This window comes from Schistocerca americana, chromosome 8 (genome assembly GCF_021461395.2).
Source record: "Schistocerca americana isolate TAMUIC-IGC-003095 chromosome 8, iqSchAmer2.1, whole genome shotgun sequence".
NCBI classification, from domain to species: domain Eukaryota; kingdom Metazoa; phylum Arthropoda; class Insecta; order Orthoptera; family Acrididae; genus Schistocerca; species Schistocerca americana.
The window spans coordinates 375742869-375887047 of NC_060126.1; the positions used below are offsets into that span (position 1 = coordinate 375742869).

Genomic DNA, 144179 nt, shown 5'->3' on the forward strand with positions numbered 1-144179 from the left:
GATCCCTGAGTCAACAGATGGGGACGTTTGCAAGACAACAACCATCTGCGTGATTCGACGACGTTTGCAGCAGCATGGACTATCAGCTCGGAGACCATGGCTGCTGTTACCCTTGACGCTGCATCACAGACAGGAGCGCCTGCAATGATGTACTCAACGACGAACCTGGGTGCACGATTGGCAAAACGTCATTTTTTCGGATGAATCCAGGTTCTGTTTACAGCATCATGATGGTCGCATCCGTGTTTGGCGACAACATCGCGGTGAACGCACATTGAAAGCGTGTATTCGTCATCGCCATACTGGCGTATAACCCGGCATGATGGTATGGGATGCCATTGGTTACACATCTCAGTCACTTCTTGTTCGCATTGACGGCGCTTTGAACAGTGGACGTTACATTTCAGATGTGTTACGACCCGTGGCTCTATCCTTCATTCGATCCCTGCGAAACCCTACATTTCAGCAGGATAATGCACCACCGCATGTTGCAGGTCCTGTACGGGTCTTTCTGGATACAGAAAATGTTCGACTGGTGCCCTGGCCAGAACATTCTCCAGATCTCCCACCAATTGAAAACGTCTGGTCAACGGAGGCCGAGCAACTGGCTCGTCACAATACGCCAGTCACTACTCTTGATGAACTGTGGTATCGTGTTGAAGCTGCATGGGCATCGGTACCTGTACATGCCATCCAAGCTCTGTTTGACTCAATGCCCCAGGCGTATCAAGGCCGTTGTTACGGCCAGAGATGGTTGTTCTGGGTACTGATTTCTCAGGATCCATGCACCCAAATTGCGTGAAAATGTAATCACATGTCAGTTCTAGTATAATACATTTGTCGAATGAATACCCGTTTATCATCTTCATTTCTCCTTGGTGTGGCAATTTCAATGGCCAGTAGTGTAGTTTCTCGAGCGCGGGTGCTCGCAGATGCCCCTAGGCCTGCCGGGGCTTCCCCCCCCCCCTCCCGCCCCTAAAAAGTCAGCCAGCAGTACCTCCACCATCTACTCGCTTAGTCACGCTCGTCTCTGCACCGCGCGGCGAGGCCAACGAGAAAGACTGGCCGCGCTGCGCACGTCACACAGAGGATGTTACGTGACCGGCAGCGTCCTCGCATCTTGTCACTTCAGAACAGATGACGCCTCTGTCTAAAATGCGTCCGTGAAAGTTTTGTATTAATTAAAGGTGTGCAGGGTACATACATACTGGATTTCAGAATACTGGTAAACTTCGATCCAAGATATACTTCAGAAACCTAGCAATCAAGAACACAGTTGTAGGCATAAGTATCTAATAAGCTGAAAAACATCAGGTCTGGAATGACATAAAACATATGTATCGCAATTAAAAGAGATTATTCAATTTGTTAGCTTACTAACCAAGCACAGTTTTCATCTAGAGGTATGCGGTTTTAGACGGTTTAAAGGATAGCCAGTTTCACGATAAGCTCCAGGACAGACTGTTTCGCATTCCGTTGGGTGCCATCACATTCTATCAGTAGTCATCACCCCGTTACACCAGTATGATTCTATATACGAGGGTTAGAACTTAAGTAGTGGCAATTATTTATTCACAACCGATACAAAAGAGTTACATGTTTGCCACTGTTACTGTCCTTCAAAGTAGTCACCAGCATTGTGTAGAACCCGTTGCCCGCAATGTGGAAGGCGTAGTATATCGTTAGCAGAGTCTGATCTGTTGATAGGTTATGGATTCAAGGGCTGCCCAGATTGAGACAGAAACACGTTTTATTGTGCGCCTGGAGGTGAAGTGTAGGCATGAGAAAACTGAGAAAGATGCTATAAGTATTTAAAATCTGGCGTTATATCACCTTATTAAAACCTACACACACCGTAATTTGGAATACAGAATATACACTGAAGAGCCAGAGAAACTGGTACACCTGCCTAATATCGTGTAGGGCCCCCACGAACACGCATAAATGCCACAACACGACGTGGCATGGACTCGACTAATGTCTGATTTAGTACTGGGGGGAACTGACACCATGAATCCTGCAGGGCTGTCCATCAGTCCTCAAGAGTACAAGACGGTGGAGATATCTTCTGAACAGCACGTTGCAATGCATCCCAGATACGCTCAATGGTGTTCATGTCTCGGGAGTCTGGTGGCCAGCAGAGCGGTTTAAACCCAGAAGAGTGTTCCTGGAGCCCACTCTGTAGGAATTCTGGACGTTGGGGTGTCGCATTGCCCTGCTGGAATTGCCCAAGCCCGTCGAAATGCACAATGAACATGAAAGGATGCAGGTGCTCAGACAGGATGCATACGCACGTGTCACCTGTCAGAGTCGTATCCAGACACATCAGGTATTTCATATCCCTCCAACTGCACACGCCCCACACCATTACATAGCCTGCACCAGCTTGAACAGTCCACTGCTGACATACAGGGTCCATGGATTCATGAGGTTGTCTTCATACCCGTACACGTGCATCCACTCGATACAATCTGAAACGAGACTTGTCCGACCAGACAACATGTTTCTAGTCTTCGACAGTCCAGTGTCGATGTTAATGGGTACAGGCTAGGCGTAAAGCTTTGCATCGTGCAGCCATCAAGGGCACGCAAGTGAGCCTCCGCCTGCGAAAGCCCATATCGATGATGTTTCGTTGAATGGCTCACATGCTGACAGTTGTTGACGGTCCAGCATTGAAACCTGCAGCAATTACCGGAAGGTGTACATTTCTGCCATGTTGAACGATTCCCCTCAGTCGTCGTTGGTCCCGTTCCTGTAGGATCTTTTGCCGGCCGCCGCAATGTCGGAGATCTGATGTTTTACCAGGAAGTGGTCGTAGGGGGAAAATTCCCACTTCACCGCTACGTAGGAGATGCTGTGTCCCATCGCTCGTGAGCCGATTCCAAGACCACGTTCAAAGTCACTTACATCTCGATAACTTGCCACTGTAGCATCAATAACCGATCTAACAACTGCGTCAGACAATTGTCTTCTATAGGCGTTGCCAACCGTGGCACTGTATTCTGCCTGTTTACCTATCTTTGTATTGGAATGCGCTTGCCTATACCGGTTTCTTTGGCGCTTCAGTCTAGATGCAAATGGTAAAATACGCCTCACACTGTGATATCAGTTGTTGCTGGAACCTATTCATGTCTGTGCCTCCTACCCACAACGCATGAACGATTACTCACTTCTGCGAGGAGAATCTGGTGGATTTACTTGATTGAGCTGCACAAAACTTCGGCCTAAATCGAAAATAACTTTTCTGCGATGAAACACGATGACGATTATGTACTAGATAAATTTCCATCGAATTCCGGCAAACATTAGTCACCGCTACCAGGGAAGAGTGGAGGCAAATTGCGCCGTCAGTGAACCTGGATTCCTTACTGCCGAAAATATGTAAGACCAAGAAAGAGCAGTTACTTTCCATTACGTGGGTCGTCTAAAGTAATAGGAAAAGGACTCTATACTTTAGGTGACGTTGTTTAAATCAAAAAATCGTTTGCAATATCGAATTCGCCTCCCACGCATGTGGATGGTCGGGAAGGAGTAGTTAGCTATTCGCTCTCCGCTGTTCTCCCTGAGGCAGTCTACCTGAGAGGCGTGCTGCTTCTCTTTGTAGTTGTGCGTTGTAGAAGATCGTTTTCTATTTTGCATATGTTGTGGACTGGCAAGACAGCCAATCCACTAGGAGGAAGCCGAAAGGCACGCGTTTAAGCTCACGCAGGCTGGCGTGACGTCTGGAACAGTTAAAGGAGTTGAGTCTAGTAAAAAAAGTACGTAGCTGCTGGAATACTTAACTTTAATCCATAATTGGTGAACATCGCTCGTGACGGTACATGTTTTACAGCATCAATAGTGACTGGTAATGGCGCCTTGCTAGGTCGTAGCAAATGATGTAGCTGAAGGCTATGCTAACTGTCGTCTCGGCGAATGAGAGCGTAATTTGTCAGTGAACCATCGCTAGCAAAGTCGGCTGTACAACTGGGGCGAGTGCTAGGAAGTCTCTGTAGACCTGCCGTGTGGCGGCGCTCGGTCTGCAATCACTGATAGTGGCGACACGCGGGTCCGACGTATACTAACGGACCGCGACCGATTTAAAGGCTACCACCTAGCAAGTGTGGTGTCTGGCGGTGACACCACAGCATATACTCTGTTAACACACTCATTGGCAGGGAAGATTTCTCCATAAATCAAGCGCCAACAAAACGTATAACACTCACGTGCGAAATAACCTTTGAACTGTAACATCCACCTCGTGACTAGATCGATAAAGCACGCAATGATAACGGACGCGGCTCGCCGATATAAACTTATGGAGGTGTTATCTCTGTACAGTAATACGCCAAGTGCGTCCTCTGGCGTGTGCGATATCTCGCGTCTGCAAAGTGAGATACAACTGCATATGTGAATCTGTAACTCTCTGTGTAACGATAAATTATTCCGTTAAGCGTTAGAGGTAACACCTATTTATTACTTTGATACCTTGTTTTTTAACGTACCAATATCTTGAAGAATCATCTTACTGAGGTTTGTAGCTCCTATTGACATTTTTCGGTGTTTGTGATTTAAAATTTCGGTAGTTTGGAAAAACCACCTTATACTGACACTATGTAGGTCTTTGTAATCACCCAGACATTTTTCAGCGTCTATGTGTCATCTTCTGTGGGTCAAATTTTATTTCTGAAAATTACATAGATAGTGAAAGAGAGTTATTGTAGATTGGTTTTCACACATTTTTCTTCGTTTTTGACTGTATGTCATATTTTCCATCCTGTTGTGTGTCTGTGATGGATATTTCTTGCTACTGCTATTAAGTTCAGTATTTCAGCGCTATTGTTTGTAAAATTTCGTTCACAACGTTACGTCACACATATTTTCCAGAAAACGTGACAAAACACGATTTGAGCAGACACTTCTAGCTCCATACTCACGAGTATCTCTTTCTACTGCTACCGAATTCAACGGCATACACACGAGTATGGGGACAGACGTATCTGCTCAAGTAATGTTTTATCACGTTTTGTGGAAAACACGTGAAAGTTGTGATCGAATTTTTTGTAAATAACAGTGTGGAATCAGTGTACTCAATAGCAGTAGAAAGAGATATCCACCAGAGACACGCAACGGAACAGAAAATATAACATGCTGTCAAAAACGACAAAAAGGGTACAAAAACGCATCTACAGTAATGCAGTTTCACTAGCAACGTAATTTTCATGAATAAATATTGATCTACAAAAGATGACGCTTAGGTGTCGAAACATGTCCAAGTGAATAAAAAGAAATATGCAGGGTGGTCCATTGATCGTGACCGGGCCAAATATCTCACGAAATAAGCGTCAAACAAAAAAACTACAAAGAACGAAACTTGTCTAGCTCCAAGGCGGAAACCAGATGGCGCTATGGTTGGCCCGCTAGATGGCGCTGCCATAGGTCAAACGGATATCAACTGCGTTTTTTTTAATTAGACACCCCCCATTTTTATACATATTCGTGTAGTACGTAAAGAAATATGAATGTTTTAGTTCCACTTTTTTCGCTTTGTAATAGATGGCGCTGTAATAGTCACAAACGTATAAGTACGCAGTATCACGTAACATTCGGCCCGTGCGGACGGTATTTGCCTCGTGATACATTACCCGTGTTAAAATGGACCGTTTACCAGTTGCGTAAAAGGTCGATATCGTGTTGATGTATGGCTACTGTGATCAAAATGCCCAACGGGCGTGTGCTATGTATGCTGCTCGGTATCCTGGACGACAACATCCTAGTGTTCGGACCGTTCGCCGGATAGTTACGCTATTTAAGGAAACAGGAAGTGTTCATCCCCATGTGAAACGTCAGCCACGACATGCAACAAATGAAGATGCCCAGGTAGGTGTTTTAGCTGCTGTCGCGGCTAATCCGCACATCAGTAGCAGACAAATTGCGCGAGAATCGGGAATCTCACAACCGTCGGTGTCGAGAATGCTACATCAACATCGATTGCACCCATACCATATTTCTGTGCACCAGCAATTGCATGGCGACAACTTTGAACGTCGTGTACAGTTCTGCCACTGGGCACAAGAGAAATTACGGGACGATGACAGATTTTTTGCAAGCGTTCTATTTAGCGACGAAGCCTCATTCACCAACAGCGGTAAAGCAAACCGGCATAATATGCACTATTGGGCAACAGAAAATCCACGATGGCTGCGACAAGTGGAACATCAACGACATTGGCGGGTTAATGTATGGTGCGGCCGTTATGGGTGGAAGGATAATTGGCCCCCATTTTATCGATGGCAGTCTAAATGGTGCAACGTATGCTGATTTCCTACGTAATGTTCTACCGATGTTACTACAAGATGTTTCACTGCATGACATAATAGCGATATACTTCCAACATGATGGATGTCCGGCACATAGCTCGCGTGCGGTTGAAGCGGTATTGAATAGCATATTTCATGACAGGTGGATTGGTCGTCGAAGCACCATACCATGTCCCGCACGTTCTCCGAATCTGACGTCGCCGGATTTCTTTCTGTGGGGAGGAAGGTTGAGGAATATTTGCTATCATGATCCACCGACAACGCCTGACAACATGCGTCAGAGCATTGTCAGTGCATGTGCGAACATTACGGAAGGCGAACTCCTCGCTGTTGAGAGGACTGTCGTTACACGTATTGCCAAATGCATTGAGGTTGACGGACATTATTTTGAGCATTTATTGCATTAATGTGGTATTTAGAGGTAATCACGTTGTGACGGCAAGCGTTCTCAGAAATGATATGTTCACAAAGGTACATTTATCACATTGGAACAACCGAAATAAAATGTTCAAACGCACCTACGGTCGGTATTTTAATTTAAAAAACCTACATCTTACCAACTAACTGTTCGTCTAAAATTGTGAGCCATATGTTTGTGACTATTACAGCGCCATCTATCACAAAGAAAAAAAAGTGGTCCAACTAAAACATTCATGTTTCCTTACGTATTACACGAATATGTAATAAAAATGGAGTTCCTACTTAAAAAACGCAGTTGATATCCGTTTGACCGATGGCAGCGCCATCTAGCGGGTCAACCACAGCGCCATCTGGTTTCCCCCTTCAAGCTAGACAAGTTTCGTTCTTTTTTAGTTTTTTCGTTAGACGCTTATTTCGGGAGATATTTGGCCCAGTCATGATCAATGGACCACTCTGTATAGTGTTTCCATAAGGTAGCTTTCCAAAACGACCCACATTTTGAAAAAATATGTAAGTAGTCCATTTTCAGCACGTAAACGTTCACTAGAGCGCCATCGATGTCATCCTGGTCCTTGAATCTGTATTAGTACATAAGTGATCTTCGTACATTCATGTAGGAGATTCGGTAGTTTGAAGCATCAGCAGAGATTATTTCTGTTCCTCGGGTACCTTATTTGTGGTTTAGTCGCCCACAGTACGTGCTACATAATTTTATTGCTGGTGACCAGCTCTGATTTTACAAGGATTTATTAGTTTTGAATCTGAGGAGACCAGTGTCACGAAATGAAATACTGCGAGTTCTATCCTCACGAAATCTGATGCCTCGTTTCTGTGTTGTAATAGAAATAGTATTGTACAATTGCTTCATGCAGTGCATTACAATCTGCTCGCTTATTCGAGATGACCAGCGCCAGCTAACATTCGACGCACAGCTTATTTGGATTCCAGGAGACTTAATAATCTGAAATCATCAACAGTTGGCCGGCACGAAGAGCAGAGATTCTGTGCACTCTCGCTTGCGTTATGTTCCACACCTGAGAAGAAACAGCGAAAATCTGCTACGCCATTCAGCCGCACCATTCTTCGCTTTTGATTTGTCGTTAGTTTGAAGTTAGCCACCTGCGTTCACGACAAGCGTCGAAGAAATGGAAGAGGAAGAAAAAATATATTGCAGTCTTATGTCGTACACTACGTGAAACTTGTCCGGTTACACGTCAGGTGTGAGTCAGTGCCGTCCCCCCCCCCCCCCCCACCCCACCCCCCACCCCCCGCCCGCCCTTCCCACCCTGAGGTAGTGGCGCTCTCCAGGCCCCAGACAGTGTGTGGCGAGCGCTGGAGGTTGACGGACGGATGAGGGAATATGTGGTGAGTTAAGGTACGATATACGCCGAAAGTTCGTCTATACCCGTGTGGCTGAAACATGTCAGTGGCTATACTGGGATGCGATGTTGCAATTGCTGGTTGGTTCAAATGGCTTTGAGCACTATGGGACATAACTTCTGAGGTCATCAGTCCCCTAGAACTTAAAACTACTTAAACCTAGCTAACCTAAGGACATAATACACATCCATGCGCGAGGCAGGATTCGAACCTGCGACCGTAGCGGTCGCGCGGTTCCAGACTGCAGCGCCTAGAATCGCTCGGCCACTTTGGCCGGCCGGCTGTTGCAATAGCCGCCGCCACACACGCCCACTGTTGACAGTCCCGAAGTTTGTTTTCTAAACGTCGGCTACTATGAACGTGTCGCATGATAATGCATACGTAAGTACAGCAAAGAACTTCTTTCTAACAATGGAGAGAACAATTACGGACAAAAAGCGTTTGATTGTATATGAAACCTGGAAGTAAACGACACACGAAGTTAATAATAATGTTGCTGAAAAGTCGTTTCCAATTGTTGCCGTAATAGCAGCATAGAAAACGTCGTGTAATAATGTAAACATAAGCGTACCAAAGAACATGCTATCCATAGTCGTAGCATGAAATAAAAAAAAAGGTTGCATAGCTTACTCGTTTACGAACAGAACGAATTAGTTCTGCATACATTTATACTCAACATTTTACGTGTCAGTCGCGTAATTGCATCCAGTTCTCTTCCAATACCGTTGCAATCGGCGCCAAAACCGTCGTTGCCGTCGTCATTATCACCAGAAAATCATGAACTGTTTATTCGCATGTATAATTCCGTCTACAGTCTGTGCTTGTCTATTAAGCTTAACAACATGCTCTACTTTCTTCCGTCATCTGGTGGCGTCTACAGTAGCAAGACCTTCATGTTACAGCCCTTCCACTTCTGTTATTGTAAAATACTTGTTACCATTTCGAATGTAAGCCTTAAGATCACTCCAAACCAATTCTCTTGGGTTAAAATGGCAATTAAAGGCGTTAGCCTAAATACAATACGATCCTCTTCCTTTGGAATTTCATCTAAAACATATGCAGGCGTCACAGGCTTATTTTGTTTCGCAAGTGAATGTAACAGCAGTTTTGTCATGATCATACCTCTGGCCTGCAACCACTGCACCATAGTTTCTTTGCGGTCGCTAGCTGCTGGAGTGTTGTCTGATACCACTGAACGGTAAGGTTATTATCGATTACAAACACTGTCGGAGGGCTAAACTGTGGCAACAGATTTTTAAACCACTGCAGAAATCGTGGGTGGTCCACATCCTCATGGTAGTCACAGGTTTTTCTCGATCGAAAAAACCAAAGTATTTCACGCACAAAACCGTTTGAATAACTTGTATAGGCCACAATTAATCTGCCTCATCTTTCCGTTAGCTGTTGACTGCTTCTGTTCGCAGTACCATTTGTCCAGTATTTATCAAATTATTCTCCAGCGTTGATCCAGGTTTCATATAACCATATAATTGAAAGTATATCTTTTCATATAATTTTATGTAAAAAAATACCACGAGTCGCAACGACATGAGCTATTTGGAGCAATAGTTTTCGTCCGTCTAAGTTTTTGAAGTTGAGACCCATACTTTTTAACCTCATTTTAAGTAATGTTTGTTCCCTGAGAAACACATTCTTTTAAAGAAATTGTCAGCTTCACTATTGTGCGGAATTCTTTCCCGCTATAATATCTGTAAATGTGAAAACGAACTGCATCGGTTTGGAAAGAATCAAGATCTGTAACAGGGCGAGGTGTTAGTCTACACGGTTTACTTCAGTATCTTGCATGTCTTGAAGCACAGTATCTTGCCAGCCTTGAAGTAGCACCCCTTTTCTTCTTAACTGTTATCTGACTTGAGTCCTAGAGTTTTCGAGCTACGCTCTAAAACTTTACCAGCAGGCATCGACGTATCCCACTGAGCGGAAACAAAAGATTATTTTTCTTGCTCATAAAATTCACGCGTCCTTTGTTGCTATTCCAAAACCTGACACTCCACGATGCAAAGGAATGGACGCCGGAACCGGCTTTTGTTGCTGTGCTGTAATTAGTTCAGTAGCGCAGCGCCTCGCGTTCCTCGTTTGTTTGTCATACTGTCAAATTAAGCCGCTTGTGGGAGTGACCTTGAAGTCATATGTTTCAGCGGCCCGGTTATATGCACTGTGCGAGAAATGTAGTGTAGAATGAAACGGAGTGCTCCTTTAATACCGTATCTGTAATTTTGGAATATATACATTGCCGAAAACAAATGCAACACCTTCAAGGACTGTGTTCAGCAGGACCAGGGTCTGACATGTGCTCACTGAGGGGTTCAGATGGTGCTCAGTAGGCTTGTCTGTACGCTCTCTGTTTTTACTCTTCAGGCAGTAACTGTGTTGAGTTCAGAGGTGATCAGTGTTACCAATATTCATCCCAGGACACAACCAGAGCACCAACGGGTGAGTATTCCTGTAGAACAGTTTCAGCTATCTGAATAGATTCGCATTATGGGCCTGCAAGAAGTTGGATGGATATATCGACAGATTGCTGCCCATGGAGGCAAAATATATGGATTTCTTCTTTTTGGTTTCAACAATGGCCAGTAGAACGTTCTCACACCTATAGAGCAGTCTCTCGGAAACCGCGTAATGTCGACGCACGTAAGTATCGACGCACTGTGCGAGCAACGGTGACCGACCGAAAATCAACCAGGGACGAAATCCTGGCACAAAGGGAATAATTGGGAAACGTCTGCTTGCAGCAGGATTAATATCACGTGCGCTTCTTACCAGGCAACAGCCGACACCACGACACCGCCGAACATGGCTACTCTGGTGTGCCAAAACAATTTACTGGAGAGTGGGTGGTCTTCAGCGATGACTGTTGGTTCTGTCTGCATGCAACTGATGAATGTATACCTATGTGACGTAGACCTGGTGAGCTGTCTTTTCCAGAGTGCATTCCCTCACGACACATAGGTCCAACCGAGGTTTCATGGTGTAAATGGCCAATATTTAGAACTCGCTCTCACATGTGGTGTTTTTGCCGGGCCAAGTAAACAGTGCCTGCAACATCGTGCAGACTGTTATCCCCGTGTTACTGCCGTTTCTTCGAGGGAAGGTGACGTGCTTTTTCAGCAGAACAATGCACGTCCATATGCGTCTGCTGCAAACCAACGTGCTTTTCATTGTGTGCAACAAATGCTTCGGTCAAAAATTGTTCAAATGGCTCTGAGCACTATGGGACTTAACTTCTGAGGTCATCAGTCCCCTAGAACTTAGAACTACGTAAACCTAACTAACCTAAGGACATCACACACATCCATGCCCGAGGCAGGATTTGAACCTGCGAACGTAGCAGTCGCGCGGTCCCGGACTGCAGCGCATAGAACCGCTCGACCACCGCGGCTGCCTTGGTCAGCAACAGTATCAAATCTCTCACCAATTTAACGTGTATTGGACATGATGAAACGGGAATTTACTCCTTCGCCATTCGCCATATGGACAGTCTATCGCAGGATTCAATTTGGCACCCTTAAGATCGTTTACATGCGAGAGTACGCGCCTGCGTTGCCACCAGTGGTGGTAAACTGGGTTATGGCCGCGACTGACTGGGCACCCTTTACGGTGACCTGTGAGTTTTATGTGGTCTATATTTGTTATGGTATAGTCCTTCAATCACGAACTATTATGGCCGCGACTGTCTGGGCACCCTTTACGGTGACCTGGGTGTTTTACGTGGTCTGTATTTGTTATGGTATAGTCCTTCAATCACGAACTATCTGCCACCTTAATTGACAATGGAATGACCTTGTCCCTGAGGGTGTTGCATACCCACCCCCTTCTCCTGGCAGGATACAAATCTTTTGAACTCCAGACAGTGTCGATCTTCTATCCTTTCTTATACGGGGACGACCGAAATTCTTAAAGTGAGAGGTCAATGACAGGTTAGTTAAAGTTGTGTTTTTATGGACAGCACTGTGCGGCTGATCCCGGTGAAGGTTCGAGTCCTCCCTCGGGTATGGGTGTGTGTGTTTGTCCGTAGGATAATTTAGGTTAAGTAGTGTGTAAGCTTAGGGACTGATGACCTTAGCAGTTAAGTCCCATAAGATTTCACACACATTTGAACATTTTTTAAATGGACAGCGAAAGAAAAATTGCAGTTGAGCAAACTGATTTTTGGTCGAGGGTGACTATCGTATTCAAAAACGGTACTGACATTGCTGTTTAGCCAAACCTGGCGGCCACACATTTCACCGAAGATTCGCACTACGTCACAAACTTTACTCCCCACCCTAGAATGGAGCGACTGTAAGGCAGGGAATGGGCCAGAGGTATAAAAATAAGGCGATATCTCACTGTCTCCTAAAGAAAGATTAGCGTCAAAGAAATACAAGAATTTCGAATGCGAACCCATTCGTCGTCTCTTCATACCTATTCAAATTCTACAGTAAATTCATCAAACACTTAATCGGTAATCGTGAAAGACAAACAAGAAATTGTTCTGGAGCGATCTCAAAAGTAATAGCCTGTTTTGATTGAATCGATTGCCTGTGATTTATGGAGAAATGGAGAAACATCAGTTAGTTCAGAAGGTTTGCTTTACTAAACGCTGTCTCACGTGTTCGGCGGTTTGAAGTTAAGAACGCGACAGAAGAAAGTTTCTGTGACCTCCTGTCGTGACTGAGGGGCAGTGGTTTTTGGCGATGCATTATCGACGAGTTTGTATTCAAAGGCCGTTTCCAGTGCTAGAGAAACAGTTACACATTTCGATTAAAAAAAGTTGTTTTTATAATTCAGTAGCTATAAAGGAAAAATTTGCTTTCAACGTCAGAAAATTCTTCGCATTGTCCGCTGTAGCCTTGCGAATAACGCGCTTCGGTATACCGTATTTACTCGTTTTGCGTAAACAATCTTAGCTGCCTCATCTTGTAGAACAACAAAAAATGGTAATTTTGCCTTCTCCGGTATTTCTTATGGAAAAAATTTATATGTGATCGATTTCGAAGCTAATACGGTTCATCATCACGCACCTTTGTTTGACTAAATCCTTCCACGCACTGAAACAAATCCAGATGTACAAGCGCACGCACTCTAATCCTATTTGCGTTCCCAGCCGACTAACTTTATCACGTCATATTAACTGAAATGTCAGTCAAGGTCAACCAGTCAGTTAATGTGTCGCGATGCGATTCGCCAGTTGGTGGCGCAAATAGGATTAAAATGCGTGCCCCTGTACGTCTGCATTGATATGACTGCGTGTTTCGCATTAATCAGGCAAAACTGCCAAATGATAAAGCGTGTTATTTTTAATATCGATCGCGTGTAATACTTTTAAATAAACGAATGTAGCTTAAGTAAAAGCTATTATTGTCGCATTTCACAAGCAACTGATATTACTACGTTGTTCATAAACACCTTAAAATGAAACTAATTATTGGTAACAGATGTATTTACAAGAGATATAAGAGCTTTAAAATAACTGCTGGAAAGTGCCTTGCTCCTAAAATAGCGAAAAACCTCTCCAATTTACACTACTGGCCATTAAAATTGCTACACCACGAAGATGACGTTCTACTGACGCGAAATATAACCGACAGGAAGAAGATGCTGTAATATGCAAATGATTAGCTTTTCAGAGCATTCACAAAAGGTTGGCGCCGGTGGCGACAACTACAACGTGCTGACATGAGGAAAGTTTCCAACCGATTTCTCATACACAAACAGCAGTTGACCGGCGTTGCCTGGTGAAACGTTGTTGTGATGCCTCATGTAACGAGGAGAAATGCGTACCATCACGTTTCCGACTTTGATAAAGGTCGGATTGTAGCCTATTGCGATTGAGGTTCACCGTATCGCGACATTGCTGCTCGCGTTGGTCGAGATCCAATGATAGTTAGCAGAACATGGAATCGGTGGTTTCAGGAGGGTAATACGGAACGCCATGCTGGATCCCAACGGCCTCGTATCACTAGCAGTCGAGATGACAGGCTTCTTATCTGCATGGCTGTAACGGATCGTGCAACCACGTCTCGATCCCTGAGTCAACAGATGGGGACAACAACCATCTGCATGAACAGTTCGACGACGTTTGCAGCAGCATGGACTATCAGCTCGGAGACCATGTCTGCGGTTACCCTTGACGCTTCATCACCGACAGGAGCGCCTGTGACGGTGTACACAACGACGAACCTGGGTGCATGAATCGCAAAACGTCATTTTTTCGGATGGATCCACGTTTTGTTTACAACATCATGTTGGTCGCATCCGTGTTTGGCGACATCGCGGTGAAAGCACATTGCACGCGTGTATTCGTCAGCGCCATACTGCAGTATCACCCGGCGTGTTGGTATGGGGTGCCATTGGTTACACGTCTCGGTCACCTCTTATTCGTATTGACGGCACTTTGAACAGTGGACGTTACATTTCAGATTTGTTACCACCCGTGGCTCTACCCTTCATTCGATCCCTGCGAAATCCTACATTTCAGCAGGATAATGCACGACCGCATGTTTTCTGGATACAGAAAATGCTCGACTGCTGCCCTGGCCAGCACATTCTCCAGGTCTCTCACCATTTTAAAACGTCTGGTCAATGGTGGCCGAGCAACTGGCTCGTCACAATACGCCAGTCACTACTCTTGATGAACTGTGGTATGGTGTTGAAGCTGCATGGGCAGCTGTACCTGTACACGCCATCCAAGCTCCGTATCAAGGTCGTTATTACGGCCAGAGGTGGTTGTTCTGGGTACTGATTTCTCAGGATCTATGCACCCAGATTGCGTGAAAATGTAATCACATGTCAGTTCTAGTATGATATGTTTGTCCAATGATACCCGTTTATCATCTGCATTTCCTCTTGGTGTAGCAATTTTAATGGCCAGTAGTGTATTTTATGAGCATTACATGAGAAAGGACGCATAAGTTGCATAATATACTACTAAAGAATCATCCATAAAATACTTGAAAATGGCCTGTTGCCGAAATTATACAGTCGTACATGAAATAAAGAGCTGAGGACATCGTGAAATCATTCAAAAAATTGATCTTAGCAGCAGACCCCATCGCACTGAAAATTATTTATAAGGGTTTTGACTGGCGAAATATTTTCCCTGGCAACTTTCAAACATTCACAGACTAAGCGTAGTGATGAGGCAGCCTCTTCATTGCTTCTATAGCTCGTCGCTACAGTGGTTGTGACACTGGTATTCTCATTTAGAGGTAAAGCCAGTCAGATTCCCGTCTAGTCATACAGGTTCAGTTTTCTCATCGTTTCCATCAATCACTCAAGGCTAGATGGTTCCTGTGAGCAAGTTACGCCCCATGGGCTTTCCAGCTTTTGTCCATCTGGTTATTGTGGCCGCCAGTCCAAATAGTGACATCCGACTGCCCCATAAACCTGTATATTGCACGGCTCGACCAGCTGGCCAAGTGGAGACCCACAATGAGGCCTCTTTCGAACTCTGTCAGGTGCTGATAACGCTCTCCCACACGAGTACTCGGCATCTCTGTATCCTTCACAGTGATCGCTCAACATCGGACGCTGTTCATGACACAGATTCCCTACCAGGCCTGGCAACAACACAAAACGAGAACAATCATAATGTATTCCGCTGGTCGTTTTGTCACGAAAAATTGCAACTCTAATCATATACATAATCGCCGATGTGTGCATATTTATGAAACTTCACTGCCATCCGGCCATATCTTCTGGATGTTTCACCTTTGTTATCAGGCAGTGTATAATATTCATATGAGGTACACCCGAAATGACTTCAAATCCGACGATTTTGCTTCGTTACGAACGATGTTCTGTTCGTTATCATCTAGGAAGCTGAATCCACTCACAAAGGTGGTCTGATGTTCCACAGGCTCGTATTTAGTCCACTAGGCAATAGTATGGAATTCTATATAATGACTCCCTGGGGGTCAATGGACGCACAGTGCCATAACATTTCCACAATTTCGCTGTTTGCGGTATCCATGTTGATTCCAACAAAAGCTGTTTACATTCTATAAAGTACTAAAAATATGCCAGAATAAAACGTTTTAATAGCAGTGACAACCAAATTTTCGTTAATATTGAGACTGAGCCTTGTTTCGCAAGTTCAAAGTTTTTAACAGCTGATGAAGGCAGGTGGCGAAACGTAATAAATGAAGGCAGCGATCTAGACGGTTTTATTGAAGACGCCAGTCAGTTACAACAGTTCCTAACATGTGTATTCGTACCAGAATGTGTATCAGTGAGGCAGATGATTGGCTCGACGTATACAGTATACAGTACAGAGTGAACCGCTGCAGAGGTGCCCAGATGCCTGGTGGACTTACAACACCGCTTGGTGATCAGCAAGTCTGCTCGGGGAGACTCTCTACTGGCTGCTCCAGGTAGCGTGGTCGTGGCTTTCGCAGTCATGCCGTCATCGTAACCATACAGACTTGGTCCATTTCTATATCTGGCGGGTAGATTAAATTTCTGTCTTTGACAACGAACCATCAGTTCTGATCGTCATTTTGTGACACTCCAGTAGCATTTGCTACCTCTCGCGCTGACCACCCAATTTGTATATCATCAAGCGAATATTTTAAAATTTTTAGTCTAAAATATGTATTCGCGACTGTTAAAAGGAGATATCTATATCGAAGGTGAGCATCTGACTAAATCCAAGCACGGTTCAACAGACATCAATACATGTATAGCGCAACGGTACAATCTATCAGTATTTTTTACATGTTCTGGTGTAGCTCAACTAAAAAACAACCTCTGTATGTTATTAACGGCCAGTTACTACCCTTATTTATCAGACTAAAAAATTATATACAGATGCCATTACTCGCACATGAACTGGCAAGAAAAGAATAAGCTAAGAACTCGGCAGACTCAGCTTTGTCGTTCAGCAGCGTGAGTTATCTTATTTGTTTATAAAATTGACGCTAACATGCAATTGTGATTCATCAAAGACACCGTGCTGTGGCAGCAAATGTTAATGGTTCACACATCAATCACAAAATATTTACTCAAGATTACTTTAGAAGAAGCATGAGACGGGCGCAAGGTATAAAAATGGAAAATTCAAATTAACTTCTAATTTATTGGAATAATTACTAGAACAAAATTTCGCACAAATTAATACAACACATATCATCTGCTATACTTAATACAGTTACATTTCTCTGTTCCTGAATCGGTAACATTAAGAAAAATACGGAAATATTTGTTGATTCAAAACAGTGATATACTCATCATCATCATCATCATCATCTTGGACAGTTTCCAGCCACTGGCTGGGTCTGTCGGGAACACAAGCCTCTCCATCGTGTTCTGTCTTTCCACCATTCCCCCTCTTCCACCTTCGTCCAGTTCTCTCCTCTTCTCATCACACATTCCTTCACTCCCTTCACCCATCTATCTCTTGGTCTTCCTCTGGGCCTCTTCCCCTCCAGTTGCAGATCAAACATCCTCTTTGGAATTCTTCCCTCATCCATTCTTTTCATGTGTCCATACCACTGCAGTCTTGATTTTTCTATCCTGTCCTGTACTGGTTCCTCCTTTAGTCTTTCCCTCACATACACATTTCGCAATCTGTCTCGTCTTGTTACACTCAACCTGCTCCTCTGGAACTTCATTTCACTAGCCTGTATTCTACTTTTGTCGCTTTTGTGCATTACCCACGTCTCACTTCCGTATGCCAATATGGGGACGAAGTAGGTTCGGTATATAGTTCCCTTGGATTTCTGTGGCACCTCCTTGCTCCAAATAAGCCCCCTAATGCATTTGTAGAACTGCCCTGCTTTTCTGCACCTTTCATTTATTTCCATTGCGTTTCCCCCCTTACTTTCAATCATGCTTCCCAGGTACTTGAAGTTCTCTACCACTTGTAGTTTTTCCCCTCCACAAGTTATACCCACATTTGGCCTATTCTTCTTCCTTGTTGTGACAATTATTTCACTTTTCTTTGCAGAGAAATGCATTCCATATTGTGCTGCCGTTGCCTCCCATACATCTAACTGCTCTTACACCTCCTTCTCGCAATTTCCCCATAACATCAGGTCATCGGCAAAAAGCACTGCTTTCATTTTATGATCTCCAATTGCATCTGATACTTGCTGTAGGATTTCATCCATAACAATAATAAACAATAAAGGCGAAAGTGCACTTCCCTGTCGCAGCCCATTTTCCAGCTTGAACCATGCAGTACGTTCCCTCCCCACTTTCACACAACTCTCACTTCCCTCATACATTTTTCTGACTTTTCGTGTTATCTCTTCATCTATCCCTTTTGCGTTCAGCACATCCCAGAGCTTGTCCCTATAGATACTGTCATACGCCTTCTCAATATCTAAAAAGGCCATGATTAAGTCCTTCCCGTACTCATAGTGCCTTTCCTGCAGTTGCCTTACCGCAAATATGAGGTCCGTTGTTGATCTTCCCGGTCTGAAACCATACTGCTCCTCTTGCAGTCTACTTTCAATACTGCTTCTTATTCTCTTCTCCAGGATCTTTTCATAGATTTTTCCACAGTGGCATAGCAGGGTGATTCCTCTGTAGTTCTCACATCTCCTTTTATCCCCTTTCTTGAAGATCGGGACTATAATTCCTTTCTTCCAATCCTCAGGAATTCTGTTCTCCTTCCACACCACCCTCAGCACTCTGTATAGCCACTGGGTTCCTACTTCTCCTGCTGCTCGTATCATATCCACTGTTCCTTCGTCCCAACCTGGTGTCTTGCCCCCTTTCATCCTCTTTATGGTTTCTTCCACTTCATTCCAAGTTAGATCATCAATTTCCCCACTATTATAATATTCTGCTGCCTTAGGCTCTCCATCGCTGTTAGTTACCCGCCTGGCGGCGTTCAACAGATCTTCAAAGTACTCCTTCCAAATCTTTTTGAGCTCATGCATTTCCTCCACAACTCTTCCATTATTATCCATGATCCTCAGGCACTCGCTTCTGTCGTTCCTCTTATTTCTTACCATGGTGTAAAGTACTTTTTTGTTCCCTTCACTGTCCTCTTCTAACATTCTTGTCCATTTTTCCATCCACTTCTTCTTCTCCGCCCTTACTATGGTCTGTGCCGCTTTCTTGCTTTCCTTATATTTTACCCTAGCTTCCTCTGTTCGGGTCTGGAACCATTCTCTGAAGGCTTTGTTCTTTCGAAGTACTGCTTCTTTACGTATGTTGTTCCACCATGGGGTTTCCTTACTTCTTCTCTTTGCGCTAGTTCTTCCGCACACAGTCTCAGCTGCCTCAACTAGAGCCCTCTTAAAATCTCCCCATTCTTCTTCCACCGTTCTCTGATCTTCCTTTGGCAGCTTCTTCCTGATCAGTGTCTGGTACTGGGTCCTCCGTTCATCCTCTTTCAGCATCCATGTCTTCAACCTTTTCTCCTGTACATCTGTTGCCCTCCTATCTTTTTTCTCTCTTAGGGTGGCTACCAACAGCCGATGGCCACTGTCTAAGGCCTCAGATGGAATGACCTTAACATCTGTGAGGCTGCTCATCATCTGCCTATCCACTAGTACATAGTCTACTACTGAAGTTTGGGACCAGTCTCCACTGTACCAAGTTATTTTGTGGCTACTTCTCTTCTTGTACCAGGAATTTGCGATCGCCAGCCCATTCCTCTTGCAGAATTCCAGCAACAATTTTCCTTCTCTATTTCGGTTCCCCCAGCCCTCTGGTCCCATTATTTCCTCGAATCCTTTCCTGTCTGTGCCAACATGTGCATTGAGGTCCCCTATTATAATCTGATTACCTCCATTTAGCTGCTTTTGCATGTCATCTTCAAATTCCTCCTTCTCCTTTTTTGTACACCCCACCTGTGGGGCATACGCTTGGATGATTTCAATGCTTTTTCCTTTCACTCGTACTCTGGCTTTTATCATTCGATCACTGATACCTTCCACCTCCTCCTGCAGACCCTCTCTGACCACTATTGCCACTCCATTTCTTCCCCTCTCATTCCCTATCCAGTACAGTTTACATCCTTTACTTGGTGGTTTTTCACCAACTCCTCTCCACCTAGTCTCAGCAAGTCCCAAGATGTCCAATTTCCTCCTTTCCATCATTTCTACAATTTCTTCTAACTTCCCAGTTAGAGTCCTTACGTTTAAGGTGCCCAGTCGTAAACCATCTCGTAATCCTTTTCCATTGCTTGGTCGGTTTCCTTTAAATCCGTTCCATGATCCGAGTCATGTTCCCTTTTTGAAAGCAGTTGATTTATCCACTACTGGCTTGCTAGGCCTATCGCAGCTTCACCAGAGCCCCGTTAGCCGTCACGTTTCAGGGTTCCCATAGGGCCTTCCCAGCTACCGTAGCGATCCTGGGGCACACGAAGTCCCCGCTGTACATCGCCCCTATAGGCAGTCCCCTACTTTGTGCCGTTGCCAATCTCCCACGACTTGGACGAGGGGTTGGACTTATGGGAGACAACAGTGATATACTATCTCTCCATAACTGGTTCAATATTGGACGCGAACATAATCAGTGCTCAATGTTGAGCTCACAGTTATCGTCTCACTGCCTCATGGTTCGTCAGAAAACCTAATAATTCACACTGTCACTAGATACACGCCAAGCTGTAATAAAAGATAGTAACACCCTATCTCGGATCGCTGAGCAAAATGAGTAGAGAGAAGCAACATGTTCTTGTCAAAACCAATTCGAAAAACGTAACTTGCTCTCTCAGAACTCATATTGCAGACACTCTCAGCATCAATACCAATACTTTCTCTTCGACTGACTAGCAACAGAATATTATCAGACCACAGCTTGTCTCATACAAACAGTTTCCAACCGGCCTCTCCCAACTCAGCACTGCCTGTTCGCATCAACTCATAATAATATGCAGTTCATAAGAAAAACCGCTCAGTGCCAACAAACTCGTTATAACATGTACTGCAATATATTCCTACCCCACTTAGGACTGCGCACATCTGACTACAGGCTGACTGTCTCAGTACAACTGCTTCCATACAATTGCCTCCCTTCCTTCCTGCGCATACAACGCCCTCACGTGGCATCACCACGGCCTAGGCTTTCATTGACTGAGATACTCACCCCCAAAGATCGCCAGTGAGACCTAAATACTCCAAACGTACCAGAGTAATACAGAAATCGACCAGTGAGTGGTCGGAATATATGCCAACACCTCTCCCACAACTGGTATGCAAAAATATGTACTTAAACCAATTGTAGCGGCACCACCGTTTAGGATAGGGAAAGTTAGTTTTGTGCGATATTCTAAGCACAAGTTACAGCCAGGTGCGAGCTGGACTGCAGTGAGGCATGCATACCAGCAGTTGCGAAGGCAAATAGAGGCCACAGGGGCGTCGAACTGCCAGAGAGGGCTCACACAGTAGTTTTCATACCGCAAGTCACAGGTAGAAGAGGACCACTGGCCAACCTAAGTGTTATGCATACGTGACATGAAGCGGCGCGATTGGCAAAACAGAGGCGCACAGCCGAGTATAAATAGGTGCCGTTTTCTAACGAGATTCATTCAAGGTTGGCAGCTCTCCTGGATGGCAGGGCGTGTCACACCACTGGCTACACACAGCAGCAGATGGGGCGTGAGCATCCCAGTCCACGGTGGGTCGTTGGTTCGACCCCCTGAGACCCTCGTGGGGTCCGTAGCCAGCCAGCCAGTGGCGGGCCACTTCACGGCCCATTACTGCGGGCAGTCGTCCTGGCTTCCAACACACACCGGGGCATCCTGAGGCTAGGGCCGCAGATTCAGATGCTGGATCGCAGGAGCTCATTGTCACTGCATTCTTAGCCATGCTAGCGAGAGGGATGCAGCTGGCCACCTGCAGCTCACACCAAGCGGCGCTGAGTCAGCAGGGATGCAGACCACTGAGCCAACTCCCGGCATCTTGATGATGATGCAACTCCACTGACATACAATGCCAGCTCGACACAGCATTGCATTTTACGGGCCGCTGGGGTGCTTCCTCAGCATTACGGGGCCCTGTGACGCAGACCAAGAAGAATGGGAGCACAGTAGCTGGAAACAATAAATCACTTGGAAAGCTCGGGCGAGCCTTAATATGGTGCCTTCTACCTCTTCCCGCTACATTTGCTCATCCTGATACATTCGGTGGCAGAAGTTGCCACTACACAATAGACAGCTGTTAAATACAAGTAAAGACTTTTTTGAGGTATCACTTTCAGTATCTTGTGAAGAATCTAAGTGGTTCGGTTTCTAATGACACTGAATATGAAACACAGAAGTTTTTTACTTTATATTCTCTAGCCTTTTCTTCCATCGGTCTTCTGGCAGTTTGATGTGGCCCACCACAACTTGCTCTTCATCTGCAAGTCGCACACCCAATGTCCTCGACTACTGGTGGATCTACATCAGTCTCTGCCTGCAGTTTCTACACTCTACGGCTCCCTTTAGCACCACGATAGTTAATGCCTGCTATCTCAATAGTTGTCCTTTTATCTACCGCCGTCTCCTCATATGTATTTTCTACATTTATCTTTCTTCGTCTTCTTTACGGATTACCTCCACATTTCTTATCAAGCCATTTTATTTGCAGCTTGCTTTAGTAACAACATAGCTCACACACTTCATTTCTCTCCTTTTCCAGCTTTTCCACAGTCAATGGTTCACCCTCATACAATGCTGCGCTTAAGAAGTACATTGTCAGACATTTAGTTCTCAAATTATAGCCTTTGTTTGAAACTTGTTAACTTCTTTTAGCGACAAATGGGCCCTGTCAGTTATTCTCAGTCCATATACTGTACCCATTGGGCTTTTTATTGCATTCAACAGTTCCTGTAATTCTTTCCCACTTTTACTTAGCTCAGCAATTACATCAGCAAATCTCTTCATTGAGTTTTCATCCCACTCTTGAAACTTGTCATTGTTGCTTCAACATATAGGTTGAACAGTAGGGGAGAAACACTTGATTCTTGTATTACACCCTTTTAATTCATTACGAAGTTATTCTCTGCATTTACAAAGGTACAGACGGTGTTTAGAAAGGATAGATTGCATGCAACCGGTGGTGGAGTGTTCGTCGCTGTTTGTAGTAGTTTATCCTGTAGTGAAATAGAAGTGGATAGTTCCTGTGAATTATTATGGGTGGACGTTACACTCAACAACCGAACTAGGTTAATAATTGGCTCCTTTTACCGACCTCCCGACTCAGCAGCATTAGTGGTAGAACAACTGAGAGAAAATTTGGAATACATTTCACATAAATTTTCTCAGCATGTTATAGTCTTAGGTGGAGATTTCAATTTACCAGATATAGACTGGGACACTCAGATGTTTAGGATGGGTGGTAGGGACAGAGCATCGAGTGACATTATACTGAGTGCACTATCCGAAAATTACCTCGAGCAATTAAACAGAGAACCGACTCGTGGAGATAACATCTTGGACCTACTGATAACAAACAGACCCGAACTTTTCGACTCTGTATGTACAGAACAGGGAATCAGTGATCATAAGGCCATTGCAGCATCCCTGAATGTGGAAGTTAGTAGGAAAATAAAAAAAGGGAGGAAGGTTTATCTGTTTAGCAAGAGTAATAGAAGGCAGATTTCAGACTACCTAACAGATCAAAACGAAAATTTCTGTTCCGACACTGACAATGTTGAGTGTTTATGGAAAAAGTTCAAGGCAATCGTAAAATGCGTTTTAGACAGGTACGTGCCGAGTAAAACTGTGAGGGACGGGAAAAACCCACCGTGGTACAACAACAAAGTTAGGAAACTACTGCGAAAGCAAAGAGAGCTTCACTCTAAGTTTAAACGCAGCCAAAACCTCTCAGACAAACAGAAGCTAAACGATGTCAAAGTTAGCGTAAGGAGGTCTATGCGTGAAGCGTTCAGTGAATTCGAAAGTAAAATTCTATGTACCCACTTGACAGAAAATCCTAGGAAGTTCTGGTCTTACGTTAAATCAGTAAGTGGCTCGAAACAGCATATCCAGACACTCCGGGATGATGATGGTATTGAAACAGAGGATGACACGCGTAAAGCTGAAATACTAAACACCTTTTTCCAAAGCTGTTTCACAGAGGAAGACCGCACTGCAGTTCCTTCTCTAAATCCTCGCACAAACGAAAAAATGGCTGACATCAAAATAAGTGTCCAAGGAATAGAAAAGCAACTGGAATCACTCAACAGAGGAAAGTCCACTGGACCTGACGGGATACGAATTCGATTCTACACAGAGTACGCGAAAGAACTTGCCCCCCTTCTAACAGCCGTGTACCGCAAGTCTCTAGAGGAACGGAAGGTTCCAAATGATTGGAAAAGAGCACAGGTAGTCCCAGTCTTCAAGAAGGGTCGTCGAGCAGATGCGCAAAACTATAGACCTATATCTCTGACGTCGATCTGTTGTAGAATTTTAGAACATGTTTTTTGCTCGAGTATCATGTCGTTTTTGGAAACCCAGAATCTACTATGTAGGAATCAACATGGATTCCGGAAACAGCGATCGTGTGAGACCCAACTCGCTTTATTTGTTCATGAGACCCAGAAAATATTAGATACAGGCTCCCAAGTAGATGCTATTTTTCTTGACTTCCGGAAGGCGTTCGATACAGTTCCGCACTGTCGCCTGATAAACAAAGTAAGAGCCTACGGAATATCAGACCAGCTGTGTGGCTGGATTGAAGAGTTTTTAGCAAACAGAACACAGCATGTTGTTATCAATGGAAAGACGTCTACAGACGTTAAAGTAACCTCTGGCGTGCCACAGGGGATTGTTATGGGACCATTGCTTTTCACAATATATATAAATGACCTAGTAGATAGTGTCGGAAGTCCCATGCGGCTTTTCGCGGATGATGCTGTAGTATACAGAGAAGTTGCAGCATTAGAAAATTGTAGCGAAATGCAGGAAGATCTGCAGCGGATAGGCACTTGGTGCAGGGAGTGGCAACTGACCCTTAACATAGACAAATGTAATGTATTGCGAATACATAGAAATAAGGATCCTTTATTTTATGATTGTATGATAGCGGAACAAACACTGGTAGCAGTTACTTCTGTAAAATATCTGGGAGTATGCGTGCGGAACGATTTGAAGTGGGACGATCATATAAAATTAATTGTTGGTAAGCCGGGTACCAGGTTGAGATTCATTGAGAGAGTCCTTAGAAAATGTAGTCCATCAACAAATGAGGTGGCTTACAAAACACTCGTTCGACCTATACTTGAGTATTGCTCATCAGTGTGGGATCCGTACCAGATCGGGTTGACGGAGGAGATAGAGAAGATCCAAAGAAGAGCGGCGCGTTTCGTCACAGGGTTATTTGGTAACCGTGATAGCGTTACGGAGATGTTTAACAAACTCAAGTGGCAGACTCTGCAAGAGGCGCTCTGCATCGCGGTGTAGCTTGCTCGCCAGGTTTCGAGAGGGTGCGTTTCTGGATGAGGTATCGAATATATTGCTTCCCCCTACTTATACCTCCCGAGGAGATCACGAATGTAAAATTAGAGAGATTAGAGCGCGCACGGAGGCTTTCAGACAGTCGTTCTTCCCGCGAACCATACGCGACTGGAACAGGAAAGGGAGGTAATGACAGTGGCACGTAAAGTGACCTCCGGCACACACCGTTGGGTGGCTTACGGAGTATAAATGTACATGTAGATGTAGAATGTTCTTAGTTCTGAAAAGGGAGGTCATAGCTCTCTGTGTTGTCAGTTCGCAAAGCTTACGGACGTCGTTCTTCAAGTCTCTCGGAATAATAACTGTGCCGTCCTTGTACACAGACTCATTCATCTGAATTGTGGTTAATAATATGGTTCATTCTTTATAACTGCAGACTGAAAGACGAGCAGAATTTGGATAACACTACCTTAACCTTTGTACGGAAAGGTGTACACTTTTCAGCAACTTCTACTTTAGTATATTTCTGTCAGAAGTGAAAAAAAATGTTACTCATAAATGCTGGATTATCTCGTAGAAATGACGGCCTTCATCTTGGCACACCAACTGATTTTTTTTTTTTTTTTCACAAGAGATATTCATAGTAGGCTGGAATGATTTTTGTTGTAGAGAAAGTCAAATCAAACACCTTTCCGCAGTTTAATTTCCAAATTGTTACTTTATTGGGCTGCCAGTTTCGGCGATATATTGCGCCGCCTTCTTGTCCCTGACCGACGTGTAGGAAGATTCCAACCTCGGTTCTAGTGAAAATAGGGGCCAGTATGCAAAGATTGGTATCTGTAGATTTCTGCTAGATGCAGCGATCCATTCAAACATCATCTGCCGACTCACGTTGATCAGGGGGCCTAAAGAGGGCGTAGCAAATCGCCGGAACTGGTGGCCCAATAAAATAACAACTTGGAAATTAGACGGCTGAAAGGTGTTTGATTTGACATTCTGTACTGAACAGCCGAGTCCCGCAACCATCTCTGAAAAGATGAACACACAGATACTATTTATACTGTGGTGCTTGTATAAGTATGCAACAGCAATTATCTAGTTTTGCTATTCTTTTTTGCGAGTTATATATCCAATGACACGTCTTAATACCGAGTTTCTTTGACTTAGGTAATCCCAGAGAACTTGAAAAACAGAATTAAACAAGTACAATAAATTTAATAAATTGCTCGAAATGACACAGACTTTGGTCAGTTACTATATTAAAAGATCGCTACGTTTTCACTCTCACAGAACCCAGTGGTAAGAGCCCTAGACTCTTACCTGAGACCAGTGGGGCTCATGACTCTATCCCGTCATTCAAATTGCCTTTTTCCGTAACATTTTGAGAAAATGAGAGACAGACCACGTATTCGATTGTCGTTCCCATAGTAAAACGTGTTCATATCGGGTATGAACGCGAATCCGAAGAATTTATGAGTTTTAGTACTGACTGCATGCGTTGCGGAACACTAAAAAGCGTGACTGGCAGGATCAAACGCGTCAACTTTTCTGGGAGTCCATTGTGACGTGGACTATGTTACTTAACGTGGGATACGTAACGCAATAGTCACTTTCTACATCGCTGCAGCCGTCGCTCTGGGTTACGTTACTTTCCATCTCGAGGATCAAATTCAGTAGCTTTTTTGTAACTACGGCTTTTTGGCTGCGCAATTATACCATTTCAAGACATCGGCAGATTGAAGATCTACCAAAATAAATTAAAATTATTGTGTAAAATACATCGTTATTTTCTCATTTATGCTACAAATTACAAGGTGTGAAGCATAACATACTTCTATGGACGTTGAAAGATGTCTGTTAGTTTGATTGTCATTGCACGCATGATGCTCCAGATAACGGTACCGATAACTAAACTTGGATGCAGATTTCATTTCGTAGCCAAATTGTTGTAATAATAAATAGACGTCAAACATATATAAATATGATTTCTAATACTGTTTTACCTAATGTTGTGGACTGTTTACAATAAAACCGGAACGTCCTAGGTTTGTAGATCAAGACTAATGTATTCTTAAAGTATAGTAAATAAATTCTACCACAAATAGTCCACGTCGACATTCTCTTAATTTGGCATTGTTGCTGTATTGGGAAGAGTGCACTACTCTCGCAATGGCGAACTATTGAGCAATTTCATGTACTTCTAACACCAGGTGGGATAACCACTTTAGTCCTTATCCGTCCTACAAACACCTGTAGCTCAAATCATTCAGGACTCTGTCAGGCTACCATTCACCAGTGCTATAGTCCGATCTGTGTTGCCATTTCCTTTGCGTAAAGCATTGCGCAAGGCAAATCTGACCGAGTCTTTGCAGTATGTTATTCATGTTACGTTTATTTTCACGTGCATTACAATGTGCGACGAAAGTAGTCGAAAGAGTGAGATTAGAGAATTTCAAAACTTCAAAGGTTTGTTTGTTTCTGTGAGGTAGAGATCCAAGCTTAATACTTTTTATGAATTACAAAATTGCAAAGAAGCGTCCTCTTCCGAAGCTTATAAGTATCAATTCGATTCACAGCTTTGGAAAGTTCCACTACCCTGCAAAGTGCAGGTAAATATTTTTATATGCGATATTTAACGTCCCGTGGAATCGTCGCGCATTACCGAATCGATAATCATTTTATACGTAAAATATGGGGTTAGTTTCTCGTATTCTCATTTATTAACTTTAAAATAAGAGAATTTCTCTGTGTTTTTATCAAAATTAACCATTATCATCTTTCTGCAACGCAGTTTAGTGCAAAATGTAACGCTGAAGCGCACAATAATGCACTAAAAGTCACTTTAGTTAAGACCATCTACGTCCTAAATAGCCTGTGGATCAACTACCTCGGAATATTCTGATGGTGCTATAGTCCATTCAGCTTTCGTGATGGATTTCCTTACATGCAAATCCTTTGTAGCTGATTTTTTCCTTCTATACGCGTGACATTCATTTAAAGTACCACACTTTTTTTCAAAGAAATGTTTAATTGTTGGCTGTGAAGTCTTCTTTGCCAGTTCATTATACAACTCTTTGAAACATTTAAGACAACGTTCAAATTCTCTCCTCGCTATTGCACTCCTTATTTCTGCACAACCATGTTCTTCAAAAATTGTCACTGCAGCGTCGGCCATTCTGAAGACCTCGTCTATTTTCTTCGTTGGCAGCTTTCTAAAAGGCTCAATTTCCTCGACTTCACTTCCTTATTTATCACTCTTCTCACTGGAAGCTATTAAAACTTCGTTGCTGTGATCCTCGGAATGAGAGGTACTCACTGATATCGATGAAGAGAATGTGTGTGAGGGCATCGACATCAGTGAATTCACAGTCTAGTGTATCAAGCCCGCAATTCCATTCATTGGAGTGGTGATATCACCCATCACTTCATCTTCTAGCACTAACATAGCACTAGGCCACAGTTTCTTCCGTACATCATTCATACATTTTGGAGCGATGTCAGTCCGTGAATTCGACAGGCAACTTTGGAAAATCCAATACCCTGCAAGGTGCTGGTACATATTGTTGTATACAATTGTTAACTTACGCGGAATCACAGCACATATCGAATTCGCGTAAATTGACAGTCATTTTATACGGAACATATATATAAAAAAAACAATCGTCATTTTAACATTAAACTATCGCCAGAAATTCTTGATGGTAATCGTCATTCGAATCATTCTTTTGTGAGAGTGGTGAAAATTTTATTCAGATAGTTTACTGTGAACGTAGAAGCAGCTCGCTGGTCCATGGATTGCAGGATAGACGTAGTGTTCGGTGGCAGAAACAAGGTTTCTATGTTTTTATTAGAAATGGAAATGAGCGCATGGCATCGTTGGCCGGGAGGCACCATACGGGGAAGTTCGGCCGCCAGGTGCAAGTCTTATTTCAGTCGACACCACACTGGGCGACTTGCGCACCGGTGATGAGGATGAAATGATGATGAGGACAATACAACACCCAGTCCCCTAACGGAGAAAAACTCCAACCCTGTCGGGAATCGAATCTGGACCGGCTAGCATGGGAGGGGGCACGTTACCACCCAGCTACCAGCTAAGCAGAGGGACTTTAGTGGTCCGTAGGGGGGGGGGGGGGGGGGGGACGTTATCAAAAAGGAGAGATTTTGAAAGGGGTTGTTTTCTTTTACACAGTAGGCCTTCACTTCACTGTTCAATACATTGACAAAGTAGTCACAGAATATGGAGGGAGTCATCCACCCTTTTCTATTCCATTTCGAGTGAGCTCTTGCCACAACCCTTTAGTGCCCAAGGATTTTGAGATCGGTAGATCATAAGGGGTTTTTTAATGCATTTATCTGAAGCATTTCCTTCGAAAAAACGGTTGCATCGGTCCTAGGTAGACTTCGTCCTGTGTTTTTACATCGATAGAAGTGAACGTGTGGCTATGCTTTCGTCTCCAAAATAAGCTCACTTCATCAAAGTTGAAAACCTGCTTCTCAGTATAGCCTTTTTCTGTAATAATTTCTTTAAACTACTTTTTAAATTCCTCGGCTCCCACTTCATCTGCTGCAGCAGCCTCTCCTATCATTTTAATGTCGTGAAAGCCAAAACGATGCCTCAAGCGACCAAACCAACCTGAACTGGCCTAGAAAGGTGCTGGATGGTCCTCTTCTTTCTTGAACGCTGCGTAAATCTTTCCTTTAGCTCGAATAACACATCCAGAGAGAGAGGGGTGTCCTATTAGTTGTGATGCTCAGTCCAATCCTTTCCATCGCGTCCGAGCGAGACTTGGTTACTCTAGTCATACTTGAAGAGTGGTTGAAGAGTGAGTGGTTTTCCGAACTGATTCCGCATTACCGTGTATAGTTTTCACAATTGATTCGAAAGTCATCAGTACTCTTTCATGGCGATCCAAAGCATCCAACTTTGTTTTTAGTGGCTAAGACCTTCCAACAAGATTCTTTCCCTCAACAGGTATAGTTGCTTACCTTTTAGCCTATATTTTAAACATAGTGCTTTTCAAGTGCTACTTCGTTGCTCTGCTGATCTGAATTGACGAATCACGTCTCGACAGACACGACAGAATCTGCGCGTTGAGATGCGCTGACGCATTACTGCTTCGATGTACTGTTAACAGGTGGCAGCACTGAACTGGATACTGAAATCGCATATATGCGGGAACGCGGATAACAGATCGGCATATAACGGTAAAGAAGTATTTTCTTGAGTTCAATAGCTTTCGAAGTATGATGTGACCGGTCTGAAGCTGTTTCCTACACACGAAAATTTCCAAAAAGATAAATGTTCACAGTCAAACGTGACATTAAATGCCGGCGGGTATCACTGTGGGCACGGGATGCGATAAAGAAAGAATGTAAGCGGAGTTGAGACGAATGGAAAATCATTCTAGCGATGGACTACAAATGGAGAAATCCACAGGCCTACGCAACTTTGACAGAGGACAGAATGTCAAAGGCCCTAGTCCTGGAGACGAGCACCTCGGAGCCGGCGCATGTGGTCTGCTGTTCCCGTGCTACAGCCGTGGGTATCTACGAGAAGTGGCTGAAGGCCGGTGAAACGACGAGAAGGCACAAATTGTTGGATGTCAGCTCCTCACAAGCTCTCAGGCTCACCTGATCTATAAAGGCAGGACAGGCGGTGACCTGTGGCAGATGTGACAACGGAGTGCTGCCGGGCGCACTTTTCAGCACATATTGTTGAAAGTGTAGCTCCAGTCAGTAACAAAAAATTTCATGTTGAGGAAGTAGTTGTCGACGTTGCTGCTGGACGGAAAATACAGAAAAGAAAATGATGGTGGCACCCAAGAATTAGTTCTAGATTACGTTTCGGAGCTTTCCATTGCCTTCGTAGGACACAGCGAGCAGGTTCTGAGATATTTATTATGTCATTAACTTTATTCGACGAAGTGTGTGCAGTTCTGAAACCATTCTTTCGCTTTGTGGATACCAACATGAGGAATCATACAACAGTGGAAGAGTGTCCGTTACTCTGAGGTGGGTACACTGCTTAATAACGGCTCCTCACAACCGAATGGTCGAATGCACGTCTGTCGTTTACCGTGGTTACTGCGCTGACGTCGGTTGTACACCAGGAATAAAATCAGTCTCGGAACTTTTTGTACAGTCAGTGTATATGCTAAGGATGGGAAAAACCGGCCATTTTTAACCGTACCGGTATTTTAGTTCTGAATAGATGGATTTTTCTGTATTTGTTTGGTCTGGTCTATAACAGATGCTTTTTTAATTTTTTACTAATAACCTAGTAAAAAACCGAAATACCTATTAGCCATAGCAGCAACGCTAAAAATTTTCATTTTTTAAATAAACCTCTTTAAAAAAAAGAGCAATTTTTTGTTCGTACAATTTGCATTGGTTTAAAATATTGCATTATTATCGAAAATGGAAAAATTGATCAGTGTTGCTTTAATAACAATGCCGACCGAAACGAGCACCAAACACATGGCATAAGAATTGGTACAGTTTGCTGAGACATTAATGTCTCTGTTGCCGTTTTCAGGTGTAGTGCACATGGTCTACACAGCAGTTTTTCGCTGTGGTTGCCAGACATACGTTGTATTGCGGAGTGCCACCAACTATAGTCTGGAAATATTCTTACGAAGTGGTGTAGTCGTCAAAGATTAAAGATTTGTCTGCCATTTCTATGAAATGATAAAAGAGGAAGGAAATTATGATACTGTAGTAAATTAAAACATAACAACAATTCGTTCACAAAACTATAAAGTAGATGATATGCTGCCTGTGTCTACATAATATGCCTTTATCTTCACGTAGCCCTTGAAAACGGATAAGTGAACACGAAAAACATATTTCTTCAGCCTCAGTTTGCACCATTAACACTGACTATTCATGATACCATAATGAATACAACCTTATTTTTGAGCTGACTTTAAAAAAATAAGAATCAGTTGGAGAGTAATGGTGATTTTTTGTAATATTCAACAACTTATCACTTTTCGAGAAAAGCAGCGAATGGTGTACGGGCTGTTTCCTTTTATTTACCTATTTAATTTAATATTTTGATTCTATGTGTATTTAAACGGACGGGGTAAACATTTTTCGATCTTTGTTAGAATTCTATATTTGTTACAGGAAATAATAGGAATAAAAAACCCAAGATCGGTTAGTTTGAATGGTTTTAACAGTCAAGTTAAACTGGTGTAGAAATAAAACTGATATAAGAGAAAACCGGTTGCTTCAGCTGAAAGGGTAGCTGCCCGACATAGAAAAGATGTCCAACACACTTCGTTGTTCTTGTCAGAACAGCGTTTTTTGTGTAATAATACCATTTTATTTAATACACCGAAGCCGGATACCAATGTAGGAAAAAGGGCAATTTGTATTTTCATTATTCAGATGTGCACTTCCTTAAAATAGATCCCTCAATCCAGTTTGGTAATGTTTGTGAATTGAATGAATGGCTGGACGTCTGCTGACCACTGATAGTGAAGGTAGATTCTATAACCATCTTTGAAACGGTTCTCTGGTCACCTATGGCCAAACCAAAGAGAGGAAGTCTACCGGAGCACCAGAGGGCCTGGAATGTGGCTGACCAATACGGTGGCAAGGTCCTCCCCCACTTCTGCAGAAGCGCGGGATGACAGGATGAACGTCCATGTTTCAACACTCTGGCGCTGGTTCCTGAGGTGTGAAGATGTGCTCTATGTGTGCTCCACAAAAACAAATTTAAATGAAAATGGTGTGCATGTCGAATATTTGAGAAAAGATAAAAATAATGATTTCTCTTTTCAGAAACTTTTGGTGGGAGGCTCATGTAAATTGTTTGGAAAAAGATAGGCAGGTAAAAAAATTCATGGGGAACATAGGATTCTTTGGAAGTGACAAAGAAACCACGTGTTGTAATTATGAGACGAATGGTAGCGTGTGGTAGTTTTAAGTTGAAATACTTGTGTGTGTAAATCTAAGTTGAAAATACTTAACATTTCCGTGTACACAACTTGAATTAAGAACTTCCACATGGTGAGTACAGTGCGACTCTCAACGTGACTATGAGACAGTAAAAAAAAATTAGAAGTGCTTGTCCTAGCATTCAGTTGAGGATCCGTGTGTGAGATAAGTAAGATACCAAAACTTCCATTATGAGATACAGGTACATTCTTGTAAGGCCAGCTTGATATTCAGATACTCTGAGATTTAATTAAGGTGTGCGTCCATCTACCCAGCAACACCATGTGGGTTGCATTGCACAGGGAGATGTGCACAAATCCTCTAGAGTTTGTGGTAGTAAAATTGTTACGTGGGTCAGTGACGTGTGAATCTGTGATGACTGATGTTTGAAGGGGGAAAGCATAACAAGTAGATAACCAAACATTTTGTTTTTGAGGTGTGTTTTATACTGCCAGTGTGATTTATTTTGTGTATTTAATCTGTGCGATTTGCGTGAGACAGTAGCGGATTAGTTTCAAATACGGTGGATCAAGTATGATTTTTTCTAGTACAATACGAACGTCAGTAAATTCGTTATGTTGCTAATGAATGAGGTAAAGAGAGTAAAAAATCCAGAAAGTGCACAGTAACAATAAACAGACACATTACGAGACCACAGAATAGTAAAATGCTTATGTCATGTCATGCCAATTGGGTGGAAATCCTTTGTTTAACTACTGTGTTTCAGTTAAGAAATTGTGCCACATGAGTGTGAAAGAATTCATTGTAATAAAAGAGGAGATATATGAAACAAATAGTGGTCTTAATTATTGAGTTGTGGGTAGCCATTTTGTTGAGGTCTTTCACCATAACCTCCATTTTCTTGCTGGGATGTCCAAGCTTCGATTAAAATATATACAACAGAAGGGAAATGTGGTCTTGCCAGGGTGGAGTAAGTCCATCAGAAATGTGCACAAGCTATTAGTAAGATGCATTATCCATTCCGTTGCGTTAAGAAGTAAGGACGAGAATAAATTATAGCTTAACTGATAGGCACTAGGGCTCGTATTTCAAGCATAGTTGCAGTGGGTACCACAAATCATGAAAATATTTCTGATTTACGAATAATAATTGCACTCGCTTGGCAGGCCATTCATCTAGTAGGCCTGACTACGAGATGCCACAGAATGAGGTAGGAACATCCCACAGCGATAACCACCATGCCTAGTAATAGGCTAGTAGGAAGATGGATTCGCTAGTCTGCCGTAAAGAGCAGTAGCAAGTATTTTTTTTCCTTTTCTATGATGTAAATCTTATGCACTACTTAATTTGTTAATGTTATACCAGACAGTTACCAGATGAGTTGCAATAGAACCAGATCCCGTAAGATAACAGGCTGTGGCATATTGTAGAGAAAAAATTGATGTACTAACCTAAGAAAGGTGCTGGTAATGTAAAAGACAATACACGACCATCCACAGAAATTCATGTAACCCAATACCATTCATTGCCTATACTAACAACTTTTTCATTTCTCACCGATGTTGTTATTCACCACCAAGCATCTGATGAGAATAATTCTATTTCTTCCGATCTCATTTCAACAATAACTACGAAGTCAACTTTTCACTATTCACCTGTCTTCCCATATTCACCGATTTGCCAGCTGTATTCCTACTTCTCTCTGTGTTCTGATTCTAAGAACGTTACACTTGGTAGGTGTGTGCATGTAATTTTACAGGTGATTTTATTGTTTCTGGATGCCTTCGGACGCGCATGTGATACTTGTATTGTTTAGTTATGCTGCACTGCCCGGAGATTAGCTAGGTGATCTTTGCTCTGCGAATGTCTGCGGGTGTTCAGATGTTGATCGCGAAGTTACAGCGGGATGTCAGTTCAGTGAGCTTGTGCAGGAAGGACACAGATCATGGTGCTCTTGGAGATTTATTTTATTGACCTAAAGGAAGATTTTATTATTTCAAAACGAATATTATCATTTTGCATTGAATGAGATGAATTTACTAAGATAGATACGATTTTGAGAAGTTGGGATTTAAGGTAAAGAATGAACATAGTCCACGTTATTGGCGCAGCATTTAGTTAGGCATTCTTGGTTCAAAACACACAACCAAAACAAGAATTTATGAAGGTCGGCCACAGTTAGTGTTAATGAAAAAGCGAAAAGGCGAAAAGAATTTAGTCATGAGTGAGAGGACTTTTGTGCCAGAACAAATTTCCATGTTGAGTTACATTTTTGTACAAAGGGCGTTCAATAAGTTTTGCACAGTCGTCCCTATTTTTTTTATTTTTTGCAGGAGGAGAACGAAATTTTTTGTGAACATACTTGGAACATTTAGCTATACATTGAGCATACTCAGTGCAGCCTCCATCAGCTGTGACTCATCTGGCCCAACGTTCTTGATGTAAATGCACTTTTGTAAAATTCTGGGGATTGACTTTTACACCATCGCTTGACACAGGAAATAAACGATAGGTATGGAAGTTACTGTTATGTTATGTGCTATGAAAGACACGTACAAATATGAAGTAATACGACATTACATGAAATTCGGAATTTGTGTACTATAGTAATAATTTAATAGTATAAGAACATTTATGTTTTCGACACTTAAGCATTGCATCTTTTATACTTTCATCTCTATCATATGTAAACCGTATGTTAAGTTCGTGTTGAATACCATAGTGTGACAGTGATTGGTGTGCACTGCCCAAAACCGCTCATACATATTTTTGTCGAGCATACTTACAGTCTGTAAAACGTCCTTCCTTTTTTCTGTGAAGTTTTCCGCTAAGATTCAGGTCGTTAAGTGTTGTTATGCCTGTTGTATCTGCACATCTGGTGGAAACAACGGCAAGTAAGTGCAAGTGACGAATTTTTGTCTCGTGGCTGTTTCTTTGTTAAATTCATCAAACCAGTTCCACCCTCTATATTTTGGCGAAAGGATAGTTATTAGAAGGCGCCTCTATGAACTCATATTTCCCATGCATGCAGAAGAGCGTTTACTGACACGAAACCAGTCATGCAAAAGAAGAGTGACTAGTTGCACCATATTTATTAATACAGTTATTAATACAGTAACTAATACGGTTGTTAATACAGTAATTAATATAACAATTTATTCCACAATCACGAAATTCTCTGTATGCCCAGTAATAAAAGTACTCAAGCTTATCGAACATAGGCAAACACACAAACACACACACACACACACACACACACACACACACACACACACACACACACATACATCCACACACACACATATACACTTACGCACTCGAATACAGCGCGAACCATAACTCCAGCGACAAACTTTCAGCAGTTGTACAGGGAAATCTTCTGAGTATTCTGGTGAAAGGGCCCTACGATCTACCGACGACTCGTCGTAATTGCGTTTTATTCAGTTTGTTATAATAATCTCTCTTGTTTCTGTGAAAACACCTTCACAACGTCCACAAAAGATAAGAAGCCGCAATAAGTAAAATATACATCGCAAAACACAGAGCAACACAACAATCCCCTTCCGCAAACATGAGTCGTCTTCTAGAAAATGGGCAGGATCAAACGCGTCAACTTTTCTGGGAGTCCATTGTGACGTGGACTATGTTACTTAACGTGGGATACGTAACGCAATAGTCACTTTCTACATCGCTGCAGCCGTCGCTCTGGGTTACGTTACTTTCCATCTCGAGGATCAAATTCAGTAGCTTTTTTGTAACTACGGCTTTTTGGCTGCGCAATTATACCATTTCAAGACATCGGCAGATTGGAGATCTACCAAAATAAATTAAAATTATTGTGTAAAATACATCGTTATTTTCTCATTTATGCTACAAATTATAAGGTGTGAGGCATAACATACTTCTATGGACGTTGAAAGATGTCTGTTAGTTTGATTGTCATTGCACGCATGATGCTCCAGATAACGGTACCGGTAACTAAACTTGGATGCAGATTTCATTTCGTAGCCAAATTGTTGTAATAATAAATAGACGTCAAACATATATAAATATGATTTCTAATACTGTTTTACCTAATGTTGTGGACTGTTTACAATAAAACCGGAACGTCCTAGGTTTGTAGATCAAGACTAATGTATTCTTAAAGTATAGTAAATAAATTCTACCACAAATAGTCCACGTCGACATTCTCTTAATTTGGCATTGTTGCTGTATTGGGAAGAGTGCACTACTCTCGCAATGGCGAACTATTGAGCAATTTCATGTACTTCTAACACCAGGTGGGATAACCACTTTAGTCTTTATCCGTCCTACAAACATCTGCAGCTCAAATCATTCAGGACTCTGTCAGGCTACCATTCACCAGTGCTATAGTCCGATCTGTGTTGCCATTTCCTTTGCGTAAAGTATTGTGCAAGGCAAATCTGACTGAGTCTTTGCAGTATGTTATTCATGTTACGTTTATTTTCACGTGCATTACATTGTGCGACGAAAATAGTCGAAAGAGTGAGATTAGAGAATTTCAAAACTTCAAAGGTTTGTTTGTTTCTGTGAGGTAGAGATCCAAGCTTAATACTTTTTATGAATTACAAAATTGCAAAGAAGCGTCCTCTTCCGAAGCTTATAAGTATCAATTCGATTCACAGCTTTGGAAAGTTCCACTACCCTGCAAGGTACAGGTAAATATTTTTATATGCGATATTTAACGTTCCGTGGAATCGTCGCGCATTACCGAATCGATAGCCATTTTATACGTAAAATATGGGGTTAGTTTCTCGTATTCTCATTTATTAACTTTAAAATAAGAGAGTTTCTCTGTGTTTTTATCAAAAATAACCATTATCATCTTTCTGCAACGCAGTTTAATGCAAAATGTAACGCTGAAGCGCACAATAATGCACTAAAAGTCGCTTTAGTTAAGACCATCTACGTCCTAAATAGCCTGTGGATCAACTACCTCGGAATATTCCGATGGTGCTATAGTCCATTCAGCTTCCGTGAAGGATTTCCTTACATGCAAATCCTTTGTAGCTGATTTTTTCCTTCTATACGCGTGACATTCAATTAAAGTACCACACTTTTTTTCAAAGAAATGTTTAATTGTTGGCTGTGAAGTCTTCTTTGCCAGTTCATTATACAACTCTTTGAAACATTTAAGACAACGTTCAAATTCTCTCCTCGCTATTGCACTCCTTATTTCTGCACAACCATGTTCTTCAAAAATTGTCACTGCAGCGTCGGCCATTCTGAAGACCTCGTCTATTTTCTTCGTTGGCAGCTTTCTAAAAGGCTCAATTTCCTCGACTTCACTTTCTTATTTATCACTCTTCTCACTGGAAGCTACTAAAACTTCGTTGCTGTGATCCTCGGAATGAGAGATACTCACTGATAGCCCGCATCTCGTGGTCGTGCGGTAGCGTTCTCGCTTCCCACGCCCGGGTTCCCGGGTTCGATTGCCGGCGGGGTCAGGGATTTTCTCTGCCTCGTGATGGCTGGGTGTTGTGTGCTGTCCTTAGCTTAGTTAGATTTAAGTAGTTCTAAGTTCTATGGGACTGATGACCATAGCTGTTAAGTCCCATAGTGCTCAGAGCCATGTGAACCATGTACTCACTGATATCGATGAAGAGAATGTGTGTGAGGGCATCGACATCAGTGAATTCACAGTCTGGTGTATCAAGCCCGCAATTCCATTCGTTGGAGTGGTGATATCACCCATCACTTCATCTTCTAGCACTAACATAGCACCAGGCCACAGTTTCTTCCATACATTTTGGAGCGATGTCAGACCGTGAATTCGACAGGCAACTTTGGAAAATCCAATACCCTGCAAGGTACTGGTACATATTGTTGTATACAATTGTTAACTTACGCGGAATCACAGCACATATCGAATTCGCGTAAATTGACAGTCATTTTATACGGAACATATATATATAAAAAAAACAATCGTCATTTTAACATTAAACTATCGCCAGAAATTCTTGATGATAATCGTCATTCGAATCATTCTTTTGTGAGAGTGGTGAAAATTTTATTCAGGTAGTTTACTGTGAACGTAGAAGCAGCTCGCTGGTCCATGGATTGCAGGATAGACGTAGTGTTCGGTGGCAGAAACAAGGTTTCTATGTTTTTATTAGAAATGGAAATGAGCGTATGGCATCGTTGGCCGGGAGGCACCATACGGGGAAGTTCGGCCGCCAGGTGCAAGTCTTATTTCAGTCGACACCACACTGGGCGACTTGCGCACCGGTGATGAGGATGAAATGATGATGAGGACAACACAACACCCAGTCCCCTAACGGATAAAAACTCCAACCCTGCCAGGAATCGAATCTGGGCCCGCTTGCATGGGAGGGGGCACGTTACCACCCAGCTACCAGCTAAGCAGACGGACTTTAAGTGGTCCGTAGGGGGGGGGGGGGGGACGTTATCAAAAAGGAGAGATTTTGAAAGGGGTTGTTTTCTTTTACACAGTAGGCCTTCACTTCACTGTTCAGTACATTGACAAAGTAGTCACAGAATATGGAGGGAGTCATCCACCCTTTTCTATTCCATTTCGAGTGAGCTCTTGCCACAACCCTTTAGTGCCCAATGATTTTGAGATCGGTAGATCATAAGGGGTTTTTAAATGCATTTACCTGAAGCATTTCCTTCGAAAAAACGGTTGCATCGGTCCTAGGTAGACTTCGTCCTGTGTTTTTACATCGATAGAAGTGAACGTGTGGCTATGCTTTCGTCTCCAAAATAAGCTCACTTCATCAAAGTTGAAAACCTGCTTCTCAGTATAGCCTTTTTCTGTAATAATTTCTTTAAACTACTTTTTAAATTCCTCGGCTCCCACTTCATCTGCTGCAGCAGCCTCTCCTATCATTTTAATGTCGTGAAAGCCAAAACGATGCTTCAAGCGACCAAACCAACCTGAACTGGCCTAAAAAGGTGCTGGATGGTCCTCTTCTTTCTTGAACTCTGCGTAAATATTTCCTTTAGCTCGAACAACACATCCAGAGAGAGAGAGAGGGGTGTCCTATTAGTTGTGATGCTCAGTCCAATCCTTTCCATCGCCTCCGAGCGAGACTTGGTTACTCTAGTCATACTTGAAGAGTGGTTGAAAAGTGAGTGGTTTTCCGAACTGATTCCCCATTACCGTGAATAGTTTTCACAATTGATTCGAAAGTCATCAGTACTCTTTCATGGCGATCCAAAGCATCCAACTTTGTTTTTAGTAGCTAAGACCTTCCTACAAGATTCTTTCCTTCAACAGGTATAGTTGCTTACCTTATAGCCTATATTTTAAACATAGTGCTTTTCAAGTGCTACTTCGTTGCTCTGCTGATCTGAATTGACGAATCACGTCTCGACCGACACGACAGAATCTGCGCGTTGAGATGCGCTGACGCATTACTGCTTCGATGTACTGTTAACAGGTGGCAGCACTGAACTAGATACTGAAATCGCATATATGCGGGAACGCGGATAACAGATCGGCATATAACGGTAAAGAAGTATTTTCTTGAGTTCAATAGTTTTCGAAGTATGATGTGACCGGTCTGAAGCTGTTTCCTGCACACGAAAATTTTCAAAAAGATAAATGTTCACGGCCAACCGTGACATTAAATGCCGGCGGGTATCACTGTGGGCACGGGATGCGATAAAGAAAGAATGTAAGCGGAGTTGAGACGAATGGAAAATCATTCTAGCGATGGACTACAAATGGAGAAATCCACAGGCTTACGCAACTTTGACAGAGGACAGAGTGTCAAAGGCCCTAGTCCTGGAGACGAGCACCTCGGAACCGGCGCCTGAGGTCTGCTGGTCCCGTGCTACAGCCGTGGGTATCTACGAGAAGTGGCTGAAGGCCGGTGAAACGACGAGAAGGCACAAATTGTTGGATGTCAGCTCCTCACAAGCTCTCAGGCTCACCTGATCTATAAAGGCAGGACAGGCGGTGACCTGTGGCAGATGTGACAACGGAGTGCTACCGGGCGCACTTTTCAGCGCATATTGTTGAAAGTGTAGCTCCAGTCAGTAACAAAAAATTTCATGTAGAGGAAGTAGTAGTCGACGTTGCTGCTGGACGGAAAATACAGAAAAGAAAATGATGGTGGCACCCAAGAATTAGTTCTAGATTACGTTTCGGAGCTTTCCATTGCCTTCGTAGGACACAGCGAGCAGGTTCTGAGATATTTATTATGTCATTAACTTTATTCGACGAAGTGTGTGCAGTTCTGAAACCATTCTTTCGCTTTGCGGATACCAACATGAGGAATCATACAACAGTGGAAGAGTGTCCGTTACTCTGAGGTGGGTACACTGCTTAATAACGGCTACTCACAACCGAATAGTCGAATGCACGTCTGTCGTTTACCGTGGTTACTGCGCTGACGTCGGTTGTACACCAGGAATAAAATCAGTCTCGGAACTTTTTGTACAGTCAGTGTATATGCTAAGGATGGGAAAAACCGGCCATTTCAAACCGTACCGGTATTTTAGTTCTGAATAGATGGAGTTTTCGGTATTTGTTTGGTCTGGTCTATAACAGATGCTTTTTTAATTTTTTACTAATAACCTAGTAAAAAACCGAAATACCTATTAGCCATAGCAGCAACGCTAAAAATTTCCATTTTTTAAATAAACCTCTTTAAAAAAAAGAGCAGTTTTTTGTTCGTACAATTTGCATTGGTTTAAAATATTGCATTATTATCGAAAATGGAAAAATTGATCAGTGTTGCTTTAATAACAATGCCGACCGAAACGAGCACCAAACACATGGCATAAGAATTGGTACAGTTTGCTGAGACATTAATGTCTCTGTTGCCGTTTTCAGGTGTAGTGCACATGGTCTACACAGCAGTTTTTCGCTGTGGTTGCCAGACATACGTTGTATTGCGGAGTGCCACCAACTATAGTCTGGAAATATTCTTACGAAGTGGTGTAGTCGTCAAAGATTAAAGATTTGTCTGCCATTTCTATGAAATGATAAAAGAGGAAGGAAATTATGATACTGTAGTAAATTAAAACATAACAACAATTCGTTCACAAAACTATAAAGTAGATGATATGCTGCCTGTGTCTACATAATATGCCTTTATCTTCACGTAGCCCTTGAAAACGGATAAGTGAACACGAAAAACATATTTCTTCAGCCTCAGTTTGCACCATTAACACTGACTATTCATGATACCATAATGAATACAACCTTATTTTTGAGCTGACTTTAAAAAAATAAGAATCAGTTGGAGAGTAATGGTGATTTTTTGTAATATTCAACAACTTATCACTTTTCGAGAAAAGCAGCGAATGGTGTACGGGCTGTTTCCTTTTATTTACCTATTTAATTTAATATTTTGATTCTATGTGTATTTAAACGGACGGGGTAAACATTTTTCGATCTTTGTTAGAATTCTATATTTGTTACAGGAAATAATAGGAATAAAAAACCCAAGATCGGTTAGTTTGAATGGTTTTAACAGTCAAGTTAAACTGGTGTAGAAATAAAACTGATATAAGAGAAAACCGGTTGCTTCAGCTGAAAGGGTAGCTGCCCGACATAGAAAAGATGTCCAACACACTTCGTTGTTCTTGTCAGAACAGCGTTTTTTGTGTAATAATACCATTTTATTTAATACACCGAAGCCGGATACCAATGTAGGAAAAAGGGCAATTTGTATGTTTCATTATTCAGATGTGCACTTCCTTAAAATAGATCCCTCAATCCAGTTTGGTAATGTTTGTGAATTGAATGAATGGCTGGACGTCTGCTGACCACTGATAGTGAAGGTAGATTCTATAACCATCTTTGAAACGGTTCTCTGGTCACCTATGGCCAAACCAAAGAGAGGAAGTCTACCGGAGCACCCGAGGGCCTGGAATGTGGCTGACCAATACGGTGGCAAGGTCCTCCCCCACTTCTGCGGAAGCGCGGGATGACAGGATGAACGTCCATGTTTCAGCACTCTGGCGCTGGTTCCTGAGGTGTGAAGATGTGCTCTATGTGTGCTCCATAAAAACAAATTTAAATGAAAATGGTGTGCATGTCAAATATTTGAGAAAAGATAAAAATAATGATTTCTCTTTTCAGAAACGTTTGGTGGGAGGCTCATGTAAATTGTTTGGAAAAAGATAGGCAGGTAAAAAAATTCATGAGGAACATTGGATTCTTTGGAAGTGACAAAGAAACCACGTGTTGTAATTATGAGACGAATGGTAGCGTGTGGTAGTATTAAGTTGAAATACTTGTGTGTGTAAATCTAAGTTGAAAATACTTAACATTTCCGTGTACACAACTTGAATTAAGAACTTCCACGTGGTGAGTACAGTGCGACTCTCAACGTGACTATGAGACAGTAAAAAAAATTAGAAGTGCTTGTCCTAGCATTCAGTTGAGGATCCGTGTGTGAGATAAGTAAGATACTAAAACTTCCATTATGAGATACAGGTACATTCGTGTGAGGCCAGCTTGATATTCAGATACTCTGTGATTTAATTAAGGTGTGCATCCATCTACCCAGCAACACCATGTGGGTTGCATTGCACAGGGAGATGTGCACAAATTCTCCAGAGTTTGTGGTAGTAAAATTGTTACGTGGGTCAGTGACGTGTGAATCTGTGATGACTGATGTTTGAAGGGGGAAAGCATAACAAGTAGATAACCAAACATTTTGTTTTTGAGGTGTGTTTTATACTGCCAGTGTGATTTATTTTGTGTATTTAATCTGTGCGATTTGCGTGAGACAGTAGCGGATTAGTTTCAAATACGGTGGATCAAGTATGATTTTTTCTAGTACAGTACGAACGTCGGTAAATTCGTTATGTTGCTAATGAATGAGGTAAAGAGAGTAAAAAATCCAGAAAGTGCACAGTAACAATAAACAGACACATTACGAGACCACAGAATAGTAAAATGCTTATGTCATGTCATGCCAATTGGGTGGAAATCCTTTGTTTAACTACTGTGTTTCAGTTAAGAAATTGTGCCACATGAGTGTGAAAGAATTCATTGTAATAAAAGAGGAGATATATGAAACAAATAGTGGTCTTAATTATTGAGTTGTGGGTAGCCATTTTGTTGAGGTCTTTCACCATAACCTCCATTTTCTTGCTGGGATGTCCAAGCTTTGATTAAAATATATACGAGGGTCGGTCAAAAAGTAATGCCTCCCATTTTTTTTCTACTTAAAGAAATTAAGTTAAGTGAAAAATTTGAATTTGGCGCCATTCCTCAAACCTTCTTCTGCAATCCACTGCAGTAGTAACTTTCTGTGTCAACAGGTGGCAGCACAGCAGAAGTTTGTAAGATGGCCGACATCGATGTTCGTTTGAGACAGCGTTGTGTGATTGAATTCTTGAATGCAGAAGGTGAAACGCCCATACGCATTCATGAAAGACTGAAGAAGGTGTATGGTGTTGTGACAGTGGATGTCAGCACTGTTAGACGATGGGTTCGTCGTTGTAAGGAAGCTGAAGGGCAAACACCGTTGACTGACGAAAAGCGGAGCGGCAGGCCGGTGAGTGCAGTGACTCCACACAACATTCAGCAAGTTGATGACATCATTCGTGGTGACCGTCGGGTGACTGCAGATGAAGTGTGTCGCATTATTTCTCTTAGTAAAGGCAGTGTGATCACGATTATTAAACAATTGGGGTACTCAAAAGTTTGTGCACGGTGGGTTCCAAGAATGTTAACCGATCAGAATAAAGAGGCAAGGAAAACAATAGCCTCCCAACACTTGCAGCGCTTCCGTTTGGAGGGAGATGAGTTTCTGAAAAAAATTGTGACCGGGGACGAAACATGGGTGCATTTTTTTGAACCCGAATCAAAGAGGCAGTCAATGGAGTGGCGTCACACAAGCTCGCCGAGGAAGAAAAAATTCAAAACTGTGCGATCGGCAGGGAAAGTTATGGCAACAGTTTTCTGGGATACAGAGGGTGTGATTCTGGTTGATTTTTTGGAGCAGGGATGCACAATAAATTCTGTTCAATACGTCACAACCCTCAACAAACTTAAAGCACGTCTTCAGCGAGTTCGCCCAACAAAATCAATGGCAGATGTTCTTCTTTTGCATGACAATGCAAGACCACACACCAGTCGTCACACCTCTGACGAGATTGTCAAAATTGGATGGGAAGTTTTGCCTCATCCCCCATACAGCCCTGACCTGGCACCATCAGACTTCCATCTGTTCGGGCCACTAAAAGAAGCTCATCGTGGGATTCATTTTGAAGATGAGGAGGCCGTCAAAACATCCGTGCGTCAATGGCTTAGGAAGCAGAGCTGTGATTTTTACCGTGCTAGGATACATGCCCTTGTTCAAAGATGGACCAAAACTGTAGAGATGGGCGGAGATTACATTGAAAAATGACAAAATGATCCTCAATGTTGTGGTTTTCTACCTATGTAATTGCATTTAAATTTCCTGATAATTAAACGTAGAAAAAAAAATAGGAGGCATTACTTTTTGACTGACCCTCGTACAACAGAAAGGAAATGTGGTCTTGCCAGGGTGGAGTAAGTCCATCAGAAATGTGCACAAGCTATTAGTAAGATGCATTATCCATTCCGTTGCGTTAAGAAGTAAGGACGAGAATAAATTATAGCTTAACTGATAGGCACTAGGGCTCATATTTCAAGCATAGTTGCAGTGGGTACCATAAATCATGAAAATATTTCTGATGTACGAATAATAATTGCACTCGCTTGGCAGGCCATTCATCTAGTAGGCCTGACTACGAGATGCCACAGAATGAGGTAGGAACATCCCACAGCGATAACCACAATGCCTAGTAATAGGCTAGTAGGAAGATGGATTCGCTAGTCTGCCGTAAAGAGCAGTAGCAAGTATTTTTTTCCTTTTCTAGGATGTAAATCTTATGCACTACTTAATTTGTTAATGTTATACCAGACAGTTACCAGATGAGTTGCAATAGGACCTGATCCCGTAAGATAACAGGCTGTGGCATATTGTAGAGAAAAAATTGATGTACTAACCTAAGAAAGGTGCTGGTAATGTAAAAGACAATACACGACCATCCACAGAAATTCATGTAACCCAATACTATTCATTGCCTATACTAACAACTTTTTCATTTCTCACCGATGTTGTTATTCACCACCAAGCATCTGATGAGAATAATTCTATTTCTTCCGATCTCATTTCAACAATAACTACGAAGTCAACTTTTCACTATTCACCTGTCTTCCCATATTCACCGATTTGCCAGCTGTATTCCTACTTCTCTCTGTGTTCTGATTCTAAGAACGTTACACTTGGTAGGTGTGTGCATGTAATTTTACAGGTAATTTTATTGTTTCTGGATGCCTTCGGACGTGCATGTGATATTTGTATTGTTTGGTTACGATCGCGCACCCTCATTAGAGACGCTGCACTGCCCGGAGATTAGCTAGGTGATCTTTGCTCTGCGAATGTCTGCGGGTGTTCAGATGTTGATCGCGAAGTTACAGCGGGATGTCAGTTCAGTGAGCTTGTGCAGGAAGGACACAGAACATGGTGCTCTTGGAGATTTATTTTATTGACCTAAAGGAAGATTTTATTATTTCAAAACGAATATTATCATTTTGTATTGAATGAGATGAATTTACTAAGATAGATACGATTTTGAGAAGTTGTGATTTAAGGTAAAGAATGAACATAGTCCACGTTATTTGCGCAGCATTTAGTTAGGCATTCTTGGTTCAAAACACACAACCAAAACAAGAATTTATGAAGGTCGGCCACAGTTAGTGTTAATGAAAAAGTGAAAAGGCGGAAAGAATTTAATCATTAGTGAGAGGACTTTTGTGCCAGAACAAATTTCCATGTTGAGTTACATTTTTGTACAAAGGGCGTTCAATAAGTTTTGCACAGTCGTCCCTATTTTTTTTATTTTTTGCAGGAGGAGAACGAAATTTTTTGTGAACATACTTGGAACATTTAGCTATACATTGAGCATACTCAGTGCAGCCTCCATCAGCTGTGCCTCATCTGGCCCAACGTTCTTGATGTAAATGCACTTTTGTAAAATTCTGGGGATTGACTTTTACACCATCGCTTGACTCAGGAAATAAGGTCTTTCTCAATATCAAATGTTCTACCGCGCAGGTAAAGAGGTAAAAATCAGACGCAACCGAGTCCGGACTTTATGGAATATGAGGAACAATTTTCCAACACATTTTCCTGATTTTCTCCTGCGTCATAAGGGCTGTATGGGGTTTGGCATTGTCATGGTTTAGTCTGATGAGCTGACCCTGAAGCTGTGGTCTGTGGGTCTTGATAGCACGTCGCAGCTTGTCCAATGACAAACAGTAACGGCCCCGGTTAATTGTGGAGCCAGGTTTCAAAAAGTCAATGAAAATCACACCAGACATCGCAAAAGGAGGAGGCCATGACCTTTCGGTCTGCTGTTCGTGAAAGCCTTGAGTTCTTCTTCCGAGTGGAACCCGGATGACGCTATTCCATGGATTGGGTTTTCTACATCTACATTTATACTCCGCAAACCACCTAACGGTGTGTGGCGGAGGGCACTTTACGTGCCACTGTCATTACCTCCCTTTCCTGTTCCAGTCGCGTATGGTTCGCTGGAAGAACGACTGCCGGAAAGCCTCTGTGTGCGCTCTAATCTCTATGAATTTACATTCGTGATCTCCTCGGGAGGTATAAGTAGGGGGAAGCAATATATTCGATACCTCATCTAGAAACGGACCCTCTCGAAACCTGGACAGCAAGCTTCACCGCGATGCAGAGCGCCTCTCTTGCAGAGTCTGCCACTTGAGTTTGCTAAACATCTCCGTAACGCTATCACGTTTACCAAATAACCCTGTGACGAAACGCGCCGTTCTCCTTTGGATCTTCTCTATCTCCTCCGTCAGCCCGACCTGGTACGAATCCCATACTGATGAGCAATACTCAAGTATACGTCGAACGAGTGTTTTGTAAGCCACCTCCTTTTAAGATGGACTACATTTTCTAAGGACTCTCCCAACGAATCTCAACCTGGTACCCGCCTTACCAACAATTAATTTTATATGATCGTTCCACTTCAAATCGTTCCGCACGCATACTCCCAGATATTTTACAGAAGTAACTGCTACCAGTGTTTGTTCCGCTATCATATAATCATACAATAAAGGATCCTTCTTTATATGTATTCGCAATACATTACATTTGTCTATGTTAAGGGTCAGTTGCCACTCCCTGCACCAAGTGCCTATCCGCTGCAGATCTTCCTGCATTTCGCTACAATTTTTTAATACTGCAACTTCTCTGTATACTACAGCATCATCCGCGAAAAGCCGCATGGAACTCAGGTTTCATCCTGGGTAATGACGCCGTCAAAACACTGTTTCCTCTCTTCAGTAACGGTCTTCATGACACCCTCGCACAGCCGGCCGGGGTGGCCGAGCGGTTCTAGGCGCTACAATCAGGAACCGCGTGATCGCTGTGGTCGCAGGTTCGAATCCTGCCTCGGGCATGGATGTGTGTGATGTCCTTAGGTTAGGTTTAAGTAGTTCTAAGTGCTAGGGGACTGATGACATCAGAAGTTAAGTCCCATAGTGCTCAGAGCCAGTTTTTAGACCCTCGCACGCATTCTTCCTCATCGTTTTCATTTCTCTTGTCAATAATCTAGGCATGCAACGTGCACAGTTATTTCTGTACTCTAAAGACTGTACTAGTGATACCACGCTACCCAATGACAAACGAGTCATTTCAGCAAGTTTTCGTGTCGTTACACATCTGTGATTTTGGATGATTTGGTCAATGGTCCCCTTATTCACATCACTCAGTGCCGTCGATGGTTTACCGCGTCGTGGATTGTCCAGTAGAAATGAATCACCTTCTTTAAACCTCTGCAACCACCGCTGGATACTGCTGCGATCCACTGTGTCCTCCCTATAAACAGGGAGCAACTTCCTGTGAATCGATGTGGTAGACTCATCGCCGGTCTTGAAGAGGAACTCTATCACCGACCTTTGTCGCAACCTGATATCTATTTCACGGTCCATTGTTGTTCACCTGTAAATAAAAGAAAATACTTTTATATACCACCTTATAGCTAAACGTTCCAAGTATCCTCACAAAAAATTTCAATCTCCTCCTGCAAAAAATAAACAAATCAGAAACGACTGTACAAAACTTTTTGAACGTCCTTCGTATTTCTCCAGTGTTGATCTTGCATAATTTAATTTGTAATGAAATATTTTTTTATTGCTTGCTATGTCTTTAATACTGAAAATTTGTAGACGGAATAGTGTCAAGAAATATTTAGAGTTGAATTTCTTAAATACAGTTCCTTGAGAAGAATTTTTGTCTAGAGAGTGACTCATGTTATCCTACGTCATTATGTAGCTCCCATTACCTGAATAACTTTCTTTTTTAGGAGAGGTAAATTTTTTGAAAACCGCGTTTGCGTTGCGTGTACTTATGAGATATTGCATTGCAATACCCCGATTCTCTGTAGGTAGTAGCAGCTCAAAAACTGAGATGCACTTTTTCTTCTTTTTCTGCGAGAGCAGTTGCACGGCTTTTTCCATTACCACACAGGCAAGCCAAATGGAATGAATACGGATTTTCAGTTTCACAGGGTCAATTAACAGCTTTGATTTTAACTATCTTCATTTAAGTTCAAATTTATGTCTTTTTTTTTTTAACACTCGATGTTGAATCAGACAGAGCATATTTCATTTACATTCGCCGCGCGGAATGGACGCGCCGTTAGAGGCGCCAGTCACGAATTGCGTGGCCCCTCCCGCCGGAGGTTCGAGTCCTCCCTCGGGCATGGGTGTGTGTGTTGTTCTTAGCATAAGTTAAAGTAGTGTCTAAGTCTAGGGACCGATGACCGCAGCAGTTTGGTCCCTTAGGAATTAACACACGTTTTTTTTCATTTACATTCTCGCAGTCGGATTTGTTTCTTATTCTCGCAGACCGATTTAGTTAACAGTAAATGTGCGGTTAACTAATGTACGTATTTCTTTTCTGTGTATGGATTTTTTTGAAAATGCAACAACTTACATTCATAAAGAGACTACACATTCAGAGAGAGACAATCCAGAATTTCTTTTATTTATTAAAATAACTTTCACCCGTACCACATCTCATTGTAATGACACCTGTCTAGGCACTCACCTTTCAGAGATACAAGTGGTGAAGTAGTTTATCCGTTAGAACTAAGGTCAACTTAATAATATCAGAATACCGCATGCCATGAGGATGCTAGTTTTGCGTCGTTGAATCCGTAGTTCCCATTGCATTTTATACGCTCAGTCCGTTTTCCCATCCGTAGGGCGACGTGGTGCCTTGAACTTCTGACTGATTCTCTACCCAGGTTTAACAACACTGCGTGAATGAAGGTGAGTCATTGTTCACCATAGTCATGACTTACATTCTAAATGGGAGCGACGGTGGAACCTGATTTCAGAATCAGGTGACTAATTGTCTAACACGCTAAAGCAAGGACTACAGAGCATCAATTATATGCAGAAAAATTAAAGATTGTTTTTACCAATTAGTCACGTAACTTTTGTATGGGTAAAGTTAAGTGCTTTCAGTGTCGTACAACTTTTTTCTACCCGTCTCATTATTGTGTTTATGAAATATTACTAATGTAATTGCATCTGAAAATGCACATATTTTGTTGCAGATGAAAAACCACTGGCTTCGAATCCTGGTGGTGGTCTCTGTGTGTGCCTCACTTGCCAGCCATGTTGACGCAGCCAACCTGTTGGTTTTCTTCCCGCTCCCAGCCAGAAGTCACTGGTTTGCTCTGAGGCCACTCATCGCAGAGCTTTCCAACAGAGGCCACAACATCACATTAGTGATATCTGAAGTGGAGAAGGACCTGCCTGACAACTGGGAAATCATAAGAGTTCCAGTGATACTTCCACCAACCGGTAAAGAAACTTACAAACATTTCTAGTCATACGTCGAACTACGAGAAGCAAATTTTCAAATTGTATACAAGGTGTTCCAGATCAGGTGTTTTTCTCTGTAATTCACAAGGTAATAAGTGAAAAGGATATCTACACCCATGCTCATAAATTAAAGATAATTGCAGAATGTGGTGCCACACAACGTGGCACTACACAAAACTGGCGCTAATAGCATAGGCACATAGGGAACACACACTACACATATCTGTGAGTCCACGGTATGCGTGATAAGTTGAGAAAACCATCCCGAAACACATGTTCCACAAAACACCACTGTTTCCTGCGCATGTACCCCGATATCAATATGGGATATGATTACCATGCACACATACACAGGCCTCACAACGGGTTGGCATACTCTGGACCAGGTGGTCGAGCAGCTGCTGGGGTATAGCCTCTCATTTTTGCACCAGTGCCTGTCGGAGCTCCTGAAGTGTCGTAGGGGTTTGAACACGTGCAGCGATACGTCGACCGAGAGTATCCCAGACGTGTTCGATGGGGTTTATGTCTGGAGAACAGGCATGCCACTCCATTCGCCTGATGTCTTCTGTTTCAAGGTACTCCTCCACGATGGCAGCTCGGTGGAGCCGTGCGTTATCATCCATCAGGTGGAAGGTGGGACCCACAGCACCCCAGAAAAGGCGGACATACTGGTGCAAACTCTTTTTCGATGTCCTCCGTCAATCCTATCTGATGCGGATCCGACACCGCACAGCAGTACTACGGAAGAGGGCGGAAAAGCGTAGTAGACCTGTTACATTTTGTAAGTGTTCTGCAAATAAAACACGACCCAAGGATTGCTTTCCACATAACATCTATGTGATTGTTGCAATTTAAGTATTCGTAATTCTTATACCTACGTATTTAGGTGAATTTACAGCTTTTAGATTTTTGTGTTTTGTCGTGAAACTGATATTTAGCCGATTCTTTTTAGTTATCTTGTGGCTGAATTCATACTTTTCATGATTTATAGTCTATTGCCACTTTTTGCACCATACAGGTATGGTATCTAAATAATTCTGTAGTTCGTTTTTATGGCCGGGTGACTTTAAGTGACGGTAAATGGCAGCATATCTGCAAACAATCTAAGAGGACTGCTCAGATTGTGTCCTAAATTGTTTAGGTGGATCAGGGGCAGCAGAGGGCCTACAACACTTCCTTGGGGAACGCCAGATAATACCTCTGTTCTACTCGATGACTTTAGGTCAACAGTTACGAACTGTGACCTTTCAGACAGGAAATCACGAATCCAGTCACACAAGTGAGACGACACTCCACAGGCACGCAACTTAATTAGATGTCGCTTGTGCGTAACGGTGTCAAAACCCTTCTAGAAATCTAAAAACATGGAATCACTTGACATCCCCTCTCGTAGCACTCATTACTTCGTAAGAATAAAGACCTGGTTAAGTTTCCCAAGAATTATATTGTCTGAATTCGTGTTGGCTACTTGTCAATATATCGTTTTCTTCGAGATGGTTCATAATGTTCAATCACACTATTTGTTCCAAAATCCTACTGCAGGTCGATCTTAGTGAAACGGGTAATTCAGTAGGTTACTCCTATTTCCTTTCTTGGGTACTGGTGTGAGTTGAGCAACGTTCCAGTCTTTGGGCACACATATTTCTACGAGCGAGCAGCTGTATATGATTGCTAAGTATGGCGCTATTTTATCAATATACTCCGAAAGGAACGTGACTGGTTTACAATGTAGACCGGAATCCTTGCCTTTCGTAAGTGTCTGAAGCTGCTTCGCTAGACCGAGGATATCTACATCTAAGTTACATAGTTGCAGGTGATTTTGATTAGAATTATGGAATATTTACATCGAGTTCTTTCGTGAAGGAATTTCGGGAAACCGGATTTCGCAACTCTGCTTTAGTGGCACTGTCATCAATAACATGACCATTGTTATGGCGCAATGAAGGTATTGATTGCGCCTTGCCACAGGTGTACTTTACATGAGACCAGAACGTCTGTGAATTATCTGTCAGATATCGAGACGGAATTTCATTGTGGAAACTATCAGAAGAATCTCCACTTGAAGTTCGCGCGAAATTTCGAACTTCCGTAAAACTTCTCCAGTCTTTGGGATTTTACGTTCTTTTAAATTTGGCGCCTGTTTAAGAATGCGTTCCACGTGTTGCCTTCGTAGTTGGATGCAGTACTGCGCTCGTCTCTGGACTGACTTAGGAATACATTTCGCAGAGCTTCACAATACTACACGATTCACTTCTCCAGTTCTTTTACCATATCAACGCGAGTGCTATCCAAGACACTATGGTGAAGTTATCTTGGCGGCCAGAGTACTCTGCCTGCTCTAGCTACCCATCTTGGTATGTTTTGGCTCATTAAATGTCGTCATACACCAGCAGCAAACATTCGTTGCTGAAGCGGTACCTTCTCAAGCAAACCTGATAGGTCCTGGCCGGCCGCGGTGGCCGAGCGGTTCTAGGCGCTTCAGTCCGGAACCGGGCGACTGCTACGGTCGCAGGTTCGAATCCTGCCTAGGGCATGAATGTGTGTGATGTCCTTAGATTAGTTAGGTTTAAGTAATTCTAAGTTCTAGGGGACTGATGACCTCAGATGCTAAGTCCCATAGTGCTCAAAACCATTTGACCAATTTTTGATAGGTCCTGTGGCAGTAAACAAAGGTAACCACGTCTAACAAGTTCTCTTGCATGAGTGTTGGGCCAATGAAACGAACACATAGTACCTTCAAACACACATTCAATTACACTGACGGGAAAAATCTCAACGCCAAGCAGAAGTTGTGCGACATAAACGAACGTCCTTAGGCGTTTTTCTGTATCTGAAATATCTATTCTAAATCAATATATTTGAAGGAGTTTAATTTATTCCAACAATTTCTCCAGTAAGTTTGTGAGACATGTGAGCTGCAGTTATAGAGAGTATGTTGCTGAGTGAAATAGCATTGCATGAAGGCATTTGTGCTTTGTGAAACTTGTACCCATTCACACGAAAATTTTTTTTTTCTTTTTCAGATGGGAATCGAAATGCATTCCAGACACAAAGTGCCATGGTAAACGGTTGGGTGATATATACACTCCTGGAAATTGAAATAAGAACACCATGAATTCATTGTCCCAGGAAGGGGAAACTTTATTGACACATTCCTGGGGTCAGATATATCACATGATCACACTGACAGAACCACAGGCACATAGACACAGGCAACAGAGCATGCACAATGTCGGCACTAGTACAGTGTATATCCACCTTTCGCAGCAATGCAGGCTGCTATTCTCCCATGGAGACGATCGTAGAGATGCTGGATTTAGTCCTGTGGAACGGCTTGCCATGCTATTTCCACCTGGCGCCTCAGTTGGACCAGCGTTCGACCTGGACGTGCAGACCGCGTGAGACGCCGCTTCATCCAGTCCCAAACATGCTCAATGGGGGACAGATCCGGAGATCTTGCTGGCCAGGGTAGTTGACTTACACCTTCTAGAGCACGTTGGGTGGCACGGGATACTTGCGGACGTGCATTGTCCTGTTGGAACAGCAAGTTCCCTTGCCGGTCTAGGAATGGTAGAACGATGGGTTCGATGACGGTTTGGATGTACCGTGCACTATTCAGTGTCCCCTCGACGATCACCAGTGGTGTACGGCCAGTGTAGGAGATCGCTCCCCACACCATGATGCCGGGTGTTGGCCCTGTGTGCCTCGGTCGTATGCAGTCCTGATTGTGGCGCTCACCTGCACGGCGCCAAACACGCATACGACCATCATTGGCACCAAGGCAGAAGCGACTCTCATCGCTGAAGACGACACGTCTCCATTCGTCCCTCCATTCACGCCTGTCGCGACACCACTGGAGGCGGGCTGCACGATGTTGGGGCGTGAGCGGAAGACGGCCTAACGGTGTGCCGGCGCGTAGCCCAGCTTCATGGAGACGGTTGCGAATGGTCCTCGCCGATACCCCAGGAGCAACAGTGTCCCTAATTTGCTGGGAAGTGGCGGTGCGGTCCCCTACGGCACTGCGTAGGATCCTACGGTCGTGGCGGGCATCCGTGCGTCGCTGCGGTCCGGTCCCAGGTCGACGGGCACGTGCACCTTCCGCCGACCACTGGCGACAACATCGATGTACTGTGGAGACCTCACGCCCCACGTGTTGAGCAATTCGGCGGTACGTCCACCCGGCCTCCCGCATGCCCACTATACGCCCTCGCTCAAAGTCCGTCAACTGCACATACGGTTCACGTCCACGCTGTCGCGGCATGCTACCAGTGTTAAAGACTGCGATGGAGCTCCGTATGCCACGGCAAACTGGCTGACACTGACGGCGGCGGTGCACAAATGCTGCGCAGCTAGCGCCATTCGACGGCCAACACCGCGGTTCCTGGTGTGTCCGCTGTGCCGTGCGTGTGATCATTGCTTGTACAGCCCTCTCGCAGTGTCCGGAGCAAGTATGGTGGGTCTGACACACCGGTGTCAATGTGTTCTTTTTTCCATTTCCAGGAGTGTACCTTCTTGAGCTACATGGGTTCAGAGATGTGTGAGAAATACTTGCAGCATGAAGTCTTCCAAAATCTGATACACACAAAAGGAAGGAAATTCGACCTCCTTCTCATGGAATTCTTCATGAATGAATGCCTAATAGCCTACTCTCACAAATTCAGTGTTCCTGTGGTTGCTTTATCTTCTTTTGGTGGATTTCCCATGACAACCGATGTAGTTGGCGACCCATATATGCCATCATATGTTACTGACACTATGTTCGAGTATACAGACCAGATGACCTTCTGGCAACGACTAAAGAACGCTTTGTTAGTGACGTACGCAAGATGCATTTACCGTCATTGGTACTATCCGAAACTTGATAAAATCGTTCACAAGTATTTCAATGATCCAACGATGCCAAGTGTATCAACCTTGCTGACCAACCCGTCTCTGGTGATCCTTCAGAGTCACGTCAGCTTCAGTTACCCTCGACCCCATGTGCCCAACGTGATTGAGACCGGAGGAATGCATATCCAACAACCACAGGCGCTACCAAAGGTAAGCTTATGCCTTTCCTAAGTATTAGAAGGATTAAACAGTTATCGGAATTTGTAGTACATTGTTTTAGAGTACACTAAAAACAGTAATTGCTTGTAACTGAACAATGGTCATAATCTGTTCAGGATTTTCAATACAGTATACTGTTTCAGAACATATGATCAATACTATTTACTAATATATGACAAAAACTCACGACGTCCATTATCAGGGAAAAACCTCGTTTCGATCTTCACTATTAAGAAAGTACCCATGGACAAAATACGAACGATTATTGCAGGTGTTCACTTGATACTGTAGCCTCAGGTTAATTCAGTCTATCGACGTTTACTTACGACTGACTTAGTGCCCGGGGTTTGGCTCGCGTTTGCTGTGTGATTTGCACAGATATTTTTCGTTTTTCTTTAATCGCATTTTTATGTTGTTCACAAATTGTTGCGCAATATAAATTTTTGTTGCTAATTAAGGTCATAGAAGCATGGTCTTTTCCGAATGTACTTCTGAACAAAAAGCTGTTCTGATAACTGGAGTCCAAGGTGTTTTAAATCATGTCTTTGCGTTCGTCTAGGTATATTTCCATAGAAATTTTCACCCCCTAACATATATTTCTTTATGTTTAAGCGAGAAGTGAAATACCAATTTTCACAGATTTAGCCTTAACATTTTTTTTAATGCAACGAAATATTTTTTTACAAATTTTCGTCCTCGGTTTCACGTCTATAGGGGTTGCATTTTTATTTCTAGCAGAGAAGTCAAATACAAATTTTCGTTCCTGTAGCCTTTAAATGCTTTCATAATAAAATAAATTCATGAAGCTTTTCATCCTTCATTTCACTCCCCTAGGAGGTTGAATTTCCAAAAACACTTTAACTCGTATTTTTTTTCTAACCGAGAAGTCAAATACCAATGTTCCTAGATAGTTTTGAAAATGCTGTAGTAGATTTGTAATAATGATTTATTCTCAAAAAACATTTCACCCACTATTTTACTCCAGTACTGGTTGAAATCCCAAAAATTCTGGAACACTTATAATTTTAGATCGACCGAGAAGCCAAATTCCAAAATTTCGTTGTTCTGGCTTCAAATTTGCCTAACAGTGACATATTTTCAAAAAGATTTTCGTCCCCTAATTCACCCCCCTTAGGAATGTAAGTTCGAACATTCCCTTCTTAAACGTTGCTTACAGTATAAGTATCCAAATGTCAAATTCTGTCGTTAATGGTTTGGCCTGGGGAATGACGAGTCTGTGACCGAGTCAGGCACTCGTGACATTGCCTTTTATATTAGAGACCACAACCCACTGTCGCTCTCAGTCGCTACTAGTGACGCTGATTGTTCTTCTTGTTTTGTTTTGACCATCCTTGAACTGAATACAGGGCAAAGTAACAAAGACGGTCCAGAAGGAACAAGAATATACTCGTATTTAGGGGTGCCGTCCCTGTAAAACAGCGACAGGAGAGTGGAAGGGCCGGTTGATTAAGCGAGTTTTTTGTAACCATATTTATTAGAATAAAGAAACTAACGGGATCCTTCTTGGCTCATTGCCTAAATTTTGATCCAGTGGTCACAATTAAAAAAAAAACTAATGCTGTTGGGCACAGCTGCCACTTTAAGCAAACAACTCGCGCCGGGGTTGTCCACAACTGTCAAATTTTAACAACAGTTTTTTTACAGGCTATGAGGAAGGGCCTAAATTTTAAAACTTACACTAAAATTACATCAATGCAATTTGACCTCAAAAATGATCAATGAACATACTGTTATACAAACTCAGATGTGCCGTCAGCACCTGCTTACAGAAAGTTCTCCTTAACGGGGGACGTTCATGAAAAACGTACATTGTTTAAAACATGTGCCAAATCCACAATTTTTAAGACATGGCAATGAAATTTTCTACCATGTTTTACATGAAATTAACACATGTGCTGTTAAGTTCTATGGATTATATACATTTAATTTTTTATGGAATTTAAAAATTTTATTTTCAAAAAACAATGTATGTACCTTTTTCTCAGAAACTATTCAAGAGATTTCTACAAAACTTTCTTCGAGTAATCTATTTGCATATAGTAAGCTTCTCTCGAGAGGACATTTGGTTATATACAATATGAAAATTTTAATAATTTTTTGATTATAGTTCTGTAAGTATAATATAAAATTCATACAGAATTCCAAGAAGTCTGCTCCATATCTCAGCTTACACTCAAAATTTCAAAATTTACTGTTGAGACAACATTTATTGTGTTTATAGGTATAAGTGTACAAAATTTCGTAGTTGTAGCCGTCATAAATTCTGAGAGAAAGGTACATGAACTTTAAAAAGCATAATTTTTGGGAAATGCAATATAATGTTCAACCTGATGTTTTTTCTTATGTTACCTCTTCATAAAGCTTCATGTTTGTACTCAGGATCCTCTTCCCATTCAAGGCTTTTCTTCTGGTTTCTTGTTCTCTGCCTTCTTTCCTTTACCAGGTCTTCAACTGGCTTTGCAGCTTCTGAGAGGCACTGTAAACCTATTTTTCTCAAGGTGTCTTGAGCGCAATTTCCTATCATAAGTTGTAATTCTGCTTACAGTCCGACAGTAAGACAAGGCAAAAACAGAACTGCTTCTTCATCGACAAAGTAGCTGGTTTGTTATTGTTCTACGATACGGAAGAGAGTCACAGATGATCTATAAAACCAAAAGAATGTACATCACAGCCTTCTAAATGTACACCGGGCAATTTTACTTGAAAGTAGTACACGGAGTCATTTTTCGCCATGCTTATATTGTTGCTTCAAAAATTGGGTGTGGCAGGAATGTCGAGTCACACACAAGTATTTTTTTTTTTTGTCACTACGGGTGCGATTTTATTATTGAAACTTTGAGAACATATTGTTAAAGAGTTTTGCTAATAAATAATATATAAATTGAAAATTAACATTTTCGATCAGTTTCAGGACGACACCCATAAGGTTCCTCACTAGTAGCTAGCAGTGTCGTCCGCACTCGTTTTGACGTGGCCATGTAGAAGAATAATCTCCACCACAGTCGGCGAAACTTCCAGTGTATCACCCTCTGTAAGGCCGTTGCTCTCTCCGGCAGCAATATCGGACCGTCGTCCGTCCACTGTTTACTGCCACATCCCGATCCAGGAGACTCACTGTCGAACGTGCGTCCTGCTTGCACTCACACTCGCGTCAAAGACGCCCTCTGTCGCTCAAACGACACGGCTGCCTCGAAATTCAAGCTGCCTAGCTTCCGGTGAAGTGGTGCAGCGTGCATGATGCCATAGTTCCCGATCAGTTATAATGATGTGCCCATTTCTCTAACATCTGGCAAATACTGTCCTGGAATACGGCTGCTCGACCTGTTCACGTGGTTCTGGAAGAGTTGTTGATTGTTGAGCGTCAGAAGTCACTCACTTCTCGCCCCATCATACGAGGGGCGTTTGAAAAGTCCGTGCAAAGTCCGAAAGATGACACCATCGGCGCGTATCGAGGTCATGTTTAGTTAGTAGCATCTTTGGAAAGAACGCACACCAAATTTCAGCCATAATGGTCTATTTTTTGTGTTTGGCATTCGTGTGAACAAGGAAGTCGAGTGATTGGCAAAAAATGGACGAAAAAGAACTTCGTGTGGTGATTAGACATTACTTTATGAAAGGCAAAACTCCTCAGGAGACAAAAGAGAAGCTTGATAAACATTACGGTGACTCTGTACTTTCGATTAGAACAGTTTATAAGTGGTTTCAAAATTTTTAGAGTGGCCATATAGGCACAAGTGATGCTGAACGTTCTTGATTGCCTGTGGAAGCTACGACTCCAGAAATCATTGATAAAATCCATGACATGGTGATGGATGACAGAAGAGTTAAGGTGTGTGAGATTGGTAGTGCTGTGGGCATCTCGAATGAACGGGTACATAATATTTTGCATAAACATTTGGACATGAGAAAGCTATCCGCAAGATGGGTTCCGCGATTGCTCACGTTTGACCAAAAACGAAATCGTGTGAAGTGTTACATGGATGTTTTGCAGCTGTTGAGGAAGAATACACAGGACCTTAAGCGTCGTTTCGTCACTGTGGATGAAACATGGATACATTACTATATTCCTGAGACCAAACAGCAATCTAAACAATGGGTTACCAAGGGAGAATCTGCACCAAAAAAGGCGAAGACCATTCCTTGGACTGGAAAGGTTATGGCGACTGTTTTTTGGAATTTACAAGGGATAATCCTATTCTACTATCTTGAAAAGGGTAAAACTATTACAGGTGCATATTATTCATTGTTATTGGACCGTTTGAAAACAGAGCTGCAAGAAAAACACCAGCGTTTGGACCGAAAAAAAAAGTTCTTTTCCATCACGACAATGTACCAGCACACACCTCATCATTGTGGTAGCAAAATTAATGGAAATAGGATTTCAACTCGTTTCACATTACCCCTATTATCCAGACTTGGCTCCCTCGGACGACTCTTTGTTCCTCAATTTGAAAAATGGCTGGCGGGACAAAGATTTTATTCAAACGAGGAAGTGATTGCAGCAAGTAATAGCTACTTTGCAGACTTGTGCAATTCCTATTATTCGGAAGGAATCAACAAATCAGAACAACGTTGGACGAATTGCATAGTTCTAAAAGGAGACTATGTCGAAAAATAAAAAAGGTTTACCCCAAACAAGTAAATAGTTTTTATTTTTGCACGGACTTTTCAAACGCCCCTCTTATCTCACACGTGTTCGATTGGAGACAAGTCCGAAGATCGTGCTGGCCAGTGAAGTTGTTGCAAAGCACGTAGAGTTGCACAGGCAGTGTTTGTGCGAGCAGTATCATATTAAAATAACACATCACCTTCCTGCTGCAAGAACGGAAAAAGAAAGGGTCTAGTAACATTCTGCACGTGCCGAACGCTGGTTAGGGTCACCTCCGGAAACACCAAAGGTGAACGAGACTTGTGGCTTATTGCACCGCAAGCCCAATGGCCTGGGGTGGGTCCAGCGTGTGTTCGACGAATGAACTCTACGAGACAGCGCTCACCAGGTGTACGCTGTGCGCTCAAACGACCGTCACTTGCGTGCAGGCAGAATCTGCTTTTCATCGCTGAAGATTGCAGCTCGCCATTCCATCTCCATAGTGATCGAGCCGTTCACGTCGATGCTGTGGCGTGAGTAGAAGACGGGCGACAGGTGTGCAATCCCGTAGTCCCACTGGTAATAACCCGTTCGCAACAGTTCATGTTGTCTAGGTTCACCAGCCCTCTTATCCGCACTTTGGTAGCTGTACGATATGCCACTGATTTCCTTACAATACTACAATCCTTGCGAGCGTCTTTGCTATGTTGACGTCAAGAACTTCGTCTACAGGTGTGAGAATGTTCACGCGACCACTGATACCACCTTCGTTGCACCACTCTTGGCTGTGAGCATTGCTCATCGACAGACAGATACAGATGGCGTTCTGATTTCGCTACGTTATCTAATGGTGGAAGACGTTGAAAACATTATTGGTACATCTATTATCACCCATGCGGTATACGTCGTCATTGGATGCGAATCGACGTCTTTCCAGGAGTACTAATATTTTCCCGTCAGCGTATATAGTTGTATTTTTACATAGAACCACCGAAAAGCAGCCAAAAATGGTATGGTTCTGCCAAAGGATGCAACACTCTCAGTGACAAGATCACTTTATTGACAAGAGAGGCGAGATGCAGTTCATCATTGTATTAGTGTATTCAGACCAAATGAAACCCACATGCCACAGTTAAGAACGTCCAAACAGTTGCATCAGTACACAGTGTACCCCGCCCCCCCCCCTCCCCTCCTCCTATGGCGCAACGCAGGCACGTATTCTCGCATGAAAACGATCATAAAGATCCCGAATGGCATCCTATGGTAGACTGTCTCAAGTATCTTGCGCTTTTTGTTGCAATTCGGCATTGTTCTTGCAGCCCTTGGAGAAAGAGTAGGATCCCGATTCTTCATGTCCCTCATGTCTACAGTTAGTAAGAGATCTGGTATTCTACCTCGCTAGGGCAGTTTTTGTACACCAGGGCTAGCAGGTTGCTTGGTAGCAGCTGTATGTGGACCTGCATCGTCCAGCTGAAAAAGTACATCACCATCCTGCAGTAGTAATGGCACTAGCGCTGGACTAACAGCCGGGGCAGTGGCACTGCTACTTTACTCGGCAGAAACACCAAATGTGACCGCGAATTGTAACTGATGGTCTCCTGCGCTATGAACCCTGGGATGGGACCTATGTGTCATGGACGAACGCACTTTGGAATAGGCAACTCACCAAGTCCTATGCCATGCAAGTGAATTTCCACTGTTCAACGCAGGGTATACAGTAGAACTAAGGCCTCTATGAGGGACAGGACCTATCTGATGTCGTGGTAGAAGAGAAGTTGGAATCAGTTTGGAGGACGTCGACGATCTATTATTACAAACACTTAACAGAGCTTTGGAATATCAAATAAGGCAAAAGGCATAAATAACATTCCTTCCGAATTTTTTAAATTGTTGGTGGAAGTGGCAACCAAACGACGATTGGTGTGCAGTATGTATGAAGCATGTCATCAGACTTTTGGAAAAATATCATCCACATAATCGAGAAGACAACATGGGCAGATAAGTGGGGAAAAATCATACAACCAGCTCAGCAGCACTTGCGTCGAAGTTGTTTACAAGAATAACACACAGAAGAAAGAAAAAGAAACTTGTGGACCTCTTAGACGATTACTTAGGCTTTAGGAAAGGTAAAAGCACCACAGAGGCTGTTCTAAGGTTTCCTTGATAAAAGAAAAAAGATTTAAGAAAACTGATAGAACTTTATAGGATTTGCCGAAGTAGAAAAATCGTTGAATGTACAATAGTGCAGGATGGTTAAAACTCTAGGGAAACAGGTGTAAGACATAGGGACAGATGGGGAAACCAAGAGCGAACAGTGAAAATGGAAGGCCTAGAATGAAGTGGTTGGCAGTGTAAGGCAGTCTTTCGCCCCTGTTGTTCAGTTCCTTGCAACGAGGAAGCTATCATGAAATAACAGAAAGTTTCAGAAACGGGATTAGAATTCAGGATGGAATGATATAAATGATAAAAACAGGTGATGACATTACTATGTTGAGTGATAATGAAGAAGTTAACGAAATCTGTTGAATAGAATAAACAGTCGAGTAAGAATCTGTTCTTCAGATTGAGAGTTAACCGAGGAGAGACGTACGTAGTGAAGAATAGTAGAAATGAGATTAGTAAAAAAACTCAACATCAGTATTTGTGACTACGAGGTGGATGAACTGAAAGAATTCTGCTAACATGGAACCAAAATTAAACGTGACAGAAGGAAGGAGGACTTAAAAGCAGTTCCTTTCTAAATGAAGTCTATTGATCTCAGATATCGGCCTCTATTTGTGGAAGCAAATTATGGACTGTCTGAAAACCGGAAAAGAAGAGAATGTAGTACTAAATAAAACTTCGTGAAAAATGATGTACTGATGATAAAGATGAGAATTTTTCCTCAGAATCGGTAAGGAGACGAACTCATGGAAAACGTTGACAAGAAGAAGGGGCAAGATGATAGAACATCTATTAAGACATCAGGGAATAACTTCCATAGCACTTGAGGGACTTAGGAACTCTGAGATGAAGAGGTTGACGCCAGCGAGAAATTCGTGATGGGCCACATCGAACAGAAGATTAGTGATCCAAAAAAACACTATGTGCCTATAGTTGTAATTTAAATTATGTCTTTAGTGCTTATATCTAACCTATCTCAAAACACCATTTAGAAAAATCGAGTTGCCACTCAATGACATAGGGGTACAGTTGTAAATCAATAATACATTTCAGAAACTTTGCAGTGGTTATACATAGCAGGTGTTACACTTAATCAAACTCTTCCACGATAACAGCTGCACAACGTGTAATCTGTTCTCCTCAAGATATATGCTAGCAATAGTTTTATGAAGTACTTTGAAGTGCTCTTCGTAGGCTCTTTCCAATGCCACGAGGAAAAGTACATTGTTCCTCTTTAAAAATAGTCTGTTTCATAGTTTTTGAGCTATAAATTAAAACTAAACCAGCGTACGTTAACAAATTCGCTACGTTGTTTGCTATACCTTAGTGAAACCCGCACTCCAATGTGCGAGTATTTAATTGTTCTGGGCATATTTTGGGTAGAGTGTCTTTGCTGCCTCACCCTGCACTGTGTATGTGTCATTTATGATCCTGTCTTCGTCCGAATAGTCTGACAGGATTACAACCTGAGAATTTCGACAAAACTGTCTTCGTCTCTTTGGTAAATTCTCAAGCTTTTGTTTGCGCTTATGATTACTTCTTGAACTCATGGACATGAAATTGACTCCAAGTTTCATCAAACCTCACGAATGTGAATGTAACGTCCTGCTATTATTCCTAAGCAATGTACATTGAAATATTTTCTGCGTACAGTTTTAGTCAACGTTCGGCAAATGGTGGCACTTAGCACGCAGAGTGCTTTGTAATATCTAGTTCCTCGTTCAGTTAATACGTCTTTAATGTTAGAAATGTCATGCACATTCGATTTTAGGTCTCACTTCTCTACAAAATTGGTTCCATACGTGTCGATTTCAAGTAACAGGACTGAGATAAATTTAAATTCTCTAACAGTACCAGAAAATTGGAACGAATTAAGCCATAAATCAATATTTTTAAATACCAATGCTGAGTCAGTATTGAATTTACCCAGTTTGGTTTCCTAACGATACAAATGAAAATATCGAGTAATGAGAGGTAACTTATCCATGTATTCTATACCATATTAATCATTCACGCTGATTCAAACAGAAACGGCGTGTCCCTTTTATTTCAAATGTTGTAAACTTCATCCAACCTCTTGTAGAATATTTCAAGGGCATTACCAGTCACAAGATTAGAGTAATCGCATTTTATTTACAGTTTGTTCACTATGTCATGGTCGATTTCTTACGGGACGGGGGGAGAGTGGAGGTAACAAGCTCCTCCCACCAAAGCCCAACACACTGACAGTTTCGAGGGAAAGGCGAAGATGTGAAGAGGGGAGTGGGGGGCAGAGGGTGCTGCACTTTCCTCACGAAATGCTGACACTACACTTGTGCTTACTAGTTAGTCACAGCACGGCATTATAATAACTTCGTAATGCCTGTAGAATACATAGATCGCACAAAACACACAAAACGACTGTTTTGGCAGCGACCAGACACAAAATACTTGTGCTCCAAAGTCCGACCTGTACCAATTTCAGCCGATTCAGTGCTAGAATGATTTCATTATAAGTAAATAGTGGTGGGAGGGTAAAACGTATATGCGAATAAACATAGGAAGGTTACAACCTGTGATTATAGCCAATAATGTGAGAACTATCTGTATTGAATAACTCGTTAATGTCATTCTAGATTGATCTTGATAACAGTGGAAATTTAGTAGACACGTCGAGTATGACAATTACGTTTTATTATTATTCACCTGTGATTCTTAAGTGTAGGTCTCATTACTGATCAGCGGATTTATGTTCCTGTTGGAGCACAAAAAAGACGAACATGTTCTTCTTTTAAAACTTTGACAGAAAAGTGGGGATCCAGCTGCCTTAGTCCTTATTCCATCTCCTTCACCAAAAAATTTAGTGTGGGAACATATTCGTATTCTTATAACATGAAACAGTCTAAATCCTTTTACCCTGCCTGTCTTTGTAGTTAAGCCTTCATACTTAGTGTCATCCGTTCACTGTTACTGTCTATGTCTCTCTCCCAAAGTTTCATTCTTCTCCCAACGATTTACGTTATATCCCACTGCCACTGTCTCCTCTCTCACTACTGCTTTCATCCATCTCTCTTTCTCTTTCATTGCCACTTTCTGTCTCCCAACGTAACTGTCTCCTTTCTCTTTCACTCCCACTCGTCCCGCCAGAGCCCTCAGTGATTCACAACCCCACAACGGGCCACAGCAGTCCGCCCACCCCACTGCCGCCCCACACCGAACCCAGTGTTATTGTGTGGTTCAGCCACCAGTAGAACCCCTCTCCACCCCCACCCCCACACACACACACACTGAAGAACGTCTCATACCAGACGAGTGTAACTCCAAATGTTTGCGTGGTAGAATAATTATGGTATACGCGTACGTGGAAACGGTGTTTGCGCCGCAATCGCCGACACAGTGTAACTGAGGCGGAATAAGGGGAACCAGCCCGCATTCGCGGAGTTAGATGACTCCTCTCTCTTCCAACATCACTGTCTCTCTGCTAGGCTCTTACTACACGAGAAAGTGGGAATATGTTAACCTGCTAAAATTTTTGTTAAGAAAGGCGTAATGAGGGCTAAGGCAATTAGTTCCCTACTTTTCTGTCAGAGTCTTTGAAAGAGGAACATAAACGCCCATTTTCTGCTCCAACAAGAGCATTTTTCCGCTGGTTCCCTCCTTTTCTCTACTTTAGGTGAGTAGACTTCAGATAGATCATTTATACACTTCGACTCATTTAACACATATAAACAACAAATAAGCACGCATAATAGAGGATCAGCGCTAAATCGTTTGCTTTACACTTTTTTCTGGATGCTCATACATCATAAGTCATTCAAAACTCCCGGCTTTATTGAATTTGCAGTCTTTCCAATTTTAAATAATTTGTAATAGTCATTTTAAGTTCCTTTCAGGCATGTTAATACCTTTTTTTTGTCCATTTCTTACTGCAGTACCACTTCGAGCATATTTGTATTACAGAGACATCACGCAGAGTTTTATTGGTGGAAAAATGCTGACTAAAAACACAGTTTGTTGACCTCAGATCGCCTCCGATGGCCCTAGAACCACTATAATGTGTTCACTACGTCAGACGGAACTACATTTAGACATCCTTAAATTAGTGCATATTTTAAATGGACATGTACGGTAACTTCGAACCTCCGGATTTAGGTAACGAATAATGATACCGATAAAATTTTCGAAGTTTCCCGAGAATATCATGTTAAGAACATACGGTAGAAGTTCCCACAATCTGCCATGAATAGAAATTATACAAGTGACTATCACCATGGTTGGTACTTGCGCACCCAGATATCACGATGTTTCGGAGTTTTGTGAGGAGCAAGCGGTGCTTGCATAAGCCACCTAAGGTTCAGCCTGGACCACACCTAATGCTAAAGAACCAATCGTTTTGTTGAACTTCCATGGGTTGAAGAAAGTGTGTAATATTTAAATTTTGACCCAGTACTATAGGATAGATAAAGCTTGCCTTTTTTCCGATAGGTATACAAATGTTCGTTACGCCAAGAGCTATCCAAAACACTTGATCTCATATCTCTACGATGAATAGAACCCGACATATAACCCTCTAAAAAATCGCATTTTCGCGCGCTGTGTTTGGAACCCACTGGTAGTGTGTCGGTCATCCACGGACCGATGAATATTCTCTTTTTCAATGCATTTGCCTTCCTCTGCTCATAGTTTCCAATAATCTCATATTTCACACCGATTTCCGTATCAGGTACCGGCACTCTGTAACAATCAAAAATTTACTGTCTCACCCCATGCACGGGAGAACGAATAATAATAATAAATTATATACTGTCAAGAGTACAGTTCCCAGCAACTGTCTCCTAGGTTACCAAAGAACTTAGCTGCAGTAGATATTTCAAGTTCCATGCGTTTTATAAGTTCGTTATAAAAACCATATCGTACTGGCTGAGTTAAACAACATTAATTTAACCATAGACTCTCATGCGCCTCGCATGTGGACACAGGAACGTGAGAACAGTGCTTTTCATATGTCTGCTTCATTCATACCCGCGCCGTAGAGGACACCATTGCCTGACTCTTTACTTACAATTGTGAATTTTTTTTTTTTCTTATTCGACCATATCCTTTCGATTCCAGAATGTTTTATGTAAACCATTTTATCTAATTGAAATCTTTCCTTTTCAGCTTAAATCTACGTTTTTACATGTCTGTATAGTTGCTGATTATAATTAAAATGCAAGTATTCATAGAAGTCCAGTATGAACTGTGATTATCGTACGGAAGCGGAACTTGGTAGATATTATAACGCGTTGACGCGGAACCGATTTACGTTAAAAAATATAATTCGACTTTTGGCCCCCAGTTGCAAAGTGGCGCTGTGAATGCACGAAAGACGTATAGGAATCCAGAATGATACGCCAAGGTACCGAGTTCGAGTCTCGGTTCAGCACGTAGTTTTAATCTGCCAGGAAGATTCACGTATAGAAATTGTTCCGTAATTTGTAACGGATTAGGAACGGGACGTGGCCAGGAAAAGTCAACCAAGTGAGAAAGGCATAACGTTAGTTTTATTATTAGCTACCACCTACACAGCTTGTTCAAAACGAGCACCGGAGACGTCGACGAGGTTATAAAATAAATAAAATAATTAAATAAAAAATATATTGTTATTTAGATATTGATTATTCTATCTGTATGATGGTGATTGTGATTGCAATTGTATTTGCTTATCTGGAACGTGGACGTTTAATTATTCGGTATCAGACGCTTGACAATGGCTTTTTCGTAAAGGCAATGTTACTCGTAGTTGACCGTGAAATAAAACTGAAATAATCGGACTTCGTAATTAAATCGTTTCCAAAGACTGCTGCGGTAGGTGCGGACTCATAATCTAAATCTCAATATTACAATAATTTGCCAGCCATGCCAATGCGTCGTACAGAGGTGATTGTCTACTAAACATAAAAAAGTTACACAGTTAGTTAAATCAGATATATTCAATGAATAAGCCTACAGTTCATAATCCTACTTACTTTTATAAATATAAATTCTTTACAGAATCGAGTGCCTAGTGTGGTTGCAACTCGCAGTATTCTTCTATAACATGAAATATGGTGGTGTGCCAGACAATAAAATAAAATACGTGCTTCTCGCACCACTTCAACCAGAGCTCTCCCTTTCTTAATCAAACATAAGAGTAACGTAATTGTGCTTTTGTTTTATCAGCGACACAGCGCTGCAGTTGTGTGCCATAGGCTTTATTTATTTGTCACTGATTATTTATTTAATTAATATTTCGCGTTTCCGAGGAAACTCACGCTCGGCATGCAAATGTGCCTTTATATTGCCCCCTGAATTGCGAGGCGAAAGGACACACCTGCAGGCGAGCAATTCACCTAAAGGCACAAGAAAATCTAAGTTATCTACAACTATTTACATGACTTACATTACACATTATACACATTATATACAAAATTTGAATGACGCGGGTGCGCCGTAAAAGTTCTAATGTTGGCAGATAGAGTGCGCGCATGCGCAGAAGCGTCTGTGTAACTGCGGCACTGCCGTTATATCGTACAGTTAGATCATGCGGCACAGTATTGCAGATCATATTGTTCGTGTGCGCGCGTTTTTCAGTCGTTGCACAAAGAAAATATTCAACCAAGATTACATATGAAGACTACATTCTACGACAGGTAACTTAGTTTTAAATTTACAATATTTGTTATAACACAATACAACTTAGATTGTTGAATGTTCTTAGTTACATAGTATTGTTTTGAAATACTTCAAAGAAAAATGTCCGTATTTTTCAGGTGCGTTGACCTATACACATCGTGTCGTTATTACAGTTCATATTCATCTGCTGCACAATAATTTTTTACAGGTTAGTATCGTCGTGGTAAAGTTTTTTGATCACAGTAACATCGTTGTATAACAACGTGATTAATACATAAGCGTGTCCATTTCTCATTTCCATTATAGTCGTAGTGATGCAGTTCGTTGTGACTAAAAGCATTGCTTATTACAGATCAGACGTGACCCGTCGAGTAATTGGTCCACGTGCAGTTCGTTTTTTACATTCCGTGGAAGCTTGGTTGCAGAACCTCGGACGGCACATAGCTGGCGTCGATCCTTGAACAGTCCAGGTAAGAGTGTCCGTCACATTTCGAGAACATTTCATTCCCTGAAGTTCCAACCAAAATTCTTCCACCCGTCGTGTTGTTTTCTGGACAGGCACTTTGTGTCCATTTAATCCAGTTAACATCTTGAAGTTGGGTACTGTAGTAATATCACTAGACGATGCACGAATTATGCACTTCACATTTTCAGTTTTTTGCTGAATATAGCTCACCTAAATGTTCGTAGTTATTAATCAAGGAAATCGTTCATCGCGCTGCATAATGAATGGCATTAACAGTTTCTTTCACATAGGTTTCCGCGTAGTTGCAGAGTTAGTAATGTTCGTTAATGTCCGTGAACAGTGGTTCACTATGCAATGTCTTTTTGGCACTCGTTTTGTTCAAATTTTTACATAGTAACAGTTACACTATACATCAGTTAAAAAAATAAGTAATTATACATACACACGTCACATATTTTCTTAGCATAAAAATAATATAGTTGCACATAAACTTGTTTACATCATCATTACATCGCTATAGGTTATTACATTGTGTCACATTTGATTACATGAATTGCAGATATTTACATCCTCTTTAGCGGTTTTGCTGGGATATTATCGATGTTTTTTGTGATGTCATCTGAAATTAAGATAGGTTAGACACAACATTCATTACATCAGTAGGCAAGACCAGGCGTTTTCACTACTCAATAAATATTCAAAATAGTAAGAGAGAGAAAATGTTCGATTCCTCGCGTTTTGTGCGTGTGTGTAGAGTGTCTGTGTGGCCTTGACTACTGATAGATGCTTTTCGTGTTGAGAGATGTGCGTCTAATCTATTTCTCAAAGTAAAAGATCGCTTCACAGATGACGTCTGTCAGTTCGTCAGGTGTCACACCAAGTCAGTGGTACCTTCAGTAACAAATGTTCCGTGAAAAATTAATATGTCATCCACTGCTACGTAATCATAAATTTTACTTTAATATTCCGTCCTTCAGGTGGAGGCGCGTGCTGAAAGAAGAGTTCTTCTGTCTTCAACTGCTTCACTGGAACCGCTGAAATGAAAATTTCTATACTACTTATTATCTGTGTTGTAACAACAGAGTTTTTCGAGTTGCTTAGCAATATTTTGATGGGTATGACTTTGACATTACTCAGCATGAAATGCTCTAAGATCTCGGTGTGCGTATAGCCCAATAATTTTGTTAGTTCTAGGATGTTGTAACAGATACGCACCAGGATGGGGTATGTTAACAATTATATACGGTCCTTCATATAGCAGACGCCACTTAGCGTTGCGTCGTTTGAGCGCTACAGATTTATGATGAGTACGAAGTAGTACAAGCATTCCTACCTCGAATTTTTGTTTTCTTTTTATTATGTTTCTGTGATGTTTGTTTCGTATTTGTGCGTGATGTGTCAATGTAGTCAATACTTCTTTTATTTTCTGTTCAGGTGTGATTTCCTTGTCTGACAACTTAGGTAATGGTTCTATCCACTGATCGTTCTGTTTGCAATTGAACATGATCTCGTTAGGTGTGTAATTTGTATCGTAAATATTTAAGTTATTGTGTACGTCTTCGAAAAGACTTAGGTAGGACACCCAATTAGTATGTTTTGATGAAATATAGGTCCTCATGAAACGGTTTAATTCTCGGAAAAGTCTCTCAGTCGCGTTACATTGTGGACTAAACCTCGAAATAAATATACTTTTAATGTTATTGTCCTTCAAGAAATTTCTCCATTTGTACCCAGAGTAGTATGCTGCATTATCTGATAGAATTGCTTTAGGTTTTCCCACGTGCGTCAGGTAATCACTTGAGAATCTTCGTATTATAGCATTTGCAGTGGCGGATTTTAAAGCATAAAGTTTTACATGTTTAGAAAATATATCGTAAAAAGCTAAGATATATTTGACGCCTCCAGAGCTTGCTGGATGCGGTCCACTGATGTCAGTACACAGAATTTCCAGGGGTTTACTGGGTAAAATAGAATGTAAATCTGTTTTTGTGGATAAATTCTGAGGTTTTGATTTTTGACATATGACACATGTTTTTAGTTCCCTGTAAATTTTTCTTCTCATATTGCTAAAATAACAGTATGTGCTGAGCTTTGCCAAACACTTTTTCGTCCCATAATGACCCCAAACTAAGTGTGTGTGCCAAATTAGATTACGTTCAGACTCTTTGGGAATGCATACACACCAGTTAGTAGCATTTGGATGTCGGCGGTAAAATAACACATCATTGTGTAACTTGTAATACTTAGTCAAAGGATGATTGTGTTTTTCTACCAGTAATGTTATTATCTTATACCAGTGAGGATCAGATTTTTGTAATTCAGCCATGTTTCTGCACATATCAATATAATATTGGTGATACTGCTTGTCTTGCATTAAGAGAATCCTGTAGTCATTTATATTTTCTAAGTCACTGTTGGTATCATTCATACCTTGTGGAAGTCTAGACAAAGTGTCTGCAATGGTGTTGTCCTTACCTCTTATGTACTTAATTTCAAAAGAGTAGTTCTGAAGTGTAACTGCCCATCGTGATAGTCTAGGATGTACAAGTTTACAAGTTAACAAAAATGTCAGGGCCTGGTGATCGGTGTAAATTACCGTATGTTTTCCAAATAAATAATAATTGAATTTCTTGAATGCCCATACTATGGAAAGTGTTTCTAACTCAGTAGTGGAGTATGTACGCTCACATTCAGTTAGAGTGCGACTCGAAAACCCAATAATTCTTATCTGTTCCTCCTCTTTATTCTTTACAACTTGAAATAAGCAACAGCCCAAGCCAGTACGTGAAGCGTCACAAGTCATACAAAAATCTAAATTGAAATCTGGATGGCTCAATATGTTAGCATTCACTAAAGCATGTTTAATTGTATTAAAGTCATTCTGGCACTGTTCCGACCAGATCCAAACTTGATTCTTTCTGAGTAGATTTAGCAGATGTTTACTGTTCAAAAGTGGTTGTGGCAAAAAACGTCTGAAAAATGAACATAGCCCAAGGAATGATTTTAACTGCTTTTTAGTTCGAGGGCTAGGAAAGTTTCTGATAGCATCTAATTTACTGGGATCCCGACGTATGCCCTGTGAATTAATGATATGTCCTAAATACTTTATCTCACTGCAACCAAATTTTGATTTACTTAGGTTGGCTGTGACTCCAGCTTGTGCAAATTTTTCTAAAATTCTTTGAAGAGTGTCAACGTGTTCATTCCAAGATTGTGTAGCTATCAGTATATCATCTACATAGTGTGTGACTGTCTCAACTAAATCGTCGCCAAGCACGGTATCCAGGGCTGTAATGAATACCCCCGAGCTGACATTCAGTCCGAAGGGTAGAACACAAAACTGATAGGTTCGCCCCCCGAACATAAATGCAGTATATTTCCGAGAATCAGGAGTGATACCCACCTGCCAAAACAAATTAGCGAGATCTATTGTGGAAAAATATTTTGCATCTAGAAATTTCTGTAATTGCTCTTCTAAATTTTCAGGTTTTGTGTGAACCGGTAAAATTATTTCATTAATAGCTCGTGCGTCTAACACTAACCTAATGCTTCCATTTGATTTTTTGACAACAAGTAGAGGACTACAATAAGGTGAGGTGGATGGTTCAATGACCTTCCAGTCTAACATTTGTTTTGATTCTTGCCACACAGCAGGTCGTTGAGATAACGGTACGTTATATGTCTTATGGTAGAAGATCTTGTGAGGCTTAACTTCAATCTTGTACACATACGTGTTGATAACACCTAATCGTTTGGTAAAAACTTCTAAATATTTGGATAACACTTCCTGTAGTTTTATACGTTCATGTACACTGAGAGCTGTAGCTTCACTTATCTTATGATCAAGCAATGTTTTCAAGTCCATTAGCTCTGTGTCAGATGAGTGTGTTTGCATGTCTTGAATGTCTTTGTCAAGTACTAACTGAACCTTGTACCCTGTACAGTGTTTGTCATGCTTTAGAGTTCTCCTGTCCAAATCAATAATAATTACACTGCCTTTATCATTTAAAATACATTTACCTTTGGAGAAGTCTATAATGCAGTCCTTCTCGCTCATAATATCTATTCCTAATATGCAATTTGTCACAAGGTTTTGTACAACCAGGAATGGCCATTGTACGGTTCCATTACCTATTTTAACGTTTACAAAAACTTGCTTCGTAACCCTACATGACTTATTACCTAGTGCAGTAGTTATTTTACAGTTTTGGGCAGGAAACTCAGGCACAGGTTCCAATTCACACATCTTTTTATAGAAATTAAAAGACAAAACGCTCACAGCTGCACCTGTATCTAGGATAATAGTAGTTGGAATCCCACCTACTACACCAGTAGTAGGTGCTAAAACAATTTCATTTGTGTTTAAACGACATTGTGTACTGTCTTGTAAAAGTTCATCTGATATATTGTTATTGTGGCTGTATCCTATAAATAAAACAGGTAGTTTTTGTTTAGAATTACTCGGCATATCATTATTCTGTTGTTCAAGTGTGGTGTCAAATAACTGATTAACATTGAAGTCGCCCCCCAAGAATTCTTCAGCCACGACCTGGGGCAAAGTAGTGACTGTTTCTAGTTTGTTGGATTAGCATTTGTACTAGGTACTGACACAGATTGAGGTTGTGCATCAGGTGTCATTTCTATTATATTCACATTCGGATATTGCCTATTATGATCTCCAAACTTTTGCGGTTGTTGTTGCTGTTGCGCATTATAACTTACCTGTCGGTCGTAAGGTATGCTCCAATTTTGACCTGGTGGCTGCTGTGGTAAAGCAGAGTTTGAATGAAAGTACTGATCGTTACGAGTCCAACCTTGATGCTGTCTTGGCTCGTAGTTATTATTATTTCTATTTCTGTTTGTGTTTTTGTTATTACCTTTGTATCCGTTGTTACCGTTGTAGTTATTACCGCGGTGCCTCTTGTATGGATTGCCGCATGAAATGTTATTACTGTTGTAACTATTGTTTGTATTGGAATACGCGTGTTGATTTTGATTTCCGTACTGAGACGGCATGTGAGTTTGCTGTTTTTGTTGTACCGCGTATCCAACTGTGGGCGCGCCAGAATTGAGTTGGCAAGCCTGCATGTTTTGCATACCACTAGTGTAAACATTGTGGCTGCTGTTTTGCCGCGCGAAGCGCTGATCTTCAAGTAACATGTCAACCGAATCTAAGGCTGTTAAAAAATAATCTGAATCGTCATCCGGGATATGTAGAAGTTTTTCCTTAATGTTGAAAGGCAATTTGGCCTTCAACGCTCGGAGTATATCACGCGTTGCGACTGGTTCGTCTAAAAAGTGTCCCATGTTCAAGTATTTTTCAAAATATCTGCGTAAGTTACCATTTTTACTGTTAAAAGTTTCAGGTTCTAAAATTTGTCTTCTGAGTCGCTCCTGGACGGATTGCGACCAGAATTTGTTCAGAAAAGCACGCTCAAACTCACTGTACGTGGTACATACGTCAGCTTGACTGTATGCCCAGACAGCTGCATCGCCTTGGATGTAACCGACAATATATGAAATCTTTTTCCGGTCACTCCAAGTGCGCGGAAATGCGTTACTAAAAGATTTAAGAAAAATCACCGGATGAATGGTTCGTTTTTCTGGGATAAAAATCTGAAATTGCCTGTGTTTCATTAAACTTTCATCTTCCTTCGCATTGTGATATGGATTTATTCCACTGTAATTACTGGTATGTTCAGCTGGCGAGTAATTACGATAATGTTGCTGTGGTTTACCATGATAATAGCTTGTGTTTGTGTTTCCACATCGTGGTATGTGTTGTAGTCGTGGTGTGTTTTGTTCTTGTGTATTTGTCGTGTGCGGAATGTGTGTATCATACTCGAATGTATATTGGTTTCTGAACTGTACATTTTGACTGATATTTTCGTTACATTCAGACTGTAGTTGATCGGTGAATTGTCTCATGGGTGCAGTGACGGATTGTACTGCGTCACTGATCAGCTGTTTGTTATTAGTAATGTATTGCGCTACGGAGTGGTGGACAATTGTTGGTAAATTTTCACGTAAGCCTCTATCAAAATGTTTGTCTTTGTTCTCAACCCAATCATAAAATTCTTTATTAATATTTTGAAAATGAGCTGTGGCATCTGATTGTAAGATGTCAGTCAGGTGTTGTTCAACATTGTCAAATTTATTCTGTACGTCAGTAATTCGTTTTTCAAGATTGTCATGTACTGAAGGATATGTTTGAATTTGTTCAGTAAGAACTTCACACGTGACATTAAGGTTTTTTACTTGTGTCTGTAAAAGTGCTACGTCAGTTGTAGTCTTTTCTTGTCTCGTATTGAGCTGGGAAAATTTAGTACTGAGTTCAGTCATCTGTTTGGTCAGTGTGGCGTCTATAAGTTCCACACGCTTACATAAAGTGTCATTACCTATCTTGATTGCTATGAGATCAGATTTGATTTCGTCATTTTGTGTTTTTAACTGTTCATTTCGTGTCTCTAATTGTGCCTTTAAGGTTGCCATGTTTTCTGCGTTTTGTTTCATTAGCATTTGTAACATGTCGGCAATGTTTACCGTTTGCAAGGTCTCTGCCCCCGCCGCGTCATTAGACGTGACGTCATGCATTAACATGGGCTCTGATTGAGATTTTGAAATTTTTGTAGTGGACGGCCTATCGTCAAAATTTTCGTCAACACTTGCGTCAATGTTTGATGAATCGTCACTACCGGTTGCTGTCGTAAAGTCATTTTCTAACACTTGTCTCACGTCCGAGTCGGATTGCGTCTGAATAGTACGTCCTTGCTGTTCCATTTTTGCGTATTGTTTTCTAGTTATTACCATGCCACACGTGATATATGTTTCAAGAAAATTTTTGACACTGATTTTAAAATAAAATGTACTTCAGCATGAATCGCTCGTAGCAACAATGGCTGTCTGTTAATTTAAAAATATAAACTGAATTTGAGATTATTGGTAATGGCTGCTGGCCATGTTACATGATATCGTACAGAAGTCGGCCATATTGTACACTCGTGTATTGGTATTGTTGATTACGTTATTGTTTAGGGAAAAGTACTGAGAATGAAATTTATCACTGAAACTGTTATGCAGAAAAGAAACACTACAGAATTTACTGAAAAGCTAATACACTGAATTATACGCCTGGTCAAGCCTGCTAATGCAAAGATGCTGCGTCTTACCTTATTTTGCTGGAAGTTTCATTGCGTCTTCCCGCAAAATTTCAGAATTGGAAAATATCTACAGATTTTGTTATCTCTCATACATTGACGTCCAGGTCCAGAAAGTTGATTTTTTACATGAAACAAAGAGAACAATGTAACAAATGACAAAATAACAAGTCCGACACGCAGTCGCCAATATAAAATAAATAAAATAAATAAAAAAATTTATTGTTATTTTAAATATGTTAATTATTCTATCTGTATGATGGTGATTGTGATTGCAATTGTATTTGCTTATCTGGAACGTGGACGTTTAATTATTCGGTATCAGACGCTTGACAATGGCTTTTTCGTAAAGGCAATGTTACTCGTAGTTGACCGTGAAATAATACTGAAATAATCGGACTTCGTAATTAAATCGTTTCCAAAGACTGCTGCGGTAGGTGCGGACTCATAATCTAAATCTCAATATTACAATAATTTGCCAGCCATGCCAATGCGTCGTACAGAGGTGATTGTCTACTAAACATAAAAAAGTTACACAGTTAGTTAAATCAGATATATTCAATGAATAAGCCTACAGTTCATAATCCTACTTACTTTTATAAATATAAATTCTTTACAGAATCGAGTGCCTAGTGTGGTTGCAACTCGCAGTATTCTTCTATAACATGAAATATGGCGGTGTGCCAGACAATAAAATAAAATACGTGCTTCTCGCACCACTTCAACCAGAGCTCTCCCTTTCTTAATCAAACATAAGAGTAACGTAATTGTGCTTTTGTTTTATCAGCGACACAGCGCTGCAGTTGTGTGCCATAGGCTTTATTTATTTAATTAATATTTCGCGTTTCCGAGGAAACTCACGCTCGGCATGCAAATGTGCCTTTATAAGGTACTGCACTGCGCCAAGTTGCAAATCGCAACTAGTGACCAAAATTGGAACTAGGTTTTTTTTCTTATTAACGCATTGGCATATATACGAAGTTTTTCTGCCATATGGTAATTACAGTCCAAACTGGACCTCTGCGATTATCTGCACTTTAATTACCACGGTGTTGATTTAACTGCTTCGTTGTGTTTTGAAGGATCTGAAGAAACTAATGGACGCTGCAGAGGACGGCATCATATTTTTCAGTATGGGTTCTGCTGTAAAGAGCTCAGATTTTCCAGAGGAGAAGCTCCAGGCCTTTATAGGCGCGTTCTCCAGGCTGAAACAACTCGTCCTCTGGAAGTGGGAGAATGACACGATGCCTGGAAAACCACCGAATGTACATCTGAGCAAATGGTTTCCGCAGTCTGATTTGTTAGGTAAGAGTGGCTGTCGCTTTCTTTAAAACAGATTCATTGGTGTCCATGTTTTCATGTAGCTGTCACTACGGGCCCGGGTTTGATTCCCGGTTAGGTTCGGGATTTTCTCCGCTCAGGGACTGGGTGTTGTGTTGCCTTTATCATCATTTCATCCCCATCCGGCGCGCAGGTTGTCCAATGTGGCGTCGAATGTAATAAGACCTGCACCAAGGCGGCCAGTCCTGCCCCGCAAGGGGCCTCCCGGCCAATGACGCCAAACGCTCATTTCCATCTCCATCTTCAGCATTTACGTCACCAATGACAACAGTAAAAATTACTTGCGCTAAGCACCGTACAGGAGAACAGACCAACCCACCATGGTTGCATGTTCCATTTTTAATAGGCTTCTAGAAGATCTGAGAAGGCTGGCCGCTTGTGGCCGAGCGGTTCTAGGCACTTCAGTCTGGAACTGCGCGACCGCTACTGTCGCAGGTTCGAATCCTGCCTCGGGCATGGATGTGTGTGATGTCCTTAGGTTAGTTAGGTTTAAGTAGTTATAAGTTCTAGGGGACTGATGACCTGAGATGTTGTCTCATAGTGCGCAGAGCCATTTGAACCAGCCAAGATCTGAGAAGAACAGCAGAGGGCCAAGCCCCAGATCAAGTTTGGCAGCCCTCTTCAAGGTGCAAGTTTTATTCTGAGCGGCAGTTATTGGTATTTTGTCATAATATATAGTTCATTTTCATATACTGTCGCAAGAAAGGGTATTTTTTATTTATTTATTGGTATTTTGTCATAATATATAGTTCATTTTCATATACTGTCGCAAGAAAGGGTATTTTTTATTTATTTTACACGGTTTGTTGTGAAGGAACAAACTCAGGAGCAAATCTCCAAGGACATGGAGTGTATCAGAACATGATATTACAACATAAAAGTAATAACAGATAAAATAAAGTGCTTATGAAACCAAAAAAGACAAGCCATAAGTTTATGTTAACGCAATCAACAATATAACGCAGGAATCAGATTAATTTTTCAAGAAACTCCTCGACGGAATAGAAGGAGTGACCCATGAGAAAACTCTTCAGTTTCGATCTGAAAGCGCGTGGATTACTGATAAGATTTTGAGTTCTTGTGGTAGCTTAATGAAAATCAATGCAGCAGTATACTGCACGCCTTTCTGTACTAGAGTCAAGGAACTGTGATCCAAATGCACGTTGGATTTCTGCCAAGTATTAGCTGAGTAAAAACTGCTGATTCTTGGGAATAAGTTGATACTGTCAACAAGAAACAACGGTTTAGAATATATATACATATATTGAGAGGCCAATCTCAGAATAATGGACTAGGGTCGACAAGAGGCTCGCAAACTTACACTACTTATTGCCCAAACCACCCATTTCTGACCCAAGAAAATTCTATGAGAATGGGAAGAATCAGGAATCTTGTAAAACATCAAATCTCCGACATCGCTGCTGCCGGTAGAAGATCGTTCAAGAACTGAACCAAAGGCGATTGAAGAGAATCCTTCAGCGTGACAGAAGTTGTCAATTCCCTCCAGCACTACTTCAGACATTAGACGAGTCAGTGCCAAGTCGTGTTGGATAATCGCGGGGGCCGTACACGATATTAGGCAGGTGTATCAGTTCTATGGTTCTTCGGTGTATAATGGGGCAGTTCTTTGTATTTATGGTCCAAGTTTCAGCAAGCTAGGTTACATGTGAATGTTATCTTCGGCCTTTAGTTTTTGCGCATTAGTTTACATTGGCACTTGGGGAAGCTCACCTGGGGCATTACAGTCTGGCAGTATGCTTTCTTTCCTGTCTTCTAGCCGCACCTTGAACAGGCCTATTAAGCTTTTCGATTACTCCTTCATTCATCTGTTGAAATGTCCCAGTACCCGTCATACATTTCAATCAGCAAAATTGCATGCTGCGATGCATATAGCAGTGACACTGTTCGTTTTCTCTTGCGATGGTACGTCGGGTATCCGCTGCTTTTGCGTGCTAGCTTGATCGTACTCGAAACAATAACTTCCGGTACTGTGTAGGGCCCAACGGGCCTTATGGCTATCATTGTAGTATTAGTCATAAGCCAGCCCAAAACTGCAGCAGAATCACTAATTCCTATTGAACATCTAAATGAGTATTTCGCCACGCCTGCATCTCTATTTGTCAAAGGCCTTGCTGCAGTGATAAAACACCGGTTCCAGTCATATCACCTCTGTTAAGCGCTGTCGGGGGGGAAGCTAGCTCTTAGATGGGTGACCATCCGGTCTGCCGATCACTGCTGGCAAGCGGGGTGCACTCAGCCAATGTGAGGCAAACTTAGCAGCAACTTGATTGAGAAGTAGCGGCTCCGGACCCGTAAATTGACACACGGGTGGGAGAGCTGACCACAAGGCCCTCCATTTTCGCATCCAGTGACGCCTGTGGGCTGAGGATGACACGGCGTCCGGTCGGTACCGTTGGGCCTTCCTAGGCCTGTTCGGACGGAGTTTAGTTTGAATCTCTATTTGACCAATGCACAAGGATCCAAGCCATCGATTCTCTCGAATTTTCAGTGGTTAGTACAAACGAAAAGTGTCATCAGCCGGCAAGCCTTAACAGAATCGGGAGCCAGTTACGCTATTTCGTTCGGCCGTTGCAGTAATCGACAACACAGCAATGCAAATGATCAATTTCTTGGTCGTTCCATTTCTGCCCATAACAACGGATACTTTTAACCATTCTCTGACTTCTAGCATCTTCTCAATAGCCTGGAAGGAGGGGCCCAAAAAACCACTACTCAAAAAGGAATCTGCCGAAGAGCCCTCTGACTACAGCCCATTTGCATTCCCCCATCTTTATCTAACACTTCAGAATACATCTTTTTCGATCAGTTTACAAATTACTTCACTCAAGTAAGCTTCTGGATGAATACCAATCTGCTTCCTGGAAAAATCACAGCACGGTGACTGTCCTTATCAAAGTGACTGACAATCTATGGAAAAACAAGAGGCAACTGTTTTGTGCTTTTGGGATTACAGCAAAGCTTTCGATACTGCCGACTTTGATATTCTACTTGCTGAACTCAAAGGCCAACACCTTCCTTTGAGTACTGTACAATGGTTCCACTCGCACCTTACATGCCGCCAACAGTGTGTAATAATCGGAACGAAGAGGTCACAGTGGAGGAACGTAGTAGGAGGGATCCCACAAGGAACAGTACTTGGTCCATTACTTTTCTCATTCTAAGTTAATGATGTGTCGACTATTATCTCCCGTTGCACATATCATTTATACCCTGAAGACCTTCAGTTACACATAATTTTAATCCCGACAAACCTTCATACAGTCATCTAGCACTTAAATGCTGTCTTACTTGCTTCATCATAGAGAGTGAAGAACACGGGTTTGAACCTAAGACATAAGCAGTCTTACTCGCTCAAAAAAAAAAAAAGACTTATTACCCCTCGATTAGAGATTTTCTTCTAACCTTAGTCCCTAACAGGCCAGAAGTAAACGTTTCTTCTGTAAAGAGTATGAAGATACGTCTGGACCACCATCGTGTAGACTGGACTAAACACACGAATATAGTCTGTAAGAAGGTGTCAGCATCACTTCAGTCACTACAGAAATATAAAAAAGTATTTCCTCTCGAGCTTAAAGAGTAACTCGTAGAGTCGCGAGTACTCCCCATCCTAGATTGTGGTGATACTATTCTCCGTTGTCTTTTGTACGGGAGTTCACACTGTGTGGGTGTGGCGATGAAAGCTTGTGCACGTTACATTTACTATTTTGACCTCATCACTTTTGCCTATGAACAATTATCGACAGTAGCCGTGGCTGCGTGCCAATAAGTGTAGAGATTATCATAGCTTGTGTTTGCTCTATCGACATCTCAATCATTGCACTCCTTCTTATTTATTTTCTACCTTTACACTACTATCTGAATAACACAGAGGAAACATTCGTTCTCAACAGAGTAAAATACACTATTTCACTATGTACCACTGCAGAACGCTGCCTTGCTCGCTAAATAATTTTCTGTATCAGGAACCGGACTTTGGAACAATCTGGCTCAAAATATTGGAGAAATTAAAAACTCTTCAAACTTCAAAAGACAGTTAACGGCCCACCCTATATCACAATATCAATCTCTTCCACATAGTTATCTGCAGCTCACTCTTCCCTCCTCTTGTCTACGCTCTATTGAAATAATCTCCTTTCCTAACAGCCATCGTCACTTTCGATTTAATACTCTTCCCTTTCATTCCTCTTACCACTTCTTCTAATACTGAACAAGGTATCAAAATTTCTAAACTAATCAGTATCATTTTTAATGTCTAGAATATTTTATTATTATTAGTGTTATTATTTTTAATGTTATTGACAATTTTTACTTTTATTAACAACATAAATTATTATTGTTGCGTTTGTTATGGACTATAATACCTAACCAATAGCATTCTTAATGTCTTGGTTATTTTATCATCATTATTAGTGTTACTGTTGTTGTTATTACCAATTATTAGTTTTATTAATAATCAAATTATTATTGCTGTGACTGTTACGTAACGTTTTGTGTGAATTGTTCCTGGAGAGATGTGAGAAGACGTTTTTAAGACACTGTTCGGGCTAAATAGGAAATAAATAAGTATATACATAAATCTTTTCAATGGTTTGTTTAGCTTGGGAGAATAAAAGCAGTCCGATTCCTTTTAATTTTCTGTTTTCTCGTCCAGAAGAATATCTTTATTCCCAGGAAATATAGTTCACTACTTCTTCAGAGATGATATTTATGCTACTAGAGTGACTTGTGAATATTCTTTTTGTTCTCTCTAATCTTTCATACATTCGTTAAAAAAATATGCCCTGTGGGATGTTATCATTCAACATATAAAATACCTTCATTTTCATAGGAAGTATCATTGCTGCATGAATAATAATTTTTAATGCAATACAGGGTTATTCTAAATATTTAAACTTCAAATAGTTCAAATGGCTCTGAGCACTGTGGGACTTAACATCTATGGTCATCAGTCCCCTAGATCTTAGAACTACTTAAACCTAACTAACCTAAGGACATCATACAACACCCACTCATCACGAGGCAGAGAAAATCCCTGACCCCGATTTAAACTTCGAAACTTGGTATCTATTCAAGTACAAATCCAAACTGAGCAAACTTTATACAAATGAAAAGAGGAAGTTTCAAAGATTTTTTATAATGTCTGACATCAATTTAACAATTTGCCATCAATTAGTTTTTAACAGTTATTTAATAATGAGAAATGTTATAAATGTTCAATGTGGCCACCGTTGGCTCCACGGCTAGCATCGACGCGGTAGCCAAGCTCGTCTCACATGTGTGAAAGCGTATCTGCTGTTACTGAGTGCACAGCAGCAGTGATACGGTTTCGCAGATCGTTGAGAGTGGTTGGTAGAGGCGGTATGAAAACATAGCCCCATCAGAAATAGTCGCAGGGTGTGAGATCAGGAGATCTCGGTGGCCAGAAGTGCAGAGCCAGGTCCTCGAGTCCCCTGCGACCGATCCAGCACTGAGGAAGGGAGTCATTCAAAAAGCCTTGTACATCACGGTGCCAATGGGGCGGAGCTCCATCCTGTTGGAAAATGAAGTCCTGGGAATCTTCCATAACTCGAGGAAACAGCCATTGTTCCAACATGTCTAGGTACGTGATTCCCATTACAGTTCTTTCTGCAAAGAAAAATGATCCCTAAACCTTTGTAGGGATACGGCACAGAACTCATTGATCTTCGGTGAGTCTCTTTCGCGTTGCAATGGTGAATGTGGATTTTCCAAACCCCATATGTGAACATTGTGTCTGTCGACTTTTCCACTAACGTGTACTGACGCTTTATCACTAAAAACTACACACTCTAGAAATGTGTCACTCTCCATGTTTGGTAGCACAAAATGCGAGGCGCTTCTTTTTGTCATTGGAGTTGAGAGCCCGCACAAGTTGTCATCGGTAGGGCTTGTACAGCAAACGCCGTCTCAGAACTTTCCATAGAGTTGGTTCGGATGTTCCAAGTTCTCGACGGGCTCTATTGATAGACTTACTGGGACTGACCACAGAACTTTTTTGAATCTGTCGGACAACATCCTCTGACACACGCTGCCGACCTGTCCTTTTTCCTTTGCACGCACTTCCAGTCTGTTTAAATTGTTTAAACTAATGGCTAGTGCTTTTGCGAGTTGGGTGGTTGTTTACCGAATTTGGTACGAAATGCCCGCTGCACTGCAATTTGCGAGTCACTTTTCGCAAACTCATGAACGCAAAAAAACCTTGTGCTCCACAGTGGCCATCTCATTCACAACTGACAGTGAAAGGGAATGACGGCCCTATTGCCGCGCGAACTCTACCGGCCGGTTCGGAAATCGTCACCGCCCACCCGCTGCCGCCCACCAAAAGCTTTGAAACTTCCTCTTTTCATTGGTATAAAGCTACTTCGTTTTCGATTTGTACTTTAATACGTACGATTTTTTGAAAATGGATCCATCATTTAGAAAAACTCTGTGTAATATACAATTTCTTATCATTATAGTTACAGATGCACATTTATATTATAGCACGTAATGTCAGTGTGTGTGAACTTGATCAAGACTAAACTAGAAGTAATGCATCTCAACAAGGCGTATCGTATGATGTGTATTACTTGTTAATTTTTTGAGATTTAAGTACATGTTCAGATGTCTAGCTAGGCAGCTCAGTGAAAAAATTTTACGATGGAATTTTGAAATATATGACAGACGTTGAACGGTGAGATCTTTTCGTGACCGCTGGCTGTCGCGTAATTTGCGGCGTTGTTTGTGGAGCGTCTATGAATGCTGCAGCGAAAAATTTGGAAATATGGGGTAAGGTCTTACGGGACCAAACTGCTTAGGTCATCGGTCCCTAAGCCTACACACTAGTTAATCTAACTTAAACTAACTTGTGCTATGGACAACACACACCCGTGCGCGATGGAGGACGCGAACGTCCGACCGCGGGAGTCGCACGGACCGTGACAAGGGGCCTAAGACCGCGCGGATACCCTGCGCGGAGTTGCAGCGACGATTCTGCCGTCGGAATGTTGCGTCGCTCGTGAAACACGAGAGGTTTTCAAGTATTGTAGATAAATAGTTTTGAAATTTATGTTTCCCTTAATGTTGTAATATACAAACAAAATCATCTGGTTACATAGTAAATCATTTTAACATGTATTATATTACTACAACGCCTTCTCACGAGCCGGCCGGAGTGGCCGAGCGGTTCTAGGCGCTTCAGTCTGGAACCGCGCGACCACTACGGTCGCAGGTTCGAATCCTGCCTCGGGCATGGATGTGTGTGATGTCCTTAGGTTAGTTAGGTTTAAGTAGTTCTAAGTTCTAGGGGACTGATGACCTCAGAAGTTAAGTCCCATAGTGCTCAGAGCCATTTGAACTATTTTGAATCTTCTCACGAGCAATCCCCGAGGCGGAAAGTACAGCAGTGGGAAATGTCCAACATCTTGTCACACTACAGTCTCTGGTAAGTTCATCCTCTTCGAATTTCCATCCATAAATCTGAACGGGGCTATAGTTTCCCCTAGAAGAACCAACTTAAGATTATTTTTTCAGACTGCATGTACTGTAGATATTGAAAGGTGGCTACACTGAGCCACTGCGCCAGAGATTGCGCCAAAGAGTATTATTAAGCCGCCTCCACTGTGCTTGTCGAGAGCTCGTGGTAGTCAGTGCCTGTTAAGAACTCGTAGTAGACAGTGCCTGTTAAGAACTCGTAGCAGTCAGTGCTTGTCCAGAGCTCGTAGTAGTCAGTGCCTGTCGAGGACTCAGTGTAGTTTGTGCTGAGATGTTGTAGCAGAGAGTGTTTGTTGAGATGTGCTAGTGGGCAAGGCTTGTCGAGATGTTGTAGTAAGGAGTGTTTGTTCCATGTTTTATCCAGTTATTTGATGGGAGAGATAGCAGATGTTATTCTAATGAAGATATTGTAATGATCAGAGTGCATTTCGTCAATATATATGAAGGTAAAAACCACTATGTTCTTTTATTATTTGTGTGTCTCAAATAATGCATCATTACAGGTTCAGTCAACAAAGCATCTGGCTTGTGTTCTTGTATTAGAGTGTAATTCTGGTTTTCTTGAGTAATTATGGTATTTTTATTTCCTTTAGTTACTTCAGTATAATTGGTATTTAAAAATTCTTGTCTTGTTGGAGAAGAACCGTGCCAGATGTGTACGTTGAGTCACGCTCCCACATACAGAACAGTTATACTTGTGCTTTGGTTTAGTAGGTTTTATAGTTGCTGGGGACTTAATTAATTAATTGTGTTAACCAAAATTTTCATTTTCTTTATTTGTTGTTGTTCTTTGCAGTCAGATAGCGTAATAATACTAGTCAGGGCCAACCGATTACGAGACACAGCGTAATCGGACATACAGCTACGAAAAACTACAATTATTTTCAATCATATTTAACTAAGCCCCCATGCACGTGGCGACCCTGCCAGGATCGTCCCTTGGAATTCTTCTGATTGTGAAAATAGTAGACGGTAGTATTGTTGTAGTAATTTGAGTTTAGTAATTGTAGTCTTTTTTGCATGTGTAGATTCTTCTAATGGTATTTTCCAAAATTTAAATTTGTTGTCTTGTCTATGGGTTTGACAATTTAGTGCAATTATTTCAATTGTTCGATTAATCGTGTTTGAGGGAAACTTTTCATATAAATGGTATTGTTGGAGATAAAGAGTCATTGTGTGTAATTTTCGTACAGTGACAAATTTTTTTTATGTTTTGTAAATGATTACGCGATCAATGAAAAAGGCAAAAATGATGAATAGTCAGAATAACGAAATTGTTAACATGGCGAACTCGCCAACAGAGGAAAACAGTGTCATAAATAATGTAGTGGAAAACAATTTAATAAGCAGGGAAAATAGTCCGGAAACAGTTCAAAATTTTTCACAATCGAAAAATTCTCAGATTGCGTGGTTAACGACAGAAGAAATGGAGCAGTTGATGAGTGTAATATTAAATTTGGGATCTGAATTAAAAACAGAAATGGAAGCAATGACAACACGGTTATGCTCACAAATACGATCAATTAAAACAGAGATGGGAACTTTACGATCTGAATTAAAAACTGATATGGGAACAATGGAAACACAGTTTGGATCTGAATTAAAAACAGAGATGGGAACTTTGGAAACGCGGTTAGATTCACGAACAGGGACATGTTTCAAAAGCATGAAAGACGAATTAAAGAGGGAAGTTAGAGAGGAGGCGCAACCGATTTTGAATTCTCACAATAATAGATTAATTGCAGTAGAGATTAGACAAAGGGGACAGGATAGAGAACAGGAAGAAAGAGATCGTGTGATAGTACAGAAATTTTCAGAGTTAAATTTACAACGTGCAAAAGATAAGGAAGAAACATTTGAGAGAATCGAGGAATCCGTACCAAATGACAGATTAAACAACCTAACACAACAATATGAACAGCTAACTACCAAATTTGTCAACACTGATACCCGAGTCGCGACACTTACGGAAGACGTAAATAAACAGAAAGAACAAATAGGTGACTTATCGGAAAGAGTTGAGGAGATTTCAGATAAATTGACAAATCTTAGTTTACATGGGGACAGAGATTCGAATGATACAGCTCCATTACCATTTGCAGAAACCGAAGAGTACCAGAACATAAATAAACAAGTTGAAAATCAGGGAAAATTTAATGAACGCGTTAAAAGGGAAGTTGAGGCATTACGAAAGCAAGTCAAACAGATCGAAGGCGAAATTGTAGGAAAAGACAGCAAAAGAAATTTGGAATCGCAGATATCAGAGGGGTTTGAAGAAAATAATTTATTTCATTTGCGAGAAGCAACAAGAGAGCGCCAGGCGCGCGAACTTGACAATAATCGTCATTGGGACTGGGACAGACGCGGTAGGTCTTTGTCGCCACGAGGCGAAAACTTTGACTATAAACACTTTTTGACTGTCCGGAAATTTAAGATCTTCCGCAATTCTAAGAATGACATACATCAATGTTCATGGTTAGATCAATTAACGTACGCACTTCCGCCAGATGTGCCACAAAGTCACAAACTGGAAATTATGTGCGGCTATTAAGGTCCTCAGGGGATTCACTACTCTAAGTGAATATGTGCCGTAGCGAGCATAGGGCCCCGAGCTGTAGTGGTGCTATTTCTCTTTTAGTTTTCTGTGCCGCTGCCTACTCTTTTACTATTCTTTGCATCTGTCAAACCAGCTCTTCGACTATCAATCTACCTAGTGAGTAAGTAAAGTAACCGGATATGACTGTTTTACCCAAAAGTGACTTTGGAATTTATCGTTTGGACTTACTATATTTTCTGCAGCATTCATTCGTCGTCTAAATGAAATTTTACCTGTTTATCTTCGTGACAATATTACTTCTTATGTTGACGATATTTTTATTGCGAAACATTCTTGGAGTGAGCATAACAAAATTTTGGATTCATTATTACGTATTTTTGCACGAGTTGGCATTACAGTGAACTTGGAAAAATCTGAATTTGGTCGTTCACAGGTGAAATTTCTCGGTCACATTATTTCTACAGAAGGTATTCTTCCTGATCAAAAAAAAAAAAAAAAAAAAAAAAAATAGACGCTATTCGTGATTATGCTGTTCCTACCACAAAACGTGAGGTTGGCAGTTTCCAAAATTTTTGTAGAATGACATACTTGTGAGAAACTAACAGCTACATGTAAACATGCGGAGAGTACAAGGATAGCGCGCTGTGTTTTGGCGGCGGCACATACTCAAAGCAACAGTCAAGTCTGCGCGCCGCACAAGGCAGTCGTTGACCGCGAACAATTGCTTCCTACGTCACGCGCCTACAGCTGATCGAGCGCTCAGTGCGAATGCACTGACAGCCGTAAACAAATACACAGTTTAATTTCTCCGACTATATTCAGTATAAAGCTATAGTGACTTGATGAATTATGTTATTAACATTCAGTATTTTTCAGGATACGGTTCTATAAAATATTTAAGAACTTCAGGTAAATTCTGTGTGTCTCCGACGTTAAGAGGACTTACTATCGAGAAATTTTCAGGAAGAATGTAATTTCCAAGAAGAAACTAATAAACTAAAAAGGTAACTATTAATTGAGTTTATTTTTCAGGTAACATATTTCCACTTAGGTACGTACTTTAGACGTAATTTGCTGCTCGCGATTACGTGATTCATACTTTGTGCTAAATTTCATGTGCTATGAAATTACTTGTGAAGCGACGTGCTTGCGTACGTTAACTGATTTTGACAATGATTATTAATGAACTGGGTTGTAACTTGTATATATTATGCATCGTTTGGCTGCAATGCTTTTTCACCGATGTCATATTTTTTAATTATGTGCCTGCTGTGCTTATTTATTTAAATTATAATTGTCACCTGATTTATTGTGCTGATGTGGTTAGGTATGTAAGTTATACTTTGTGATTTATCTGCTTGCGCCTTCATGTTTACTTATTAGGATGACATATGAACATTTATTTGCTTATGCTGATATGATGCTAATGACCTGTTTGCTGCTATGCGTATGGATTGCATATTTATACATTTCTGTTTGTTGTCACAACTACTCTTTAATTTGGTATATAGCAATGCTGATGTACAGTGTACGAACATAGAGTTTAGGTTACAGTATGGTGTTAATTACAGATTGTTTGCTTGGCAGAGCCTCATTGTAAGAATTATGCTGCATACACTTGTTGACATTCTGTTCTCTACTGGTATATTTACTCGCTATTGCTTGTTTTGCTTACGCTAAGTGCCTTATATTTTTAAGATAAGAAAATGAACTGCTATAATTCGACGAATGACATTAGTACAAGAAACTTCGTTGAAGTCACATGAGCTGAGGTTTTATGGAAGCTGTATAAATTTATGCTAATAGGAAGGAGGCTAACGACATGACATACCAAAAATAGGTTTAGACCATTGACAATTATTACACTGCATTCTTCGTGAGCAACTGAAATAGGAAGTGACACTTGATACAAGAAATACTCCACATGTTTGCTTCTGCCATAATTCTTGAAGTGATGTACACACTGTGAAATATTGTGATCATTCACATTCCGTAATCGTACTTAATTACTGAGAGTTATTCGAACTAAGTCTGTTAGAGGTCATGTATGCATTTCTTTTGTTTATAATTCATAATGAGTAGAAGATTTGGCTCAGAGGTTGTGTGTTGGCATGTGTCTTCAGATTGTATGGGAGGATGAACTGAAGTTTGCACTAGGATTTTATCTGTACTTGTTCGAGGAGACTGACTAGAGGAAAGAGTTGTTATGGAAGTGAAGTGATATTGGTAATAAGGTTCATATGTATCGACGTATTGAAGAGGTATTATTGAGGTATAGAGATTATATGAAGTTGATGATTATTGGAGTTTTGTGGACAAGAGGTAAGGTAAATGCTATTAGTGATAAGGTTTATATGTATCGACGCATTGAAGGGGTATTATTGAGGTATTATTGAGATTGTGTGAAGTTGATGATTATTGGAGTTTTGATGGATAAGAGGTAAAGTAAGTGAGGAGCATATATTGGCAATAAGGTTTATATGTACCGACGTATTGAAGAGGTATTATTGAGGTATTATTGAGATTATGTGAAGTTGATGATTATTGGAGTTTTGGTGGATAAGAGGTAAAGTAAGTGAGGAGCATATTTTTTGTTGTTGGTCTTATGGAACAAGGAGGATGAAGATAGCAGACTAGAACACTAAAGTAGAAGGAAGATAGTCTATACACACACTTTGTTAAATCACTAAGCAGTATATACTTTTTTTTGAAGAGAGGGAGTATTTGCATATCTTGGCTCACTGACATTGTTCAACAACAGTACATTTGATCTGGCTTGGCAAACATTGGTCTTGACATGATGACTATGACCTTGACCTAACTATTATTGACTGTTATACATTGCTGCCACTGCTACTTGATACACAAGATGAACATCAGATTTGACAGAATTGCATTTACACAGTTAACACTATTCAATTAGACAGTAGTATTTAATGTGGACGAAAGATGAATGAGTGTGTTTTGTGTGTTTTCCTTTCCTAATCCTACCCACCTATCTCGTAAATATTATTTTATTTGTTTGTAGTGGCTTGCACTGACACCCATAAATATTATAGGTTTACTGATATTTGAGTATTTGTAATAGTTAATATGAAAATTATCTGACATCATTTGTGTGTTTTTTATGATTTGTATGTTTAGTGTAAAAGCATTTGTATGTGCATTCAAACTATTGTTCATGCCTGAACTGTCTGATTAGTGAGGCTAAATATTATGAACTGTTACCTGCAGTTTTTCAACGTAATGTGTGACACTTAGGAATGATTAATTTCTGCTGATGAACTGAGTGATCAGTGATAGTGAATATTATGAACTGTTACCCGCACTTTTTCAACATAATGTGTGACACTTAGGAATGATTAATTTCTGATGATGAACTGAGTGATCGGTGATAGTGAATATTATGGGCTGTTACTTGTACTTTCTCTACATGATTGGTGCCACTAGGACATGTTTAATTTCTGCTGATGAACAGTGTGATTAGTATGTGTATTCAAACTATTGTTCATGCTTGAACTGTGTGATCAGTGATAGTGAATATTATGGACTGCTCTCTGGACCTGCTCATCATTGCTAGGTGCAACTGATGGACTACTTGTATGGAAATGAAGTCGCTTCTTGCTGTCTGCACCTACTCAACATTGCTGGGTGCAACTGATGGACTGCTTCTACTGAAATGATGTCACTTGTCGGTGTCTGCACCTGCTCAACATTGCTGGGTGCAACTGATGGACTGCTTCTACTGAAATAATGTCACTTGTTGCTGTCTGCACCTACTCAGCATTGCTAGATGCCACTAATGGAACTGCTTCTACTGAAATGAAGTCACTTGTTGGTGTCTGCACTTGCTCATCATTGCTAGGTGCAACTGATGGACTACTTGTATGGAAATGAAGTCACTTGTTGCTGTCTGCACCTGCTCAACATTGCTGGGTGCAACTGATGGATTGCTTCTACTGAACTAATGTGACTTGTTGCTGGGTGTACCTGCTCAACATTGCTGGGTGCAACTGATGGACTGCTTCTACTGAAATGATGTCACTTGTTGGTGTCTGCACCTGCTCAACATTGCTGGGTGCAATTGATGGACTGCTTCTACTGATATGTCACTTGTTGGTGTCTGCACCTGCTCAACATTGCTGGGTGCAACTGATGGACTACTTCTGCTGAAATGATGTCACTTGTTGGTGTCTGCACCTGCTCAACATTGCTGGGTGCAACTGATGGACTGCTTCTACTGAAATGATGTCACTTGTTGGTGTCTGTACCTGCTAAACTTTACTGGGTGCCACTGATGGACTGCTTTTACTGAAAAGATGTTACCTGTTGGTGTCCTTTTTTTGTATAAACTAATCATTGAAAGCATTTTATGTGAACATTTGTATAAACTGATTTTTTGTGTATTGTGTGAACTCTTATGTAAAGCCACATGTATGAAAAGAATTTGTATTGCTTACTGTATTTCATATATTAGGTTATTGAAAGGTCAGTGCAAAGCCAAAATTTTAACTAATTATGTGATATTTAGGTATTAATATTATCTTTTATTTTTGTTTGTATTTTTCTGGACGAATTTGGTGGTACTTTCACCACCAATGCTGGCAAAAATACCATCAAATTCTGGCCTGTGGAGGAGGGGCATATGAAAGGTGGCTACACTGAGCCACTGCGCCAGAGATTGCGCCAAAGAGTATTATTAAGCCGACTCCACTGTGCTTGTCGAGAGCTCGTGGTAGTCAGTGCCTGTTAAGAACTCGTAGTAGACAGTGCCTGTTAAGAACTCGTAGCAGTCAGTGCTTGTCCAGAGCTCGTAGTAGTCAGTGCCTGTCGAGGACTCGGTGTAGTTTGTGCTGAGATGTTGTAGCAGAGAGTGTTTGTTGAGATGTGCTAGTGGGCAAGGCTTGTCGAGATGTTGTAGTAAGGAGTGTTTGTTCCATGTTTTATCCAGTTATTTGATGGGAGAGATAGCAGATGTTATTCTAATGAAGATATTGTAATGATCAGAGTGCATTTCGTCAATATATATGAAGGTAAAAACCACTATGTTCTTTTATTATTTGTGTGTCTCAAATAATGCATCATTACAGGTTCAGTCAACAAAGCATCTGGCTTGTGTTCTTGTATTAGAGTGTAATTCTGGTTTTCTTGAGTAATTATGGTATTTTTATTTCCTTTAGTTACTTCAGTATAATTGGTATTTAAAAATTCTTGTCTTGTTGGAGAAGAACCGTGCCAGATGTGTACGTTGAGTCACACTCCCACATACAGAACAGTTATACTTGTGCTTTGGTTTAGTAGGTTTTATAGTTGCTGGGGACTTAATTAATTAATTGTGTTAACCAAAATTTTCATTTTCGTTATTTGTTGTTGTTCTTTGCAGTCAGATAGCGTAATAATACTAGTCAGGGCCAACCGATTACGAGACACAGCGTAATCGGACATACAGCTACGAAAAACTACAATTATTTTCAATCATATTTAACTAAGCCCCCATGCAATATATCTAATGTGTTCAGCGTCCATGTACTATTCATCAGTTTTTATTCTTGTGCCTTTGGTGTCACTTTTCGTACCCAGACCCTAGAATATTGTACCATTAAACGCGCAGCCATCCTGTGCTATTCAGAACACAGGTGGTATTACAGTGCTAATGAATCATTATTTGGCGATGGATTATTCTAACAACTGTGAAACTTCCAACAACCAGAGAGAGCGCTAAAAATGAATCAGAACAAGCACATGCAGCGTAATGTAGGAACAAAAACGGTTAAGACTGTGAGGAGATGGCATGGACATTGGTCCAACAATGTCTTATGTTCTCCAAATGGAAAGATCAGTACTGTACGAAGGTTAATCTACATCTACATCCATACTCCGCAAGCCACCCGACGGTGTGTGGCGGAGGGTACCTTGTGTACCTCTATCGGTTCTCCCTTCTATTCCAGTCTCGTATTGTTCATGGAAAGAAGGATTGTCGGTATGCCTCTGTGTGGGCTCTAATCTCTCTGATTTTATCCTCATGATCTCTTCGCGAGATATACGTAGGAGGGAGCAATATACTGCTTGACTCTTCGGTGAAGGTATGTTCTCGAAACTTTAACAAAAGCCCGTACCGAGCTACTGAGCGTCTCTCCTGCAGAGTCTTCCACTGGAGTTTATCATCTCCGTAACGCTTTCGCGATCACTAAATGATCCTGTAACGAAGCGCGCTGCTCTTCGTTGGATCTTCTCTATCTCTTCTATCAACCCTATCTGGTACGGATCCCACACTGGTGAGTAGTATTCAAGCAGTGGGCGAACAAGCGTACTGTAACCTACTTCCTTTGTTTTCGGATTGCATTTCCTTAGGATTCTTCCAATGAATCTCAGTCTGGCATCTGCTTTACCGACGATCAACTTTATATGATCATTCCATTTTAAATCACTCCTAATGCGTACTCCCAGATAATTTATGGAATTAACTGCTTCCAGTTGCTGACCTGCTATTTTGTAGCTAAATGATAAGGGAACTATCTTTCTATGTATTCGCAGGGCATTACACTTGTCTACATTGAGATTCAGTTGCCATTCCCTGCACCATGCGTCAATTCGCTGCAGATCCTCCTGCATTTCAGTACAATTTTCCATTGTTACAACCTCTCGATACACCACAGCATCATCTGCAAAAAGCCTCAGTGAACTTCCGATGTCATCCACAAGATCATTTATGTATATTGTGAATAGCAACGGTCCTATGACACTCCCCTGCGGCACACCTGAAATCACTCTTACTTCGGAAGACTTCTCTCCATTGAGAATGACATACTGCGTTCTGTTATCTAGGAACTCTTCAATCCAATCACACAGTTGGTCTGATAGTCCATACGCTCTTTGTTCGTTAAACGACAGTGGGGAACTGTATCGAACACCTTGCGGAAGTGAAGAAACACTGCGTCTACCTGTGAACCCGTGTCTATGGCCTTCTGAGTCTCGTGGACGAATAGCGCGAGCTGGGTTTCACACGACCGTCTTTTTCGAAACCCATGCTGATTCCTACAGAGTAGGAACAGTAAAACGAAGTCATTGTGTGAAAGTAGGTAATAGTGTGTCTCGTTGGCGACAGAAAGCACAATACCACCATATGAGAAACGAGGCAGAATGGCCTTCTGGAAGTATGTATGTCACAGCTTTGTGCTTTGATAGTGACGAGCATGTCGAAGCAGAGGAGAGAAGAAGGTCATATAAAACAATGGGAGGAAAGTGAACCACGCTATGTGACCACAGAATGGGATGGCCGCCTTCTCTTACGTATGGCCATAATGGACCACACAGGTCGATGACTCGATGTTGGAACACTGCGGTCTAAATGTTAATGCGACAATGGTTTGACGCAATAAGTTGACAGTTGGACTGGTGGCACGCAAACAACTGCATAGTCTTTCGTTGGCCAGAAACTACAAACATCTTACACTGCAAAGAGCACACTGTTGCTGGAATGCTGAGTGGTAAAAGGCATTTCTTTTTGTCACGTCCGACATCAAACTGTCCTACAGCAACGGGTGCACGAGTGTTAGTCACAGCCTTGATGCTTGCCGCACTTATTTTGATTTGTGTCGCCATTCAGTCGTTTCAGAACTCAGAAACGGTACCTCAGTCGGTAGAGAATTTGTCCAAGAAAGTCAAATGTTTCGAATCCCGGCCCGGCACGCAGTTTTACTCAGCCAGGAACTTTCAAATCAGCGCACCACTCTGTTCTAGATAGAAAATTAGTGCTGTAAACACTCCCTAGGCTGCGGCTAAGTCGTTTTCCACAATACCGTTTTCTTTTTTCAGGAGCGCTAGACTCCCTAATTATGCAGGAGAACTTTTGTGAAAGTTTGTATGGTAGGAGATGTGCCGGAGGAAGTAAAACTGTGAGGGCCAATCGTGAGCCGTGCTTGGAGAGGGCAGTTGGTAAGAGCATTTGTCAGCTAATGGCAAAGGTTTCTGGTTCGTGTCCCGATCCGGCACGCAGTTTTAAACTGTCAGAGAGTTTCAGCAGTATATCTACCAGTAACAAATACTGTTACAATACACTACACTTACTCTCATACATACGCGCGCATTTCTATATTACTGTACACCATCTTAACGCTTACCATTTCACTCACACAAAATTAACTCACATCAGACGTCTCATACCACATTCCTTGTTCCACTTCACTCAATCTTCATCGTTCACTTTATTCTTCTCGATTCAGTTACTCCACTTCATTCACTCGACACTCGTCACGCATTGAACTTACTTTCTCGTCACACGCGACAACTCTTTTTGAACTACATTTCTAAGAGACGTGTCATACTCGATGTTTTTTATCATTGATATGTTTCCACTTACGTTCATATGTCGACGATACTCTATGTTGATCGCATCTCCATCACAAGGTTTTTATGTTTGTTTCTTGTATTATAGAAAGCACTCTCTCACTCCAAAGGCAACATTATATTTTTTTTCGTTGTAATTGTAATTAATTTTGCGTAACTAGTATCTTTAATGACATCATGTTTGTATACTCCTCATATGTAGTCCTGTTAAAATGTGATGTACTTTGTCAGGCAGCGTGTTATTAAATAGTAAAACACCCAACACCACAATTAGCTTAACGTTTTTGTTTATTTTATTTTATCGATTCTGTGAACATCTATGTGAATTAGTGTTTCGTTCCTCTTCAACTCCATTCCGTAAAACCTGAAACGGGGCTCCTATTTGAGACCGTGACATGTACTTTATTATTTGCTGTAAACAGTTGAAGATAGATAAGGTGTTGTTCCGATAAGAAACTGTATGTGCACGTATGTGGTGGAAGTGGCGTTGTCACTTCGCAATGCAAACTTCAGAAAATTATTGTATATCGCTTTAACGCTCATGTTAGCGTTGTATTTTTTCAGCCCACAAGAACATGAGACTGTTCATGTCTCACGGAGGACTGCAGAGCACTCTGGAAGCGACGGCTCGGGGAGTTCCGCTGATCGGGATGCCAGTAATGGCTGAGCAACGTTACAACGTCCAGAGGGTCGTCAAGCACGGTTACGGGATCAGGCTGGATCTCACCAACGTAACTGCCCAGTCTGTGGAGTGGGCTGTTTACGAAATTTTAAATAACCCTAAGTGAGTCATTTTGCAATTTAGTGTGTTCTGAAAACTTTTAGGGGGTAAGGAAACATTTTCTGACTGTGATTTAATTACTACATGGCAGGGAGACAAGTTTAAGTGAATGACTGCAGCTGCAGTTTATCTGTCGTTTCCTGCTTAGTTACGTATCTAAATGTTCTTTAGCCTTTGAAAAGAATCTAATCCATCTGAAGCTGAAATTTAAAGTTACGTGTTCCACTAATTTCCTATAATTATGAACATAATGCATTATTTTGGGATCCTATCCTCCTTCCCCCCCCCCCCCCCCTCTCCCTCCCAATATTAAAATGAATTACTAGATTAATCTAAACAGCATAAAGTTGCTAGAAAAAAAGCTGAAAGAAGAACAGTAATCGCCGGCCGCGGTGGTCTAGCGGTTCTAGGCGCTCAGTCCGGAACCGCGCGACTCCTACGGTCGCAGGTTCGAATCCTGCCTCGGGCATGGATGTTTGTGATGTCCGTAGGTTAGTTAGGTTTAAGTAGTTCTAAGTTCTAGGGGACTGATGACCTTAGAAGTTAAGTCCCATAGTGCTCAGAGCCATTTGAGCCATTTTTGAGAACAATAATCTGAAATTCAACTTAATAGTTCTCAGTTGACTCTGACTGTGACTCATTTATCTCTATGGAACACCAAATGTCGTTGTAAACTTCAGTTTCTTAAAATTAAGACGGACATCAATCTGAATGGCATGCGTGGAATAATGAGTATTTCTTTCTCGTGTTAGAAGTATCTCTTCAATGATATTGTCGAGCAACATATTAGTACATAACTTTTACCTGCAGTAAGATTTTGACGCACTGAGGTTAAATAGTTACTTGTTGAAGGTCCTTTAAAGTTATGCTCGTTCCTCCAACTGTCCACACTTCTGTCAGAGTGTGTAGGTGTATATCATGTAGCAACCTTGGGTGTATATGTCAGCAGCGCTACCAACAATCAGACTAGAGGCCACGAAATGATACGAAGTATTAGTCTTTGTCGATTGTTTCCAACCACCCCCACTCCTAGAGGTGGAAGCACCGCCCTACACGTATTTTTTTTAGCTCATATCTCAAACATGTACTGCGTTTGGCTAAAATTGCTCGAGGCGTTTCAAACTTGTGATGGGGCACTGAAAAACTCATACTTACGTATTTTTTCGATACGAGAGATAATCATCAACTTTTAATCATCCCATTCATAATATTAAGCTGCGACTAAGAATATTGTCCTTTTCTATATATTCATACTTCATTGCGACATGGTATCGTTATAACGAATTTCACTCGTGGAACACCAGCAAAAGGAATATGAGATAAAATTTTTCGTAGTACTAACTGATAGGATCTCTTGTAGTTTGATCGATCACTTATCTTTATAATTGGTTCACACAGTTCTGTGTTCAGTACGATGTAAAGTGAACCGGAAAAGTAGAATGTGAGGTGCAGAAACAGAATGTAGAAAGTTTCGGGCTATTTGTGTTGAAACGAAACAGTGTACAAACATTGGTATCACAAATCTTCTTAAACATCCAAGTTGAACAATGGTTTTTTCTGCTCGATATCGCTTGTTTTTGTGAAGAAAATATCAGAACATTAATTAACGATACATACTCCTATTTGATACTTCTAAAAAGTAAAATCGTTTGTCTTGAATGGCCGGCCGAAGTGGCCGTGCGGTTAAAGGCGCTGCAGTCTGGAACCGCAAGACCGCTACGGTCGCAGGTTCGAATCCTGCCTCGGGCATGGCTGTTTGTGATGTCCTTAGGTTAGTTAGGTTTAACTAGTTCTAAGTTCTAGGGGACTAATGACCTCAGCAGTTGAGTCCCATAGTGCTCAGAGCCATTTTTTGTCTTGAATGGCTGAGAGTCCCCGAAGGGTGTTTTCAGACGCCTAATTGCAAAAATATTCTCTATTCTCGGTGCACGCGGACATCTTCCCGCAGCGAAGTATGAGAGCCGTGCGAGTATATCCCAAGCTGCGACGTCGCCGCGAACACAAAAGTGACCCAGAAAGTGTAGAGTAAACTTCTTTATTTCCGTCTGTGATCACAAACTTGTCAGGTACTTAGACTACCGATTTTGGTCAGCACTAACCATCTTCAGGTCTAGAACAAAGCATTGGAAAAACCCAAATATAACTAGTGGATTGTCTACAGGTTAAAACAATAAAATGGGCCATAATGAAAAGTGAGACTAACGTACATGTGAAACTTATGCGCATTAAATTTGACGGGGCCTGTTTTTAAAAAAATGTCCTAATAAAATGGAGCCATAGTGGCATCGTCAAAAGATAAAAATCAGCTTTGCATCGTCGCACATACATAAGATACGGTATATACTACAATCATGGCGTTAGGACGCTACTGTCCATAGAAATTGCTGTACAGTAGCCACAAAATGTTTGTGCCGCAAGCTCATTAGATGTCGCTACTGTAGGTGTACACTTATTCTTGAGTCATATAATTGCAAGATATGGTATATGCGAGCTAACGTTACATAGATGTTCGGGCACACATGCGGATCCTCTTCGTCGAAATGTCTTGGATCAAACTCGTCTAGGGTTTGAACCTCACGTGCCGCGTTACATGCCCTAAATTAGACACTTGTGACCCTTTGGTTAAATTGTCAGGCTGATGGCAATTCTGCTAAACACGAAGTTAATAGAACATATAATTACAGTAATAATAATATCGGGAACTAAATTAACTACCCATAAATGATGTAGGCCACATAGTTGCGATTTGTTTATAAGAATGTTTATTCAGAAAGCAAACAAATAGCGAAAGTCGTCATATTTACAGTTACTGTTAAACTCGAGCGAATATCCATTTGACACTGTTCGATCATTCACACTCTCATCGCGAAACACAAGTCCGATACTTGACCTCGTCATTTACACCAAAAGGTAGAGTTCACACCATGAGCGCGGCTGCTCACAGCTCTGGGACTAAGTCCCGCGATACCACAAAACGCGAAATTTTCTAAGTTGTTTCACTTCCTAACTGCCTAAAGACCGACTGTCGGCTTTCGCGTCTCAATCCGAACTTTGGTGTCTAGACCAGAACTGTCCGCTTTCGCCTCTGCACCAGTAATGTCCTCTGCCCGTCCCCGGCCGCGCTTCCCACGCGCCGAACATACTCGCTCAACTGCCTAGGGCAGTTCCCTTTTCTGAAGTCGTCCAACTGATTGGCTGCAGCTTATTCTACATTATTTTACATTTTAACGTATTTAATTAACCAAAGCTTGATCACTTTCACGTTCTAAATAAAGTAACAGTAATATCCATTGTTAAATTCTTTTACATAAAACCAATACAATTTCCTTCTTAACTTAGAATGTCATGGCTAGTAGCCTTGCACCAATGTGCTTTCTGATAAGTAAAGAAAGAACAAAAGTAACTATTACGCACTAAACTCTACAACAAATGCTATATTACCTACTGATTCAGTAAGGTGACATACTGTCATCTTTTAGTGTGTTTTGTGTGATGCTTAATTGAAAATACTGATAATTTAAATTTACTATATACTTTAAACAATCGAAGTAACAAAGTTGATATTTACAACATTTCTCATTTCAATGATGCGCTTCTATATGAAATGTCGATCATTAAGATCAATTAAAGCGTTCAGATTTTAGCTTTCAGGTCTTTGTTACAAAACTTTTGAATTTCTCTTCAACAGTGGTTTCATTCCCTGCATTACTACAGAATTAAATAGTTTTCATAAATGTTTCCCTTTAGGGCGAATCTTAGGTCCAACATATTTAACACTGCTACGTGCCTGGCCACAAACGGCTTCTACGGGGTTTCCCTATGACGTAGGTTCCCGTCTGTCTCACTCGCACACTGCAGCGCAATAGAAGCCTGTGAATTTCCCCATCTCGTGGCGAATCTGCGCTCTTTGTGGCACACAGTCGTCGACGACCGGGTTCGTTTCACAATTCCTGAAGACTGACTCTTTCGGACATATAGTTAAATGCGAGCTAAATGTTCGTTAACTCACATATAAAAAGAGCAATACTATTGGTAAGTCTGTAGGAGGCTTACCAGGTGTCTAACTCACTACAGTTATAAAATGCAATGAATTAAGAACACGGCCAAAGTTAGATTGTTAAAAAGGAAATAGGTAAGTGACGCGATTCTGTTGCGCTCCTGAGACGAATTCTGAATAAAAATGTAATTGAAATACTTAAGACCAAGCTTTCGGAGTTGACAGAATAATATAAAAATGATGAAACAAATGGGGAAAGAAGCCTAATAAATGAAAACAGACTGTAGAAAGCAATCAGTGCCCTCTGTTGGCGCGATGGTCAAAATGCCACGTAGGCGAGAAGTGGTCAGAGGAACGTAATCGCCAGGGGACTTCTCGTACCCTGCGACATGCCATTCGAAGAAAAGCGTTATGAAAGACCGTACGAATCAAGTAGTAGGATTATCTACTTGACAGAGATGTAACTGAAAATATTATCTATCTGATGATGGGCATGGCAGCCCGAAACCTGTTATGGCACTAAATTAAAACACTGAAAGAGTATTTTTGGTTGGTTGCGTCATTCACCAACTATCATTAACGTCCCCAGTGTTCAGGAGAACTGACATGCATTAAATAACAACTCATTATGATTAATTTTGCAGTTTAACCTATTTCTAAGACACTCGTAGAATATTTATAACTTATCACGTGAATGTACGGAGTGCAAGAAAAAAAAAACCATTTGTCTTAAAAGGCATTAAATGGTCTGCCCACTGTTCGGTGTCTCGTGCACTGCTATCGTGAAATTCACACATGGTTTCACTGAACTTAATAACATTTATATCACCCTCAGATTCAAGTTTGCTTAAAGCACTTCTTATAACATTTCTTATAACGTATGGTATGAATCTGGTTTTTCGTTTTTATGTCATATTCATTGTTAAATCATGAAATGCTTCTCCAACCTCTGAAACTGTAACATGCTCTCCTTCCACCTTCAGTACTGGTGCATCTAAAGTCCGACAATACTCATGCCAACAAAATACATTTAAAATAATTAAGGTTACCCCTGAGTAAATCCAACTCAATAATACCAACTTCAGCTCAAGTATTACTGAAGATATAAGGCTTGAACGCGTCGTGAAATAGAAAGTGTGAACGCATTCCGTAATACGCCGTGCCATGGTATGTTAGTTTAGGGAAGTGAAATTGAAATTATAGATACTTGCTAGAAATACAGAAAGTGTTTTGTTGAAACCTCAAATCACCGAGAATTTGATTTGATTTCCAAACTCCTAAACACTTAGGTGTCCCGACAGAAACCGATGGAGACAAGGCTTCCGTCTAGCTGCGGGCAGCTGCTCGTTCTCCCACCGGTGGGCATCATAAAAGAATCCGTAGAAAGAAGGATTCGTCAGAATATGGTCATTACAAACGAAGGATACCAGATTAGTGCGACACGCAATCCTTCACTAGCGGTAATCCGACGCAGCATACAAGACGCATCCTGGATGCCCGCCGGCCGGAGTGGCCGATCGGTTCTAGGCGCTTCAGTCTGGAACCGCGTGACCGCTACGGTCGCAGGTTCGAATCCTGCCTCGGGCACGGATGTGTGTGATGTCCTTAGGTTAGTTAGGTTTAAGTAGTTCTAAGATCTAGGGAACTGATGACCTCAGACGTTAAGTCCCATAGTGCTCAGAGCCGTTTTGAACCGAATGCCCTTCACCGCATCCGCTCCCCCCTACCAGTGCAATCTCACACCCTTCCTGCCCGCCGGCAGTGCAGTAATCCGCTCTGTCATCCGTACCTTTGGTCAGAAGGAGCAGCACCTGAGCTAAGGAATTACCATCTCATGCGTGGGCTGCCATTAAAACCTCAGCACAAACGGCTACGAGTGGCGTGGAGCCGTGACCGGCAAGCATGAACCCCTGATGAATGGCATCGCATTCAACGATGAATAGTGGTTCTGCACTGCCCCTGATCACCACTGTTGGCGAGAATGACGGTGACCTGTGGTGAGGTCGCTTTCTTCCAGGTTTTTGGAGAGGCACAGCTGTGTTATTTAGGTCACGTTCGGTAGTCGCTTACGGAACTCTGACGGCTCAATGGTGCGTCGCGAATATCGTGCGTCCTCATGTCTTACGTCTCATGCGAAAGCATTGTCGTCCCATTTTTCAACAGGGTAATGCTGTCCCACACATGGCACGGGTCTCTATAAAGTGTCTGCATAATGTTGAGGTTTTCCCGCAGCCAGCAAGGCCCCCAGATCCGTCGCCCAACAAAGCGTGTGTGGCATCATGGCGGACGTCAACTCTGCCCCACTACCAGTATCCAAGACTTCAAGTAGCAGTCACAACAGCTGTGGGCAAACTTGCCTCGGAAGAGGTTACAGCGGCTTTAAAACACCCTTCTCAACTGAATCAGTGCGTGTATCCAGGTCAGAGGGGTGCAACGCCATACTGATAAGTGGGCTCATGTTGCCAAGTTATTCATAAATTTACTTCAGTTATACAGGGTGGTCCATTGATAGTGACCAGGCCAAATATCTCACGAAATAACCATCAAACGAAAAACTACAAAGAACGAAACTCGTCTAACTTGAAGGGGGAAACCAGATGGCACTATGGTTGGCCCGCTAGATGGAGCTGCCATAGGACAAACGGATATCAACTGCGTTTCTTTAAATAGGAACCCCCATTTTTATTACATATTAGTGTAGTACGTAAAGAAATATGAATGCTTTAGTTGGACCACTTTTTTCGCTTTTTGACAGACGGCGCTGTAATAGTCACAAACGAATTAGTACGTCGTATCACGTTAACAACCCCGTTAGTGCTGACGGTATTTGCTTCGTGATACGTTACCCATGTTAAAATGGACCGTTTACCAATTGCTTAAAATGTCGATATCGTGTTGATGTATGGATGTTGTGATCAAAATGCCCAACGGGCGTGTGCTATGTATGCAGCTCGTTATCCTGGACGATATCATCCAAGTGTCCGGACAGTTCGTCGGATAGTTACGTTAAATAAGGAATCAGGAAGTGTTCAGCCACATGTGAAACGTCAACCACGACCTGCAACAAATGATGATGCCCAAGCTGGTGTTTTAGCTGCTGTCGCGGCTAATCCCTACACCAGTTGCAGACAAATTGCGTGAGAATCGGGAATCTCAAAAACGTCGGTGTTGAGAATGCTACATCAACGTCGATTGCACCCGTACCATATTTCTGTGCACCAGGAATTAAATGGCGACGATTTTGAACGTCGTGTACAGTTCTGTAACTGGGCGCAGGAGAAATTACGAGACAATGACAGTTTTTGCACGCGTTCTATTTAGCGACGAAGCGTCACTCACCAACAGCGCTAACGTAAACCGACATAATATGCATTATTGGGCAACGGAAAATCCACGATGGCTGCGATAAGTGGAACATCAGCGACCTTGGCGGGTTAATGTATGGTGCGGAATTGTGGGAGGAAGGATAATTGGCCCCCATTTTATCGATGGCATTCCAAACGGTGCAATGTATGCTGATTCCCTTTGTAATGTTCTACCGATGGTACTACAAGATGTTTCACTGCATGACAGAATGACGATGTACTTCCAACAAGATGGATGTCCCACACATAGCTCGCGTACAGTTGAAGCGGTATTGAATAGCATGTTTCATGATAGGTGGATCGGTCGTCGAAGCACCATACTATGGCCCGCACATTCACCGGATCTGACATTCCCGGATTTCTTTCTGTGCGGAAAGTTGAAGGAAATTTGCCATCGTGATCCACCGACAACGCCTGACAACATGCGTCAGCGCATTGTCAGTCCATGTGCGAACATTACGGAAGGCGAACTACTCGCTGTTGAGAGGAATGTCGCTACACGTAATGCCAAATGCATTGAGGTTGACGGACATCATTTAGAGCATTTATTGCATTAATGTGGTATTTACAGGTAATCACGCTGTAACAGCATGCGTTCTCAGAAATGATAAGTTCACAAAGGTACATATATCACATTGGAACAACCGAAATAAAATGTTCAAACGTACCTACGTTCTGTATTTTAATTTAAAAAACCTACCTGCCCCTCCCGCCGGAGGTTCGAGTCCTCCCTCGGATATGGGTTTGTGTGCGTGTGTTGTTGTTAGCATATGTTAGTTTAAGTAGTGTGTAAGTCTAGGGACCGATGACCAAAGCAGTTTGGTCCCATAGGAATTCACACACATTTGAACATTTGAACACCGTCAACATCAGAACTATACAGTTGATTTTGTAACATTCAATTCAAATTCAGTTTTCCGATTAATGGTGCTATGGAACTTCAGAATGTTGAGCTAAGTTGAACAGGTTATATGTGCAAAAAAAGTCAACTTTGTTCATCATTACGCAAATAAAACGAACAGTCGTTTCTTGGGAAACGGGAGTATGATATTGTGTATACCGTGGATTTGAATCAAATTTGCTTAATCACAAAAGGAACGTAGTTGATTTCCTCCTATTAAGAATAGAGAATGTTTTTTGTAAGTGTATTAAAATAATATTACCCGAAGTTTATCATCGATAGTGTGACCTTTTGTTGACATGCCCGTTACAGCTCTTAGACTATTTTGGTTTTCACGTACATTATATTGTGAGTGTGTGTGATTCCTGCATAACAATTAAACGGTTTTTTCCGGTTGAAAGGAAGAAAGATATTAACTATTTCATCCTACTGATTGCATTTAACTCGAGGTTGACCAAAAACTCCTCCCTCTTAACTTACCTGCTAAACATCGGTAGAGTGAGAGTTCTGGAAGCTAAAATTTTATTGGACGAACAACTGCATATCTCTATTATTCTTACAGTGAATGTCAGTTTGACGTTTGCATCACCTACAACAACTATTATCCAGCCAATCCACCTTAAATCGTCCCGCACTCAAAAATCTATATATTTTATGATCCGGACTGTTTCGAGCAGTTTCTTCACAACGTTGTACTCAGTTAATAGAAAGGCCTTCTGTCTACTGAAAGACAGTAACTTCCAGTTGGATTATGTTTTGGTAGATGTCTTTTGAAGTTGAATATCTGATTCATTTCTCTGATTTAGCGTAAAAGATAGAGAAAGGAATTTGCTCCTGTAGGAAGGAGTGTTTCTACTCTCTCGCTCAAACAAGAGTGTTAAAATCGAGGAGATATGAGAGACTGTATGCACTGATGAGACAACAGAGCAAACAGTGCGGATGGAAGTCACCATGCTTGTGCGTAGGTAGCTAACAACTGCTGTCCATGAGATGGTGAAATTTTAAACAAACAGACCGTCATCACAGATGTTTAGTATATAACACATTTACATTTATTTTGACAACAATGGTTCGTATTTTGTTTCCCAATTTTTCACTAAACGACAACTCTAAATACTACTTGTATGGGAATCTGTGTCATAAACAATTATGTAAATAGAAATCTGTTCACGTATTTAAATCGTTCTAACAAGTATAAAATTTCTCCTAGCCCCATACAGATTTCTAACCCCTTACAGACACTTCTGAAAAACGGTGATTGTGATATTTTAATAGCTATGAAAACACTTGGAAGATTTAAAACGGAAGACATGGAGTGCATGCAATAAATAACAAAAGGAGGTAGGAATAGTTATTCAATAATGTAGTAGTAATGAGGTGAACTTCTTACGTACCAGTTATGTATTGCATGTGCCCTCTGTTTTTTATTCTAAATCTTACGAGTATTTTCGAAGCTATTAAAAATTCACGATCATAACTTCTCAATACTGTCTATATTGAGTTAGAATGCTATATGGGGCAAGGAGCAAATATTTTGAATATTTTAGTCTGATTTGAAAGCTTTTTATTTAAATAATTATTTTCTCAGTCGTACACTTGTGTGTATGAAGTTTTTCAGTCGTTTTCAGACATTTTGATGAGACTGAGACAGAGAAATGGAGTAAATTTAAGGCTTATTTCAGTTTTTCTTCGTCTGACTCTACCAATTTATTGTTTTATGCATATCTCGCGAAAAAGTCGTAAAGGTAAATATTAGAAATATTTGTGATGACACGGATGCTTACCAAAAATCGTTATTCCCACGAACCATTAACGACTGGAACAGGGAAACGGAGACTGGCAGTGGTACACAAAGTACCCTCCGTCATACACCAGACAAGAAAGCGAGGATGTATTCCATTATCATCCAGTTCTGGCCAATATTGAAAGTTTCAATTGTGTAGCTCATTGGGAAGTTAGTTTTAACTGGCTGCAATATTGGAACCGAACAGACAGACAGATGAGAAGGTGAATCCCCTCTTCCACCCGTCTTTCTCTGCTCAGCCATGCCCGCCTGCTCTCATATGATCGAAACCATTTCTAATACGCTACTGGCCGTTAAAATTGCTACACCACGAAGATGACGTGCTACAGATGCGAAATTTAACCGACAGGAAGAAGATGCTGTGATATGCAAATGATTAGCTTTTCAGAGCATTCACACAAGACTGGCGCCGGTGGCGACACCTACAACGTGCTGACATAAGGAAAGTTTCCAACTGATTTCTTATATACAAACAGCAGTTGACCGGCGTTGCCTGGTGAAACATTGTTGTGATGCCTCGTGTAAGGAGGAGAAATGCGTACCATCACGTTTCCGACTTTGATAAAGGTCGGATTGTAGCCTATCGCGATTGCGGTTTATCGTATCGTGACATTGCTGCTCGCGTTGGTCGAGATCCAATGACTGTTAGCAGAATATGGAATTGGTGGGTTCAGGAGGGTAATACGGAACGCCGTGCTGGGTCCCAACGGCCTCGTATCACTAGCGGTCGAGATGACAGGCATCTTATCCGCATTGCTGTAACGGATCGTGCAGCCACGTCTCGATCCCTGAGTCAACAGATGAGGACGTTTGCAAGACAACAACCATCTGCAAGAACAGTTCGACGACGTTAACAGCAGCATGGACTATCAGCTCGGAGACCATGGCTGCGGTTACCCTTGACGCCGCATCACAGACAGGAGCGCCTGTGATGGTGTACTCAACGACGAACCTGGGTGCACAAATGGCGAAACGTCATTTTTTCGGATGAATCCAGGTTCTGTTTACAGCATCATGATGGTCGCATCCGTGTTTGGCGACATCGCGGTGAACGCACATTGGAAGCGTGTGTTCGTCATCGCCATACTGGCGTATCACCTGACGTGATGGTACGGGATGCCATTTAGTTACACGTCTCGGTCACCTCCTGTTCGACATTGACGGCACTTTGAACAGTGGAGTTACATTTCAGATGTGTTACGACCCGTGGCTCTACCCTTCATTCAATCCCTGCGAAACCCTACATTTCAGCAGGATAACGCACGACCGCATGTTGCAGGTCCTCTACGGGCCTTTCTGGATACAGAAGATGTTCGACTGCTGCGATGGCCAGCACATTCTCCAGATCTCTCACCAATTAAAAACGTTTGGTCAATGGTGGCCGAGCAACTGGCTCGTCACAATACGCCAGTCGCTACTACTGTGGTATCGTGTTGAAGCTGCATGGGCAGCTGTACCTGTACACGCTATCCAAGCTCTGTTTGACTCAATGCCCAGGCGTATCAAGGCCGTTATTACGGCCAGAGGTGTTGGTTCTGGGTACTGATTTCTAAGGATCTATGCACTCAAATTGCGTGAAAATGTAATCATATTTGAGTTCTAGTATAATACATTTGTCCGATGAATACCTGTTTATCATCTGCATTTCTTCATTGTGCAGCAAATTTAATGGCCAGTGGTGTACTACCAACACAATAGACAAGTTCACGGTGCATGCGAAATATCAGGCATAAGAAAACTTTTTCACCCCTACCAATAACCGAACGCACTAACAAGAAAGGAAGTTAATACTGCATTTCCATCCAGTTAGGCGCTGTCTTTAAAATTTCAAATCTCCAGCTCACCAGGAAGTTAGTTTAAAATCAACAGCATAATTTATTCGGAAAATACAGGCAGAAATAAAATGATATTCATCTCCTCTTTCCCCCTCTGTAAACTCATCCATGACCCTCCACTCATATACCAACTGGAATGCGTTCTGATACTATCTGCATAACACGCTGGGCCTGTAGGACAGCGGAGTTGTCAAGCACTACAATCTTTTTTTTTTTTTTTTTTTTTTTGCCCCCACCTCCACGCCTACCACCTGCACCGACACAAAAATGAGTTAACGTTGCATTGTCACTCAGTTCCGAACTATGTCTATAATTTCAAGTGTTCAGCACATGGGGAAGTTAGTTTAAAATCAGTCGTAAAATTCATACCTAATATAACTTGGTAAAATCTGTAGAATCGATGTAAATGTCGATTCTCCCTAACAAATTTGTAAGCCTTCGTAGTTATTGCACAGAACATGTCTCTGTTTGCAGATACCGCGAGAAGGCGGAGCAGCGCTCCCGCCTGTTCTGGGACCGTCCAGAGAGCCCTGTGGAGACGGCCGTCTACTGGACAGAGTACGTGCTGAGGCACCGGGGCGCCCCCCACCTGCGCAGCGCGGCCCTCCACCTCAGCTGGCACCAGTACCTCCTGCTGGACGTCGCTGCCCTGCTGCTGGCTGGAGCGCTCCTGGTGCTTATAGTCGCTGTCGTGGCTCTTAGGAGACTCTACAAGCTAATCACAGCAAAGACGTCTTCACCACATGAACAAAAGAGAAAGAAGACCACGAAAAAAGAATGAAGAAGATATGAGAAGCTAGCTGCGCTGTCCATGAAAGATTTGAAACTGAACCCAAATGATTGCCAGTGCAATAGCATCACGTTCACCAAGGATTGCCTGACAAAGGATAATTAGTGTTGCCTCGGATCGCATCAATTTTTGTCCTGTCCGACCCGACAAGTTGTATTACAGTCTGAACGATATTCTGCAGCTACAGTGCTGATATCTCTACTTACTAGTCATTCCTAAGAATGGTGCCTATTACCAGATGGGAAGCAATGGACTTTTCCAGCCAATGGGGCGTTTAACTGCTTTATTATCTCATTAACTGTAGCATAAATAAGATACAGGACCCCGCTTGATAACGGTGAATACAGCATAAATATAGAGGTAGCAACGTTTCACTGTGGAATACATAGTGTGCCATAAATTATAGTAGTTAAGATAAGTGATCATGCCAAAATACCAGATGTAAAGCTTTGGGGTTTCCATTGATATTTGAGTCTTATGCTTTCAGTCAAATTGGTTTCTCCTTCTGCCATTACTCAAGTTAATTAGAGAGTGCCAGATTCTTATTTGGAGCTCTTAGTGGAAAGTGCGACGCACGGTCTCGGTATCAGTTCCTCCTGCTATTTCCTGGAGCGCTTCTAGTGCTTATAATCGATTAGTGGCTGTTAGGGCACTCTACAGGTTAATCACCGCAAAGATTTCTCCGTAACACGAACAGACGAAAAGAAAATCACGACAAAGGAATGAAAAAGATGTGCGAAGGTAGCTGCGCTGTCCCTGAAGGTTCGAAAACTGTTCGTTGACACCCTTCCCTTCACCATGGATTGCATTGCAAAAGATCATTACTGGTGCCTCTAGTCACATCGAACGTTTTCCGGTGCTAATCTCTGATCGATAACCCGCAGCGACAATGTTGGTATTTCTACATTCTAGTCCTTCACCAGAATTGGATGGGAAGCAATGCAATTCTCAAGCCACTGATGTATTGATCAGCGAAATTCGTTAACTGTTAGAATAACAAGTCACAAAGCCCTGTGAAACTGGTCCTAAATTTATTCGATTCTTCTGATAAGTCACGAAGAAAAAGATTAGTTTTACGGTATTGCCAACAACTAATTTCAACAGAAACTAAAACGACAGCGGATTCATATCAAAATAAATACTGTATATCTGCGACATACAACATTAAATGCGGAGGCTGCAACAAACAATGTGTGGGACAAACGGGTTACGAATTTAACATAAGATTCTTACAATGTATCTCACGGGCAGCATGTGCCAAGTCTACTTTTCGTTTACACGTCCTCAATAACTATCATTTCGTTGTTCATGTTGAGGAAACTTTACATGCAGCTCCAAAAAGTGTACTGCTGAATACCCTACGAGAAATAGAAATCTGCAGTGATGGCAAGAATAACAAACAAACAGACTCGGGAGAAAAACATTTTTACGATTTATTTTCTGATCTACTTTCAAATTAATATTTTCAGTTTTGGGCTGATACCAAACTACTGTTTTGCTCCTTGTCCATCCCCTTTGCCCTCGTGGCTATAGCTACTTGACTATCATAGAATTCAGTTTTGTATGTAGATCATACATACACATTATGTAACATTTTTATGAGGTTCTTCACGTCACGCTGATGGTTGGAATATAGAAGACATTAATACAGTACATCAAAATGGCTTCGTCACAGAGTCGTAGTGGAAGCTTGTAGCACCCAGCGGTCTGAGGATCGCATATCAGCGGAGCAGATGAATACGTATCAGATGCATGGTCGCTGAAAAATTAATTCGTGGGTGTCGACGATTAGCAATAGCTACAATCATCTCCATGGAAATTACACTGTTCATTCAAGACATCTTCAGTCAGCTATCGTCGATGCACATCACATTGGAGACTGGCTTTCATTCTTGTTAAGACCAGCAAAGGAAAGATGTTTAGCTGACACTACCGCTGATTACTTTGCCGTGGTAACCACAACACAACATTTTATACATTTGTGCCTCAGTTTACGTTGTACACGCCACTCAAACAGCTGCTATCGATATCCGTGGAAACCATGACGTCCATTCTCACCAAAGCCAACATAGCAAAAATTTCTTGCCTAGGCCGCTTTAGACTGACGTCATCATGATGACCAGTACACAAGATTCTGGATATCTGTGACTCAACATTTCCTGACATTCGTCAATGCTGAATGTGTGTGTTCAACGCTGAGAGGTTGTGCAATAACATTCAGCAAATCAATAGCTATTGAAATATATTACGCTCTACCTGAGATATATTTCCAGTCTATAGGTACTATTGACAATATCCTTACCAGTCTCTCAAACGCTTTGTTGTAGTATAGCCTCTGGGTTCCTTTGTGTACGTTGTTCGTTGTTGTGTTTAAAATGTGCTCAAAACGAGAAGAAAGATCATATTAGTTAGTGTAAGAATCATTGGCAGCCCTATGAGATGTTAAGAAACATAATACAAAAGCTGGAAAACTAAGAAAGTTTCTCAAGGGTTGTAGCTCACGAAATGTAGGAAACAGTATGCTATAGCTTTTAAAAAATTTAATTCTTGAAGAACAAATATCAGGAGGGAAGTTCAATGAATTCACAGAAAAGGGGTGCAGGCACTGAAGGAACATTGGAACCAACAATGTGGTGTTTCGAGGAGATGAATTTCCTTCTGGGCAAGAATGTGGTCAGCTCAGTCAGCGCAATGAATTCGTTAAAAGAGTACGAAGATCACTTACTTGCGTAAATATTTTTTCAGTGGATTTATCATAGCAACGTAAAACGCACATTAGTTAATGACAACACATGTCAAGCTATAAAATACTCAAGGTTAGCAAACTCCATGCAAGCAATATTAACAATCTTTGTCTTGCCAAGATACTTTATCCTTTTTTGTTAAAAGTTATTACGTAAAGGATCTCTAATTAGGTCAGTGAAAACAACGAAACTCAGAATGCGGGAATTTAATTACTCCTGCCAAGAGGCAGAGAGAACTAGCAGCACAAGAGGACATTCTTTATTTACCCCGTCGGCGCCTACAGAAATGGGAGACTCCATGCAAATTACCAGAGCTTTGTCGCTGGAGCTTGACAACATGTCTGTAGAGCAACAGGTACCCTTGAAGAAGACAATTAATATCATTCTGCACGAAGCAGTTCTGAAATTTGCGCCGAAATTGTATGGAGACAAATCTGTTTGCCTCAAGAACACCTATGTGCGGTACATTGTCATGCACTTCCATTTTTTTCTGTAAGTCCACATGAGATAATTAGTTTGCACGCTCAGAATGCAGCGGATTAGTTCGCAAAATTTTTGTAAAACGCATTCAACTTCGTTAAAAAAGTGTTGCGTTTATAGCTTAAAATTTCATATGTACCCTTTTTTGTATTAAAATAAATATTTATATACCGTACGTGTATATGCATATTATTTAGTCAAAAATAATCGTTTATAGCACTTATTACCGCATGATAAATTTTCATAAGTATGGCTACAATACTTGAAAGTGAAAATAAGCTTATAAATTTCAGATCTTGCGTACTAGATAAGCGATGACATAGTGCAATTACATCTCTCATCGTAAGGTTTTGCTTTATGATCTCATTTCCAGTAATGTTTCATACGTTGCACCACCAATGAGTAATAAGTTCTGGCAATCATTTATCTCATTCAGCTTCAACAGCCGTAATATTTGTCGAGACTGAATATTTGGCGCTCCTTATGCCACTTATCTTCTGTGTTACTTCTGCCTGCAACGAAGTAGAGTTATTACCACAGCAGCAGCGTTTTGCTCAGCCAACATTTCGTACCTTACTAAGAACTGTACCATATTAATGTACGCTTTTATTGAGCAGTTTAGGGGGAAGTTCAGTAATATTGTACACTGCTTTTGTATGGTAATATGGCCGTCTAAGGGCCGCTTTAGATTGTGCATGCTATATAAGTAACGTACGAATGTGGTGTTTTCGTATGCTTCCTCAACGTCATACCAGTAACATAGCATAATCTCTAATTTTTAATAATTTGTTTTTAGCTTTTAATACTGTTAAACATTTCTGGATACTTGGTCTTCTCTTTTGAATACGTCGCATTCTAGTTATATTCCACGTAAAGCAAAGGAGGCATGGCATAGCCTTTATAACTGCCAGACTTCTGTTTACTCATTAGAACCTTGCTCAGCATTTGAGAGATACCTTTCGTTATTACCTCGATACCGTAAGACGCATTCATGTTTTTCTTTCACTTTATGTTTTTTGCTGCGTTACTATACAGTTATGCTGTGTCTATGACACATTTATAAGAGTTTTCTAATGTCAGTCTGCTTACTTGAGGCACTCACAACACTGCACAAACACTATTCATACCGTTTTCTTACAATTAGTATATAAAAATCACTGCAATTATGCAAGTGTTACTATTAAAATTAATGAAGGACGTAATTAACGTTAGTAACAAGTCATTATAAAACAACTGACAAACGACGGATCTTACAATGGTTCAGTCGCTTGGTTCTGGGCTATAGAAATAGTTGTTTTGGACTTAGATGCGATCAAGAGAACTATATTCTCTATTAAATTCAGTGTACAATGAGAAGATTAGGAGGATACCGTCGCAACAATTAATTTTGTATTTTTACAATGTGGTGGTGTGGGACAGCTCACGATCTATTACAAAAAAAAAAAAAAAAAGAAAGATTTCTTCGCCTGTGGTGGTCAGTTCCTGATTTCCTACATACTGCTGAATGTTTCTTCCTAGACAGCAGTATTGTTCTTCTGATTGTTCCCTAGTATTAATAATAATCATACTATTCTCCGCTATAATCCTATTCCTCACTTCTAACTTTTATTGTTATTGCAGATGCATATGAGAATGGTTAGATGTTTTTATTTTGTGTGCCATACAAAAACTGTGTGAAAGCATTATGACTAATACTTTGCATGCCCATTCGTTTATGTTTGAGAACTATGCCACCCGTATCATATAACGCCCCAAAAATTGCAGTTCATCCTTTGGAATGTATAATTTTGTTATTTTGGACATATTACTTTTTGTTTCTCATTCGCTTTGATATTACACTTTTATACTTCATTAGTTGTCCATGTTTTATCGTCTTTGCATTTGTTGCACTTATGATGTCTTCTCTACGTTCATTCTTTTCTGCTTTATTTATTTTCACTAACCGTTTTCTGTATGTTTCATGACCGCATGTTTTTTCTCTCCGCACTCTGTAGTGAGGCTTTTGTTAGCTTCAACTTGGTAAACTACGTTGGTTGATGATGCATTTTCTTCTTGGATCCAGCTCGGAGAACTAGTTTCCGTTAATTACTTTCCTTAATTGCAGATAATACAATCAGACGCAGTCAATTACAATGAAACAAAATAACTAAAGAACTGCATATAATTGGTGCATTTACTACCAGTAAAATAATATTTGATGCATTAGGTATAGGAACTTCATTATACTTTATGTCCGCTCCGGTAGCTGAATGGTCAGCATGACGGATTGTCAAACCTCTGGGCCCGGGTTCGACTCCCGGCTGGGTCGAGGAATTTTCTTCGCCCAGGGACTGGGTGTTGTGCTATCATCATCCTCATCGACTGCAGGTCGCCGAAGTGGTGTCAGATTGAAAGACCGGCACCCGGCGAACGGTCTTCCCGACGGGGGGCACTACTCATACCAATAAAAAAAAGAAATATATATATAGTTCACACTTGCATAAAATATATCTATTTTCTTGTTCTTTACAAGCTTTCTTAACAGCTTAATCTGAATACAATAGGTGTTATCTACATCTACTTCTACATTTACATCTACATACATACTCCGGAAGCCACCGTACGGTGGGTGGCGAAATGTACACTGTGCTACAACTAGTCCTATCCTTTGCTGTTCCACTCGTAAATAGAGCAAGAGAAAGACGACTCCGTATGAGCTCTAATTTCATTTACCATGTCTTCGTGGTCATTAAGCGAAACGTATGTTAGCCGCGGTAGTAGCTTTCTGCAGTCAGTTTCAAATGCCGGTCCTGTAAATTTCGTCAGTAGTGTTTCTCGAAAAGAACGTCGCCTCCACTCCCGGAATTTCCCTTTGAGTTCCCAAAAAATTTCCGAAACACTTGCGTATTGTTCGAACCTACCAGCAACAAATCCTACAGTTCGTCTCTGAATTGCTTCGATATCTGCCTTTAATCAGACCCACTCCAGATCCCAAAAACTAGAGCAGTACTCAAGAATAGGTCGCACTAGCGTCCTATATGCGGCCTCCTTTACAGATGAACTACACTTCACTGAAATTCTCCCAATAAACCGAGGACAACATACTGGGTTCTATTACGTAAGGAGTCTTCGACCCTGTCAGATATGTGGGAGCCTATTTAGTGTGCACCTTCCTTAACAGTCTGCAGTGGGGTACCGCATCGAACGGTTTCGGGAAATCTAGAAATATGGAGTCTGCCTGTTGCCCTTCATCCATAGTACACAGTATATCACGTGAGAAAAGCGCAAGCTGGGTTTCACACTAGCGATGGTTTCTAAAACCGTACTGAAATAGTGAACATAAGATTCTCGGACTCAAGGAAATTTATTTTTCTGGAATTCAGAATACTTTCTAGTATTCTCCAGCAAATCAATGTTAAAGATACTGGCCGATAATTTTGCGGGCCCGTTCTTTTACCCTTCTTATATGCAGGAGTTACCTGCACTTTTTTACAGACGCTTGACGCTTTGCACTGGTAGAGAGATTCGCGATAATTGCAAACTTCGTAAGGGGCCAATGACGTAGAGTACTCTTTGTAAAACGGAAATGGGATTCCATCGAGATATGGCGACTTACTTGTTTCCAACTCTTTCAGTTGTTGCCGGCCGGGGTGGCCGAGCAATTCTAGGCGCTACAGTCTGGAACCGCGCCACCGCTACGGCCGCAGGTTCGAATCCTGCCTCGAGCTTGGATGTGTGTGATGTCCTTTGGTTAGTTAGGTTTAAGTAGTTCTAAGTTCTAGGGGACTGATGACCTCAGAAGTTAAGTCCCATAGTGCTCAGAGCCATTTGAACCATTTCAGTTGTTACTTTACGCCAGGGATGCTTATTACTTTCTCATCCATACGATGGTCAAACGACGGTACGTTTATACGATTCTCCTGCGTGAACGATTTCTTAAACGTTGAATTTAAAACTTGGGCCTTCTCTTAGCTGTCTTCTACTGCCAAACCAGACTGATGAACAAGTCACTGGATGGAAGCCCATCCTACTTACGCTAACATCTGGGTTGCTGTCCTGAATGTTAGTGTAGTTATTACGAGGGTCACTCCAAAAGAAATGCACACTATTTTTGTAAAAATACAGTTTTCATTCTTCGTGTGTGAAGGTTTTCAGTGCGTAGATACATCCTTCCCGCTTCTTTCCAAACTTAGTTCAACTTTTGAGCGTGTAGTACATCATGGTGAGGAGACTGATTTCCTTGTAGTATTTTGCGCCTCTTCTGTCATCTTTCTTATACTGTAATAAAACTGTAGCAATTTTCCTGTTCTGGTAGTTGTTATACTCAGCACAAAATTCCTTAAATAAGCGACTCACAGTTTGTTTTTGTCTAACAGTTTCACCGATTTTAATCACTTTCTCTTAAACTGCTATAATATTCCGTTTTCCTCTATTCATATGTCCCAAATCCTACATACATCTCATCTGGTATTACTATTGGATGTCATTATTTTCATTAATTGTTACTAAAGTAGTTACCCTATCTATCTCTTGAGTTTTATAAACATTTAAAGAAATCTTCGATTTCTTGCAGAAGTATTTCTCTTTTGTTATTAATTACGTCAGGTAACACATTTAATTCACTGGCCAATACTAAATGGATCAGTGAATGTTTTCACCAAAGCCGTTTCCCACTGTGACTGATATTTCAGTACGTCTGTCATGTCACCCTGAATTTCCCACTAATGAATCGTTATTTAGTTCTGTCCAGTTTTTACAATAAATTGCCACCTTATGACCTCAAATAAGGGTGTCCGCACGTTCCAAGACTGCAGGAGACACAGTTGTGTGTAGCCGGCAGGAACGCAGGAAATCGGACAGGACAGGTTCGAGCGACCATGTTGCGGTTAGGAAATACGCCTCGCCCAGCGACTCATCGTGATTTTGTTCACTGCCAGGTTTCCGCAGCCTATGAATATCTGTGATGCTCTGGTTTTCCGCCAACCGGAACTCAATGACGGCTCTCTGCTTGGAACGCACCTCCGTGTCACACGTCATTCTGAAGGCTGCAAATGTCATAAAACTATAGGGGTTGAAGCGGGGTATTCCAGGATGTCCCACAACAAATTCTGTATTTTTTAAACCGAAACAGGCCAAGAAAAGTGTTGCATTACGTATTGAACGGCCCTCGTATATATTTTCATCCAAGGCTTCAGTATAGTCCAGTGACTCAAAATATTAAAGATTTTTTTGAACAGTGGTCTTCAAAAACGTTGTCTAATACATGTGATACTGTAACTGCCTTTGTTCTAATCTTTCGGTATTCTATTAACTTATCCAGGATAGCTGTTGGGACACTAAGACCAAGCACAATCTTTCAAGACATTTGTCGTGCATTTAGTAGTATTACTGAAGCGGAAGTACTGTGTTGGAAGGCGTCACATCCCAACTCAAATATCCTTCAGTAGTTTCAAGCATTCTGTCCACATTAAAATCTCAGGGGAGGTTGAAATTACTTCTGCATTCAGCATCCTTCCTGGGTCTTAAACTGCACTTACCACAGTGATGAGAGCGAGCCGACGACGATGGGCTGAGGTATTTCAGGATGAGGAGAATTGCGGATGACAAGTGAAATACGTGTGTGGATATGGAGAGCTGCCCTGGACAACCACGGACAGTTAAAAGTTTTGTGGTCTTTCGAAGTACGTACAAGGTATCCATAAAGTCCAGCTATAATTTCAAAAAATCAGTAACTTGGAGACTATATGAGATCGTGGTTTTTTGTCAAACGTTTAGCAGCTCTCCAAGTTTCTTTCTGTTATGAGAGAACTTTAATGTGCGTGCTACTCGTCGCTCAGCATCAGGGCGATGTTCGAGTTCTGCCAGTGTACTCGTGTACGGGTCAGCATTGAAGTATCAGCGGTTCCAGTTGCTTCATAGATTCCCGCACGAATGATAGCATTGTGATAGGAAGGTGTTTTGTGCACGTAATCCTTGACGTAATACCACAAAAAGTGTAACGGCGTGACGTCCCGAGAGCACGGGGCCATGTGAGGAGACTATCACGATGCGTACACCTCTGTGAAAATGAGACATCGAGCACACCCCCTGTGTTCCAACTCCTGAGCGGTGCGCATCTTCACGCAGGAAGATGGTGGACGACTGCAGCTTTCCGATCTGTGGTACAAGGAAATTTTCGCTCATGTCCTGGCAAGCATTTCTCGTCAGGGTTTTCTCTATGAAGGAAAATGGGCTTCATGCCATATAGTACGAGGTGCATTCAAGTTCTAAGGCTTCCGATTTTTTTTCTCCGGACTGGAAAGAGATAGAAACATGCGCATTGTCTTAAAATGAGGCCGCGTTCATTGTCAATACGTCCCAGAGATGGCAGCACCGTACGGTAGATGGAATTTTACCGCCAGCGGAGAGATTGAGAACTGTTTTAAATAAATAAAATGGCGACGTTTTCCTTACTTGAACAGCGTGCAATCATTCGTTTTCTGAATTTGCGTGGTGTGAAACCAATTGAAATTCATCGACAGTTGAAGGAGACATGTGGTGATGGAGTTATGGATATGTCGAAAGTGCGTTCGTGGGTGCAACAGTATAATGAAGGCAGAACATGGTGTGACAACAAACTGAAACAACCTCAGGTTCGCACAAGCCGGTCTGACGACATGATCGAGAAAGTGGACAGAATTGTTTTGGGGGATCGCCGAATGACTGTTGAACAGATCGCCTCCAGAGTTGGCATTTCTGTGGGTTCTGTGCACACAGTCCTGCATGACGACCTGAAAATGCGAAAAGTGTCATCCAGGTGGGTGCCACGAATGCTGACGGACGACCACATGGCTGCCCGTGTGGCATGTTGCCGAGCAATGTTGACGCGCAACAACAGCATGAATGGGACTTTCTTTTCGTCGGTTGTGACAATGGATGAGACGTGGATGCCATTTTTCAATCCAGAAACAAAGCGCCAGTCAGCTCAATGGAAGCACACAGATTCACCGCCACCAAAAAAATTTCGGGTAACCGCCAGTGCTGAAAAAATGATGGTGTCCATGTTCTGGGACAGCGAGGGCGTAATCCTTACCCATTGCGTTCCAAAGGGCACTACGGTAACAGGTGCATCCTACGAAAATGTTTTGAAGAACAAATTCATTCCTGCACTGCAACATAAACGTCCGGGAAGGGCTGCGCGTGTGCTGTTTCACCAAGACAACGCACCCGCACATCGAGCTAACGTTACGCAACAATTTCTTCGTGATAACAACTTTGAAGTGATTCCTCATGCTCCCTATTCACCTGACCTGGCTCCTAGTGACTTTTGGCTTTTGCCAACAATGAAAGACACTCTCCGTGGCCGCACATTCACCAGCCGTGCTGCTATTGCCTCAGCGATTTTCCAGTGGTCAAAACAGACTCCTAAAGAAGCCTTCGACGCTGCCATGGAATCATGGCGTCAGCGTTGTGAAAAATGTGTACGTCTGCAGGGCGATTACGTCGAGAAGTAACGCCAGTTTCATCGATTTCGGGTGAGTAGTTAATTAGAAAAAAAATCGGAGGCCTTAGAACTTGAATGCACCTCGTACATTAGGCCATGTCAAACGATCTGCAGCTACGACACTCACACTCTTGTACCACGACTAGTCGTTTCCTTTCCTGTTCAGCTCGCAGATAGAGAGAGTGGGAAAGCCGGCCGCTGTGACCGAGCGGATCTAGGCGCTTCAGTCCGGAACCGCACTGCTGCTACGGTCGCAAGTTCGAATCCTGCCCTGGGCATGGATGTGTGTGCTGTCCTTAGGTTCAAATGGCTCTGAGCACTATGAGACTTAACTTCTGAGGTCATCAGTCCCCTAGAACGTAGAACCACTTAAACCTAACGAACCTAAGGACAACACACACACCCATGCCCGAGGCAGGATTCGAGCCTGCGACCGTAGCGGTCGCGTGGTTCCAGACTGTAGCGCCCAGAACCGCTCGCCCACTTCGGCTGGCTCTGTCCTTAGTTAGGTTTAAGTAGTTCTAGGTCTAGGGGACTGATGACCCACAGTGCTTAGAGCCATTTTAACCATTTGAAGAGCGGGAAAAACAACTGCCATATGCCTCCGTGTTGTTGTTGTGGTCTTCAGTCCTGAGACTGGTTTGATGCAGCTCTCCATGCTACTCTATCCTGTGCAAGCTTCTTCATCTCCCAGTACCTACTGCAACCTACATCCTTCTGAATCTGCTTAGTGTATTCATCTCTTGGTCTCCCCCTACGATTTTTACCCTCCACACTGCCCTCCAATACTAAATTGGTGATCCCTTGATGCCTCAGAACATGTCCTACCAACCGATCCCTTCTACTGGTCAAGTTGTGCCACAAGCTTCTCTTCTCCCCAATCCTATTCAATACTTCCTCATTAGTTATGTGATCTACCCATCTAATCTTCAGCATTCTGCTGTAGCACCACATTTCGAAAGCTTCTATTCTCTTCTTGTGCAAACTATTTACCGTCCATGTTTCACTTCCATACATGGCTACACTCCTTACAAATACTTTCAGAAATGACTTCCTGACACTTAAATCTATACTCGATGTTAACAAATTTCTCTTCTTCAGAAACGCTTTCCTTGCCATTGCCAGTCTACATTTTATATCCTCTCTACTTCGACCATCATCAGTTATTTTTCTCCCCAAATAGCAAAACTCCTTTACTATTTTAAGTGTCTCATTTCCTAATCAAATGCCCTCAACATCACCCGATTTAATTCGACTACATTCCATTATCCTCGTTTTGCTTTTGTTGATGTTCATCTTATATCCTCCCTTCAAGACACTGTCCATTCCGTTCAACTGGTCTTCCAAGTCCTTTGCTGTCTCTGACAGAATTACAATGTCATCGGCGAACCTCAAAGTTTTTATTTCTTCTCCATGGATTTTAATACCTACTCCGAATTTTTCTTTTGTTTCCTTTACTGCTTGCTCAATATACAGATTAAATAACACCGGGGAGAGGCTACAAACCTGTCTTACTCCCTTCCCAACCACTGCTTCCCTTTCATCTCCCTCGACTCTTATAACTGCCATCTGGTTTCTGTACAAATTGTAAATAGCCTTTCGCTCCCTGTATTTTACCCCTGCCACCTTTAGAATTTGAAAGAGAGTATTCCAATCAACATTGTCAAAAGCTTTCTCTAAGTCTACAAGTGCTAGAAACGTAGGTTTGCCTTTCCTTAATCTTTCTTCTAAGATAAGTCGTAAGGTCAGTATTGCCTCACGTGTTCCAGTATTTCTACGGAATCCAAACTGATCTTCCCCGAGGTCGGCTTCTACTAGTTTTCCCATTCGTCTGTAAAGAATTCGTGTTAGTATTTTGCAGCTGTGGCTTATTAAACTGATAGTTCGGTAATTTCACATCTGTCAACACCTGCTTTCTTTGGGATTGGTATTATTATATTCTTCTTGAAGTCTGACGGTATTTCGCCTGTTTCATACATCTTGCTCACCAGATGGTAGAGTTTTGTCAGGACTGGCTCTCCCAAGACTGTCAGTAGTTCTAATGGAATGTTGTCTACTCCCGGGGCCTTGTTTCGACTCAGGTCCTTCAGTGCTCTGTCAAACTCTTCACGCAGTATCGTATCTCCCATATCATCTTCATCTACATCCTCTTTCATTTCCGTAATATTGTCCTCAAGTACATCGCCCTTGTATAGACGCTCTATATACTCCTTCCACCTTTCTGCTTTCCCTTCTTTGCTTAGAACTGGGTTTCCATCTGAACTCTTGATGTTCATACAAGTGGTTCTCTTATCTCCAAAGGTCTCTTTAATTTTCCTGTAGGCAGTATCTATCTTACCCCTAGTGAAATAAGCCTCTACATCCTTACATTTGTCCTCTAGCCATCCCTGCTTAGCCATTTTGCACTTCCTGTCGAACTCGTTTTTGAGACGTTTGTATTCCTTTTTGCCTGCTTCATTTACTGCATTTTTATATTTTCTCCTTTCATCAATTAAATTCAATATTTCTTCTGTTACCCAAGGATTTCTACTAGCCCTCGTCTTTTTACCTACTTGATCGTCTGCTGCCTTCACTATTTCATCCCTCAAAGCTACCCATTCTTCTTCTATTGTATTTCTTTCCCCCGTTCCTGTCAATTGTTCCGTTATGCTCTCCCTGAAACTCTGTACAACCTCTGGTTCTTTCAGTTTATCCAGGTCCCATCTCCTTAAATTCCCACCTTTTGCAGTTTCTTCAGTTTTAATCTACAGGTCATAACCAATACATTGTGGTCAGAGTCTACATCTGCCCCTGGAAATGTCTTACAATTTAAAACCTGGTTCCTAAATCTCTGTCTTACCATTATATAATCTATCTGATACCTTTTAGTATCTCCAGGGTTCTTCCATGTATACAACCTTCTATCATGATTCTTATACCAAGTGTTAGCTGTGATTAAGTTGTGCTCTGTGCAAAATTCTACCAGGCGGCTTCCTCTTTCATTTCTTAGCCCCAATCCATATTCACCTACTATGTTTCCTTCTCTCCCTTTTCCTACACTCGAATTCCAGTCACCCATGACTATTAGATTTTCGTCTCCCTTCACTATCTGAATAATTTCTTTCATTTCATCATACATTTCTTCAATTTCTTCGTCATCTGCAGAGCTAGTTGGCATATAAACTTGTACTACTGTAGTAGGTGTGGGCTTCGTATCTATCTTGGCCACAATAATGCGTTCACTATGCTGTTTTTAGTAGCTTACCCGCATTCCTATTTTCCTATTCACTATTAAACCTACTCCTGCATTACCCCTATTTGACTTTGTGTTTATAACCCTGTAGTCACCTGACCAGAAGTCCTGTTCCTCCTGCCACCGAACTTCACTAGCTCCCACTATATCTAACTTTAACCTATCCATTTCCCTTTTTAAATTTTCTAACCTACCTGTCCGATTAAGGGATCTGACATTCCACGCTCCGATCCGTAGAACGCCAGTTTTCTTTCTCCTGATAACGACATCCTCTTGAGTAGTCCCCGCCCGGAGATCCAAATGGGGTACTATTTTACCTCCGGAATATTTTACCCAAGAGGACGCCATCGTCATTTAATCATACAGTAAAGCTGCATGTCCTCGGGAAAAATTACGGCCGTAGTTTCCCCTTGCTTTCAGCCGTTCGCAGTACCAGCACAGCAAGGCCGTTTTGGTTATTGTTACAAGGCCAAATCAGTCAATCATCCAGACTGTTGCCCTCGCAACTACTGAAAAGGCTGCTGCCCCTCTTCAGGAACCACATGTTTGTCTGGCCTCTCAACAAATACCCCTCCGTTGTGGTTGCACCTACGGTACGGCTATCTGTATCGCTGAGGCACGCAAGCCTCCCCACCAACGGCAAGGTCCATGGTTCATGGGGGGGATGCCTCCGTATGAGCCCCAAATTTCTCGTATCGTATCTTCGTAGTCCCTACGTGAAATGTAGGTTGGTCGTACAGGATCGTTCTGCAGTCAACTTCAAATGCAGGTCCTCTCAATTTTCTCGGTAGTGTTCCTCGAAAAGAACGTCACCTCCACTAAGGGGTTTGGCATTTGAGTTTCCAAAACATCTCCGTAACACCTGCATGTTAACAAATCTAGCAGGCCGTCTCTCTGAATTGCTTCGACGTCTTCTTTCAATCCGACCTGGTGCGGATTCCAAATACTCGAACAGTACTCAAGAATAGGTCGCATTAGCGTCCAGTATGTCATCTCCATTACACAGGAACCACACCTTCCTAAACTTCTCCCGATTATCTAAAGTCGACAATTCACCTCCCCAATCACAGTCTTCACATGCTCGTTCCATTTCATATAGCTTTGCAATGTTACGCCCAGATATTTACGTGACGTCACTGTGTCAATGAGAGCATACTAACGCTGCATCGAACATTAAGGGTTTGTTTTTCCTACTGATTCACATTAACTTACATTTTTCTACATTTAGAGGCAGCTGCCATTTATCACACCAAGTACAAATTTTGCCTAAGTCACCTTGCATCATCCCACAATCACTCAATGACGACACCTTCCCGTACACCACAGCACCATCAGCGAAAAGCCGTGGATTGCTGCCCATCCTGCTGCCAAATCATTTATGTATATAGAAAATAACAGCGGTGGTGCCCTGCCATACTGGCTTCGATAACTCCGCAGCACCACTGTCGCAATCTTACTAGGTGACACATTGCGCATTATGGTCTGTCACCATTTTGATGTACCGGAAGACAAATTTGCAACAAAGTACAAAGGAAAAGAACTTTTAGTGCTACTAAATGTTTTGAAACAAACCACGTTTCTCTAATGTTTTCTAAGTTCCGATTTTCTGAAACGACAGCAGCAATTTATGGAGACGTTGTGCGTGTAATTCTCTGAACCGGGTGTGACTTGATCATAAGCACTATGGGACTTAACATCTGAGGTCATCAGTCCCCTAGAACTTAGAACTACTTAAACCTAACCAACCTAAGGACATCACACACACCCATGCCCGAGGCAGGATTCTAACCTGCTACCGTAGTAGCAGCGTGGTTCCGGACTGAAGCGCCTAGAACCGCTCGGTCACAGTAGTCGGCGTAATATTAGCCTCCCGGCTTCTAACTGAGCGCTACTAACAGCTGTTGATATTTTGGAAATTCGGCGGAAGAACGACGAAAGGCGCTCCTATCGTGCTGCTCGATAACTAACCTTATCTTCACGATGAGACAGCAAAACAACTAGTATCTGTGACACGCTACACTCATGCCGCCTCGTTATCTCGTGTTCACAATGATAAAGCAATATAAACCACTCCATTTTCCACTGGCTGATACAAATATAGGCCTTGCATCACACAGCAGTAGTCTTTTTACTGCACTTTCTACAGGCCACGGCGCTGCATCTCTATAAGGTAAGCTCCCGTTACTGTATAGCATCAGTCGTTCCACTTATCTTACTGATTAGAGGCAACCTCAAACAACTCCTTATACGTTACTTTAGTGTAGTTTCGAGTGTCTGCCACGAAGGTCGTTTTTGCTGATTCTTTGTATATCCTGAAATTCATTCAAGTACTTTTCTGTTAGATCTACCGTCGATCCATACAGTTGCATGTTCCTCCCGTTTTCATTGTATTACTATTTCAGTCCAGATTAAATCTTACACTCCTCCAACTAAGCCTGTCCCTAGATGAATTGTTTTCTTGTCTTTCCTGATAACTCCCAACATCCAATCTGTATTGTCAACTGCGAAATTCCGAAATGTTTTTATCATTAAGAGTGATGTCACTGCCACAAGTTTGTATTAGTAATACTCATTAATTGTCAACTTTTCTCCTCACATACTTTTGAACTTCAGTTGCGATTATAGTTACAAAAAAATACTCCAGTCCATTGTTTATTTCTTTTATCGTCATATAGAAGCTGTTTGCATCAATCCTCAACGCAAAAGCTCATTAGTTGTTTCTTCCTTTTAATTTGTACAGTTTTCTTCTCAATATGTAAACAATTTTGGAACTGTCATAACTAACTTTGAGACCCCTGTCGCGTTCCCCCATTCACTGTTGATGTTTATCTACTCTATAGGAGCACGTACGATGTCATCCTCAAAACGTAGGCAATTCTGATACGTTTGAATGACTTATAACTGTCTCTCTTCTCTTACATTACTTTACTTTCTTCCTAATCTTCAGCCGCTACCCTACGTTGTTTCGGTAGCAGTATTGCATTCACAACGCACATACCAGAGTAACGCATACCAAAAAAACACCGGACACATGTACATGTTACATAATACGATATCTGGTTTATCAACGGTTGAAAAAATGTTATTTTTAATGTAAAGCTTGTTACAAGACTCCAAGCACTATGGGAATTAACATCTGAGGTCATCAGTCTCCTAGACTCAGAATTACTTAAACCTAACTAACCTAAGGACATCAGACACATCCATGCCCGAGGCAGGATTCCAACCTGCGACCATAGCAGCAGCTCAGTTCCGGACTGAAGCGCCTACAACCGCTCGGCCTCAGCGGCCGGCCGGTTATAAAGAACTGTGAAAATAATGATTTATCATTGCTACTTTTGAAACACCTGTGTTCTAGCATAATGGAATACATATATCAACTCATCAACTGATATCATTTGCGACTTTGTTTCTAAATAAATAAATTTTGGTTCCCTTCATATATAAGAAGGAAATCTTTAAACTGTATGTTGGTTCTTGCAATGTACGCTCTCCGACAAAAAGAAAGTGATGAAGCTCCACAAAGGAACAATCCAAATGGGACGGATATCGGTAGACGTGATGTGCATGTATAACCAAACTAATTTTTACAATTTTAAAAAAATTGCATGATTTATTCAAGAGGAAGAGCTTCACAAATTGAGCAAAATTGCGCGTTGGTCCACCTCTGGACTTCGTGCGAGCAGTTATTCGGCTTGGCACTGATTCGTAGAGTAGTTGGATGTCCTCTTGAGGCCTATTCTGAAAAATTCTGTCCAATTGGAGCACTGGACCGTCAAAATCCTGAGAATATTGCAGGACGCTGCCCATAATGCTCCAAATGTTCTCAATTAGGGAGAGTTCCGGCGTCTTTACTGGACGAGACATTGGCAAACGCGAAGACAAGGATAGAAAATCTCGCTGTCTGAGGGCACGTATTATCTTGGTGAAATTAAGTCGAGGATGGGCAGTAAACCGGGTGTATAATATCGTTGACATTCCTCTGTGCCGTAAGGGTGCCGCGGATAACAACCAAAGGGATCCTACCGTGAAATGAAATGTCACCCCAGACCATCATTCCGGCCGTTAAGCCGTATGGCTTGCGACAGCCAGGTTGATTGGTAACCCACCGCTGTCTGGGGTGCCTCCAGGCACGTTTTCGGCCTTTAATCTCATTGACTGGAGTAGAATTGTCTTTGTTGATGAATCTGGCTTCGAACTGAGCCCCAGTGAACAGTGAAGGCATGTCTGGTGACGCCCCGAACAGCGGTGGAATACGAGGGTGAGTCAAACGAAAATCTTAAATTTGTAATAACAAATGGAAATTTCGCGCCGTTATCCTGTAAGTTGGTAAGCGTGCTACATACAGCGTGCAGAATGGCCTGTAGGTGGCAGCATAGTGCAGGTGCACACAAACCGTCGCAGTATCAGTATAAAGATGGCCGCCCCACTTGCGACTTGCACCAGTGAAGAACAGCGTTCTGTTATTCGATTTTTGCGTAGTGAAGGTGTAAAACCTATTGAAATTCGTCGACGAATGAAGGTTCAGTACGGTGATGCATGTTTGTCACAGTAGCAAGTCTACGAATGGAGTAGGAAGTTCGCAAATGGAGTGACTTCCGTGGAAGATGCTCCTCGTCCAGGTCAGGCACAACGAGTTGTGACTCCACAGAACATTGCAGCAGTTGAAGCCATAGTGGAGGAAATCCGCCGAGTGACACTGAATGACACTGCAGAATGTTTACAGATTAGTCATGGGTCAGTACACCACATTATGCATGATGTGTTCCAGTTTCACCAAGTGTCTGCAAGATGGGTGCCACAGCAGCTGACTCCTGAAATGAGAGAACGACGTGTTGATGCTTGTGAAGAACTTATTCGGCGCTTTGAGCGAGGAGGTGATGGCTTCCTTGCCAGAATCGTTTCTGGGGACGAAACCTGAGTTCACTTCCATTTTGAGTGTCTTCCTCATCCACCCTACTCACCAGATCTTTCCCCAAGTGATTTCCATATGTTTGGACCACTCAAAGAAGCAATGGGAGGAAAGAAGTTCCGTTCCGATGAAGAAGTACGCCACGTGGTGCATGAGTGGTTGCGCGGACTACCAAAAGAATTTTTTTCTAAAGGAATTTATGCACTTTGTAAGCGCTGGAGGACTTGCATTGAGCGTGGGGGAGATTATATCGAAAAGTGATACAGCTTTGTACCACTTCTTCACAATAGATAATATTTTAAAAAATATTTAAGGTTTTCATTTGACTCACTCTCGTACCAAACTGACCGTCGTCCGCCATGTGACCTGACAGTCCCAACATCTAACCGTGCTAACACTGTTCAGTGCAGTTCTGTCCATGTTTTTTAGCGACCATCAGCTTTTGAAATTCATCAATGGATAATAAACGAATTAAAAGTTGACTCAGATGAACTTGTCATAATGAATTTAAATTGTCTATTTCATTCAGTATTTCTGAAAATTTTGGACAATAGCTTGTGCCAGAAGTTAGTGGGCTTTTAACGGTGATACTTGCAAATACAGCCATTGAAATGGTAAGATTCTTCAAAGGTGTTACGGAGTTAAGAACGTAAAAGTGTTCACTTGCTCTTTGAAGTATCATTAGTTTATGGAACACAACACATAAAAATAAGAGAGAAATTAATTATAAACAATATATTCTCTAACCTTATTTAAATCGGTATGACAGTGCTCAGGTAGTTTTTCAGTACCACACTTGTAGAACCTACTGGATCAGAGATAAAGACATGAAGTAAAATTTGAAGTACATATTTATCCGGAATGGAATTTCTTTATGGTTCTAAGGGAATTTTTGTATGGTTGTATGAGTGCGAAATTTTAATATTTGGGAGCACAAGATCAGAATAGTAAGTTTCATGAGCAACAAGTAATCTCGTGGATAACTTCACATATAACTAGTAACCACCTCAACCTCAGTTCTTTAAAGAAGCGAACCCCCACGTACAGAACAGCTAGAAACGTCTGATCACTTTACCAATGAGTTACTGTGGTAAATACTTGACGTCATCCTTGTTTAGTAAGTGATAAACTGTTTTCGTTTTTTTTTTTTTTGTATGGCTGTGGAGAGGAAAAATTATAGAAAAGGGTTGAAATTGTGTTAAAGTTTGTTGGAGTCTCTAATAGCTCTCATTGTCAAGCACTGTTTGAGTGTCGTCTGGGCAATTTGTGCTCCTTTTTAAGAAAAACAGTTTTTTTCATGCACCTCAATACCCTCCGCCATGCACCATTGGGTGCCTTTCGGAGTAGCTATGTAGACGTATATCTAGGTGTTAATGACACCATATCTCCTGAATATAATTTTGCGGGCACGAGCAGCGGCGTATAGTAAGTTGATAGTGTCTGGATAATGTGTTGTGAACAGAGTTAGTAGTGAAGAAATAACAAATTAAAATGGCATGGCTGAGTCATCAGTTTTACTGCATGAACAGCGGAAATTTAATAAGCTATTAATTGTTTGCTTTAATTATTCTGAAGGGCTGTCGGCAATAAAAAGTTTCTAAAAGGTTTGAAATTATTTGTAGTGTTTATTGGAAGTCGCTGAGTACTTTTATTCTTAGATATTGAAATAATATAGTACAGATAATTTTCACACCGTGAGTTACACTGCCTTAAGATATATATTCAGCTTCTAATTTTAATTCTTGATTTATTCTGCTAAATCTTTAACGTAAGTTTAATTAGTAGGCTATGACAGCATCTCAGATTTTTAAATTCGGTCCTATTTATACAAAATACTGAAAATCAAATTTTTCTTACCCCTGAAAGCAATTAGATATGCAACATGCGAAGGAAACATCAATATTTGACCTTCTTCTATGTTAGGTTTTACAGCCTTCACCTAACACACGTTAGATACAAAATACTGTTGCTCAAGTGACATTAACTAGGTGTTTACACTGAGATTCTGAAACACACGTATTTTGTTGCAGATGGAGGGTGGCTGGCTACTTGCTCTGGTGATATCCACGACGTGTGGCTTGTTTGTTAGCCATGTGAACGCGGCGAATGTGTTGGCCCTTTTTCCCCTGCCAGCCAGGAGTCACTGGTTTTCGCTCAAACCGCTCATCACTGGGCTGTCCGAAAGAGGTCACAACATCACACTGCTGATAACCGAGTCAGAGGAAGATATACCTGAAAACTGGGACGTTATCAGAATTCCAGCGGTATTTCCAGTGACCAGTAAGTAAACGCACTGATTATTTTTCTAGGCATGATCGTTAGAAGTACATTACACAAATTTTGGTGCAATGGAGGTATGAGAGAATAGCTAATATTTCAGACAGAAATACTATTTTACTATACATGTTGCTCGTTAGGTACTGTCTTAGAAAGACATCTGATATCGTCGTTCGCTATGACAGTTCCGAAAATAAGGTTGTCTTAGTTTTCACATCGAACGGATTAGAAATTCTGCTGTTAGAAATTTCAGCATTTTGTTATGAGTGTCTGTTGGATTCAAGGTTGCATGGGGGCTTAATTAAATATCTTTGAAAATAATTTTTAATTTTTCGTTCGTAGCTGTATGTCCGATTACGCTGTTTCGTAAACGGTTGGCCCTGACTAGTATTATTACGCAATCTGACTGCATAGAACAACAACAAAGAATGAAATGAAAGTTTTCGTTAACACAATTAATTAATTAAGTCCCCAGCAACTATAAAACCTACGAAACCAAAGCACAAGTATAACTGTTCTGTGTGTGGAAGTATGACTCAACGTACACATCTGGCACGGTTCTTCTTCAATAAGACAAGAAATTTTAAATATCATTTATACTGAAGTAATTAAAAAATAGAAATACTATAATTGCGTAAGGAAAGCAGAATTACGCTCTAATACAAGAACACAAGCCAGATGCTTTGTTGACTGAACCTGTAATGACGCATTATTTAAGACATTGAGATAATAAAAAGAAAAGGAAAATTTTTTTTCTTTACCTTCATGTATTGACGAAAATCACTCTAATCATTACAATATATCTCCACATCGACTCTCTACTACCACATCTCAACAAGAACTCTCCACCACGACCTCTCGACAAGCACTCTTCACTAGCACATCTCAACAAGCACTGACTACTATGAGTTCTCCCCAAGCACTGCCAGTGGAGGCGGCTGAATAATACTCTTTGGCGCAATCTCTGGCGCTGTGGCTCAGTGTAGCCACCTTTCAAGGTGAATAATAAAAAGCTGTTTCTCCATGTAGCCCTGAAAACATAAAATCCGTGAAAGATAAACGAAAACTTTATTTAGTATCTGGCCATGTTATGTATAAGAACGCGCTAGAGGTAGCTGCGCAACTGGGAGTGAAGTTGTTTGCGAGAAAATTCCGAATATGTGGTTACGAAGCCTGATTGACATAGGTGTGATATAGTGCCCTAATTAGTACAGATGTAATCTAAATCTAATTAGGCTTTGATTTCATACGTGGCCTACCTGAAAAAGAAATTCAATATTGATTCAGAACACTACATATTATTTATTGTACACTCGCATCCTGTGAATGTAAGTGCTCCAAGAGTCGTTCTCACAGTTAGAAGCAGTAATACAATGGGTTTAGGAATTTTTCAAACCCGCAGGATCATCTCGTAAATCTTGAGAAGACTGTGAAATTCTCTGCTTCAGATCTTGAACCATAACAGAAGGAGTGCTGCGCAGTTTGTTACATGGCAGCTTATGCCCAAAGTGTCGTTTCATAATGTTGTATGCACATCCCCATGATCTATGTGGTCACCATTTTACTCTGCATCATAAACGCAGACAGTATTCAATACTACCAGTGACTGCCCAGCTAGTTACTTCTTCCTTTCCCTTTCTTTTTTATTGTGGTGAATGACCTATTATTTTCTGTAGTCTTGAATCCTTCCAAGATAGCTAGTATGAAATAGATCTTAAAAGGACCAAGAGGGACTATAAGTGTGTTCAGGGCTGGGAGTCGTCTTTCAGAGCAGGCAGACAGCGCACAATTTGCTTCAGCTCACATCTGCGCACCAGGCTGTGCAAGGGCCGGCCTTTCTGCAGTAAAACTCCATTGTATGTCGCCTAAAACAATCTTTTTAGAAAGATAACATATATAGCTAGATGCAACTCCGTAATGGAGAAGTGTGGGATCCACCATTATTCTGTGGTCTCAGCAAAGAAGAATGTTAGTTTAAGATTTTTGTAACAGGGGCTCTGATTGTTTCACAATAATTATTTCTGTAGGGCTTGCGCTTTCCCGCGGTGTGCCTATGTGTATGTCATTCGATAGGCCAGGTTTTGTAGCCGGGGTGAGATTTTCTACCTCCCTCCGCACACCCGGTCGTCATTGAATAATCATCACCAATTCTGTCAGAGTAGGAGTTGGCTAATCTGATTTGCAAAATTATTATTGGATGGAACTCGCAAGCCGTGCTGGAATTCGCCGACGACATTCCTGCACTGGCAGGAACATCAGAGTTCCAGAAAATTAAGGTAGAGGACACTTGCAGACAGTCAACTGAACACAAACGCTCACTGCTGGGGGATGCAAGAGTAAACACTTGCTGCCAGACGGCCGATGAGACAAGACTTTGTGTAGTACAGAAGGATGTGTTCATGTTATTACTGATTACAGATGTCGAGCTGGAGTCAGAATTTGCAACCATTACTGCCACCACCTTCCACATTCACGCTTTATGAAAGTAGTAAGAATTAGCCGCCAATGCAACCACTGAGCCGAGGAGAATGCAAGGCTAGTTAACTTTCATCAGGCTTTAATTGCACAGTTTTAATGTTTGCAGCCAGCTACTTGCATCTACTATGCACTTTGATGATTCTACTGGTGTTCGTACTTATTTTTCCGGGATGTTTTATTAAACCACTAAGCATTCTTGCAGTCATTTGGCGTATCCACCATATAGTTTCATGATTACCTGCGCCAAGGCTATATTTCTCATTTACAATTCCTTGCCCGTTTATTACATGTACACATACTTAGCTCATTGTACAGTTCATATGTCGATGCTTTACGGAAAGAAACCACATTGTTATAGTGACCACTAGTTTCTGTTATAGATATGTGAGCCCTTTCATTAATATATTCATGTGTAATGTGATATCTGTATTTTCATGCATGACTGGGCCACCTCTAATAATTATTAATCAGTAAGACTTTCCTGTTGGGCAACATTGTCTTCTTTCTTAAGCTTGCACTATCTTATGCGGAGCTCCCCTTCTCTGTAGGTCACCACGCGCCGGACTTGAAGCATCTCAGGGGTATGTTGAACAGCTCAATTGCCGTCTCACTTCACTTTTGAGATAACCCATACACAAAAAATTCAGAGCATTGGGCTCAGATGATCTTGCAGACCAAGGTGTTGAGTTGGTGCATAAGTTCGTAGTGTTTTTCCACAAGTTTAATAATCTCTGCAGATGCACATAACAGGGAGTTTATTCGTCAATAGCATATTCTCCTTCAATAATTACAAAGTCTGCGAACGCTGGGGTAACTTTATGGTTCCGCGACGGTAGAAAAGAGGCGGTTGAGGCGAAGAGCTAGTCGACTCATGTTCGGAGAGCTTTTTCATCCGGTAAGGAAGTTCCTTGGTTGTTCGATAGAAAATGGTGAACGTGAAAATCTGATGGCCCAAAATCAGATGAATATCATGAATGTGAAATGACTTCCCAAACCATTTCCTGTATAGTGTCTTTTGTCGGTCTAGCAGAATGCGGGCGGGCGATATCGTGGAATAGCATTACTTCACGCATTCTGAATCGTCATTGTTCTTGGATTGCGTCTGAAAGATGTCTCAGTTGTTGACAATAAATGTTAGCAGTGATGGACACATCTCCGGAAAGAAATTCGTAGTACTGCACACCGTAGCTGTTACACCAGATGCGTAACATTATCTTTTGTGAATGCGCACAGGTCTTTGTACGGCGAGCTGCTGCTTTGTTTCGGCTCAACCATTCCCTTCTTTTCCTTATTTTAGCATAAAGGCAAAATTTCTCGTCACCAGTAAGGATAAAAGGCAGGAGTGGTCGGTGTTGTTCACGAGCCAATTGATGACGAGCAAGCAGAGATGCACATATGCCATATGCCTGATTTTTGTGAATTTACCTTTGCATGCGGTACCAATACTCCCGGTTTTAGAACGTTCCCCACTGCATGCAAATGTCGTAGGATGGTGGAATGATCACAGTTCATCACATTTGCCAGTTCTCGAGTACAATGACGTGAACGATCTTTATCAAACCCTGAAGTGAAGCTCTTACTAAACGTGGAGGGTCACTAACATCAAAACTATCCTCCTTAAAACGAGAGAACCATTTCTTGCCGTGCTCTGTGCTATGGTATTATTCCGTATACGGCACAAATCCTTGTGGCTGCGTCGCTGTTGTCACCCTTATAGTGAATTCAAACAGAAGAGTACGTGGGAAATGTTCAGATTTCTCCAACTGGCACTCCATTTTCTAGTGTTCACAGCCCCACTCACTGTCCCCAACCGACAATATGTAAACCCAAAAAGACTGACGATACGTAAACCCAAAAAGCAACACTGAACTACAATAAAAAGTGTCAATCCATACATAATCTAACAGCAACCAGAATACCAAAATGCAAAACAGAAACGCTACGAACTTATGCACCAATCTAATAGTCCCATCTACGTTGGACTATGTCGTCGCGTTATATTTCGTCTTACTTCGGCAGCAAAATGTGACCCATCAGGCATGTACCACACTCCACAACCATGAGCCATATGTGAGATTTGAGCCCGCTTAGATGCGGGTTGGTCAAAAAGTTTACATTCCGAAAACTTTTGTATTAACTAGGGCAGTATTTCATACTGTAGGCAGTTGCAACTTCGGAACAAATATTCGCAATTATCTCGCAAACAGCTCTTTTGCAGAACGATACTTACTGGAATGTTTTTTTTTTCGTTCACACTGTTGTTGTGGTAATCAGTTGAACGACTGGTTTGACGCATGCTTCTCTATCCTGTGCAAGAATCTTCGTCTCCGAATAACTACTACAAGCAACATCCATCTGAATCTGTGTACTGTATTCATTTATTGTTATCCCTTTACGATTTTTACCCCTACCACTTCTCTCCAATACTAAATTAGTGATCCCTTGATGTCTCAGAACGTGTCCCATCAACCGATCTTTGTCTCCACAATTCCACTCGGTGCCATCTCATTAGTTACACCAGCTGCCCATCTAATCTTCATTATCTTCTCTAGCACCATATTTCAAAAGCCTCTATTCTCTTCTTGTTGAAACTGTTAAACATCCCTGTTCCACTTCTGTACATGGCTACATTCTATACTAGCACTTAACTCTACATTTGATGCTTAGAAATCCCTTCCCTTCAGAAACGATTTTCTTGATATTGCCAGCCTACATTTTACATCCTTTCTATTTCCGCAATTATCAGTCATTTTGCTGTCCAAATAGCAAAACACATCTGCTGCTTTTAGTCTCCTCTTTCCTAATCTAGTCCCTCGGCATCATCTGATTTAATTCGATTACATTCTATTATTCTTGTTTTTCATTCATTTATCTACATGTTACATCCAGCTTTCAAGACACTGTCCATTCCGCTTAACTACTCCGCGAAATCCTTTGCTGTTTGTGCGGAATTACAGTGTCATCGGCAAATCTCATAGATTTTATTTCTTCTCCCTGAACTTAAATTCCTACACCAATTTTTCTTTGGTTTCCTTTATTGCGTGCATAATGTAAATATTGAATAACTTAGGCGATACGCTACAACACTGTCCCACTCCGTTTTCAACCACCGCTTCTCTGTCATGCCCCTCGACCTCATAAATGCCGTCTCATTTCTGTAAAAGTTCTACAGGGCCTTTCGCTCCCTGTATTTTGCCCCTGGTACCTTCAGAATTTCAAAGAGAGTATTCCAGTCAACATCAACACTGTGAAAAGCTTTCTCTAAATCTACAAATGCTGTAAAAACAGGTTTTTCTTTCCTTAGCGTATCTTGTATGAGAAGTAACCTATCTTCTATAATAAGTCACAGGGTCAGTATTGGCTCGAGTGTTCCTTCATTTCTGCGGAACCCAAACTGATCTTTCCCAATGTCAGCGTCTACCAGTTCTTCCGTTCTTCTGTACAGAACTCGTGTCAAGTGATTTGCTAATAAGTATTATTAAATTTCCACTCCTGTCTGCACCGGAGTCTTTGGAACTGGAATGGTTGTAGTCTTCTTGAACACTGAGGGTATTCGATCTGCCTCATACATCTGGCCAACAAGATGGAAGAGTTTCCTCATGGTTGACTCTCTGAAGCCTATCAGTAGTTCTGACTGCATGTCGTCTACTCCTGGGGCCTTATTTCATATTAGATCTTCCAGTGCTCTGTCAAGTTCTTCTCGCAGTATCGTGTCTACAATCTCATGTTCAACTACGTCCTCTTCCATTTCTGTAGCACTGTCTTCAATTTCATAGCCCTTGTACTTACCCTCTATATACTCTTTCCGCCTTTCAGCTTTCCCTTCTTTGCTTAGGACTGGTTATCCATTTGAGATCTTCGTTTTCATACAGTTGCATCTCTTTTCTGAAAAGGCTTCTTTAATTTTCCTGTAGACAGTATTAATCTTTCCCCTAGTCAAATGAGCTTCCAGATCCGTACGTTTGTCCTATAGCCATTCCTGCTTTGCATTTTTGCACTTCTTGTTAGTGTCATATTATAGACGTTTACATTTCCTTTCGCCTGCAGTATTTTTGTATTTTCTACTTTCGTCAATTAAATTTGATGTTTCTTGTTTTATCCAAGAATTTCTGCTACACCTTGTCTTTTTATCTTTTTGATCCTTTGCTGCCTTCTCTATTTCATCTCCCTAACCTACTTGTTCTAGTCAAGTGTTGCCCAACGTTCCCTCTGAAACTCTCAGTAACCTCTGGTTCCTTCAAGTTATCTAGTTTCCATCTCCTAAACTTCCTACCTTTTTGCAATTTATTCAGTTTTAATCTACAGTTACAATCAATAAATTGTGATCAGAGCCACATCTACACCCAGAAATGTCTTAAAATTTATTCTCAGGTTTCCAAATCTCTGCTTTACCATTGTTTAATCACTCTGAAATATTCCGATGTCTCCATGTCCCTTTTGCAGAAATATTTACACATACAATTCTAATAATAAATACAATGATAATGCAGTTCTGTAAATAAAATCAACATATATAAACGAGATGGACCATATAGTGACGGCTATGCTGATAAGCTGGTGTACTCTCTGCAGAATTCTATCAGGTGGCTTCCTCGTTCATTCCTTTACCTCTGTCAATATTCACCAACTATTTTCCCTTCTCTTCCTCTTCTAGCTGTAGAAACTAGTCTACCATCACAATTAAATTTTCGTCTCCCCGGACTACCTGAATAATTTCTGTTGTATCATCATACATTTCTTCGTCAGCTGCGGAGCTACTTAAAAAATAAAACTGTACAGCTGTGGTGTATGTGGGCTTAGTATCTATTTTGGCTACGTCAATGCATTTACTATGCAGTTCATAGTAGCTTACGCGCCATTGTTAAGCCTACTCCAGCATTATCCCTATTTGATTTTTTATTTATAACACTGTATAAAACTAACCGCCAAACCTAATGAACCATAGACCTTGTCGTCTGTTGGGTGACTTACTTGCTTCCATAATACAGATAGTCGTAAAGTAGATGCAGCCACATTGGAGAGATATCTGTTGATAGACTAGACAAAAGTGTGGTTCCTGAAGAAGGGCAGCGGCCTTTTCAGTAGTTGGAGGGTAAACTGTCTGGATGATCGCCTGATCTGGCCTTGTAACATAAACCAAAACGCTCTTCCTGTGCTGGTACTGTGAACGGCTGAAAGCAAACGGAAACTACAGCTGTAATTTTTCCTGAGGGCATGCAACTCTACTGTATGTTTAAATGATGATAGCGTCCTCTCGGGTAAAATATTCTGGAGGTAAAATAGTCCCCAGTTAGGATCTCTGGGAGGGTACTACTCTGGAGGATGTCGTCATCAGGAGATAAAAATTGGCAGTCTATGGACCGGAGTGTAGAATGTTACATCCCTTAATAGGGCAGGTAGGTTAGAAAGTTCAAGAAGGGAAATGAAAACGCTGAAGTCAGATGTACTTCGGGGGTGGTAAGGACAGGACTACTGGTCAGGTGATTACAGGGTTATAACTACAAAGTCAGATTGGGGTAATGCAGGAGTGGATTTAAGAATGAATAAAAAAAATAGGAATGTACGTAAGCTACTATGAACAGCATTGTGAACTCATTATCGTAGCCAAGATAGCCATGAAGCCCATGAATACCGCAATATTACAAGTTTATACTCCAACTAGGTCTGCTGATGATAGTTAAAGGAGGCGAGAATTAATTGTGTTGGGGAGCTAGAATATAACAGCAGGAAGAGGAAGAGAAGGAAAAATAGTAAGTGAATACGGACTGGGGAAAGGAATAAAAGAGGAAGCCATCTGGTAGAATATAGCACAGAGCATAAATTAATCGTTACTAAAAAAATTTGAAGAATCGTAAAAGAAGGCTGTTACATGGAAGAGACCTGGAGACACCGGAAGATTTCAAATTGATTACATAATGGTTAGACGAAGATTTAGTAACCAGATGTCAGATTGTAAGACACTTCCAGGGGTAGATGTGGACTCTGACCATAATTTATTGGATATGAAATGTAGATTAAAACTGAACAAATTGCAAAAAGGTAGTAAATTAAGGAGATAGGACCTGGATAAGCTGAAAGGACCAGAGGCTATTGAGAGTTTCAGAGGGAGCATTAGGCAAGAATTGACTAGAATATGATTGAAGACGAATAGGTAGTTTTGAGAGATGAAATAGTGAAGGCAGTAGAGGTTCAAAGAGATAAAAAGACAAGGCCTAGCAGAAATTCTGGGCTAAAACAGGAGATACAGAATTTATTTGATGGAAGGAGAAAATATAAAAGTGCTACAAATGAAGCAGGTGAAAGGAAGTGGTCTATAAAATGAGACTGACAAGAAGCGCAAAAAGGCAAAGCAGGAATGGCTACAGGACAAATGTACGACTCTGGAAGCATATATCACTAGGGGAAAAATAGACACTTCCTACAGGGAAAATAAAGAGGACGTTGGAGAAAAGAGAAGGAGCTGTATTAATATCAAGAGCTCAGATGGAAAACCAGATCCAAGCAAAGTAGGGAAAGCTGAAAGGTGGAAGGAGTATATACACGACCTATACAAGCGAGATGAGGTTGAAGGCTATATTACAGAAAGGGAAGTGGACATAGCTGAAGATGAGATGGGAGATATGATACTGTGAGAAGAATTTGACAGAACACTGAAAGATCTATGTGGAAACAAGGCCCTGGGGGTAGACAATATTCTGTCAGAACGACTGATAGCTTTGGGAGAGCCAGCCATGACAAAACTGTTCCATCTGGTGTGCAAGATGTATGAGACAGGTGAAATACCCTCACACTTCAAGAGGAATGAAGTAATCCCAATTCCAAAGAAAGCAGTTGCTGATAGGTATGAAAATTACGGAAGTCTCAGTTTAATAAGTCACAGTTGCAAAATACTACCACGATTCCTTTACAGAGGAAGGAAAAAACTGGTAGAAGCCGACGATACTCTGCGAAATTGTTACAAGTCCGAAGTGAAATATTTAGGAATATTACGTCACTCAAGTGATGCAACGGTCTTTTTATTACAGTAATACACTAAAAACAAAAAATGTAACATTTTACGTACATGTTATACAGAAAATAACACATAAGTTATCTTAGCATTTTGTATATTAACATTGATTTTTTTATCTCGTGTAGTTTATGACTAATTAATGATTTTGTGGTTGCGATCTCGTTTATTGCAGGTTTTATAGAGTGAATAAATGTAAATAAATACAGTTCTTGATGTTAATATTCCTTAGTTACATCTAGTCCTGGATACTGCCGCCACTTTTAAGATTTTAATTATTATTCAGTTAAAAAGCAAGATTTTGTGTTGCACAAGGCACATTCTGACCCATAATTTCATATTGAGTACTATTTTAATATGTCTGCTATGACTGTCTGATAGAGCTCAAAGAGATCTACCGATTGACACCTCACTTGTTGTAAACGCATAACGCTTTGCCGAAATATAAATTTTTACAGCTAGAAAAATACCAAATATTCAATTTGCAGTACCTTGTGAAGTATTTAAATGTCGATGTCGCATCTTTACTGGTACAATCGTACTATTTTTCTCATTACAATGAACATACTAGTTCCTCAGCAGTTCAAGTGATTTAATATTTATTAATTTTAGTCTTACTTTTGCACATTGCAATGGTCACATAGGGTGACCATTCAGACTTCGTCCATTGTCCATTTCAATGTCTGGGTTTTTCCACCTCAGGAAACTGACCAGCCACAGCTAGCCGCCCAGCCCCCTAGATTTCTCATTCCTGAGAGCTTGTCAGTCTCGTGGCAAAATCACTGCCATCTGTTTGCAACAAGTGTGAATTCGTCCCTTTACCTGTCTCTCAAACTGCAGCACCAGACACATCCTCTTGCTTGGCAGTAAACACATGTGCGCCAGCCAATCGTGACACTGCATTCACGCTTGAATTCATATTCGCTTGTCACTCTACCGGGGCCGTACGCTCACAGACTTGGTGATCAAGACAGAAGCTGGACACCACATAACGTATGCCGTACGTTCAGTAGACTATAAGGAGACGTATGAAAACCTCAAAGCTGTGCTAAAATACGTGAACCATGAGAAACATTCTTAGACAACATGTGGAATTTTTAGTAGTTGGCACGTTACTTGGTCAGTAATACACCTCCACAAAAATGCCGTATTTCAATCGCGAGTGGAACAGCTGAGCCAAGGACAAGCATTGGAAGGTAACTAACTGACTCGAATAAAATACTTTCCAAAGCGAATCACTGAATGTAATAAATGAAACAAGTGTTGAACCAAGCGAGATACTACTACTTCTTCTTCACATCAAGCTTCAGTTAATGGGGTAGTTATCTAAGGCACTTTCAAGAGATGGAGACTGCTTCCTGTACTTGGTAACAATATTTTCAGAAAAATCTTATGAGAAACTTAAAGAAAGGACCTTTGTGGAGTCGCAGATTACAAATTTAGTGGGAGACAATTTGTTTGAAAGTACAATGAATCCGGTGGAAGACAGGGCCTGGGTGTCTTTTAATGAAGTAGTAATCAAAGTTTTTGCACCAAAAAACACCCGAATAATAGAACCATGATCAAATCAGTGTTGGAGTTTCATAAAATTGGGATGTAACATGAGTGTGCAGCTTCATTTTCCACATTCACGCATTGATTCCTTCCCTGTGAACCATTGCAATGTCAGTCAAGAACAAGGAAAATGATTCTATGAAGACCTGAAGGACATGGGAAAGAGAGATACGAGCGGAGGGGAAATGTAAACATGACGGCTGAATACCGTTTTATGCTAAAGAGAGATGGCACTGGTGAAGAGAGGCAATCAATGAAGATAAGTTTTGCTCCATACCAAAAAGGGCTTGATGTAGTGAAATCATCAAACGGAAATTAAATTGTCATACATATGTTGTGTTTTTGTAACAATTGTTAGCATTGCTAAAAGAGCATAGACAACTGATTACCCTAATGAAGTGTGTAGTGATTCTATACAAGGTTAAAAAAATAAATATTTTAATGCAATTAAAAAATGCCTGATAGGAGAAAAATGTGATTTCAGCTAAGACTTCAGATGTGTCTTGTACAAAAATCTGATACAGAAAAGCGAAATCAGTTTTGAAATTGGAATGAAAATTATTTTAAATATCATAAAACATGGTTCCAAAAAAATAGAGTTTTAAAATGCAGCATAGTTATCATATAATTTCACCCGTGTCAGTTTTTGTTATAAGTTACAATACGCACTGTATGTTGTATATTGAAATTTATTCATTCTGGGCCGTGTCTCTAAGCTTGAAATTTTCTTTTGGAGAAGATGATTCAGTTTCAAAATTTGTTCACCCCGTCTTGCTGGATATATTATAGGGATACAAATTTCCGTACTGACATCAACATATCCTTGATTTTCACAGTATGTAGAATACTAAAAATTGCTTATGTCACTGTACGATCGTATATGATGTACATGTGCTACCAAAGTATTTTTTTTTTTTACAGTGATGAAACAAGATATGATGAAACTAAGCTCAACGAAAGGCATGAAACTATATGCTACATTCATTGACACTGGCATCGAAATGTGTGAAAAACTCTTGCCACTGGAAGCTGTTCAAAAACTGATGAATACAAAAGAGAGAATGTTCGACCTGCTTGTCATGGAATACTTCTTCATGAACGATTGCTTTTTAGGTTTCTCACACAAATTCAATGTACCCGTGGTCGCCTTGTCTTCTGTTGGAGGATTTCACTGGGTAACAGATGCAGTTGGCGAGCTATGCACGCCATCATACATTCCTGATATTTTGAGCGACTATACAGACCACATGACTTTCTGGCAGCGTTTAGAAAACACCGTGGCTCTAATGTACGCAAGGTACGTTTATAATTATCACTACTTACCGAAAATTGACGAAATTATCGAGAAAAATTTCAAAGATCCTACGATGCCTCGACTGTCAGCTCTGAGAGCCAACACGTCACTGATGATCGTTCAGAGTCACGTGAGCTTCAGTTATCCACGACCTCACTTACCCAATGTGATTGAGACC

At 41.4% G+C, this 144179-nt stretch overlaps 2 protein-coding genes across 2 annotated transcripts in view; both read left to right on the forward strand.

Annotated features, from left to right (window-relative positions):
• The first annotated feature begins 56149 nt into the window (after positions 1 to 56149).
• On the forward strand, positions 56150 to 110550 carry LOC124545863 (UDP-glycosyltransferase UGT5-like). Its single transcript, XM_047124822.1, has 4 exons — positions 56150 to 56293; positions 78413 to 78635; positions 97651 to 97870; positions 110244 to 110550. Exons 1-4 carry the CDS (start codon positions 56150 to 56152, stop codon positions 110548 to 110550), a joined length of 894 nt encoding a protein of 297 aa, XP_046980778.1.
• Positions 110551 to 126557: 16007 nt separating this feature from the next.
• The window catches only part of LOC124545258 (UDP-glycosyltransferase UGT5-like), a 50137-nt gene continuing 32515 nt past the window's right edge, over positions 126558 to 144179 (forward strand). Inside the window, exons 1-3 of the mRNA XM_047124135.1 lie at positions 126558 to 126647; positions 131420 to 131669; positions 143629 to 144179. The exon at positions 143629 to 144179 is cut by the window's right edge and continues 39 nt beyond it. Of these exons, the coding sequence (XP_046980091.1) occupies positions 131420 to 131669; positions 143629 to 144179 (801 nt within the window). The 5' untranslated portion in view covers positions 126558 to 126647. The remainder of the gene's footprint in view (positions 126648 to 131419; positions 131670 to 143628) is intronic.

Coding starts and splice junctions, on each gene's coding strand:
- LOC124545863 (XM_047124822.1), top strand. CDS start 56,150: ATGCCAAGTGTATCAACCTTGCTGACCAACCCGTCTCTGGTGATCCTT. Junction 78,636..97,650: donor TCCGCAGTCTGATTTGTTAG/GTAAGAGTGGCT, acceptor GTATTTTTTCAG/CCCACAAGAACATGAGACTG. Junction 97,871..110,243: donor GAAATTTTAAATAACCCTAA/GTGAGTCATTTT, acceptor CTCTGTTTGCAG/ATACCGCGAGAAGGCGGAGC.